The 144179-nt window shown below is 38.6% G+C and overlaps 1 protein-coding gene across 1 annotated transcript; it reads left to right on the top strand.

The window, feature by feature from the left end:
- The first annotated feature begins 44257 nt into the window (after nt 1–44257).
- On the top strand, nt 44258–99049 carry RGS5 (regulator of G protein signaling 5). Its single transcript, XM_065946535.1, has 5 exons — nt 44258–44373; nt 72896–73006; nt 80055–80116; nt 88937–89103; nt 94079–99049. The coding sequence occupies exons 1-5, from the start codon at nt 44330–44332 to the stop codon at nt 94238–94240; spliced, it is 546 nt and encodes a 181-aa protein (XP_065802607.1). The 5' UTR covers nt 44258–44329; the 3' UTR covers nt 94241–99049.
- Nucleotides 99050–144179: the final 45130 nt, after the last annotated feature.

Raw genomic sequence — 144179 nt, forward strand, 5'->3', positions numbered from 1 at the left:
GAGGTCCCCGTCTCACCCACCTGCCCTGAGGCCTGAGGGCCTGGATAGCACGCGGAGAAGGTCTCTGTCTGATCCTCACCTCACTCTCTTGAGAGGACAGCTGGTAGTTTGCCACATGGCAGAGCATAACCTCTAACCCCTGGGCTAAGGGTCTCGTAATTTTGACTGTGTGCGCACCCCATGTCTGTTACAATCTCCACCCACTTCTACTATTCCTGTATCACCAGACTTTCCTAGATAAAACCAAATGTAAGACTTAATCTTCTTATAAATAAAACTAAGTTTTTCATGTCTCATGTTCACTTGTACTCTTTATTTAAAACCCTATAAATTCTTCTCCTCACAAAAATTAATGTTTTTGTCATGTATTGCACGTATATTTTCAATTTATCAGTCTTAAAAATTTTTTTTTTAATTTTTAAAATTTATTTTTTTCTGTGCTGAGTCTTCATCGCTGTGCATGGCTTCTCTCTAGTTGTGTGCGGGGGCTACTGTCTTACTGTAGAACACAGGCTCTAGGCGCACAGGCTTCAGTAATTGCAACTCGCAGGGTCCAGAGCCCTGGGTCAGTAATTGTGGCACATAGGCTTAGTTGCTGAGTGGCATGTTGGATTTTCCTGGACCAAAGATCAAATTTGTGTCCCTGCATTGACAGACAGATCCTTAACCATTGGACCACAAGGAAAGTCCCCATCACTCCCTTTTTATTACAGTTACTTTTACTTATATCACAAAGACATTTATTTTATTTTCAAAAATGTCAGTAATTTAAATATACATGTTATTCTGGCTGTGAGAAGAAAAGGGGGAAGGATATTATCACTAATATTCTTCAGTTCAGTTTAGTCGCTCAGTCATGTCCGACTCTTTGTGACCCCATGAATCGCAGCACTCCAGGCCTCCCTCTCCATCACCAACTCCCGGAGTTTACTCAAACTCATGCCCATCGAGTCGGTGGTGCCATCCAGGCATCTCACCCTCTGTCGTCCCCTTCTCCTCCTGCCCCCCATCCCTCCAAGCATCAGGGTCTTTTCCAATGAGTCAACTCTTTGCATGAGGTGGCCAAAGTATTGGAGTTTCAGCTTCAGCATCAGTCCTTCCAATGAACACCCAGGACTGATCTCCTTTAGAATGGACTGGTTGGATCTCCTTGCAGTCCAAGGGACTCTCGGGAGTCTTCTCCAACACCATAGTTCAAAAGCATCAATTTTTTGGCGCTCAATTTTCCTCATAGTCCAACTCTCACATCCATACATGACCACTGAAAAAACTATAGCCTTGTTAAGTGCTAAATATTCCTTTAAGATTTTTTACTAATTAGGAAAATAACTACAGGTGTTTCAAGACAAACTTCTCTATTAAACAATTTGGAGTGTTTCTAAAAATGTATGTCAAAATGGATTAATTAATTTTTAGGATAATTAATACAAATTTTCACCTAGAAATAATATGCAGTCAAAATATCCTGATACATTCATAAGCTGAAATGGAGTATATGTAAAGTACATATGGTAATTTATATTTCAAAAAGCTCAAAACATGGATGTGAGGGCGATCTGGTTGCGACATCTGTCACCCCATTGATCGCCAGGGTTGATTCGGCTGATCTGGCAGGCTAGGCGGGTGTCCCCTTCCTCCCTCACCGCTCCATGTGCGTCCCTCCCGAAGCTGCGCACTCGGTCGAAGAGGACGACCATCCACGATAGAGGAGGACCGGTCTTCGGTCAAGGGTATACGAGTAGCTGCGCTCCCCTGCTAGAACCTCCAAACAAAAAGCTCAAAACATTTTGGAAGTGATTAATGAAGGTATATCAATGATTCAGTCATTTGAACAGATTTGATTTATGATGTGTGTATTCATCAGATAATGAACTTATAGATGTCTGCTGAGAAAAGAGAGGCACATTCAATAAATGTTAAAGAATATTAAATGAACTTGTGATTAAATTTATAATGTCCTATTAATGATTTCAGTGGTGGAGAATTAACTGAGTTTTAACATAGCTCCAATTTGTCAAGTAGATTTGTATGTCTTTGACCAAGCAACATATTGGATTTTTTGAAAATTTTCCTATAGTTGATTCAACAACTATTTATAAAAGTTGGTGAATATTTATAATAATTAAACAGGATAAATTATGTAAAAACAATGAAATAGGACCTACTTAGAGAATATCACTCTGTTAAATGCATAGTACCTTGCACATTCTAACCAATTCAGCTGATGATAAATATTATAAGCAATTATTGTTATGGACTGAGTCTTTGTGATGGTCTCAGGAGATGGGGTCTTTGGGTGGTAATTAGGTCATGAAGGTGGAGTCCCCATGACATTGTCATCGTTATAAAAAGAGGACTAGAGCTGTTTCACTCTTTCTGCCACATGAAGATAAATGAGAAGGTGGCAAAATGTAAACCAGTAAGAAGGCATTCACCCGAACCTGACCTTGCTGCATCTTGGTATTGAACTCTCAACCTTTAGAACTATGAGAAACAAATAATTATTGTTTAAGCCACCTCACCAATGGTACTATGTTACTGAACCATGAACTGACTGAAGCAAATATCATGGATTTTGAGAGTAAGATTTTTCTTTAGTTACACTCCAAAATCACTGCAGATGGTGACTACAGACATGAAATTACATGAAAAGACACTTACTCCTTGGAAGGAAAGTTATGACCAACCTAGACAACATATTAAAAAGCAGAGACATTGCTTTGCCAACAAAGGTCTGTCTTGTCAAGGCTATGGTTTTTCCAGTGGTCATGTATGTATGTGAGAGTTGGACTATAAAGAAAGCTGACTGCTGAAGAATTGGTGCTTTTGAACTGTGATGTTGGAGAAGACTCTTGAGAGTCCCTTGGATTGCAAGGAGATCCAACCAGTCCATCCGAAAGGAGATCAGTCCTGGGTGTTCATTGGAAGGACTGATGCTGAAACTGAAACTCCAATACTTCGGCCACCTGATGCAAAGAACTGACTCATTTGAAAAGATCCTGATGCTGGGAAATACTGAAGGTGGGAGAAGGGGATGACAGAGGTTGAGATGGTTGGATGGCATCACTGACTCAATGGGTAAACTCTAGGAGTTGGTGATTGACAGGGAGGCCTGGCGTGCTGCGGTACGTGGGGTCACAGAGTCAGACATGACTGAGCGACTGAACTGAACTAATAGAAAAGAGCCACGGATCATCCAAAAAACATTGTTCTGGGCAGAATTAAATAGACAAAGAAAACTGTATTCAAGAAATTGTGATAAAGGTCAGGACTATTGAAACTCCCCTGGGACAAGTAACTGGTCCAACTCTCACATCTGTACATGATTGCTGGAAAAAACCATAGTGTTGACTATATGGACTTTTGCTGGCAAAGTGATATCTCTGCTTTTTAATATGCTGTCTCGGTTTGTCATAGCTTTTATTCCAAGGAGGAAGCATCCCTTAATTTCATGGCTGCAGTCATCATTCACAGTGGTTTTGAAGCTCAAGAAAATAAAACTTGCCACTGTTTCCATTTTTACCCCATCTATTTGCCATAAAGTGATGGGACCGGATCCCATGTTCTTAGTCTTTTGAATGTTAAGTTTTAAACCAGTTTTTTCATTCTTCTCTTTCACCTCCATCAAGAGGCTCTTTAGTTCTTTGTTTTCTGCCTTTAGGGCAGTATGGTCTGCATATCTGAGGTTGCTGATATTTCTCCTGGCAATCTTGATTCCGGATTCATAGAATCACATTTCACACAATGCACTTTGCAGGAAGTTCTTTGTTCATGTACGGTTGAAGTCTAGCTTGATGGATTTTGAGCATTAACTTGCTAGCATGTGAAATAAATATAATTGTATGGTAATTTGAAGATTCTTTGGCATTGTCTTTCTTTGGGATTGGAATGAAAATTTTCAGTGCTATGACCATTGTAAAGTTGTCAAAATTTGCTGGCATATTGAGTGTAGCACTTTGACAGCATCATCTTTTAGGATTTTTCAAAGTAGTTAACTAAATAATATTTTGAGACATCTGTAATAATTATAATATGATGTGAAAGCATCTGTGAATTCTGTGGATGACAAATGGAATCATACAGATCTACCTATGAGTTGGTTTGTTTGGTCTATGTTTATAATTAAAGGAGGTGCTAAATTTCAGTTACAGATTACTGGAAATAAAGATGTAACTTTTTCTCCATTCATATGTATAAGGTACTGTATCTGAATTTTATTAACAGAACTTCAAATCACCTGAGCTATATGGAGACCAGAATAAGAGCTCATGGGTCAGACTCAGCTTTTCAAACCAATTTTGCATAGCTCCAAATTACCAGATGTTCATTGAAAGGGCTGATGCTGAAGTTGAAACTCCAACACTTTGGCTACCTGGTGCGAAGAGCCAACTCATTGGAAAAGACCCTGATGCTGGGAAAGATTGAAGGTGAGAGGAGAAGGGGACGACAGAGGATGAGATGGTTGGATGGCATCACTGACTCAGTGGATATGTTTGAGTAAGCTCTGGGAGTTGGTGATGGATAGCGAGGCTTGGATTTCTGCAGCCCATGGGGTCACAAAGAGTCGGATACGACTGAGCGACTGAACAGAAACTCTGTTCAGTCTCTGTTCATCCGTTCTACAGACTGTAGTTAAGTCACATTTCCCCCTTCGCTTTTTAGATTGGCCCCTTTTAGAGTCAGCTTTTCTTTATCTTGTACAGATCTACGACAAACGGTCAACACAAACCAACATTGTAAATAGTTGGTTCCTCATTGCTCCGTGTCCAGTTTCTTATACTTGATTCTGCATTTTAGGTTTTTGCCGGGAGCGGCTTGAAAGAGCTGACTCTGGGATCTGCCTTGATTGATTATTAAGGGTCCCTTCAAGGACATAGCTCTCTGTCCCGCCACCCCTCTGAATTTACTATCCAAAGTTAAACAGAACACTAATAAGCCTTGAATGCACACAAGACGCAGACAGATAGCCTTTTTACGATTACCCCTAATATAAATCAGGATCCCATTCCTGTGCTCTGGCGCCTAGTGAGAGTTCTAATGATTGTTATCTTAAAGATGATGTACATGGGGAAGAATTTTCTTTGGGATGCCTCCTTCTTTGTTTAAGTATAAATGAAGCTTAGAGAAATAAAGGAGCATCGTTGACTGCAGCGATCCTCTCGACCCCATCTGTCCTGTGTCTTTATTTCTTAGCCTAAAGGAACGCGTCGTGTTGCTCGCTGAAATCTCCTGGCTGGTCTGGCAGGTTTTGTTATTCACAGCACCATATTCTGAGTACCAATTTTTTTATATGCTGGTTTGCATTGTAAATAATATAAGCTCTGATTTAAGCAGTTTTAAGCAATAAGAATTAATTAATCACACATAAGAAGTCTCAAATAATAGTAGAATTCAGGTTCAGAATTATTTTCATCAGTAGTTCAACAATGTCATTAAGGTTCCAGGTTCTCTGTACCTCTCCCAGCATTATTTTCTAAAATGATTCTATAGGATGACATTAATCCCAGGAAAGGGATGTCTGGTAAAACAAAGGAAGAAACAAAAGTCCAGTGAACATGAAGAAGGAATTCATAGGGCCTGGACTCCATCTCAGGCCTGTCCGTGTTGATCGTGCTCGGCTGCCTCTCCAGTGGACTCTGAACTCTCTGCTTAGTGCCTGTGGGAACGACAATGGGAGGATAAGACCCCCTCCAGACAGGGGAACCTTGAAGATCACATCCAGGTTGCTCATTACCTAAGAGGAAGCATACCATAATCACCCCTGTCTCCGGACAGGTCATAAACTTTTCCCGTATCTATCAGGATGTAATCACGGGCTTATCGATTATTAACTGGTTGGAATGTAACTATGGGCTTATTGATTATTGACTGTTTGAACACATAACACTTGAATGATGGGGTTATTGTAGTTGTATTTACCCTACCTTTGTTTATGTAAGTCTCAAGGGAATTGAGGTGGTGGGTTTGGACACGTACACATGGGGTAGGTGGTGGGTTTGGACACGTACACATGGGGTATAAAAGATTTTCACAAATGCTGGTCGGGGTCCTTGGCTAAGAGGAGACTCTGCCTTGGGCCCGCCGGTGTTATAAACTGCACTCCACTATCTGCATTGTCCTTCTGAATGAGTCTGTTTCCTGGAAAGTGTGGCTATAACAAACATATATGCTTAGGAAATATTTCATAGAGTATTTTCATTTTATAGATTCACAATGCTGATTAACATACATATGTATGTATGAATATCAGTCTTAAATGATTTAATTTAATATTATATTTATAGGAAAGAACTTGTGGAAATATATTTATTTTGCTCTGGAATAGGCCCCAAATTTCTTCTTTCTGCAGTGAAATAAGTGCCAATTGATGATGTCTTCCTGGGAGCATTCTATAGCAACCAGTGTTTCTTCATCTAAAAAGATGCAAATGTAAAAATATGAAAAAAAAAAAAAAAATATGAATGGTTTTGTTCTGTTCCACAGGGAAGGTGGATTGAATAGTTGAATCTTTTCATCTGAAAGAGGCAATAACTTGTCAATGTTACAGAAAAAAATGGTGCTGCAGATTTTTTTTTTAAAATAAAAGCTCTGTAGTAGAAATAATGGACAAAACATTTAAAAATATCGTCCAAAAAATTAATTCCAGATGAAGTGAAGTTACAAAAAGGAAGTCTTATAAGGAAAAAAATAAAATACCGCATTGCATCAAGATAGAAACTTTAATCGGAAGATGAAAAACTGTTACTCATATAACTATATTTGGAAAAAGATGCCATAAACAAGCTGAAAATCAAATGATAAGGGTAGAAATATAGTTGAAATCCATGTCAAAGTGTTGATATTAAAGAATATCTAAAAATCAGTATAAATACAAATAACCCAACATTGTTTAAAGTAAAAAATGACAAACATAAGCTTGGTTTAATCAATGATTTTTAGGATTCACCTTGTACACTTGATAATTTATGAAGGTAAATGGAGATGTCAGTAGAATAAGCTACAGCTGTACATTTTATTCCTTTAAGACAAAGTACCAGTGAATTTTCCTTTTAAAATAAGGTTCTTTAACTTGATTTTCAGGTGTAGGGATTGTATTTGTTTTAATTAAAGTCTTTTGCATGCTACCTAGCAGGGTGCCTTACACAGATGAGTATCTTCTGTGTCTTTTGTTTTGTTCTTTTTTGTCTTCTGTGTTTTTTAATCAACATATTTTTATTCTAATAATCTTATCAGTTACATCTATTCCAGATGAGTGCTTACCTATGAAGTGGTCTATAATAATATTTACACAATATGTGAAATATTTCATAGTCACATAAAGTTCTTTATGACAGTACACATGGCTGATAGATACACTTTTTCAAATGCTGTATATATTTTTGAATTAACATAGATTTTATAGAGAAATTTTAGGTTTGGAGCAAAATTGGAACCAAAGCAGAGTTCCCCCTCTCTCCATGACTGGACAAATGTATCCCGCTCTTGCTCAGTTGCTAAGTCATGTCCAGCTCTTTGTACGGTTTAGAGCCTGGAAGGCTCCTCTGTCCGTGGGATTTTCCAGACAAGAATACTGGAGTGGATTGCCATATCCTTCCTCAAGGGATCTTCCCAAACCAGAAACTGAACCACACCTCCTGCCCTGGCAGATGGATTTTTTACCACTGAGCCACCGGGGAAGCACCTTGACAGATGCATATTGGCAGATATATATATAAAATCTCAAGTGGTTTCACTGCCCTAAAAATCCTGTGTACTCGGTCTATACATCCCTCTCTCCCCAACCCTCTGGCAACCACTAATCCTTTCCCTGTCTCTACAGTTCTGACTTTTCCCAAATGTCCTGTCATTGGAATCATACAGTATGTAGTCTTTTCAGATTGGCTTCTTTTATTTAGTATTATGCATTTAAGATTTCTTCATGTCATTTTTGTGATTTGATAGTCCATTTCTGTTTAGCACTGAATAATATTTCACTGCCTGAATGTGTACCACAGTTTATGCATTTATCCATTCACCTACTAAAGGACATCTTGGTTCGTCTAAGTTTAGGTAGTTATGAATAAACCTGTATAAATATAAATATTCATGTTTTTATGTGGAGAGAAGTTTTCAACCTAACTGGGTAGATATTTAACAGCATGATTGCTGTATCATGTGGTAAAAGTAGGTCTAGTTTTATAAGAAACTGCCAAACTGTCTCCTAAAGTGGTTTTATCTTTGTGCATCTCCACCAACCATGAAACAAAATTCTTTTTGCTTTGCAACTTCATCAGCATTGCTATTGTCAGTGTTTTGGATATTTGCCATTCTAATCAACATGCAGTGATGCCTAACTGCTTTGTATGATGTGGGTTATCATTATCTACATTTATCTCCCATCTATATCTTCTTTCGTGAGAACCCTGTTCAGATCCTCAGCCCATTTTTAAATTGGGTTGTTTGTTTTCTTATTATGAAGTTTTAAGAGTTTTTTGTTTGCACAGATTTTTTAGATTAAAAAAATAAAAATAGAGCAGATGTAATGAGCTTCATTTTCTGTCTGTTCTGTTTTTACTCTTCAAGGAGTTTGTCTTTGATGTGGAACTCAGACACCTCTAGGTCAAGCAAACAGTGTCCATGTAGTTGATAATGGGTACAGTGGTCAAAGTAGTTTCAAGGACTGGTATGCAATCCTGGGCGATGTTTCCATCTGAAAACACTGTCTCTAATTCTAGTACTTCATCTAACCAGTCCATCTCTTCCCATGTGAATTTTGGGGCTTGTCCTTGGCTCCCACTCTAACACAACTAAAACTCTAAGACATCTCTGTGCAAGGAATTGTGTTGCTGTTTTTAAAACTATTTGAGAAGAAGCCCACTGACCTGCCAGGGCCACTGAACACACTCTGGGGAGCCCTGGTGGAAAGCAGACATTAAACTCTGCCTTCTGCTTGCTTTGCAAGCATTTTCTGCCTTATGTTGAAACCTTTAATCAACCTAACAGTGAGTGGCCTTTCCTCAGTAAACTGTGAGATTACATCAGCAAACCAAAACCTAACATTTAATGTTCCATAGTCTTGTAAAGATTCCATCTTCCTGGAAGTCACACCATTCAGGTAACCAAACCCTAATCACTTACTACTTCAAGTGTTTTTCTTGTTCCCTGTTCATTTTTCATCTTTCTCTTTTTCATTTTCTCTAAAAATGTGCCACTTTCCCACTGCCTCAGAGTTATCTAGACTCTTGAGAACACACTGCCTGCTTCATGAAGCATTAAGTAAAGTTTGTTTTCTCACCTAAATTTCTTTTCAAAAATTTTTTAACACATAAAAGTTAAGCAACTAAGATAATGGGTAAGCATACAATAAAGACTCATTAAATCTTTATTGAATCAAAGAAAGAGAAAAGATCACTTGACCCCTGTATTCCTGGTCTTTTCAGGAGAAAAAGAGGAGATGTCTTTTTTTTGTTAGTTGGCTCTGTCATAAATGCTGTTTTTCTGTCATTCCCATAACAATCTCAGCATTTATTGGATGATAAATTGTGACTAAAAGCTATGACCAACCTAGACAGCATATTAAAAAGCAGAGACATTACTTTGCCAACAAAGGTCCGTCTAGTCAAAGCTATGGTTTTTCAGGTGGTCATGCATGGATGTGAGAGTCGGACTATAAAGAAAGCTCAGTGCCAAAGAATTGATGGTTTTGAACTGTGGTGTTGGAGACGACTCTTGAGAGTCCCTTGGACTGCAAGGAGGTCCAACCAGTTGATCCTAAAGGATATCAGTCCTGAACATTCATTTAAAGGGCTGATGCTGAAGCTAATGCTTCAATACTTTGGCCACCTGATGTGAAGAATTGACTCATTGGAAAAGACCCTGATGCTGGGAGGGATTGGGGGCAGGAGGAGAAGGGGATGACAGAGGATGAGATGGTTGGATGGCATCACCAACTCAATGGACATGAGTTTGAGCAAGCTCCAGGAGTTGGTGATGGACAGGGAGGACTAGTGTGCTGCAGTTCATGGGGTTGCAAAGAGTCAGACATGACTGAGCAACTGAACTGAACTGAACGTGCGACTGATTTTACCCCTGAAGAATGTAAGACATATAAATGAATCTTCTTTGAAATTTTCTCAGAAAATCTAGAGAGTCAAAATATAGTAGCAGAATCTGGAGTAAGAGATTTGGGAGTGGAAAAGGTAAGTGGGGAAAAAAAAGCCAACAACACAGGATGAACTGCCAAAGCAGAAAAATGTAAACAGCATGACATTTCTGTCTTAATGATTCTTCCATTTTATTAGATTGTTTGCTAAATGAGACAGAGGAAAATGAAGAACCAAATGCTTGTTAGGGTTCAATACTTTGTACATTTCCAAAATTTTTTAGTGTACATATAAGTGCATACAGGTGCCTATAAGATATTGAAACAAGGCGTTTCTAATATTTATGTTTTATTGATGACTAAGAAGCAACAGTTAGAACTGGACATGGAACAACAGACTGGTTCCAAATAGGAAAAGGAGTACATCAAGGCTGTATATTGTCACCCTGCTTATTTACCTTATATGCAGAGTACATCATGAGAAACGCTGGGCTGGAAGAAGCACAAGCTGGAATCAAGATTGCCGGGAGAAATATCAATAACCTCAGATATGCAAATGACATCACCCTTATGGCAGAAAGTGAAGAAGAACTAAAGAGCCTCCTGATGAAAGTGAAAGAGGGGAGTGAAAAAGCTGGCTTAAAACTCAACATTCAAAAACCTAAGATCATGGAATATGATCCGATCACTTTTTGGCAAATAGATGGAAGAAACATTGGAAACAGTGACAGACTTTATTTTCTTAGACTCCAAAATCACTGTGGATGGTGACTGCAGCCATGAAATTAAAAGATGCTTGCTCCTTGGAGGAAAAGTAATGACAAACCTAGAAGAAATGTCCTTTAAACAAATAGCAAAATATTGAAGATGTGTAAAATCCTGTATCATTTATGAAATATGTATAAAAAGCAATGTACCTTCTGGAACAATAACTACTCATTCAATTTTTGAAAAAAATTAAAAACAGAGACATTACTTTGCCAACAAAGATCCTTATAGTCAAAGCTATGGTTTTTCCAGTAGTCATGTATGGATGTGAGAGCTGGACAATAAAAAAAGGCTGTGCACTAAAGAACTGATGCCTTCAAATTGTGGTGCTTGAGAAGACTCTTGAGAGTCCCTTGGACAGAAAGGAGATCAAATCAGTCATTCCTAAAGGATATCAGTCCTAAATATTCATTGGAAAGACTGATGCTACAGCTGAAGCTTCAATAGTTTGGCCACCTGATGCAAAGAGCCAACTCATTGGAAAAGACACTGATGCTGGGAAAGATTGAAGGCAGGAGGAGAAGGGGATGTCAGAGGATGAGATGGTTGGATGGCATCACCGGCTCAATGGACATTAGTTTGAGCAAGCTCTGGATGATGGTGAAAGGCAGGGAAGCCTGGCGTGCTGCAGTCCATAGGGTGGCAAAGAACTGGACATGACAGAGAGACTGAACAACAACAACGAGGCAAAGTACATCATGCGAAATGTCGGGTTGGATGAAGCACAAACTGGCATCAAGATTGCCGGGAGAAATATCAGTAACCTCAGATATGCAGGTGACACCACACTTCTGGCAGAAAATGAAGAGAAATTAAAGAGCCTTTTGATGAAAGTGAAAGAGAAGAGTAAAAATTTTGGTTTAAAACTCAGCATTCAAAAAACCAAGATCATGGCATCCAGTCCCATCACTTCATGGAAATAGATAGGGAAAAAATAGAAGCAGTGACATACTTTATTTTCTTGGGTTCCAAAATCACTGCAGATAGTGACTGCAGCCATGAAATTAAAAGGCGCTTGATCCTTGGAAGAAAAGCTGTGATGAACCTAGAGAGTATATTAAGAAGCAGAGACATCACTTTGTCTACAAAGGTCCATATAGTCAAAGCTATGGTTTTTCCAGTGGTCATGTGTGGATGTGAGAGTTGGATCATAAGGAAGCTGAGTGCCAAAGAATTGATGCTTTTGAACCATGGTGTTGGAGGAGACTTTTTAGAGTTCCATGGACTGCAAGGAGATCAAATCAGTCAATCCTAAAGGAAATCAGCCCTGAATATTCATTCGAAGGACTGATGCTGAAGCTGAAGCTCCAACACTTTGGCCACCTGGTGGGAACAACAGAATCATTGGAAAAGATCCTGATGCTGGCAGAGAATGAGGGCAGGAGGATAGGAGGGCAATGAAAAGGTTGGATGGCATCACTCAGTGGGCGTAAGTTTGAGCAAGCTTTGGGAGACAGTGTAGGACAAGGAAGCCTGGAGTGCTGCAGTTCATGGGGTCACAAAGAGTATACACGACTGAGTGACTGAAAAACAACGAAGCCTTAGAGTAACTTTGTGAAATGGGAACTGCAAATATCCTAAACTTTTCGCTCAGGAACCGGCAGTAGAGCCTATACTCCTTAAGCAACTGTGATGTCCAGCTTTTTGTGAAGAACTCAGTTGTTTCAGGAACAGTCCTGAATTAGCTGTAAACTTCCTGCCTTTCTGAGAGTGAATCTTCCTTTATGGCTTGAATTATCTGTCCTTTCTTACCTGAATTGCTTCGCAGAGACCTCTGGACAGTGATTCACCTGGCATGATTCCCGGGTCATTTTATGAGAGGACAGTGTTCCCAGCTGACCTAATAGAACTAAACCAGGCAAACCCACATATATGATTTACCTCATCCATATTCAGTTTGGATTTTGAAATGCTCTTACATTATAGTAAAAACAAATTTGTTTCCTCAAAACTGTACTATATTCTGAGTGTAATAGATTGTGTATGAGATGGTAGTATTGCTGAAGAAGAACTGCAGGAGGAGGCTTTTGTTACAGAAATATTTTCTCTTCTGTTTTACTACAGGTGATGACAGTGAAGAATTTGCCTGACATCCATCAGTGATGAAATAGGTGACCCTACTTAATTTTCTTATAATATCATCACCAGAAATTTTCCTGATTTTTCCCTATCCATGAACTATCAGAAAAAAAAATCTTTTGGAAAGCAATTAGAGATGGGTTTAAAATATAGACACTATGAAACAGGAAACCTGAACTTATACCTATATTAAGATATAAATTATTGGTATTTATTCATGTCAAAATTGTGTGGAATTAGAATGGAGATTTGGAACTATTATGAGGAAAAGACTGAGGGCTGTCAAAAAAATACTCTGGCAAATACCACTACCTTTGCCAGCATTTTCAAAATCATTAGCAAAAAGGACGCCAGGCATACTATTCTGTTAATAACTTTACAAGCTCTTGATTCATCAATAAAAACTTTGTTAAAGACCTGGTTAAGAACATTTTAAATATTGTATTTTACCACTCTTTGGCTGGCCATATAGAGAAAGTAAGTTAAGAAGAAAGAGTTGGATTTTTAAAACTCCTATCCACACAGATATACACCAGAAAGGAAAGAACAGAAAGAGAAGAAGCTAGTAAGGTGTCCTGTGGACTTGATTTATGAAGGTAACACCACCTCATCATGAGGTCAAATGGAGATAGAAAGAGGAAAGGCAGGGGCAAGAATGAAGAGTGTAGAGGAGGAATAAGTTTTCCTCCACTCTCTTAGATTCTCTGACTAGGTCTGAAAATTGAATGGATTTTAAGCAAAAACAGATTAACGGGGAAAACCTACAAATTTACTTAACACATGTTTTATGTGACAAAGGATCCTTCCTAAGGAAATGAACATCTGAAGAATCAGCTGAACCTGAGTATTTTTATGTTAGATTTGATGAAGAGTAGAAAGGCATGGAGAAATATGATAGGTCAAATAGCATGAGCCAAGTGTTGTACATTGGGAGAAATCTGCAAGGTTCATTCTTTTGGTTTCTGATTGGTGTCCCTCCATCTTAGAAATAGGAGACCCCTTTCCTCATGAACAGGCAGGCACTTTTCACATGCGGGTCCTATGATCTGCTTCAGGGGAGAAAGGGAGAGGGAGTGTCAAAGAGACGGTCTTCCTTCTGCCAGTTTCTCAAACACTGCAGCTCATTCAGTATGCCAAAGAGCCATACTTTGGGCTACCATGTCCTGAATCCTGTCAAGAGAAGGAAATGTGAGAGATAACAGGAGGAAAAAAGGAGAGAGGAGATGGGACACTAGAAAGAAGAGATGAAAAGAGAAAAGAACAAAATGGAGAATAAGGAAGTGAAGAATTTCAGCCCCAAGAGAGGTCCTAACTCTATAGGCCCTGCAAAGAAGCCTGGGATCAAAAAGAGAGAGGAAAGATGAAGGCTGGCATACACTAAAAGATCAGGTCGTGCTTAAGTCAGCTTATCACGTGGAGGCAGTAACCACAAGAGATCTCTTGCCCTTATGTACCCATGCTGATCTGTGCCTAGGAATCTAGCCAATTAGATTTGTGTGTACTGCTCCACTGATGAATAAGCTAATGGAAAGAAAAGGTAAAAGATGAACCTCTGTGTAGAAAGAAGGAAACCTAAGACCTTCTCAAAGATTATTTATGCTTTCTTCAGTCAGATAAGGCAAATGACATAATCCCTCAGGTTTCATTTTTTAAAATGTGTCTACAATAAGTTTACAGTTCAAGCATGTATATTATCTGTGGTGAAACAGACCACCAGCCCAGGTGGGATGCATGAGTCAAGGGCTCGGGCCTGGTGGGCTGGGAAGACCCAGAGGAATCGGGTGGAGAGGGAAGTGGGATGGGGGACCGGGATGGGGAATACGTGTAACTCTATGACTGATTCATATCAATGTATGACAAAACCCACTGAAAAATAAAAAAAATAATAATAATAAGTTTACAGTTCAAATGAATATAGGTGGTAAAGATGGCATTTTTGAATATGCACGTTGAAGCATACTATCTTCTCCAAACCCAGAGTGAAAATATTCAATTTGTCAAAGTTAGAGGCCAACGCTGATCCTCTGAAATGGTCATTAACCGTAACTGGTATAAGGGAGAGAGGGCAGCATTTTGATTCGCAGAGACAGACCAATATTCCGGTATGGGTTTACCTTTACTGCCGGCAGCATTTCTGCCAGCACTGTCACTGAAAGTCTTACAAAAGTCCTTGTTTATCACTGTAACATGCCATGCAGCATTGCCCGTTTATCCAAGATTACACTGTATATCAAAGGTGGTGTGTGATAACGGCGCATATTCATGCAATACACTGGTTTCTAATGTAAAAACATGTAAATGCCAAACAACATTTTATGTTTTATGTCAGAGTATAATGAATTGACCTCTTCCCATGATAATATGGCAGCTGATAGGACTTTGTACCCTGTGTTCAGCTCACAAACTTTTCTCCTAGATTAAGGACAAGAGTGAATGTAGACGAGTAAGAAGGGTGGACAGTGCTTGATATCTTAGATCCTTCCCTCCAGAACCTCTTTTCATCCTTCTCAGAAAATACTGAATGTTGTCTGGAAATGTCACATGAATATTGAGGTCATAATGAATGATAACAAGAACCAATTACAGTGTTGTTAAGGAAATTGTGAGCCAAGTGTTAAAAGGCATTGAGATTAAGAAGGAGATGCCAGGAGGGTGGGGCTTCCATGGTAGCTCAGCTGGTAAAGAGTCTGTCTGCATTGCAGGAGACCTGGGTTTGATTCCTGGGTTGAGAAGATTCCCTGTAGAAGGGATAGGCCACCCACTCCAGTATTCTTGGCCTTCCTGGGTGGCTCAGACAGTCAAGAGTCCACCTGCAATGCAGGAGACCTGAGTTCTCTCCCTGGGTTGGGAAAATCCCCTGGAGGAGGTCATGGCAACCCACTCTGGTATTCTTGCCTGGAGAATCCCAAGGACAGAGGAGCCTGGTGGGCTACAGTCCATGGGGTCGCAAAGAGTCGGACATGCCGGAGCAACTAAGCCCAACACAGCACAGCACCAGGAGATTGAGGGTAAGTGTTATTTTTTAATCGCTAAATTGTGTCTGACTCTTTGTGACCCCATGGGCTGTAGTCAGCCAATCTCCTCTGTCAATGGGATTTTCCAGGCAAGAATACTGGAGTGGGTTGCTATGTTCTCCTCCAAGGGATCTTCCTGACCCAGAGATGTAACACATGTCTCCTGTGTCTCTTGCACTGCAGGTGGATTCTTAACCACTGATCCACGAGGGAAGCAGGGTTAAGGGTAGTTGTTCCATTTAATCTCAAACAGTAACTTAAATAAACTAAGGATTTTAAAAGAATGTGTATATAGGTATCACTGAATCACTTGGCTGTAGAGCAGAAATTAACATTGCAAATCAACTATACTTCATAGAAATATTATCTTTAAAAATCACAAAAAATTTAAAAAAAATTCTGTTGAACAGACTGTGAATTTAAATTTTGGAGAAAAGAAATAAAAATCCCAGTTCTACAATTAATTAGTTAAGGGTTTTGTTCTTCTTAAATAGCAGGAAGTTTGGTGCAGGCTATCCGGGCTGATACAACGACCATGTGATGTCCACGGTGGTGCAGACTCTTTTCCCTTCCACTAAACCATCTTTAGATTGTGCTTCTCTTCTCATGTTGGCTGTTTCAAGGTTGCATGATGGTTGCTCTGCTTCCAGTATCAGGCTGTCCTTACAAACAGGAGGAAGGGAAGGAAGGACAAATCCAGTAAGCCATTTGCTTACTCTACTCACTTTCCAAATGCAATCTGCCCTGGGAGACTGGCCCTTATAGAAGAGACTTCCTTGCCCTTTGGCTTCTGGTTGGGTTTGGCCAATAGAAAACCCTGGAAAGAGACTGATGGAAGAGACAAGAAAGAGGTCAGAGTATATAGTCCTGTGGTTCCCTCCCTTTGAAGGCGGTCCAACCTGTGTCCTTCAATGGAAGGACCCCGCTCTTCTTAGAAGGAAACCTCTATCACACAACTCTACCCTGGGTTCTTGGGGCCTCTTTCTTTAAACAGGTTTAGGTATCTGCATATATGTGTATATAAAAGTTTTAAAATATTGTTTGGATACAAACCAAAAGTCTATTAGCAGTTCTCTTGAAACAGGGGAAGGAAGAAGACCAAGAAGGGAGTAGAGCCAGATTTCAATTCATTTGTAACAATCTGTTTCTTAATGACACATTCAGTTTTGTTCTGGCCTAGCAGTACTAACAGGCCCACCTGCTGCCAGTGGCTTGCTGTCCTGTTCCTTAGCCCTTCCCTTCTCTGCCTACACGTCTATAATTTGCCCTTGTATCTGCTTTCCTACAGTCACACCAGTACTGTGTGCTTACTATAAGCCATGGAAGAACTAGGTGCTTCACACAGGTAACTCATTTAATCCTCATTTGATTAAAGAAACGCAGCTGTGTGTACTGCCTACATTTTAGAGACTGAGTGACTGATGTCAGAAAGTTAAAATAACTTGCCTAAAGTCACACAGTCAGTATGTGACAGGTGCATGGAATAAACCCAAGCAGCCTAGTTCCAGAGCCCCTGATCCTAATTACCATACAATGCAGCCTCTCAAATAAGTGGTTTTTGAACATACATGATGGAATATTTACAGTGAATGATGTAAATAAATATGAATCAACATGAGAAACGTCAAAAGTCTAAATTTGATAAAAAAAAAAGTTTCAGAATCATTCCATTTTATGTACATTTAAAAATAAATACATAAAACTAGATTTAGATTATTTATGGATATATATTTGTATAGATAGAGATATTTATTTTTACAGTATATAAAATAAAAATTAAAAGATATATATATATATATATATATATATATATATTTATATTTATATGTAGTAGGCTTTCCAGGTGGTGCTAGTGGCAAAGAATCCACCTGCCAATGCAGGAGACTTAAGTGATGTGACTGATTCCTGGGTCAGGAAGATCCCTGGAGGAGGTCATGACAACCCACTCTAGTATTCTTGCCTAGAGAATCCTGTGAATAGAGAAGCCTGTGGGGCACAATCTGTGGAGTCGTAAAGATTCAGACAGGACTGAAGTGACTTAGCATGCACACATTTATACATAGTAAAAAAGTGATTTGGTTGTAAACTAAATACATCATAATGACCTTTTAGGTAACAAAAAGAATATGTCTAGGGAAGAGAGCAAAGGGGATTTCCACTTTACCTGTGATGGTTTATTCACTTAAAACAACAAAACATGAAATAGTCTGGAAAAAAAAAAGACAGAAATGTTAGCAATTTTTGATTCTAGATCATGAGTGTTTGCTATATCATGTTGCCTTTAAAAAATTTAAGCCCATTTTCAAAAAAACAATGACAAAACATATTAAAAGAGACACATGTTAATAGAAAATAGGAGGTGAAAGTATGGAGATTGGATGTGGAGAAAATTGTTTCAAAGGACTTTGACCCAAAAGGGAAGGAGAGAGTTAGAGGCAGCTGTGGGCAGAAGTTGAGATCAAGGATAAGATCCTCTATGGCTCAGCGGGCAAAGAATCTGTCTGCATCATGGAGACCCAGGTTCCACCCCTGGGTCAGGAAGATCCCCTGGAGAAGGGAATGGCAACCCACTCCACTTGCCTGGAGAATTTCATGGACAGAGAAGTCTGGTGGGCTACAGTCCATGGGATTGCAGAGTCAGACATGATTGAGTGACTGTCACTTCACTTAAGGTTTGTGAGGATGAGAGAGAGATTGAAGCGTGGTTATATGATAAAGGAGAGGGAACCAGTAGGAAGGGAGAAACTGATGGTGATGAAGACAGAGGGGGATTATTTGAAGGAGGATGGTCCCTGGGAGCTTTAAATGAGGAGGAAGAACTGGGTTGGCCAAAAGTTTATTTGGGTTTTTTCATACAATCTTGTGATGAGGGAAACATGAAGGTGTTAGTTTCTGGAGTCTTGATGTTCTTCCTCTCCCCCAACAAGGAAATAAGATGCAAGACCCTGAAGAGAAGATATGAGACTATTCTTTAGTTATTTCAGCAAGTAGGGAAATGAACAACTTACTAGAATTGCTGGGGACAGTTGAGGACCCATTTGAAGTTGTTGATCACAAAATCAACATGGAACCTACCTTCGTCGTTCGAAAATCTGTGAATTCACATGCATGGTAAAACTTCATGCAGCTTTCGCCCTGTGAATCCATTGGAGGAAGCAGGAATCAATAGTGTTGAGAGTGTTTGCAAAGAGTGATCACACTTCAGGTTCGTGGAGTCTTAACTGGGAAGGCAGGGAAGTAAAGAGAGGAAGGATTTTATGGTTGGTGATACAGTGATGAGTTCAATAGCTTGCTGGTCTGACAAAGTCAGAAGACTATATTAATGGGATGACTTGATCAATTAATCAATTGATCAACTGATCAATTAATCAATTAATTAATCAATTAAAAGTTTTGGATTTTTGGGTAGTGCAACTTTGGTTTATGACAAAATCCTGAGTGAGTACTTGGTGCAGTGAGACAGCTAATAAGAAATGAGTTTTTAAAAATCTTTAGGTGTAAATGTTGATTGCCCCCACCCCCACCACCACTTGGGTACTGATACCACAATGAATGATGGTTAGAATTAAGGAACAGAATGTTAGAGAAAGACTGTGGTCCCTCTCTCAAGGTCCTCGGAGAAAAAGTCACCAGAGAAGTTAGATGTTTATTTAACTTCAAACATAGGTCAAATAAATGACGAGCTTTTTTTTGTTTCATAGCAAGAAGTCTGGATATAGGCTCTCTAAGCTGATACCAACAGAATTTTTTTCTTTTTCAGCCATTGTTAGCTTGTGACTATTGCCCTAATGCTGGCTGCCTCATGGTTATCAGGATGAAATGCTAACTAAATGCTGCATGTGGAGAGAAGCTGTCAAAACAGTCAGTGAGAAGAGAAAGGGATGGGGGTGGGGGACAAAAGTAGAGATCTGGCTGAATCTGCTTCCTTTTCGAGTGAGTTCCTGTGAATTCTATCCATTGATTTCTGTTGTCACCACATTAGATAAAACCACGTGACTTGGCTAATCTTAGCTTCAAGGGAATTTTTTTATTTTAATTTTTAAAAAATCTGAGTAGACTCCATATGAAATCAGTTTTCTGTTTTGGAGAAAAAAATAAAGAATAGGTAATATATAGGCAACTTGCAGCATCTGCCATGTATTATATGCAAGAGATACGAGTCTTAGAGGATGAGATGATTTTGTGAGAGCACAAAAGCATATGGATCTTGAAGTAACAATAAGGGAGAAAATGAAGATACCTCCTGATCCTGAAGTCATGAATAGGAAATGAAACAGGATATGAAGATACAAAACAAAACTCCAATAGCAAAAATAAAAATCCTTGAATTTGAGAAGTTAAATTACAGTTAATGGTAAGAGAAGAAGTTTAAGATAAGGAAAATAAGATACTTTATAAAGTCAGAGCTGTGGAAGTTCCAGTGATATGACTGTAAGAGAAAAATAGGTTGGGTCAGAATAGTATGAAGTTAACAGTGATGAAGGGCAAGGCTTTATTTCTGGAGGTACTTGAGGTACAGAGGGATGGGAGGCCTGATGATATTGGTCCCTAGCTGTAACTCAGACAAGGTTGTGTATTTCCTCGTGGTTGTGGATTAGATGCTTATGTTAGTGGCATGATGGTTCCCAGGACAGTTGTCCCCTCAGTTACATGCAGGCCTACAGAGGAGTTATGAGGGAGCCTGGGCCCCTGGCTTCATGGGAGGTAGGCTGATATTGAGCTGCGGGGCCACCCAGTGCAGTCACAGAGGTTGTATTCTGCACAAGAGCACAAGGCCAATAAAGGAGGCTGAGGAACCTCAACTCATGCTCCATCAATGAAGCCATGTGGCCAGGTGTTCTGTCCACCCAGAATGGCCTTTCTTTCTCTAATTCTCATGAAGGCTATCCTTGGTCAGAGCTGTGCTATTTAAAGGTATTATCACTTATTTAATTAATTCATTTATATTTTCAGTAACAGATTTATTGATAGAAGCACTCCATCCCATGTGTTTTGGGGAAACCAAAGACAAAGTGTGTTCCCTGCTGAGCCCCAAATATCTTTGACTGTAATATGGATATGAGACACAGATTGTTGTAATTGCCCAGATTTAAAGAGCTCTAGCATGTTAGAAATGGAAGGGAACTTAGAAATCATTTATCCAAATCCCTCATTCAGATGTAACCAAAGGCAAAAAACAAAACACACACACTTGTGTAGAAGAAAGAGATTAAGGGTTGAAAGACTGGTCCTCCATCTAGAAGATGCTGTTTATTTCGTGGAAAAAGAAGGAGGTTTGTTTTGTCTCAGAAAGATCAGGAAAGGCTTTCTTTTTTTTTTTTTTTAAATGTTCTTCATTGCTAAGTTGGGTAATATTTGTGAGAACAGGGACTTACAGAATGTTCTTCCAACAGAAATTATATGTCAGGGGAAGATGCTGTTCTCCAGGGAAAGGGACAATCCTTTTAACGGTCACTACTGACCTTGAAGAAAAATACTAAATGAGGTTAATACCAGAAGATCAGCTCTCACAGAACTATGCTGTCTGTTCCCTTTAGAACAAAGTAGGACTCCTTGTTTTTAATGTCTTTTAGATGCAAAAGAGTGTGGAGTCTGCACCCAACTCCATTCTACCTCTGATTGAACATATATAATAAGAGCTTCCTAGGGTTTCCATATGAATTATCTTGTGTTTAGATACAGTGAGGCCATCCCTAAAAGACAATTCAATTTACCAAAATATTTAATAATTTATCAAAATACTGGGTTTCTGCTTCTAATTCTTCCATGAACCTAATGGAAAGAGTGAGGGAGAGTCTTTCCACAGCTTCTATGCCTTTGCTTCTTCCTCAGGGGATAGACTGGGATTAACAAAGAAGGCTCCCTATCTTCTGTTTCCTTTGCCATCAATATCCTCAGAAATACCATTCTTTCATTTTCCTTCCCCTTAGCCTCAGAAGGATCTACTTTTTTTCCAAACCTCGACCTGTCCACTAGTCACCTTGTAGAAATGCTCATATCTCATTCATACTTTGAAAAGTAATTCTTACTGATTATTGCTTAGGTTACCATATCATTTGTCTCCCTTCCGATCACCCTCAACATCTTGAAAGAATAGTCTACTAATTGCTTCAACACCTTCAACTCCTCTGTGTGTGTGTGTGTGTGTGTGTGTGTGTGTGTGTGTGGCACTTATTCATGTCTGATTCTTTGAGACCCATTGACTAGCCTGCTAGACTCCTCTGTCCAAGGAATTCTCCAGGGGAGAATACTGCAGTGGGTAGCAATTATCTTCTCCAGGGGATCTTTCTGAGCCAGGGATCAAATCCAGGTCTCCTGCATTGCAGGCAGATTCTTCACTGTTTGAGCCACCTGGGAAACCCCTTCAATTCCTATTCACTAGAAAATTTCCTAACATTCTGCACCTACAACTTCTTAGAAATGGTGAACTTCAATTTATTTTCTCAGTCAACCAGCTAAATTAAAACCTGAAAGAAGCAAATGCAGCTCTCACTTCTGTTTCCTGCTGGCTCAATTCAGGAACATTACTGTTTCAGTGTAGATCTTTCATATATGTGATACAGATTGAAAGTGGTCATTCTCCCCACTCCATCCTCCAGGTTTACCAAATTAAGACAAGACCTAGTTTAAATTGGGAGATTAGGTTTGATATAAATACACTATCGTGTGTGAAATCACCGGGAAAACTGTGGTTTATAGCACAAGGAGCTCAGTCTAGTGCCCTGTGTTGACCTAGATGGGTAAGATGGGAGTTCTTAGAGCAGGGGGCATCTATGTTTACATACAGCTGGTTCATTTCCTTGTACAGCAGAAAGTAACACAACATTATAAAGCAATTATACTCCAATTTTTTAAAAAAATAGACACGCATAAAAAACAAACATAGGAAAAATAAAACCAGTTCATCTAGGATAACCTGGCAGGTAACATAAACACCTGACCATAATGCAGTATCTGATGCCCAGGAAACTCTCGGGGAAAAGGCTACCCACTCCAGTATTCTGGCCTGGAGAATTCCATGGACTGTATAGTCCATGGGGTCACACAGAGTCAGACACGAATGAGTGACTTTCACTTTGACTTCACTTCTCTCTCTCTCTTTGCAGTATATGTTCTTAGTGTGTGCACTCAGTCGTGTCTGACTCTGTGAGACCCCATGGACTGTAGCTCACCACGCTTCTCTGTTCATGGGATTTTCCAGGCAAGAATACTGGAGAGGGTTGCCATTTCCCCCTCCAGGGGGGTATGTTGTTAACCATTATGTTATACTGCTTCCCTGAAAGGCCATTGAAATACTTTAAAACAAGATGTTTTTAAAATTGCAAGGCAATAGAATAGGACATTGTATCTATAAAACTAGAAGTAAGATAGTTACTGAAATGGATCAAATAAAAATCATAGAAATTAAATTTATGACCATTACAACTTTAAGAAAGAAAACATCTCATTTTAAGATTAAGTAGTAGAATTATCACAGCTAAATTCAGAATTAGTGAACTAGGAAGATAAATTTGAGAAAGTACTTCAGAAAGTTACTCAGAAATTTTAAAGTGATGGAGAATATAAAAGTGAAGTAGAGAAAGGGATGATAGAATGTGATGCTCAACACTGTTTGTAGGAAGCTTCAAGAGAGAATAGAGACTATTGAGAAAAGAAGTAATATGTAGAGAATGGTTGAGAATTTCTAAAACTGAAGATGGAATCTCAGTTTAAAAAGTCCTTGCTATCAAGCAGTATTAAAAATAAAGCTACAGTACACCCTTTGTACTGAAATGGAGGAAAATTCTAAAGGCTCTCAGAGAGGCTGCTTACAATAGAGCAAGCACATTGACAGGAGAGTTTGCATCAGCGCCAAATAGAATCTGGAAAACACTTAAGTAAATATCTTCAAAGTGCTCAGTACAAAAGATTGTGAACTAGAAGTCTACAAGCAGCCTAACATTTTTTCTCTAGAAATACTAGGATTCTTAACATATACTCTCACAGATCCTTGCTGGAAGAAGTACAAAAGGGAGAAAAATGAATTACAAAGAAAAAAAATGGGAGATGAAAAGCAACAATAGACAAAAAAAATCAACATGACCTGAGAATAAACTTTCATATATAGTGACAATGAAATACTTTTAAGGGAAATAATAGCTTACTGTTTTATGGATTTTTTTGTTTTCTTTCAGCAATAAAATAATAACATGAGAGAAGTAGGTAGTGTATAGAAGCTAAGAATTTTATTTGAGGGGGAAGAGAGGAATATTAAGTAATGTTTAGACTGTTAAAATTTACTTAATATGTATATTAAAAATCTGTTGGTGACCTTTAAAATAATAGAATCTACAACAGTTAAAGGATAACCCTCTATGCAAGACAGAAAAAGAGACACAGATGTATAGAACAGATTTTTGGACTCAATGGGAGAAGGTGAGGGTGGGAAGATCTGAGAGAACAGCATCAAAACATGTATATTATCAAGTGTGAAACAGATCGGCAGTCCAGGTTGGATGCATGAGACAAGTGCTCGGGACTGGTGCACTGGGAAGACCCAGAGGATGGGATGGGAGGGAGGTGGGAGGGGGGTTCAGGATGGGGAATACATGTAAATCCATGGTTGATTCATGTCAATGTATGGCAAAAACCACTACAATATTGTAAAGTAATTAGCCTCCAACTAATAAAAATAAATGGGAAAAAAAAATAAAGTTAGCATACCTAAGGAAAAAAAAAAGTAAAGCATAATAGAAATGAAAAACAAGAGATATTTAGTGTCTCAAAGAGAAGATTAGAAAAAGGAGGAAATGTTCATATAAAACAGGATTGCAAAAATGCATTCAAATATACTGTTGAACACAACAAATAGGAAAAAAAAAAACTATACCTGCCAATTATTAAGGAACATAGACTACTGAATTTGAAACTCAGAGATATGCTTTTTTTTTTTTTTAATTTAAAAGAAATACTCAAAAATTATGAGCATTGGCAACTACTAACCAGAGCAAAGGTGACATAGCAATGCTAATGCCATATAATGTAGATTTTGGAGCAGTTTTTTTAAAAGAAACAGTGACAAATATTACATACAAATCTTTTTAAAAGTCACTCAAAAGGTATAGAAATCACGATTTTTCAGGCTTCTGAAAATATAGTTTCATAGTATACAAAGCAAATGCTGTCTCAATTACTAGAAGAAACTGAAAAATCCTTGTCATACTGGGAAGTATTCAAGTATTTCCCCTGAGGAACTGACAGGTAGATGTAATAAGTAAACACAGCAAAGAATTAATATAATGAACAATTACAGTAAACTGAGAAGTATTGAACCTTGCCTATATAGACCCAACAAAAAGAAAATAAACATTTTTCCAAACAGATAAAGAATTTATCTTGACTATAATGGAGTTGAATTACAGGCACAAAACAGAAAGTTTTTCTTTCAAAATTATGCTTCTAGAAAGTAAAATACAAAAACTAAAACTCACATTACTCAGTAATCATGGGTTAAAATGATACTATAATGAAAACTATATTTAGATAAATAGCATGCTAACACATATAATGAAAATAATGCAAGTATTTAGAAAACAATTTATGGCTTCAAACAAAAGAAAAACTAAATATGAATTATCCAAGTGTTTAAATTATAAACTAATTTTAAAAATACACACAATAAAATAAGCATTAAAAAATAGAAAATACAAAGCAATAAAATACAAAAGCAAAGTAATAAAATAGAATACAAAACAAAAGAGATGGTCACCACTAACTAAAATTAGTTCTCTGTAAAGGCTAATAGGGAGTAAATTTGTAAACAACAAAAATCAAATCAATAAAAAAAATCAAATTAATAAGCAAAAATATAGGAGACTATTTTTATGAGCTTGTTGTAGTGAAAGCCTTTTTACATAAGACTAAAAACCTTTTAAGTAGAGAAAAAAATTAGGCAAATGACAAAATCAAAATATACCACAGACAAAGTAAAATGATAAGCTACAAAAGAGGAAAATATATTTGTAAAACAATGGATTAAGATTAGAATATACACATAATAATCTATTTTTTTAAAATTTGAAATACTCTCAGTCTTATGAAAAAGTTGCAAAATTGTGGTATTCCTATATACATTCCACCCAACTTTTCTTAATGTTAAAACTTACATAAATCAAGTAAAATGTTCAAAACCAGGACTTAAACATTGAAAAAATACTAGCTTATTTGAATTTTTCCAGTTGTCCCACTAATGCTGTTTTTCTTATCTAGGATCTAAGCCAGGACCCCACATGGCCTGTCTCTTTTAGTCTGTGATGGCAGCTCAGTTTTCTTTCTTTTCATGACTTTAATACTTTTGAAAAACGAAGGCCAATATGTCTTTTCCTCTTTTTTCTATTTTATTTTGGTCCTTTGGTCCTCAATTTTAAAGTTTATGATAAGGGTTAGGGATATCAGCTCTTTGAGAATTGTGCTACAAATTTTCTCCCAGTTTGTACTTTCTTTTGATTTTGGTTTTGAGATTTTTCTCTTGATTTATGATTATGATTATTATTTTTTTAGCATATAAAATTTACCAATTTTGTTTCTTTACTGTCTTTGAATTTTGAGCACTGATTAGAAAGCCTTTCCTTGTACTGAGGTTAAGGAGAAATCTGCCCATGTTTCCTGCAGTGTTCAGGCTTTCATTTGTACCTTTAGATCTTTAATCCATTTGACCTTTACTCTTGAATATGAGGTATGGATCTAATTTCATCTTTTTTCCAAATGGCAAACCAACTGTCTGGCACCATTTATTATGTCTATTTTGGTCCCAGTGTTTTGATATATCTTTGTTTCATACTTAATTTCCCAGCATACTTGGATCTATTTCTGAACTATTTTGTTCTTCCTGTATATTTGTCTATTCATATACCCATGCGATACTATTTTAATTATAGAGGCTCTACATAGTATGTTAATGTCCTGATATTTATGCATATTTTTTTTTCCAAGTTGAACTTTAGTGTCTAGTTGGCTAACTACATAAAAAAAAAAGAAAAAAAAACCTTTTGGAATTTTTATGAGGATTGTATTAAATTTAGAAGTTAATTTAGGAAGAACTGACATCTTTAGAATGTTGAGTCATCCTAATCAAAAACAAGAATGTCTTTTCATTTGATTGACTTAACTTTCGTGTCTGCTAGAAATGTTTAAAATTTTCCTTGTGCGCAGCACTGTTTATAATAGCCAGGGCATGGAAGCAACCTAGATGCCCATCAGCAGACAAATGGATAAGGAAGCTGTGGTACATATACACCATGGAATATTACTCAGCCATTAAAAAGAATCCATTTGAATCAGTTCTAATGAGATGGATGAAACTGGAGCCCGTTATACAGAGTGAAGTAAGCCAGAAAGATAAAGACCAATATAGTATACTATTGCATATATATGGAATTTTAAGAGATGGTAATGATAACCCTATATGCAAAACAGAAAAACAGACACAGATGTACAGAACACACTTTTAGACTCTGTGGGATGTTTCGAGAGAACAGCATCAAAACATGTATATTATCAAGGGTGAAACAGATCACCAGCCCAGGTTGGATGCATGAGACAAGTGCTCAGGGCTGGTGCACTGGGAAGACCCAGAGGGATGGGATGGGGAGGGAGGCGGGAGGGGGGTCAGGATGGGGAGCACATGTAAATCCATGGCTGATTCATGCAAAAAAAGAAAAAAATAAAATAAAATTTTCCTTGTGTTAGTTTTTTATGTTTCTTACGTTTGTTCCCAAGTATTTAATCTTCTTAGTTTCTATTATAAGTGGATTTCCTCTGTAACATTGTGCCTTCTAATCAATGTTTTGTTAATTGTATATTATGATAACTTACCGAATATTTACTGTTTGAGTTAATTTTATCATTGATTCTTCAGGGTATTTGAGGTCTACTACATGTCTTCCACAAAAAGAGATGCTTTTTACTTTTTCTTTAACAACTTTTATGCCTCCAACTGAATTCCCTTGATTATTTTATATAATACATCTCTACAATATTAAGAAGGGCATCTTTTGCTTTATTTGTAATTTTTAGTGAAAACTTCCCATTGTTTCCTCATTGAGTAAATCCTCAATTTCTAATTAATGAGATTGGTAATGTATTTTGGGGACTATGTATTCATTATATGTATGTATATATTTAGATAATATAAATATATAAAATATGTAAATATACATATATTCTTGATAAGAAAATGTCATTTATCCATCAGTTTTTATTGAGTGTTCCAATTTTGTAAAAGACATTTCAATATCTATGGAGATAATCATGAATTTTGTCAGTCAGATTTATTAACATGGCATATGATACTACTGGGTTTACTGATACTGAACCAACCTTGCATCCTGGAATAAGTTGCACTTTGATACAGCATATTGTTTTCTCATGTTGATTCTGTTTGTAAGTATTTTATCTAATATTTTTGAGTGATACATGTCTATAATTTTTTTGTCTTTATCACATTTAGATATTAATATTAAACATACCCCATATAAGGAATTAGAAAGTTTTCCTTCATTTTTCAATGTGCTAGAACAATTTATAGGGCATTGGGGCTATCTGGTGTTTGAAGATTTAGTTGAATTGCCATGTGAAATAACTTGGGTCTTCTGCTTAAAAACTTATGACACTTTTTTGTAATGGAAATTGGACTGTTTAGGATATCTAACTTACATGAGGTCCATTTTAATAATCAGTGTTTCCATTGAAAATTATCCATCTAGATTTTTAAGTTTATTTGTGTAGTCTGAAAATATCTTATTAAAATTTTTTTCTTCTTTTTCATTGGTTCTTTCCTTGTTAATTTTTAATTATGCTGGTTGCTTATCTCTCTTTTTTGTTCATTTTTCTTTAAGCAAGGATTTGTTTACAAATTGGATTTACTATTTTTCTCTCACTGCCTCTTCTTCAATGTCTATCTTTATTGTTCCTTTTGAGTGTTTTGCTTCCTTTATTGTTCCTTTCCTCTATTTCTTTGCACTGATCACTAAGGAAGGCTTTCTTATCCCTCCTTGCTATTCTTTGGAACTCTGCATTCAAATGGGTATATCTTTTCTTTTCTCCTTTGCCTTTCGCTTCTGTTTTATTCACAGCTATTTGTAAGGACTCTTCAGACAACCATTTTGCCTTTTTGCTTTTCTTTGCCCTGGGGATGGTCTTGATCCCTGCCTCCTGTACAATGTCATGAACCTCCGTCCATAGTTCTTCACCAGCCTAGAGCCAGACATCCAGGAATGCCAAGTCAAGTGGACCCTAGGAGGCATCACAACGAACAAGGCTAGTGGAGGTGATGGAATTCCAGCTGAGCTATTTCAAATCCTGAAAGACAATGCCGTGAAAGTGCTGCACTCAACATGTCAGCAAATTTGGAAAACTCAGCAGTGGCCACAGGACTGGAAAAGGTCAGTTTTCATTCCAATCCCACAGAAAGACAATGCCAAAGAATGCTCAAACTGCCACACAATTGCACTCATCTCACACGCTAGCAAAATAATGCTCAAAATTCTCCAAGCCAGGCTTGAACAGTATGTGAACCATGAACTTCTAGATGTTCAAGCTGTATTTAGAAAATGCAGAGGAACCATAGATTAAATTGCCAACATCCGTTGGATCATCGAAAAAGCAAGCGAGTTCCAGAAAAACATCTACTTCTGCTTTATTGACTATGCTAAAGCCTTTGACTATGTGGATCACAACAAACTGTGGGAAATTCTGAAAGAGATGGGAATACCAGAGCACCTGATCTGCCTCTTGAGAAACCTGTATGCAGGTCAGGAGGCAACAGTTAGAACTGGACATGGAACAACAGACTGGTTCCAAATCAGGAAATGAGTACCTCAAGGCTGTATATTGTCACCCTGCTTCTTTACCTTATATGCAGAGTACATCATGAGAACTGTCAGGCTGGATGAAGCACAAGCTGGAATCAAGATTGCCGGGGGAAATATCAATAACCTCAGATATGCAGATGACACCACCCCTATGGCAGAAAGTGAAGCAGAGCTAAAGAGCCTCTTGGTGAAAGTGAAAGAGGAGAGTGAAAAAGTTGGCTTAACACTCAACATTCAGAAAACTAAGAAAATGGCATCCAGCCCCATCACTTCAGGCAAACAGATGGGGAAACAGTGGAAACAGGGACAAACTATTTTGGGGGGGGCTCCAAAATTACTGCAGATGGTGACAGCTGCCATGAAATTAAAATACACTTGCTCCTTGAAAGAAAAGCTATGACTAACTGAGACAGCATGTTAAAAAGCAGACATTACTTTGCCAACAAAGGGCCATCTAGTCAAAGCTATTGTTTTTCCAGTAGTCATATATGGATGTGAGAGTTGGACTATAAAGAAAGCTGCGTGCCAAAGAATTGATGCTTTTGAACTGTGGAGAAGAATCTTGACAGCCCCTTGGACTGCAAGGAGATCCAACCAGTCCATCCTAAGGGAAGTCAGTCCTGAATATTCATTGGAAGTACTGATGCTGAAGCTGAAACTCCAATACTTTGCCCACCTGATGTGAAGAACTGACTCATTTGAAAAGATCCTGATGCTGGGAAAGGTTGAAGGCAGGAGGAGAAGGGGACAACAGAGGATGAGATGGTTGGATGACATCACTGACTCAATGGACATGAGTTTGAGTAAATTCCAGGAGTTGACAACAGACAGGACGGCCTGGCATGCCGCAGTCCGTGGGGTCACAAATAGTGACTGAACTGAACTGATTATTCCTTTGGTAGTTTTCTGAGCTGAGGGTTTAATTGTTTTCACTTTTTCATTTTAACCATTAAAAAATTTGGTGCTGTGAAAAAAAAAAGAAATTTTGGTGCTGTAATATTTTCTGATCACTACTTTATAAATGTGCATATGTGCGAAGTCGCTTCAGTCATGTCTGACTCTGTGAGCCTATGGACTGTAGTCCGCCAGACTCCTCTGCACAGGATTCTGCACGCAGTAATACTGGAGTGGGTTGCCATGCCCTCCTCCAGGGGATCTTCCCGATCTAGGGATCAAATTTGTGTCTCTTACTTCTCCTCCAATGGCAGGCTGGTGGTAAAGAACTAGTGCCACCAATGTATCTCATAGTAATTAGAACAAGTGTTTTCAGATTATTGTTTTTTAGACATTCTGTAATTTCAGTTTGTGTTTCCTCTTTTAATTCAAAAATTTTTATTATAATAGTAGAAGGACCTTCTTCTTTTTGTTAGTTGCTTCTAATTTTATTTCAACGTGATCACAGAATGTTGAATTCTTTCTTTCTATTTAATAAAATTTATTTTCTTTGTAAACTGCTGTTTGGCTATTTTTGTGTGTGTTAATATTCCACAAGCATTTAAGAAGAAGGGATATTCTCTGTCATTATAATTTAGAGTTTGATACAGAAGAACTAACTTTTGTTTTTGTGGTTTTGTGTTTTGTTTTTGTGGTAATGTGTCAATGTCTGATGCCTTGTGTGTTTCTGTCTATCGGAAAGGTGGTTGCTGTGTTATTTGGAGTAAAAAAAAATTATAATTTAAAAATTTCCATTATAAATTATATTTTTGAGCCTTAAAAGGTATTTATCTTTGTCAGGTTTAATACTTTTTTTTTCTTTTGGCCACACCATGTGAATTGTGGGATCTTAGTTCCCAGACCAAGGATTGAACCTGGGTCCTCTGCAGTGAATGTGGAGCCTTAGCCACTGGACTGCCAGGGAACTCTGTTTAATACTTTTGACTTGAATTCTTTCTCTTATATCAGAACTACCTCCCATAATTTCCTGTGGGCTTCACATGTCCATTATCCCCTTGTCCATGTCTTTATTTTTAACCTTTCTAAATGACTTTGATTTGGGTGTGTTCATCATAGACAATATTGGGTCTCACCTTATAAACCTAGTGGGAACTTTCACAGTTTTGATTAACACATTTGACCTCAACTCTATCACAAGATTCTATGACTAAGTGTATTTTGTAATACATTCTATTTTTTATTGGGCTTTCCTGGTGGCTATCCATTCCACTATTCTGGCCTGCAGAATTCCATGGACTCTGTAGTCCATGGGGTCGCAAAGTGTCGAACACGACTGAGCAACTTTCACTTCACTTCACTATTTCTTATGCTCTATAAAATCTGTATTCTTTGCTATTTAATCTATATTTTTTCTTTAATTTTGGTATTTAGGAGAGTTGGTAGTTTTGTCCTCATAGCTACCTTTGTTCTCATATGATTCTTAATGTCTTTCATCCCGTTTCTTATTTAACGTGTTATCTGGCTTGTCAGATATTATTAGTCTTTAACTGATCACCTATACAATAATCAGTAATCTAATTCAACTTTTTTTTTTCCCATTTATAGTTTCATTATTTATGTGAAGAATGCTTGCACATAAATACTGAAAGTCCAAATACTAAGATTGTCTAAAAAGTGAGAATGCACAACTAAAGAAAGAAAATAACTACTTTGACCAATACAAATATGAACAGAAGCTTGAATTCATCAGTAAGCAGAAAGGTACATGCCAAAATGATTTTTTTTTTTTTTCGCCTGGCAGTGATAAAAATTCAAGTCTGGCAAATGTTGAGTACCGAGGAAAATGAGAAGAAAATAATGCAGTCAAGCATTTCTGTTGGGGGACCTAAATTAGTCTGACCACTTTATAATTTTGTAATATTAAATTTCATGATCTAGCAATTACACTTTGTGAAATACATTGTAGATAAACTGCTCTAAAACACATAAACAGCAACATTAATTGAAGTATTTCTGTGAGAAGTAAATATTGAAAATGATTTAAATATTCAAGTTGGTCTATAGAGAAACACAATTATATATGCACATGATAAATTAATTAAATTAATTAAAAAACATACATTAGAGGTAGAGTGTAGCCTCCATACTTTCAGTGTTAATATCAATGCTTCTTAACTCTCAACAAGTCATGTTTATTTAAAATATCAGTGTTCCCTCATTTTTAAAATGATAATAACTACACAACATATCTCATGGTTTTATTGTGAGAATTAAATATATAAATGTATGGAAAGTGTTTTTAAAAGTCTTTGGTTCATAGAAAAATAATCCATAAGTGTTAGATATCACTCCAATCTAAAAATACAAGGAATGCATAATTTTAAATAGAAATTAAGATGGAGATTGTGTTATGTTTGTTGTTTAGTTGCTAAGTCATGTCTGACTTTTTTGCGACCCCATGGAATGTAGCCCACCAGGTTCCTCTGTCTATGGGGTTTCCCAGGCAACAATACAGGAGTGGATTGCCATTTCCTACTCCAGGGGATCTTTCAAACCTAGGGAACCTGTGTCTCCTGCATCGCCAGGTGGATTCTTTACTGCTGAACCACCAGGGAAATTGTACCATATATAAAAATCAAAACAGAAATTATTACTACATACTTTTTATGAATCCAATGTATATGAAGGCATTAAAATGTGATCTGATAGAAAATGATATACAAAAATATTAATAGGGATGGTGTATGTGAAAACAGGGCAAAAGTGAAAAATTGAATCATCTTTTATAAGAAGTTCAGTTCTATCTGTTGCCACTTAACGTAAAGGGGGGAAAAAAAAGCGTGGAAGTATATATCACAATTTATTGACCGTATATACTTCTGGATGGTGGAACTGAAAACTGAACTTGTACATAATTTTAAAACTTTGTCAGAAAGAAAGAGAGAAATCAAGCGCATGAAGTTTGTGCTCCTAGCTGGCGTGAGGGTGGAACTTGGAAGCAAGAAGGGTGATGAATCTGTGGGAGGAGGATGCCTCCTCACTGCCCACCACACATCCCAGTCCCCACATTGGAGGTTCTCCTTGCGGGGCCATCAATGGCTGTAAAATGCATCTCAATAAATGTGTTACGTGTACGCTCAGTTGCTACAGTAATGTCTGACTCATTGCGACTCTATGAACTGTGGCTGCTCTGTCCTTGGGATGTTCCAAGCAAGAATATTGGAATGGGTTGCCATGCCCTGACCCCATGATTCTTTACTCACTGAGCCACTTGGGAAGCCCCCAAATGTGTTTTAATAATAGCTAAATAAGCTGATACCTGCTTTAGTTAAGAAAATGAGCTAGAGAAGAGTCACAACAATTATGTATCGGGAGAGAATGTGCAGAGAGGTATGTGGACAGGAAACTCTGTCAGCTGATGAAAGCTTTTGATTATTCTCACCACTTCCATCTCCACAGCTAATTCTTGTCCCCTATAGTATCTAGCATTGGACCTTGCTTCTATCACCAGTCACATCCACAACTGGGTATTGTTTTTGCTTTGGCTCCATCACTTCATTCTTTCTGGAGTTATTTCTCCACGGATCTCCAGTAGCATATTGGTCACCTACCTACCTGGGGAGTTCCTCTTTCAGTATCTTATCATTTTGGCTTTGCATACTGTTCATGGGGTTCTCAAGGAAAGAGCACTGAAGTGGTTTGCCATTCCTTTCTCCAGTGGATCACATGCTGTCAGACCTCTTCACCATGACCTGACCGTCTTGGGTGACCCCACACGGCATGGCTTAGTTTCATTGAGTTAGACACGACTGTGGTCCTGTGATCAGATTGGCTTGTTTTCTGTGATTATGTTTTTAGTGTGTCTGCCCTCTGATGCCCTCTCGCAACACCTACTGTCTTACTTGAGTTTTTCTTACCTTGGACATAGGGTATCTCTTCACAGCTGTTCCAGCAAAGTGCAGCCGCTACTCCTTACCTTAGTCGAGGGTTATCTTCTCATAAGGTATCATCTCCTGGTCAAACAGGAGATGGCAAGAGTGAATGTAGACATTCTAGGAATCAGGGAACTAAAATGAACTGGAATGGGTGAATTTAACTCAGATGACCATTATATTTACTACTGTGGGCAGGAATCCCTTAGAAGAAATGGAGTAGCCATCATGGTCAACAAAAGAGTCCGAAATGCAGTACTTGGATGCAATCTCAAAAACTACAGAATGATCTCTGTTCATTTCAAAGGCAAACCATTCAATATCATAGTAATCCAAGCCTATGTCCTAACCAGTAACGCTGCAGAAGCTGAAGTTGAATGGTTCTATGAAGACCTACAAGACCTTTTAGAACTAACACCCAAAAAAGATGTCTTTTTCATTATACGGGACTGGAATGCAGAAGCAGGAAGTCAAGAGACACCTGGAGTAACAGGCAAATTTGGCCTTGGAGTATGGAATGAAGCAGGTCAAAGGCTAATGGAGTTTTGCCAAGACAATGCACTGGTCATAGCAAACACCCTCTTCCAACAACACAAGAAACAACTCTACACATGGACATCATCAGATGGTCAACACCGAAATCAGATTCATTATATTCTTTGCAGCCAAAGATGGAGAAGCTCTATACAGTCAGCAAAAACAAGACCAGGAACTGACTGTGGCTCAGATCATGAGCTCCTTATTGTGAAATTCAGACTTAAACTGAAGAAAGTAGGGAAAACCACTAGACCATTCAGGTATGACCTAAATCAAATCCCTTATGACTATACAGTGGAAGTGAGAAATAGATTTAAGGGACTAGGTCTGATAGACAGAATGCCTGATGAACTATGGAGAGAGGTTCTTGACATTGTACAGGAGACAGGGATCAAGACCATTCCCAAGGAAAAGAAATACAAAAAGGCAAAATGGTTGTCTGAGGAGGGCTTACAAATAGCTGTGAAAAGAAGAGAAGTGAAAAGCAAAGGAGAAAAGGAAAGATATTCCCATTTGAATGCAGAGTTCCAAAGAATAGCCAGGAGAGATAAGAAAGCCTTCTTCATCGATCAGTGCAAAGAAATAGAGGAAAACAAGAGAATGTGAAAGATTAGAGATCTCTTCAAGAAAATTAGAGATATCAAGGGAACATTTCACGCAAAGATGGGCTCAATAAAGGACAGAAATGGCATGGACCCAACATAAGCAGAAGATATTAAGAAGAGGTGGCAAGAATACACAGAAGAACTGTAAAAAAAAAAAAAAAAAAAATCTTCATGAACCAGATAATCACAATGATGTGATCACTCACCTAGAGCCAGACATCCTGGAATGTGAAGTCAAGTGGGACCTAGAGAGCATCACTGCGAACAAAGCTAGTGGAGGTGATGGAATTCCAGCTGAGCTATTTCAAACCGTAAAAGATGATGCTGTGAAAGTGCTGCACTCACTATGCCAGCAAATTTGAAAACTCAGCAGTAGCCACAGGACTGGAAAAGGTCAGTGTTCATTCCAATCCCTAAGAAAGGCAATCCGAAAGAATGCTCAAACTACCGCACAATTGTACTCATCTCACACGCTAGTAAAGTAATGCTCAAAATTCTCCAAGCCAGGCTTCAGCAATACATGAACCGTGAACTTCCAGATGTTCAAGCTAGTTTTAGAAAAGGCAGATGAACCAGAGATCAAATTGCCAACATCTGCTGGATCATTGAAAAAGCAAGAGAGTTCCAGAAAAAACATCTATTTCTGCTTTATTGACTACACCAAAGCCTTCGACTATGTGAATCACAATAAACTGTGGAAAATTCCGAAAGAGATGGGAATACCAGACCACATGATCTGCCTCTTGAGAAACCTTATGCAGGTCAGGAAGCAACAGTTAGAACTGGACATGGTAAAACAGACTGGTTCCAAATAGGAAAAGGAGTACGTCAAGGCTGTACATTGTCACCCTGCTTATTTCACTTATATGCAGAGTACATCATGAGAAACGCTGGCCTGGAGGAAGCACAATCTGTAGTCAAGAATGCTGGGAGAAATATCAATAATCTCAAATATGCAGATAACACCACCGGTAGAAAGTGAAGATGAACTAAAAAGCTTCTTGATGAAAGTGAATGAGGAGAGTGAAAAAGTTGGCTTAAAGCTTAACATTCAGAAAACTACAATATTGGAATCTGGTCCCATCACTTCATGGGAAATAGATAGGGAAACGGTGGAAGTAGTGTCAGACTTTACTTTTCTGGGCTCCAAAATCACTGCAGATGGTGATTGCAGTCATGAAATTAAAAGATGCTTACTCCTTGGAAGGAAAGTTATGACCAACCTAGACAGCATATTAAAAAGCAGAGACATTGCTTTGCCAACAAAGGTCTGTCTGGTCAAGGCTATGGTTTTTCCAGTGGTCATGTATGGATGTGAGAGTTGGACTGTGAAGAAAGTTGAGCTCTGAAGAACCGATGCTTTTGAACTATGGTGTTGGATAAGACTCTTGAGAGTCTCTTAGACTGCAAGGAGATCCAACCAGTCCATCCTAAAGGAGATCAGTCCTGGGCGTTCATTGGACGGACTGATGATGAAGTTGAAATTCCAATACTTCGGCCACCTGATGCGAAGAGTTGACTCACTGGAAAAGACCCTGATGCTGGGAGGGATTGGGGGCAGGAGGAGAAGGGGACAACAGAGAATGAGATGGCTGGATGGCATCACCGACTCTATGGACATGGGTTTGAGTAAACTCCGGAAATTGGTGATGGACAAGGAGGCCTGACGTGCTGCGATTCATGGAGTTGCAAAGAGTCGGACACGACTGAGTGGCTGAACTGAACTGATAGTATCTAGCATTTGAGTCTAAACTCCTGTCTCATCCTGCAAGGCAGAAAGATAGAATACATTTTTTTGTGTGGTGTTTTCCATTTTTTTCCCTGTTTCCTTAGTTACCACTCCTAAACATCTTTCCTCTGCTGATAAAGAGATTTATACCACTCAGAATGTGATGGTCAGTTTCTTTTTCTCTATGTTATTATAGCCATATGGAATTTTGATACATTTACTATCATTTTGAGAAACGTTTAGGAGGGAGAGGAGAGAAAAAGTGTTTTAAGAAGAACTATAAAATTATTTTACATCAAGGTGAAGGTTAATTTAAAAAAATATATTGGGGTAGAGTTGATTTACAATGTGGCATTAGTTTCTGTTATACAGCACAGTAAATCAGTTCTGCATATACATTGCTGTTCAGTCGCTAAGCCATGTCAAACTCTGCAACCCCATGCACTGCATCATGCCAGGCTCCTCTGTCCTCCACTATCTCCCAGAGTTTGCTCAACTTCATGGTCAGAGTCAGTGATGCTATCTAACCATCTCATTCTCTGCCTCCCCATTCTATTTTTGGCTTCAATCTTTCCCAGCATTAGGGTCTTTTCCAATGAGGCAGCTCTTGGAGTATTGGAACTTCAGCTTCAGCATCAGTCTTTCCAATGAATATTCAGAATTGATTTCCTTTTGGATTGACTGATTGGATCTCCTTGCTATCCAAGGGACTGTCAAGAGTCTTCTCCAGTACCACAATTTGAAAGCATCAATTCTTTGGCATTCAGCTTTATTTATGGTCCAACTCTCACATCTGTACATGATTCATCTGTACATGAAAAACCATAACTTTGACTATAAGGGCCTTGATCGGCATATATTCACTCTTTTTTAGATTCTTTTCCCATGTGGATCATGATATAGTACTGAGCAGAGTTTCCTGTGCTATATAGTAGGCCCTTACTAACTACCTATTTAATTTAGATTAGTTATTTTTAAAATTATCACCACAAAGCAAAACAAAAATAAGAGTATTATTCACCTGATTGTGGAAATTTTAAAATGCCTTAATAGTAAGCACTCCAATATATTTCTAGCAAGCATCATAAGGAATATTTAGTCAAAAATTCTTTTTAAGAATTTAGACATTTAGGCAAACCATTTAGGCAAGGATTCTTTACAAGAAATCTTATAAAATTATAGCAAATGATATTATTTTTTACTAAAACTTTTTTTTAAAAATTGTTATTTTATATTGGAGTAGAGGTAACACAAAATTTAAAAAATGCTTGTTCCTTGGAAGAAAAGCTGTGACAAACACAGACAATGTAACAAAAAGCAGAAACGTCACTTTGCCAACAGAGATCCATATAGATAAAGGTGTCATTTTTCCAGTAGTCATGTATGGATGTGAGTTGGAAGTCTGAGCACCAAAGAATTGATGCTTTCAAATTGTGGTGCTTGAGAAGATTCTTGAAAGTCCCTTGGACAGCAAGGAAATCAAACCAATCAATCCTAAAGGAAATCAACCCTGAATATTCATTGGAAGGAATGATGCTGAAGCCGAAGCTCCAGTGCTTTGATCATCTAATGTGAAGAGCCAACTCACTGAAAATACCCTGATGCTAGGAAGGATTGAGGGACAGAGGAGAAGGGGACAACAGAGGATGAGACGATTGGGTGGCATCATCTACTCAATGGACATGAGTTTGAGCAAGCTCTGGGAGATAGTGAAGGATAGGGAAGCCTGGCATACTGCAGTTCATGGGGCCACAAAGAGTTGGACTTGACTTAGCAGCTGGAAAACAACAGGTGACACAGGTAATCCAGACATCCTGGAATGCGTGAACAGGTGAGACAGACATCCTAGAATGCAAAGTCAAGTGGGCCTTAGGAGGCATCACAAGTGCTGTACTCAATATGCCAGCAAATTTGGAAAACTCAGCAGCAGCTACAAGACTGGAAAAGGTCAGTTTTCATTCCAATCCCAAAGAAAAGTAATGCCAAAGAATGCTCAAACTACCGCACAATTGCATTCATCTCACACACTCGTAAAGTAATGCTCAAAATTCTCCAAGCCAGGCTTCAACAGTACATGACCTGTGAACTTAGAGATGTTCAAGCTGGATTTAGAAAGGACAGAAGAACCAGAGATCAAATTGCCAACATCCGTTGGATCATTGAAAAAGCAAGAGAGTTCCAGAAAAACATCTATCTGCTTTATTGACTACACTACAACCTTTGACTGTGTGGATCACAACAAACTGTGGAAAATTCTGAAAGAGATGGGAATACCAGACCACCTGACCTGCCTCCTGAGAAATCTGTATGCAGGTCAGGAAGCAACAGTTAGAACCGGACATGGAACAACAGACTGATTCCAAATTGGGAAAGCAGTATATCAAGACTGTATATTGTCACTCTGCTTATTTCACTTATATGCAGAGTATATCATGAGAACTGTTGGGCTGGATGAAGCACAAGGTGGAACTAAGATTGCCGGGAAAAATATCAATAACCTCAGATATGCAGATGACACCACCTTTATGGCAGAAGGCAAAGAAGAACTAAACAGCCTCTTGATGAAAGTGAAAGAGAAGAGTGAAAGAGTTGGTTAAAACTCAACACTCAGAAAACTAAGAAAATGGCATTCGGCCCCATCACTTCATGTCTAATAAATGGGGAAACGATGGAAACAATGACAGACTTTATTTTTTTGGGTTCCAAAATCACTGCAGATGGTGACTGTAGTCATGAAATTAAAAGATGCTTACTCCTTGAAAGAAAAGCTATGACTAACCTAGATAGCGTATTAAAAGGCAGAGACATTACTTTGCCAACAAAAGGCCATCTATCTAGTCAAAGCTATCATTTTTCCAGTAGTCATGTATGGATATGAGAGTTGAATTCTAAAGAAAGCTGAGTGCCAAAGAATTGATGCTTTTGAACTGTGGTGCTGGAGAAGACACTTGAGAGTCCCTTGGACCGCAAGGAGATCCAACCAGTCAATCCTAAAGGAAATCAGTCCTGAATATTCATTGGAAGGACTGATGCTAAAGCTGAAACTCCAATACTTTGCCCACCTGATGTGAATAACTGACTCATTTGAAAAGACCCTGATGCTGGGAAAGGTTGAAGGCAGGAGGAGAAGGTGATGACAGAGGATGAGAAGTATGGATGGCATCACTGACTCAATGGACATGAGTTTGAGGAAGCTCTGGGAGTTGGTGATGGACTGGGAAGCCTGGTGTCTATGATTTTGCAAAGAGTCAGACACGACTGAGTAACTGAACTGAACTGAACTTACATAGGTTAAGAATCCTCCTGTCAACCCTTGAGACATAAGATAACATATTTGATCCCTGGGTCAGGAAGATTGAGTAGTAGGGGGCATGACAACCCATTCCAGCATTCTTGCCTGCAGAATCCCATGCACAGAGGAGACTTTCGGGCTACAGTCCTTTGGGGTGCAAAGAGTCAGACAGGACTGAAATGACTTAGCATGCAAGCATAATGTACCTATTCTTTTTCAAATTATTTTCCCATTTAGGTTGTTACATAATACTGAGCCATTTGCTGAAACATGGATGGACCTAGGTATTGTCACACTGAGTGTAATAAGTCAAACAGAGAAAAAGAAATATTGTATGATATCTGTTGTATGTGGAATCTAAAAAAAAAAAGATACAAATGAACTTATTTACAAAACAGAAGCAGAGTCACAAAGAGAGCAAATTTATGGTTATGGAGGAGGGTTGGGGGAGGAATAGTTAGTGAGTTTGGGATGGACAGGTACATACTGCTGTATTTAGAGTGGATAGCTAATAAGGACCTATAACTATAGCACAGTTATATATTTTACTGTGTGTGGGTGTGCATGTGTGTGCGTGTGTGTGTGTGTGTGAATCCTAGTCTTCCGATTTATCCCTCCCCTCCCCTTTCCCCTCATCCCCAATAGCTGTAAGTTTTTTTTTTCCCCTACATCTATGACTGTATTTATATGTCAAGGTGACTGGACCACTAGGATCCCAGATAGTTGGTCAAACGTTATCTTGAGTGTGTCTGTGAGGGTGTTTCTGAATGAAACAAACATTTGAATCAGAAGATGGAATAAATCTGATCGCCTTCCCCAATGTGGGTGAGCCTCACCCAATCCACTGATAGCCTGAATAGAACATAAAGCAGAGGAAGGGACGTTTCATCCTTTCTTCCTGTCTTCATAGGAACATGGATCATCTCCTGCCTTCAGACTAGGACTTGGACTCAGATTGGAACTTATATCATTGCTTCTGCTTCTCAGACCTCTGGACTAGGAGCACAAACCTGGGCTCTCCTGGGTCTTCAGCTTTCTGACTGCAGATCTTGGAACTTCTCAATGTCCAGATCCAAGTGAGCCAATTCCTTATAACACATCTCTGTAGATAGTTCCTCAGAACCCTAACACAATGAGCAAACTCTTTCACATGCTTTGTTTATGAAGTTTTTAAAACAAATATATGCTGGATTAATATTTATTTTCTATTTGAGCTTGCTTTTTTTTTTTCATTTTGTGTTCTAGTTCATCATTTACAATGATGGATATAATTTTGAGTTTTGAATAACTCCACTCATCACTCTTCTGGGATAGTCAGAAACCTGCTTTGATCTTCAGCCCTAGCCAAAGCATCACTCTCCAATGTTCTACATAATTTTTTCATATTATTTTCTCCTCAAGGCCACTTGTGTATCAAACAGTAATTTAGGCTTTGGCTCTAAGGAGTTTCTTCTGCTAGCTTTACACATATTCCCACTATGAGACTCAGTCATCAATAACAGTGTTTATATTTCTATGAACACTGAATACTCCATCACTCAGATTAATTGATTTGCTGATGTTTGAGTGGCCAGTAATGGCAGAACTTGGACAGCTGTATATAGTTCAAGCAATCTTTGTAAATGTCTATGTGCCTGATGTTGTACAAAGTCAGAATTGACTACAATAGGATTCCCTATTTTTAAAAAATGTATGGTAGGGACTTCCCTGGTGGTCCAGTGGTTAAGACTTTTTCCTTCCAATACAGAAGGTATGGGTTGGATCCCTGGCCTAAAAAGAAAAACATTAAAACAAAACAAAACAAAAAAAGCAAGAAGCAATATTGTAACAAATTCAATAAAGGCTTTAAAAATGGTCCACATTTTAAAAATCTAAAAAAAAAAAAAGAAGTATGGTATAGAGTTATAGCTTTCAAAGTTTTATGATCAAGATTTATAGTCAGAGATACAGTTTAACTAATGATCCTATTCACCCATATATATGGTTAATTAAAGCAAAAATTTCAGAAAACAGTGTCTAACTTTCTTCACACAATGCAGTTGAATATTTGTGTATTATATTCTATTTATTTGCTTTAAAGCACCAGGTTATAATACACTATATTAACTTTACAAATCCTGATCAATAGTTAAAACAGTTTAAAACAATTTCAGATAATGTGGAACATTATGAGAATCACCTTTAATTCCAAGTTTAGAACTTTTCTTACAGATTATATGATGCTGCTTATTTTTATCTTAGACTCATGCCAACCTCTTAGGCATTTGCATTTACATACTAATGATAAATATCATTACATTAATGATAAATATCATTATATACTAATGATAAATTCAGGGCTTCCCAGGTGGCGTTAGTGGTAAAAAGAAAAAAAAAAAAAAATTGCCTACAAATGCAGGAGACATAAGAGACAGAGCTTCAATCCCTGGGTCCAGAAGATTCCCTGGAGGAGGGAATGATAACCCACCCCAGTATTCTTACCTGGAAAATCTCATGAACAGAGGAGCCTGGCAGGCAACAATCCAGAGGGTAGCAAAGAGTCAGACATGACTGAAGCAACTTCGCAGGCATGCACTTATTAATGTATTAGCCCCTTGAATTCTAACAGGATGAAACACAAGCACGGTAAATTTTGGTGAAAACAATCCTTGAATGATAGGAAACAGGAAAATGTTGAAGGGGAAAGCATGATAAACCCAGCCAAGGATGAGTGGGTCCATGGGGGTGTCGCTCCAGAGAATAACCTAACCTAGTCATCAAAGTAAAAGGACAATCAGAAGACCATTTACAGAATTAGGGTAACAGAGGATAAAATCTAGTAGATAGAATCATGTAAGGTATTTTATCTCTTTCATCACTCAGCTCAGGTGTTATTTCCTCCAAAAAATTTTTTTTCTGGTGCTTAGAAGCTCACAGCATTCTGGGCCTGCCTCCATCACTCACCTATACAATATTTATATGACGTTTGGGATCCTGAGAGCATAGAGTACCTTTTTATTTGAATTTCCAGCATCCAGCTGAGTGCCTGGCACACTGTAGGGATGCACATACATGTCCCCAGAGTTCTCTAAAACTGTTTCCTCTACTGCAGAGCAAAGCTGGGCTACATGATCTGCAAGGGCCCTTGTAGTCCTCACAATCTTGTGATTTGGACACCTCTGAAGTAGCCCAAAGCACTCTGCTTCATAACAAAAACCCACATCTTTGCTGTGATGAATCAAAGCGTGAGCAACCTGTGCACAGTTTAGGGACTACCCCTGCCCTGGCAGAAGAAGTGTTCTGATAAGAGCAGTTGAAAACCTAATGTGGCAGTGCCTGCCACAGAGGAAAGATTCCAGCCCCCTCCTCCCACACAAGCGCTGTTGCTCTCCAGCCTGCAATTTCCTCTAAGGCTCTGGATTGGCCCACAGAGGGACAGAGGGCTGGAAGAGAGCCTCTATATATTCCCCGGAGTAAAAGGCAGTCTCAGACGGTTCCGAAGTTTTCAAAGACTTGCTCTGCTGATAAGGACTTGTGTTCAAAGCTGAGAAGCTAAGCCACTTGCCAAAATGTGCAAAGGACTTGCAGCCTTGCCCCACTCATGCCTGGAAAGGTGAGAATGACTGATTTTGGTTTAAGAGATGGAGATAAGGAGACTCTTCACTCGGGGGTCACTGCGGTTTGTGGCAAAACAGGTGGTTGATTGTAGACTGGGGATTGTCTCCTCTGTTAAATGACAAAGTTTAAGATCTGAGCTAGGAGACTGATACAATATGAGATATAGCATACATCATTTGTATCCAGAACATCACTTCCTCCAAGGATTTCCTCCTATTTTATAGGTGCTTGTGCAGACTAAAAAGTATGGTTAAGAGCATGGATTCCAACCTCAAACTGCTTGGGTTTGAATCCTGATTCCATTACTTACTATTTGTGTGGTCTTGGGTAACTTATCTGAACTCTCTGTATCTCAGGGTCCCTATTGGTAAAATGGGTCTATGTGTCTGTCTCACCAGCTGATTATGAGGGCTGAATGAATTACTGTGTGTGAAACTCTCAGGACACTGTCTGGCACTTATTAGAACTGCATAAATGTTAAGCTTTATTAATGTACATGAACTCAGAGAGGAAGACTCGGATTTGCAATGAAGCAGAGAGGACTTCTCATTGCTGTTTGTCTTCTGGCTAGATACCATCAGAAGCAGCTGGGTTGCTGGACAGAAGACAGTCCTTGGGACATAGAGATTATTTATTAGCTAACATTGTGCTTTTTTTTTTTTTTTTTTTTTTAAGATATAGAGAAACACCTTTGAGGCTCTGTGGTTATCCTTAGACTGGACAATATCCTAGAGGGAATCCTAAGTATCTAGACTAAGTAAACTGAAGGAGAAGAAACATCTGACTTGTTAGAGAATTTAACCCAACAATCCTACCAAAGAAGTAGGGTTCTCCTTTCTTAATAATGAATCTGATTACATTTTGTTTGATCCTACATTATTTAAAGGAAATAAAGATGATCCTTGTTCAGCCTAGCTTCATTCCTAAAGGCAGTGGCAATGTTTGCCTAAGAAGGTTGTGCTATTCGGTAGATCTATACTCTGTTTCTAACAAGCTCAGGTTTTCTTTTTGATGACTTCAGCCTTAGAAATAATCTCAAAATGATTTTGAAGAGATAACATCCTAACAAAGTAATTTGTCTCCAACAATACTGAAAAGTGACTGGGAATCAAGCCTTCTCTCACTTTGTACCATCAAAAGCACAGATTATTTTTTTTTAAGATGTATGTATATATGTATATTTCAAAAAAAAAAAAAAAGAGAGAGAGAAGTAGGACTTAAGTAATTAGTAGTGAGATGGTAACTAGGTGGGTGATATTGGCCATTGGACCAAACCTGGGGAGGGAGACAGATTTCAATGCTGGATACCATTTACTGATCTCAGCCTACCTCTCCCTCTATAGAAAGCCCAAAGAACAACACCAGGGTTAAAGACTTTTCCTAGAACATGACATGATGCATAATTCTTTCCTTTTCCATTTTTTCAACTCTGAGATTGCATATTTGACTTTTACCACAATTTTAACATATATCTTTAGTCTATTTATTGTCTGAAATCATGTACTTTCCTGTAATGGATAAATCTTACCTTACTAATTGATGGACTCTTTACTCAGAATGATTTTATCATTGGTCTGCTGGTCATTGTGTGATCCTATGATCTAGTGCTTGGCATTTAGTGAATACTCAATAAATTTTATTGAACGTTTGGCACTGTTACTAATATTTTCCTATTTGTTCTTATACATATGCATAATCTTTACTGAGACACATGGATTGAACACTTTTTTAATTGATCCCTATAACTTTCATATCTGATTCACTAATTTACTACCTACATTGTTATTGATTCACTTTACAGTTATTTTAAGTCACAGTAAATTCTTACGCTTCAGGATATAACTAATGTTCACATCGAATATTATACAGCAACCAAGGAGCAAGCTTTTTTTGCATAGATTACCTGAAATTTTTAAGGTATATGGTAGAATCCTGCAATTATGGTGTCATATTACTTTTTTTTCCATGATCTGTTACCATTACAGCCATATTTCCAATTAAGTGCTACCTGTAATGAGTGATTTGGAGAAGTAGAATTGTGGAGCTGGGGAGCTGTTAGAAAATGTTTATGGAAAGATTGTTTATTCTAAGGGGAAAGTGATACTTGAATAAATCCTTCCAGATCTGCTTTCCTTGGCTCTGCTCATAATGGAAAGGTTAGGGAGTAAGGAACAGACTTAGTTTTGTCATTAACTAACTTGTGTCCATGAGCAATTTATTTCACTTTCCTGGAATTTTATTTTCTTTCTTAGTAAATGAATGTTGGATTAGTTGTTCTATAATTTAAATAAAGTGAGATACACCTGGTTTCAGTGACTAGCAAGAGTTACAATCAGAAGGAAGGTTTTCTTTCTTTCTTTATTTCTGAAAGCTTGGAAGTCAATTAGTGAAAATCATCAAGAATTCAACCCTGTGTTGAAATCATGGCTGTGGCAGAAGTAATCTACTCAGTGAGAATCTGACTTATAAGAAAGTAACATTTACTTCATGTAAGGGAAGCTTTAGAAAATAGTTCTTCCTCAATGTTTAGGAAAGCATTAAGCCAGAGTCAACTTTGATGTATTTGTAGAAACTTCTACTATTTATTTAGATTTTTAAGACTATTACTCATTTAAACTCCAAGTTGGCCTCAGATATTTTTATATATCTAAAAAGGCCTATAATAAACATTTGAGAAATGAATGACCACCACCCCAAAACTTTTACCTTCTGTTATACTGAAACCTAACACTGTGTGGGTGGGAATATTAGAGAGTCAATGGAAAAGGAAAGAACTGAATCAATTGAAAGACTTGTTTTTACCAGTGATATTCAACTATGAATTTTAGGCTTCTTTTAAAAATTCATTTATTTTAAGTCTCTTGAATGTCTCTGAACAAGTTTAATTTTTAAGTATTGCTCTTCAGAAAAACATGAAAGTCTTCTGAAATAAAAAGTATTATTATGATTCCCAGAAGTTATTATCATTATATAAAGCAACAAATGCGGTTATTTACTCTGGTGGTGTTGATTACTCCTGATACCAAATTTACAGTCTCTACTAACCTAAATAAAGGGGAGTAAAAGAGTAATGAAGACAGCAACTACTGATCAAGAATTTTCCCAAATTGTTAATAAAGTGTTTGACATATCTGACATGCATCTGATTTTTGCGGGTTGCTAATGATGAGTGTGTTTAATCCATGGTTCACACAGGTGCTTCTGGTCATCTCAAGTGTGTGGCAATGCTGGGAATTTCAGGAGCTATAGAAAGTAGATGGGGAGAGTGGTGCTTCATCTTGTTGTTTATTATCATATTATTAAACATCCAGTTTTCCCCCATCTTCTTTAATTTATGTGGGTCTAAGCGTTGACAATTTAGAGAAGAAAGGTGCCTAATCAAGTAATCTTTTAAGGTTTTCAAGCCACACAGAAGCAACAAATAGAATGGATCAAGACTCCTGGGTTCATAGAATTAAGTGTTGCTGCTGCTGCTGCTAAATCGCTTCAGTTGTGTCCGACTCTGTGCAACCCCATAGACGGCAGCCCACCAGGCTCTGCCATCCCTGGGATTCTCCAGCAAGAACACTGGAGTGGGTTGCCATTTCCTTCTCCAATGTGTGAGAGTGAAAAGTGAACGTGAAGTCGCTCAGTCGTGTCTGACTCTTAGCAACCCCATGGACTGCAGCCCACCAGGCTCCTCCATCCATGGGATTTTCCAGGCAAGAGTACTGGAGTGAGGTGCCATTAATTCTGTCACAGAATTAAGTAAATACAGCTTTTTCCAAAGGCATGAGCAAATCCTTGGGCAAATTATAGAGAAAAGATAAGTACATAAAGAATTGAAACACTGTAGCAATGAGCTTGAATAAAAAGTAAATGAGTCAGAATGAATACAGGATCATCAAAGAAGCCTCTTTAGGGTTTAGATAGTAGAGTTTGAGATCATGCTCTCTGGGAACAAGTGTGAATTTGAAGCTTGCTGTTGCTGAGTCCTGTGACACTTACTGGCAAATATTTCAGAGAAACTCTGTAATCTTAAGGAAGTGAATAAAGTAGATAATAAAATAGGGAGGAGGTGTGCCTAAGAAAAACTTTGTTTCAGTTCTTACTGATGAAACAATTTTGACCGTTTCTCTGGATTGCTTTTCAAACTTCCATACTTGCCATAGACATAAGGATAAAATATCTGTCTGGGAAATTGCAATTCAGGTAGGGAGATAAATCTGGGCTTCTCTAGTCGCTCAGGGGTAAAGAATCTGTCTGCCACTGCAGATGTGGGTTTGATCCTGCTTCAGAAAGATCCTTTGGAGAAGGAAATGGCAATCTATTCCAGTATTCTTGCCTGGGAAATCCCATGTATGGAAGAGCCTGGCAGGCTACAGTCCATGGGATCACAGAAGAGTCACACATGACTTAGTGACAAAGAAATAATAAGGGAAACAAATAAGAATAAAGTAATTCTCTGTTGAGACCAGCTATTGAGGAATAAATGAACTGAGTGCCAAGAAGCACAAAACTAGGGGAAGTGGGCAGGAAACTAATAGAGCTTTGGGTAGTCATGCAAAACTGTGTACAAAGTCGCAGGGGGCGATGCCTGTTTATGAACTAAGCCTGAAAGGACCAAGGAGTTGGTTAGGTCCAGAGAGGAGGAAGAAGAGAGAGAAGGAAGACTTTCCAGGCATGTGCCAAGGCAGGGGGTGAGAGGCTCCAGAGAGTCTGATTGATGTTTGACATCTTTGTGCAGTCCGCACTGCCTCTCCCAGGCAAGCAGGGAGACAACTTTGAATTTCCAATCACAGTCAACCTCCTGCTCAGTTTGTCCTTCATGCTCTCTCCTTGGGACTTATCCAGTGCCCATCCACTTTGAATCGGATCTGTTCATGAAAAAGATTTTTCCTTCTTTTGCCTAAAGACTTCAATTACTAAAAAGGTAATCTGTATTTGGAAAGTAGTAGGCACTTAACAAATATTTTGTCAAAAGAATCCACAAATAAATGTGCAGCAGGTAGAGACAGATCTGCTTGCAGGCCGTCTTGGCGCTCTCTCTTTCCAAAAGGATCGAGAAGGGCAATAGCAGTGACTTTTCAGCTGAAATAGGATGAAAGAGTCTAGTAAAATAAAGAGGGATTCTTGCGAAGGGGCAGTGGACGAGGTAGGAAGTGGGAAAAAAAGCTTTTCTATAATTTCATCAGGAAAAACCTTGTTAAAGAGGTGAATCTTTTTTTGCTTCTAAGGATAGCTTTTAGCTACTGGTAAACTTCATGAAATTGTAACACTGTTATTTCTCATGCAGTTCCTGTCCCAGCTTCTTTAAGGAATTTTATTCTATATTCTGTTGCCTCTTCCTAGTCTTTCTTTCATTTGGCCTGGGCTATGTTGAAACACCAATACACAACACTTTTAGACTCGGAATCTTAAATTTGGAAGGATCACTGAAAGATAATCTAATTTGTTTCTCCTTCTTTAGCAAAGACTGTTATGGGATAGATGATATCTAGGGCATGTATATTATCTATGGCGAAACACATCACCAGCCCAGATGGGATGCATGAGACGAGTGCTCGGGCTTGGTGCACTGGGAGGACCCAGAGGAGTCGGGTGGAGAGGGAGGTGGGAGGGAGGATCGGGATGGGGAATACGTGTAACTCTATGGCTGATTCATATCAATGTATGACAAAACCCACTGAAATGTTGTGAAGTAATTAGCCTCCAACTAATTAAAAAAAATTAAAAAAAAAAAAAGATGATATCTAGGGAAGGAGTTTATATTTCTGGGGCCAGTGTTAATAGCTTTTGTCTTGTCTTGCTGGCTGGAAAGCAAAGGAACTAAACTTTACTTAGTTCAGTCAGGATCAACCATTAGTAACAGGAACCAGAATGTGGCTGGAGGCTAGACGATAACAGGCTCCTATATCTTTCTTCCTTTAAAGTTCATTAGATAACATTAAACCTGCACTCTATTTTAAAGGCTGAGTCACCCAGAGGATAAAGACAATGAAAGCCTGATTGTTTTTGACTGAGAAAATAACTCCTAAGGTTACATATTTCAGGGCTATTAAAGAAAACCCAGAATAAGAAAGGATGTAAATTCACAGTTTATATTCTCTGCCTTAACATCAGCAATGCAGTGGAGTGAAAAAAAAAAAATGGATGTGGTAACTCCACCTCTATTACTTCCTTAGTTGTATAAACTTGAAAATCTAAGCCTCTCTGAGCTTCATATCCCTATCCATAAATGAGGATATTTATCTTGTTGAGGAGAGATGCTATAAATAACAAGTGAAATAATATAAGGTAACTAGGTTTTTGTAGGTGGATGACTATTAATTATCAAATTGCCTTCCGTCCTTCTTTCCCTTTGTGTGTTTGTGTATATGTATGTGTATTAGTCTTTTCATCTTGTTCAACTCTTTGAGGCCCTATGGACTTCAGCTGCCAGGCTCCTCTGTCTATAGAGTTCTCCTGGCAAGAATACTGGAGTGGGTTGCCATGCCCTCCTCCAGGGAATCTTCCTGACCCAGGGATCAAACTTGTGTTTCCTGCATTGCAGGCAGATTCTTCATGGTCTGAGCCACATGGAAGCCCTTCCTTATTTATGGGTAGTCAGAAAAACATAATAATCTCACTTTTAAAAACAATAATGATGAGTTTGCATAATAGTATACTATTTTTACCATTTCACCCATAATTCTTTTAGCAGGTATCCCTTTGCAGAGCTCTTAACAAAACATTAAAAACCATGATTATATTGACAAATTAACAATTCTTTAATATCCTTAAATATTCAATAAGTATCTCAATATCCTAGTGATCTTTTGGTAGTTGGATTGTTTGACCCCTCAGAGTTTAAATGAGGGCCACACATTTTTGGGGACTGCTATTAAATTTTATTATTAGACTGATAAACACTAGTAAGTAATTTTATGCACTGAAAGGATGGAGTCTTAACCAGTGGACTGCCAGGGAAGTCTCAGGCTAGTGTTCTTCCTACAATTAATTGGGCTCTAATTGCAGAGAGGCCCTTCTTGCAAATGTCCTTTAAGTACCCCTAGAAACTGAGAGACAAATGTCTTCTACCTGGTGGGTGTGGGTTGCCGTTCCCTCCTCCAGGGATTAAATTCACATTTCTTATGTCTCCTGCATTGGCAGGTGGGTTCTTGACCACTAGCACTACCTGGAAGCCAGGGACATTAGCTGCCTTAGTTTGGAGTGGTTTGATAGAGTGGTGAGCAGTGAGGCATCCACGGTTCTTAGCAAGATGACCTGAGGGGTTTGTCTCAAGTGCCCTTCACCCACCTCGCACGTTCCTTTATTAACTGCAGGAAGCTGCTCCCTGGGCGCCCACGGACTCTTCCATATCAAATCCTGTTTACTAAGCTCCCACTGTGTGCAGCACACCACACCCAGGGCTGGAAGCCTGCTGGCGCACAGATCCTTTCTCCATTCTACTTCTGAACAGTGCGGGAACTAGCCCATCTTCCCTGAGGTACTGTTGAACTGAGGTTGAATCCTGAGGTTCACACACAAGTCACCCTCCCCTCAAGACTGAATGAGCAGCCCCAAGTCACCACCCAGGCACCGAGGTCACACACTGAGACTGATTCAGAGTCTCTTCAATCTCTCCTGATCAATGGGCTTCCGGCTTTTATTTCTCTTTTTACTTTCAGTTAAATATAAAAGGCTATGTAACAAGTGGAAATGATACTGGGTGGGGAATCCAGGGGTTCTGAGCTGTAACCTTAGGTTCTACTAAATAGCAGAGGCGAGTCATGAATCAGTTCCCTCCCTTCCTCCTCCTCATTATTGTATTTGTAAACGGCTGAGAAATCCAATTATATAGTCCTCTGCACTCCTTCCAGCTCCACTACTTCATTGTTCTTGATTTGGACACTGTGTATTCTAAAGAAAGATTGCAGTTTTATTCTAATTTTCTACACTTCCCAGGTCCTCAGAAAGGCCTGGGAACTAGCTTCTCAATGTATTGTACCTTGAAAGCACCAATTAAAAGTATGAAATAGTTTTCTAGTTGCTTAGAATCTCAATGGACTAATTTCAGTACCCTATGTTTCTTAAAAAAATTTGTACCAAATTCAGAATAAACTCCTCGTTTATGAAAAACATATATCTATAAGTAGTGAAAAGTGACTTGGTCTTTACTTTGGTGAATTCCATGAAAGAAACAAATGGTTTCAGTTTTTGACACATTTCAAGGGTGAATTAGGATCAGAGATCATGGATTCTAACAATCTAAAATCCTTGTACAGTTGACCCTTGAACCACTCGAGGGTTATGGGTACCAACCTCCTTGGAATGAAAAATCCACTGGCTCCTCAATATCCATGGTTCTGGCTCTTTGCTGACTCAGCCAGCCTCGGATGGTATAGTACTGTAGTATTTACTACTGAAAAAAATCCACATCTAAGTGGACCTGTGCAGTTCAAATCCTTGTCATTCAAGGGTATTTTGTTTACAGTTAACTTAGTTCTGTCTCATCTCTGGAGCATAAGTTCCTCAAGGCCGGGGAGGAAAAGTGAAATAAGGACACAGATACACCTTGGTGTGCGGTGCTCCTGACTGCATTCACACTGTGTCACGTGTTCCTCCAGGGAGTGGGACTGGCAGTCCACTCAGGCTCTTCTGAAAGCTGCCCAGAGACAGACTCATCCTCTGACTTCACAGTGAGTTTCCATCCTGAGGCTGCAACGAAGTGACGTTCAAGTGTTAGTCAAATGTCAGTTGCTCAGTTGTGTCCGACTCTGCGCACTCATGGGCTGTATTCCACCAGGTTCCTCTGTCCGTGGGATTTTCCAGGCAAGAATACTGGTGTGGGTAACCATTCTCTTCTCCAGGGGAATTTCCCGAACAAGGAAGCGAACCTGGGTCTTCTGCATTCTTTACCATCTGAGCCACTAGGAAGGCTGCAATAAGAAGGGTGAATGGGGGTTTCTTGGCTTTTATATAATTAGCCAATTTCCATCTACCAGTTGAGTAGATCATGGAGTATAGGCAGTTCTCAAAGTGGCACGAATACTGCTTCTGACTGCATGAATCCAGGTCAGACACATGTATGCCCAGTGACTGCAATTTCTGACTAGAATGAGGACATATACCTTGACTGTAGACAAGGCATTAGAAATTGGGCCTTTTTTGGAAAATATATATATAAGGCCAGCTGAATCATAACATACATGCATCACTAACAGAGCTAAGGCACGTGTGACATTGGGCTTAATCACCCTGACTTTCCACCCTGACTTTCTCTTGGAAAGTCCAGATGAGATATTCCCTTACAAAGCATACTATTCAATTGGCACGTTGAGATAAAATACCTTGGTCGGATATTTCTTCTCTTTCAAAAAGGAAATATTGCAGGATTGAAAAGATTCAGCTAATGCTTTGGTCGTAGATAACTGATCATCAGCAGGCTTCATAAACAGCAAATAAGGCTAAGACCATTATTCTATATTCTGCATGCTTTCCTTTCTCTTTTCCAATTGCTTCTCCAGACACTTCTCAAAACAACATCTAACCCACTAGATAAAATACCGCTCAGATTCCTAAACTCTACTTTCTAGAAAGATGTTAGAACTATCATGTTAGACTCAGAAGAGGAGAAGAGGCAAAATATAATACTTGAACAAGGTGAAGTGATACACTGCGTATGTGCTCATCATTGGTAGTGAACTGAGTGGGGTGGTTTTGTCAAGCTGCTACTGTTTGACAAATTTTGTGAAGACCATGTATTTCTTGATGAGGCACTTGTCTGTGAGGATTCAGGAAGTTTAGAAAGAATCAAGATGCTTCATTAAAAAGTACTTTGTTGTATTTGGTAACTTATTTTAAGTAATAGTTTTCAAAAGACACCTGGGTCGACAGGAGCATGGGACTGAATGACCTGGGCCCTTTGGGACAAGGTCAACAATGCGAACCAAGACTTGCAGACTTTCCCAGAAGAGCCCACTGTCTAAGCTCTGATGCCCTCTGATGACAAGTTTCCAGAGTCTTGGACCTTGTTTCTGAATCCCCCAAGACCAAATAGTATATCACTTGGACACACATATGCATGCTTGTGCACATGTGCACACCCACACACACCTGATTTTTTGATGACTTGGAGAAAAGATGACTTGGTTGAAATCAGAGATCCATGTAGACAGCTTGAAAGTGTCTGCATTGTCTAAGGGGAAGCAATTTTTTTTTTTTTTTTTCATATAGATTCATTGTAGATCAATGGGGATTTTTTTCTTCTCCTCACAGGTTGAATTTTACACTTTGTCCTTTAGCTGGCAACAGTGAAGAAAAACACTTTTGGTAACTTGGGATTGTCTCAAAATTCAAATTTGACAGTTTGAAAAGCCTTAAATTATTTTTTTTTCCAATTGCCTTCTAGTTTTTATCTTCCAGATCCTCTAAGAATAGCTTAACCTTTGCCTCCCTTCCTGGTTCAGACAGGGTCTTCTTGTTTGCAATTATGCTGAAATGTGAGTGCAGATGGCTGGACTGCAGTTGAAGGAAAGGAATATGTAACTTTCATTAGCTACTTAAGGAACATATTTTGTAAAATGGATACCAGCTTAAGAGAATGCAAAAGACAAGATTAGCAAAGACAACCAACAATTGTGACAGTTGTAGAACTGAGTGTCTAGCACAATTTTGATTATGTACACACACATAATAAAGGCTTAGTGATTCAGATTCATAGATTCTGCCCCTTGAGATGAGATATGATGTCACCACACTCTTTGGCGACTTGTCCAAGACCACATAGCTAGTTACAGTTGCAGATACTTCAAGGTCTCTGGATTTACATATCATCTTCATTTCATTTTGTCTGATGAACTTTAATTTATACATTTTGTGTCTACACTTTTAAAATATTTATTCTTACACAAGGCATCATCTTTCAAAAGGTGTTGCTTAGGAAACAAACTATAGTCTTTAAGAAAAAAAAGATTTCTGAAAAACTTCTATGCCTATAGCTGCCAATTACATCTGAACTCACAAGAGAGGTGATATTGCATAGTAATTAGGAGCTCAGGAGTTGAGGCGAGATGGGTCTGGCTCATTTACTGGGTGATTTTGGGGTGGATCATTTAACCTCTCTGTGACTCGGTTTTGTCATGTGCAAGATGGGAACAACATTTATACTTCCCTCAGGATTGTTATAAACACCAAATAGGGTTGTGCATTATATGGATTCAGTAAAACATTTAGTTACCTGGGGAACCTGGGCTTTCTCTAAGTGTGTGATTTTTCTTAGTTATTTTTATGTTGAGAGACGCTTGCAACCAAATCAGAAGAGTCTGCATCCAAAAACTACCTTCATCTCCCTACACAGTTAGACAAGAAGTATGCAAAAGGGACTCAAATGGAAGAACACATTGCAAAAAAAAAAAAAAAAAATTGACAGCAAATGAGACAGCAGGAAGAGGGAGCAGGAGAGAAGGAGGATCACAGGTAACAGCTCTGAGCCTGGGGTTGGTAGAACAAATGGACTACTGACAGAATATGTTTGCCTAGTGTAGGAAATGAGGTTATTCCTCTTTACCTGGTATTACCCAGTCTTCTCCTTTGGGAAATCTTAGATGATGTCGAGTCAGAACACCTTATCCTGTCTTTCCTGATAGTTTTATAGTTACCAAATTAATTTTATTAAAAAAAAAAAAAACTACCTGTAAATGCTATATGCAAGACTCTAGAGAAAAAGAAGACCCTAGATAATAACTCCTAGAGAGTTACGCCATAATAATGAAGCTAATAGGACCCTATGTCTGGTTTGAGCTTTGGGGGCTAGGAGAGAAGGAGCAAGATTAGAGAAGAATAATTTGTCCAGGGAGGAAATTTAGGTAACTAAATGTTGACATATAGACTTCTACCTTAGTAACTGCTATCTCAGTAAACACATAATTGGAGGAATCCCTGTTCACCAAGTCACGATGTATGAGTACCTCAGGTCAGAATTCATTGCTCTTTGGGAGAAAAATGAGGGCATGTTCTAAGGATGCTGAAAAGAAGTTTCAAGATTATGCCCCTGTGATATACGCATGGACCTCAGAAGTTTCTTTGGAGCTTTTAGAAAATATATGAGGAAGATGGAGGCTTCCATATTAAACTTTGGGAAGGGTCTCTGGGGGACGCGGGAGAGGGACAGGGGGTGAGCACCTGCTTTTGGGATCCAAACCAATAACCTCTCCTCCCAGGTCACACAGCAGTCCAGCTAAATCATATGTCCTCAACCCTCAGACCTCTGAGAAGCCTTCTCTTTTCTCCCTCAAAGAGAAACTGATTCTCCATCCATTGAACTCCCAGAGCTTTTTCATCTTTCTTGTATTTTGTATCACTTCCTAAGCAGCTTTCCTCAGATTCAACTTAGGTTGTGTGTTTGACATGACCTCACTTAATTCTTATTCTAACCCTGCACGGTAGATATTATCAACATCACCAGTTTACAAAAAGAGAAGCACAGATGAGTTAAATGTTTGGCCCAAGGTCCGATGAGACACTGCATACACTGATACAGTGAGTCCTGGTGTGCCAGGTTCAAACCTGGGACTCATTCCACCGTGTCATAGCTGCATCAAATAAAGCTATGTATATCGTTGGCCCATAGTCCCTGGAGGCTCTACAGATTCAACCAATCAGGGATCAGAAGTAAGTCAGACAGAGAAAGATGGAATCTAAAAAAAAAGAGAGAGAGAGCAGAGATGAACCTATCTACAAACAGAAATAGAGTTGCAGATGTGGAAAACAAACTCGTGATTACTGCGGGCTTAAAGGCGAGGGATAAACTGGGAGACTGAGGTTGACACATACACAGTGATATATATAAAATAGATAGCCAATAAGGACCTGCTCCATGGCACAGGGAAATCTGCTCAATACTTTGTGATGGCCTATATGGGAAAAGAGTATAAATAAGAGTGGATATGTGTATACAGATAACTGATTCACTTTGCTCTTCACCTGAAACTAACCCAACACTGCAAATCAACTATACTCCAATACATTTTTTTAAAGTATTTGAAAGAAAATCCAGGAAGCTCTAAAAAGCAATACTTGGATCTACTGCGGGCTGGCAAACTATTTTCAGAGCATTTATATTGTATTCACAACTATTGACATGACATGTACTTTGTATTAGGTAATATAAGTAATCTAGAGACGATTTAAAGTATATAGGAGAATGTGTATAGGTTATATGTGAGTACTACACCATTTTATATGAAACTTAAGCATTTGCAGATTTTGGTATCCATGGGAAGTGGGGGTGGCCCTGGAACCAATCTTCCATGGATACCAGGGGCAACTGTACAGACATCTTCTTTGTAAAATGGGAATTGCTTAAGGTCTGGAACAATCTCTCGTTGATTTTGTAAAGCATTCTCCATACTGTCTTGCACGGTGCCTGACAAACAGTGGTTACTCTATTAGAGTCTGATGAGTGAATGGATAAACGAATTTGTGAAGCAATAAATAGATAGTTCCTAAAGATAGAAATCTTGAGAATAATAGGGTATTATTACAATATACTGAGGGAAGGAGAGAAGAAATGGTCTGAAATGTACTTCTACACTTCAGACCAGTAGCAGTCCTCTTATTCCTCATGGTTCTGTCATTGCTTTGCTGCACACATAATAATTTGGCAAAGACAAATATTAACCAAGCGTTCTTATAATCTGAGCTAATGAATTTGTGTCTATTGTATAAAGTCATTGCCAGAGCACATGTTAATTCTGAGAATCATAGTATTACTAAGTGATGTCATTTATACGTTCATTAAGTTTTAAGTAAATTTTACTTTACTCCTCTTTCTTTCCCTTCTTCTCCAGTATCCCTTATTGCCACTTTTATTTCCTGCTTTTGTAAGATATAAAACCACTAGAGTCCATGGACAGCTAGAAAATTTCATTCTAGAAAGTTCTTCTTTATAATTTAAAGCAGAATGAGATGGATATATTCAAAAGCCAGAGAGGCTCTCATGGGAATGCCTTCTGACCCCTCCACCTTTGGAACTCAAAATAAACCACAAATTTCTGTCTTCCTCAACTTGAAGACCATTTTCCCACTGTTTATTATCTGGCTTCCGAACTGAATTACAAAAAGCCCAGAAATCCTGCCAACAATATTTCGAATAAGACAGAGAACTGAAGGTCAAAGGGGAAAAGACCTCTGCTCTGTCTGTCTTCTCCCCCACTGTCTCATCACCCCATAACCTGCTCTGAGCACCGACTGTGTCAGAGACAGGCCGTAACAGCATGGGAGTGATCTCAGTTTCCATGGGAATCCTCGGGTAGGGCGCAGCCAGTGCTTGGGAAAAACAATACTGTTATTATTTTCATTTTAAAATAGCAGCACAAGGCTGGTGTATTCTAATATAACTCCAAGCTGTGGGAGGCAGCAGCAAAGGTCTCCAAATTTTCTTTCCTTGTCTCTCTGTGGGATTGTTGCCCAGAAATGTATATTCTCTATGCCTTCAGAATGAGTTGCATTATTTCAAGTTGAAAACCTTCTGAAAGGAGTCTATCTTATATGTCAGTCAAAAGGATCTTTGTTGAATTCTATTCTATTCTATTTATTTAATAAGCAATTGTTTTCCAACACCCATGTGCAAGATGCTGTGATAGGAGAGTACAACAAACACAGTAGAACAGTAATAGTAATAAGTAACATTTAAGGAATATTTAATATGTGGTAAGTTCTCTCATAGGGGCTTTCCAGTTGGCCCTAATAGTAAAGAACTCTCCTAGCAATGCAGGAGACATAAGAGATGTGGTTTTGATCCCAGGGTTGGAAAGATCCCCTGGAAGAGGGCATGGCAACCTACTCCAGTATTCTTGTCTGGGGCATTCATTCCATGGACAGAGGAGGCTGGCGGGCTACACGTCCATAGAGTCACAGGTGCTCTCCTAAACTTGTTAATGCCTTGATGTATTTAGCTCCATTATATACATGCTGCTGCTAAGTCACTTCAGCCGTGTCCGACTCTGTGTGACCCCATAGACGGCAGCACACCAGGTCCCCCGGTCCTTGGGATTCTCTAGGCAAGAACACTAGAGTGGGTTGCCATTTCCTTCTCCAATGCATGAAAGTGAAAGTGAAGTCGCTCAGTTGTGTCTGATTCTTAGTGACCCCATGGACTGCAGCCCACCAGGCTCATCCATCCATGGGATTTTCCAGGCAAGAGTACTTCTCCACCATTATATACATACATATATATATATATATGTATATGTATATATATATCTGATGCTTTGGAAAGATTGAGGGCTGGAGAAGAGGGTGACAGAGGATGACATGGTTGGATGGCATCATTAACTCAGTGGACAGGACTTTGAACAAGCGTCAGGAGACAGTGAAAAATGGAAGTCTGGCATGCTGGAGTCTATGGGGTTGCAAGGAATAGGACATGACTGAACAAATGATCAACATATATAAACATATGTATATACACATAAATGAGGTAGGAACTATATTATCACTATTTTATGTAGCAAATTGGAAGCTTAAACTTCAAGTAACTTGCCCAAAGTCACTCAGCTAGTAAGTAAGATAATATAAACAAACCAGTATAGACTTGTGCTTTTATCCTTTACACCATCCTAGGAATTAAAGCAGCTTTAAAGTACTTAATTATTTCCAAGATGCTTTGGGAGGCCAAGGAAATAAAAAGTGGTCCCCACCTTCGATGAGCTTGTTACGTCACTGGGAGTACATATACATGGAACTCTTAGATATGCACTGATGATAAACTAGGGTAATTGGGTGAAAAATGTGCTGTCCATAAGTTCAGCGAAGAAAAGCATTCTATCCTTTGCTCCATAACTTACTGAAGATCTAAGGATAAGATCTTATACAAACCTCAGTTTTTTACTTTTAAAATAAGGGAAAAGCAAATTAAAAGCTCTGTAAGGTCCATCAAATATGCCTGTTTGTGATCTGATGCTAGAGAAAAGATAAATCATTACAGACTGGAGTAGTTACAGAGGTTTCAGGATTTAAAAAATGAGATTGTTCTGGCCTTAGAGCATTAGAAGAGTTTTAATTGTCATATGAGTGGAAGAAGGCAGAGATTGTGTGCTTGGGGGTTAAAGAGTTGGCCACTGGGGTTAGGTATACAAGTAGCTGTGGGGAACCAAGAGAAAGAAGCTTAGAAGTGGAGGACTTTGGAAGCAAGAAAGTGATGTTTGAAATTGATGCAGCTGATCAGAGATACTCCAAAATGTGGTCCTGGGAGCAGAGAATTTATATATTTGGTCGCACTTCAGACCTCTTGAATGAGAAATTCTGGGATGGGTCTGAGAAATCTGTGTTTTAACCAGACATGCTGGTGACTGGGCTGCATATTCAAGTTTGAGAACCATCATAAATACTAGAGAGCCAGTACAAACAAGGAGAAAATTGTTGGTACTCTGACAGTGAGTATGGGATACATTCCAGTAGAAAGATGGAAATGGTGAGGTGGGAGTCCTAGTTCAGGCCTGGAGAAAGGTGCTAAATTTAGATATGGAGAAGAAAAGGCACATGTAAAAGGATTTTCTAGGAAGACTGAACAATATTTGTGACAGATTAGCTATTGGAAATGAAGAAGACAAACAGTCAAATCTGAATCAGAGAGCTTATAAATTATGAGAAGGAGAATATTCTAATTATGGATAAACATGGGATAATGGGATAATCAGTCCTGAATATTCATTTGAAGGACTGATGCTGAAGCTGAAACTCCAATACTTTGGCTACATAATGTGAAGAACTGACTCATTTGAAAAGACCCTGATACTGGGAAAGATAGAGGGCAGGAGGAGAAGGGGATGACAGAGGATCAGATGATTGGATGGCATCAGTGACTCAATGTTCAAGGGTTTGAGTAAACTCTGGGAGTTGGTGATGGACAGGGAAGCCTGGCATGCTGTAGTCCATGGGGTCACAAAGAGTCGGACACGACTGAGCAACTGAACTGAACTGAACTGATGAGATGTTGGGAAGGAGGATGGAAGAGAAAAGGAATTCATGGTACCATTCACAAGTCATTTCACATCTCAAGTCCTTGCTTTCTCATTTATATTCTCAAGATGTTGAGTATGATAATCCTGAAGTCTTAGTTTATAATAGCTAAAGAAGATATTAGAGGCTTTCCCACTGAACTTGTTTCCTTCCTCTCTGCTTATTTTTGACTGAAGACAAGAGAACTCAAATTTCTTAAGCTCACCCAGAAAATTAGTGACAGAGTTGAAAACAGGGTTTAGTTAATGGCAAATATTACTGTTTACTATTTCTTTCTTAAGTTTCCCTCCTACTGTTATATGTTGACAGTTGTCATTTTTGGATGTAAATAAGTTAGACATGTTCCTTCGTTAGCACAGGAGTTAGCAAATAATAATAATAACAGTCCCTGTCATTTATGGATTACATTGTCTGTGCTAGGCAATACTATAAGCACCTCATATAAAATAACTAATTTCATCACCATGAAAAACTTTTGAGGTAGGTTATCATTATTATCTCTAGTTTATAGATGAGAAAACTGAGGCAAGGTAAGGTTTAGAAATCTGCCAAAAGTCACACACATAATAAGATAAATCTGGTCGGTTTGACTTCAACCTTCATTCTCTTAACCACGGTGCTATACTGGCTATTGCCTTTTAGGAAAAAAAGAATTGCTTAATTTTGGCATTAGCCAGATTCCCCTGGGAAGAGTTTCACTTCACTTTCTCTCTCAGAACAGCCTCTTTGACCGGTATCCTTCTTGCTTGGCAAACTCTTTCAGTTATATAACCTGAGATGCGAGTTTTGCTGTAGTTAGGAGTCGGGTATTTTCTCTGCCAAGGGCAGGGGAAAGATTGAATGCAATCCAACATGTTGCTTGTGACTACAATAAAGAATTCGAGATCTGGAAAGTATCTTATGAAATCATCTGGACCGATCCAGATGTCATATGACTTAGAGCTTATCCAAAACAGCTGGTTTTGTCTTTTCTTGGTGAATTTTCTTCAGCAATGGAAAGTTGGCCACATTTAGTTCAGTTTCCATGGTTTCATCAACCATATGGTTAGTAAGTTCTCTTGAACGCTTCCTGGTTTTTTTTATGGTTTTTTTTTTTCCACACTTTAGAAGGATGACTTTTGAACAATTTTCAAAAGGCAGATATCATTATTTATGATTCAATGGACATGAATTTGAGCAAACTCTGGGAGACAGTGGACAGAGGAGTCTGTCTGGCATGCCACAGTCCATGGGGTTGAAAAGAGTCAGACAAAATTTAGTGGCTGAACAACAACAACAACAACATGGTTATTTATATATTTCTTTTTTGAAGCATCATAATACCTTGAAGTCATTCCAAGAATCCTTGCTTATGTCTGGGTATTAGCCTGAGTGAAACTGGGCGCTCTAGGACTAAAAAGGTCAAGTCTCATTATGAGCACCATATATCTATCCCTCTCTGTGATCCTGGCATTGCCCTGGAGTCCCACAAAAGTGTGTGTGAGGCAGGGGAGAGTAGGGGTGGTGATTAGCTAGAGAACCCTAAACCAGAGTCCCGTAAACTTTTCTCAGAGATTCTGTCATTTCCCCTCTGTTTCTCTGCCTCTTTCTTTACTACTCATCAAAAGCAACATTTCTCTTGAGGATCGAGCCAGTGTTATCTCCCCAGAGAGTTTTGGGTCTTGGAAAACAAAAGCCAGAAATGAGATATTATCTTAAATCAATACCTGCTATTGGCCTTACAACACAATTCCTTCAGAAGTAAGAAAGCACAAATGCCTACCTACCTCCTTGAAAGTCAGAAGAAAAACTATTCGTATAGAAAAGCATGAATTAACACCTCAATTCATTAATATTTTATATGTTATCATCATTATTTTTAAGAGTTGCTGCAGACCACTTGTTCTCTGCCTGTGTACCATGAAGAGGGAAATCTTGCCCACAGCTAGAGTCCTTGAATCTAGACTCAGGGATTGTGTGATTACAATCAAAGTCCAGTGACACTTGGAAATATCAGGGGTGTGGAGAGGCAGAATGTGTTTCTCCCTCAAGTGACGGAGGAAGAGAATGCATCATCAGGCTCTATCGATCTGCCCATGTCTAGCCTGCATTCGATGGACAGGGAACAAACAAAGGTGCTGCAAAGATAGACTTTCCCCAACTGCCTCTAACTGAGTGAAGGCCTCACTTTCTGTTTTCATCATTGCTTTGCAGCCCAAATATCTTCTTGGCTTTCAACATGGAGCTTTCCTTCTATCTTCCCCTATATAGAGTCACCAGAAATTGCTTCTGATGTTTCCGAGTTCTCACGCTTTAGTATCTTTGTGATTTCACCAGGAAAGTAGTGTTTAGGACAAATAATTCACTCATCCAATGAAGAGAAAATGAGCTTAATGAAATAAAATACCAATGCCCCAGAAGTGAAGAGTAACTGTTATAAACTGTAATACTAGGTGAAACAGGATGGGTGTTAAATAAGCAGAGATGATGATGATGGTTACCATGCATTGCATGCTATTTTTGTGCTAGGCACTGGGCTAACTTTTGCATGCATCATCTCACACCCCACATGGAAACTTTTTACAGCACATACGTACTAATGTTTTCCTCATTTTACAGATGATGCAATAGAGGCCAAAAGACATTATATAACTTGCCTAAGGTGTCATGGATTGTAAGTGGCTATTGAAAACTAGCCTAAATCAATTTACTCCTGTCACTCTTCTTAGGTTCTTTTTGTAGATAATCGTAGCTAGCTATTACTGCTTAGTGGTGGATGATGCTTAGTTCTTTCTGCACAGCTTCACTACCAGCTTATAAAAGTAAGATCACCATATGTATAACGAAACCCAATGTTCCATACTTACTTAGGCATATAATGGTTAACATTGGTGCAAAATATTTATACAACTTGTTCTGTGCTTTTAATAAAGGCTTATTCTTTGTGCTCTGACTATAACTTGCAGGAAAATTTCACTCTGACAATAAATTCTGAGGTGGGATTCTTTTTTTTTTTTTTTTTTTTAATTTTTAAAGTTTATGTTTGGCTGTGCTAGGCCTTAATGGCTGCACAGGCTTTTCTTTAGCTGTGGCACATAGGCTTCCCATCACAGGGGCTTCTCTTACTGTGATGCATGGGCTCCAGGGTGCACCAGTTACAGTAGCTGTGATGTGGGGCGCAGTAGTCATGGTTCAGGGTGCAGTAGTTGGGCTCCAGGGCTCTAGAGCACAGGCTCAGTATTTGTAGCACATGGGCTTAGATGCTCCCCAGCATGTGGGATCTTCCCAGACCAGAGATCGAACCTGTGTCTCCTGCATTGGCTGGTGGATTCTTCACCCCTGAGCTACCAGGGAAGCCCCTGAGGTGGAATTCTAATACCTTTGTAGCTGGTATCAGTCAACAAGAAATCTTTGAATCAAGGGGATATAGGACTACTTAGGAATGAAGTCACAAGTGCCATCTCTAAGAGTGAAGAGCTAGTTACATCCTTACAACCTTTCTATGGGGTGGATGTGAGTTTCCACAATAGTATCACTAGTACAAATGACTTGACTATCATTGTGACTGTAGAGAGCCCATTCTCTAATGAACAAATCTATGAGTGAAAACTCATTTCTAATGTGCTCTGGTAATTGACAAGCATCTGGTGGTGCCTGCCCACTGTAAGGACAGCTAAGGCACCTACAGCAGCCCCCCTGGACCGTGGTCTTTTTCACAAGCCTGCTGACCACTGTGATTAGGGCAAATAGTTGAAGCTAATGCTTACACAGTGCCACACTGTAGCAATTACAAGCAGCGGAAAGTTTTCATTTCACTGTTTGGATTCCTGATTTTGTGTTTGTCTCGCCCAACTGAAACATAAACTCTGTGAGAAGATCTTGTCTTTTTGTTTCACAAGAATTTCAAAACCTGTAATAGTCTATGGCACATGGCAAGCATTTAATAAACATACTTTCATTTTGTTGAATAAATGAGTGAGCAAAAGGAGAAGCTACTAAGGCCAGTCTTTTCTACCTCAATGTGAATCTATGAAATAAAGTCAGTCAGCTTGTAAATGAGGTCCATAGTCTTTTTCTGCAGGTTGCCTGTCTGGGGCCCTGATGCTGAGCTAGTCTGGGGCAGTTAAGAACTTGAACATAAGAATGAAAGTAGCTCTTACTACAAGAACTTCCTGAAAGAAGAGGTTGTGTGCGTGTGTGCATGTGTGTGTGCTAGGTCGTGTCCGACTCTTTGTGACCCTGTGGACTGCAGCCCGCCAGGCTCCTCTGTCCATGGGATTTTTCAAGGCAAGAATTACTGGAGTGGATTGCTATTTCCTTCTGCAGAGGATCTTCCCCACCCAGGGATCAAACCAACGTCTTGGGTCCCCTTCATTAGCAGATGGATTCTTTACCACTTACGTCACTTGGGAAACCCAAATGAAGAGAGCAGAAAACATTCAATGTTGAGAGGTTACAATAGACAAATGTAACTTGTATGCATCTATTGGGCGCAATGGAAACTTTTTACAGCACATGAATTGACATTGTCAATTCAATTTTTTTTTATCCATCTTATAGTGTGACAGTGCTAGCTATTTAATTCACTTAATATAAGTGAAAACTTAAAGCACCAGGGAATGATTCAGTTGTGTCTGAAAACAGAGCTGTCGTTTTGGAGTTATATCCTAATGCATGAGTAATAATAATACTATGTATTCTTTAGCATTTTCTTCATCATTCTATCATTTGGACCACTAAGGAGTATTTCATATTAAGTAACCTAGAGTCATTTTCCATAATGTATCATATTAATAATATATATATCAGGTAAAAAAAATAAATGCATGCTTTAACATGGTATCTTATTGCGTTAGTAAATTACTCTTCCACTTTCTGATAAGCAATGAGTGGATTTTCTTTAGTTCAGATAGAAGAATATTATTTCAGGAAAATGGTAGATGCTAAATTTATACATTCTATCTCCACCAAAATGACCCTGGAAGGCCTTCTCCCCGCACATGAGAATCAATCTTGATTTTAAGGGGATCCTGTGGAGTTTGAGAATTGACCTGATTTTCCAGTGATGTTTCCTTATGTTCTTCTGAGGTTTTTCAAGATCACCCTTGTCTCTCAGGAGCCACATATCAGTAACAAACTCTACTGATATCGAGTTTTCAATGAACAGCCAACAAGGAGGCTTGTCCAGTCTTGAACCAAATGAATCTCTCTAGGAGGGTCCAGCGCAGTGAGCAGACACACCCTGGGCCCCCTTCTCTCCATCAGCCTCTGCTGGGTTTCTGTCTACATGACTCGGATCTTGGCAGCAAGAACTCAGAGAGCTCCTTTCTTTTGAGCCAAGAAAGGTCATGTCCTTTTTGCCCCTGTAGAAACAAGGTTTGTAGTGTTTCTTCAGGAGGCAGCAGCCTGGAAGAGAAGTGCTTCACTGATGCACACAGCTCCCTGTGCCCAGCCACACAGATTTAAGTTGGATTGGTCTTAAATTGGATTGTCCTTGACAGGGGACAGGTTACGACACTTCTTTCAGAAATGTGTTGTAAAATCCTGTCCTAGACTTCCCGATTTTCTTCCATCCTGTCTTCTTCCCTGGTTGTTCGAAACATACGTCCAACCTCAGAACTAGTCCGTGCCTCGGGGCTACTTCTGTTTAAGTAAAACCTGATAAATTTTGGCCTCATAATGGATTCTAATTAGACTGTTAATGAGTGTAATTACCCAGCCTGCCTTTTCTACCTGGTGTGAGGGACTGAAGAGTAGACTCAGTTTGAGCCCTCACTTGTCTATTTCCAAGTTCTCAGACAGAAATTGAATTCAGTGAGAGTCCTTTCAGTCATTTAATGACTCTAACCTCTCCCCAGTTAACCAAAGCAGAGACAGCCTAGTCCTTGATGACTTATTCTGTGCTTCATCCCAGTATTTCACCCACCCACTCCAAAATACAGTTTTACTATAACCTAGAAATTCATTCATTCATTTGCTGACTCATCAGTTTATGTAGTAAATCCTTATGACATGCCTGTTAAGTGCCTGGCCCTGGGCTAAGTACTGAACCTGAAGCTGTGAACAAAACAGATATTAACCCTCTTCTTGGGACCTGAAATTCTAGTGGGAGAGGGACAGACAGTACTCAAATAAATATGCAGAGATATAATGTAAATGGATAAAGATCACAAATGAAGAACCCAGAGGGCTTAGAGAATATAGGAGGAGCGGCTGTAGCGCGTGTGCCTACCGCTACACTGTTTTCATGGTATCACATTGGTGCTCTTTGAGGCTAGGGCCCAATTTTATTTTTCTTTAATATATGCCCTCCACTTTTATCCATGATTAGAAAAGTATCTAGCAAATAGTTTACACGTATGTGTTCGACACTCTCCTGTCCCACGTGTCTATTAGGCAAGGGATGTCTTTGTAACCCTTAAAACACCCAGCACAGGACTTTATATATAGTTGGTTATTGACAAAGTTTATTTGAACATAACTGCATTTTTAATGCAATTTTAATTCTGCTATATTTTTGTTTTAGTGATTGCCTGTACTGTTTTCCACACTTACTCACCTTAAAAGGTAACAGCTTTCCCTCAATTCACCAATTAGTCGGAAGGACTGAGGTGGCCCAGGGCCTTTTGAAAACATACCCACACAAGGGACGGGTTTAAAATTTCACAACCATACAATTATTCAATCTCTTTTCAGTTTGAAATCACTAATGTGAGTCATCTAGGGAAAAGATTATCTTCCTCTGAACACTTAATTAAAATTTTCACCCAGGCATTTCCAATGATTTTATTTCAAAACAAGTTTTTCTTTGTAAAACCAAAGGATGGCAAGGTTGGGGGTGAGACGAGAGGAGATATGAATCGGTTCCTGTTAACAAGCCTTAATGTAACATAACGGGAAACTGCCTGGTGGGCGGTCAAATAGAGCCAAGGACTGAGTTGAAGTCATGTTAGAAAGTTTCCTTTTCTGGATGGAGTTGTTTTGACATTAAATGAATGTCAGATACATTAAAGCTTGTTTTTAAAGTGAAGTGAAAGTTGCTCAGTCATGTCCAACTCTTTGCAACCCCATGAACTATCCAGTCCGTGGAATTCTCCAGGCCAGAATACTAGAGTGGGTAGCCTTTCCCTTCTCCAGAGGATCTTCCCAACCCAGGGATCTAACCCAGGTCTTCCAAATTGCAGGCGGATTCTTTACCAGCTGAGCCACAGGGAAGCCTTGTGTTTTTAAAGGGGAGAATAAATAGAAAGTTTGAGCTTTTGTTTTGCTTGATTTTCCATTTGTTGTTGTTGTTACTGTTTTTTCGTTCCCATAGCTGTATGTGTCACTGTGGTGGGGAGGAAGGGGTGAAAGTGGAATGAAAATAATCCAGGAGTCTTAAGGAGAAGAACAAATGTAGTAATGCTGTTTATTCTTACAAAAAGAGTAAGTTATTTCAAGTGGTTTCTACTTCAGCATCAGTCAAACTGTTCAGCTTTTAAACTTTTATTGTTTTATAAGAGAAACAGTAAGATTGTTCACTCTCTGTATTCTCTCAAAGTCCTAATTCAATCAAATGGACTTCTCAAGTACACTGACATTTTAACATCATACATGTGAACCTACACTGAACCATAGGAGGGAGTATTTTCTGAAGCACTGCATTTCCTTTCTCCCTTACATCCCCAGGGCAAGTATGAGGAAAAGAGTAATCTTATGTTCGCATGCGTTTCTCTACTTTGAGGAAGTGAAATATGATTTTCTATAGGCAGTATTATAAATGGCAGTTGATTTCTAGAGTATCTTTCAAAAAGACAATTTTAAATAATGATACAGATAAAATTATACAAGGGTTCTGACTCACTCTGGTTTTAAAAGGCTTTTGTAGGATGTCTTGGAGAATTTAACCGCCATTTATAGACAGTATTTTTAAATGAGTAAATGCATCTGAAAAACTTAGCAAAGAAACATTGGAAATGGGTTTATAAGATAGGATGCCACCTCTTTCAATAATTTTACCTCTTTTCAGTCTTTCATACAGAATTTGCTGAAGGCTTCATACTATACAGAGGTTCCTCCCTCACCCACCCTTCTATCAGGGAGGGGAGACAGAGTGAACAGACTTCATCAAGACTGCTTTCTGCTCTCTCCAATCACTTTACACTCAGGCAATGCAGAAGCACTTTTGCGTCCCTTCAAATGAACTTCCCTAGTGGCTTGGTAAAGAATCAGCCTGCCACGTGGGAGACTCAGGCTCGTCCCCGGGTCAGGAAGACCCCCTGGAGAAGGGAATGGCTACCCACTCCAGTATTCCTGCCTGGAGAATTCCATGGACAGAGGAGCCTGGAGGGCTACAGTCCACGGGGTCACAAAGAGTCAGACACGACTGAGCGACTCACACTTTCAAATGATATGAACATTCTCTTCCGAGCCCGGAAATCCCAGCCTTTTCTGTCCACCTTGCTGACTGCTCTCCCACCCCTGCCTTTTCCGAGAAGCCCTCCTGGCCGCTCCTGCGAGCGCTGGGCTCCTCCACCAGTGCTCTGCTGCCTTCTTCTTGAACAGCCGCTTATGCTCGTTCACAAGCTTGCGACGTCAGTAGGCTGTTAGCACCTTGCAGGTAAAGGCAAAACTCTCTGAGTGTTTTCTGCATACTGATGACACGGTAAACACGATCAAGGAGCAAACTAGTTATGAATAAACGAAATTTAAAAACATTGAACACCTTCATTCTAATAACCTCTTCGTATCCAACTTACTCTTTCACTAGGCAATCAAACACAAATATCTCTGCCTTTTACAAAAGCAAATGGGGCTAAAGAGAAAAAGAAATAGAAGTTGAGAGGGGGAAAAAGCAAAACATGAGAACATTCCCTGGTGGTTCAGATGGGAACAGAGCCTGGTGATTCAGATGGGAACAGGGTCGCCTGCAATGCCGGAGACCTCGGTTCGATTGGGAAGATCCCCTGGAGGAGGGCATGGCAGCCCACTCCAGTGTTCTTGCCTGGAGAACCGCATGGACAGAAGAGCCTGGTGGGCTGTAGTCCTTGGGGTCGCAGAGAGTCGGACACAAGCACAGAACAGTGAACTATTGGGTCTAGTGAAACAGTAGCTTCATACCTTCTCTTATGGTCAGGAAATGAGGGGCGTGTGGGACCAGGAGGAGAGGTATCCTGGATGGAACTCTTCAAGGTCTAGGTCGGTTATCCTGTCTTGATGGAAAAGGTGAGCCTGGTGTTTCTGGTTGCAGTTCTACACACTGGCCAGCAGAGGGTAGCCACACATACTGCATGCATTTTCACAGCCAAATACTGTCTTCTTCCTTCAGATAAATATAAAATTGGCAGTTCTTGTCTCTAGAGGTAGAATATGGGAGGAAGTGGATGTATTAATTCTTAGTAACATGTGGGAAGCTTTTGAAAGTTTTACTTTGGTACTCAAAGCTAGGGAACATGGCTTGAATTTGGCTGAAATAGAATGATTGTGTAGTTAGAACTAACTTTGAAGAAGCAGAATTACATGCTGCTCTAAGTGATTCACATGCATTAATGTATTAAATCATCACAAAATCTATGAGCATGTACTATTTTATTAGTCCCAATTTCTAAGCAAAAAACTAAGCATTAGATAATTTAAGCAACTTGTAAAGTCCGGAATCAAACTGATGCTTATTCTTCTTCTTATGTTTTATATAAGCTCGCTTGGCAGAACATTCTCAGCTCAGCCATAATGTTGGGCACAGCTGAGTTCAATTTGCTATAGTGTGGTACCCGAGTTGGTTTCTACCAGACAGTGGGTCCCAGGGAAAGAAGAGAAGCAGGAGGAACTGAAAAGGAAAAGACACTGTGGAAGTGACCAATAGTTCCAAAATCATATTTACTATACTAAAGGAACCTATGATATGATTGAATATTTATGATTTTATAAAGTTATATAGTATATTTCCTTTTTCTCCCTAGTATCCATAATTGTTAATCTCATGCATTTTATATTTTTTAATCACCTCAGCACTGTCTTCATGTGAATGGATGAAGAAAGTGTGTTTATAGTAACACAATTCTATCAGACCACAACTTGACATCACAACCCCATTACAGCTCTCTGAGATTTGATTATGATCAGCATTGACTGGAAGATAAATGTTAGCAGATTTGTAAGGAATAAAAATCAAGATATGTTTAGTTCACTTTAGCAAATATTTTTGAAAGTTGACTATGCTGCCAAGCTTCATGCTATGCACAGGTGTTAAAAGATATTTAAGACTCAATCCCCTCCTGCAAAGAGGTCTTATATCCAGTGTGGGAAACAGACACATAAGTCAATAACCATAATGCAATATGATAATTGTTCAGTCACTAATTATGTCTATCTCTTTGCAATCTCATGCATGTACTGTAGTCTGCCCCGCTCCTCTTGTCCATAGGATTTTCCCAGACAAGAATACTGAAGCGACTTGCCATTTCCTTCTCCAGGGCATCTTCCCAGACAGGGATCAAGTCTGCATTTCCTATCCTGGCAGGCAGATTTTTACCCAGTGAGCCACCAGGGAAGTCCTGCGATGTGATGAACCATATTTTAAGAGCATGAGTGAAGTGCTAAGGTGGCAGTGAAAGGACAGTGTTTTGGGTCTCTCAATATACAGCGGCTTGTCATATGGATTAATTTTTAAGATCTACTTGGTGCTTTATGAATTCAGACTTGTGAAAAAATAATGAGTAATTTAGGAAGTTAGTTTTGAAACTGGGCATAAAAAGAGTTGTATCCTAGGATGCAGAAGTGCCCAGACTTCTGACCACATATATTCACTAAATGTTGAAGACAGAAAGGAGTAGTATAATGCTGTTACTGTCAGACCATTGATAATTAACACTCATCTACTGAAGGCTTACTGCATATAAGATACTACTACCAGAACCGTTGTGGAACAATGGGCAAGGGGTTGCAAAAAATCAAATGCATATAAAAGAAGAACATTTTATAGAGAGTTAATCGTAAAGCAGAGTAATTTAACTTTATAGCTGGAAATGGCTAAAGGAAACATCTAGGTTAACTGTCATTTTGCAGATGAGGGAACTGAGGTCTAGCAAGAAAAAAAACGATTACCTTTTTCCAAATGTTACATGTCTAATTAGTGGCAGAGCTAGGACCAGAGCCCTCAGAAGACTGGTAGGCAATACAGTGAGTTGCACTTGTGAATTTAAAATCAGATAACATGGGTTCAAGTCCATTTCTATCACATACTGGCTGGGTTATCTTAAGTTATTTGAATTCTCTGTCATTAGTTTCTTCATCTGTAAATTGGGAATACTATAGTATCTGTTATATAGAATGTGAAAAAATACATATGAAACAATTGAGATTAAAATGAGAGAACACATATTATCCAGGGATGTATTAAGAGCTTGATAAGTGTTATTAGAACTTATGTATCCCAATTTCTATTTTAGTATTCTTTCCACCACCACAGTGAAATGGTTTTTTCTTCATTTTTATTTCTCTGATATGGAAAGAAATCTCTTTCTTAGATCTCTATGTTCATGCAGTGTCCTTTTCCCCTCGTACGTCTCTTTTTTCAGGGCCAAGGAGATTAAGATCAAGTTGGGAATTCTCCTCCAGAAGCCAGAATCTGCCATTGACCTTGTCATTCCATACAATGAGAAGCCGGAGAAGCCAGCCAAGACCCAGAAGTGAGTTATGATTATGGATTCCACTTTCTACCTCTGGAGGATGGCTATTCTTCAAGTGGAGAGAACCATCCCTCTGTAGATCTACCCCCTTCAGTGACTCACCGAGGATCATAAAAGTCCTCAGAGAGTTGGTTTGTATTGATAAACAGGATTTCTTTCTTTTTTTTTTTTTTTAACACTCTTCTGTATATGGAGCATAATATTGCTTACTGGCAGGATGCTTAAACAAAAAATATAAGACTCCCATCTTGGGACATCGTTGGAGAGATGGACCATATATTATAAAATGGCACCAGCCACCTCATCAGTTATTTGTGACACAAAAGTATGGTTAAAAATACCTGTTCACTTGCTGTCCTTGGGTGAGGTGAGCATTCTTGATCCAATTAATTATGATGACCAAATGCTCACCCGCTCAGGAAATATCCAAGACTGCTTCCTCAGCAGGGAGATATAAGTGGAAACAGTTCCCTCATGAAGAGGCTGATATCAAGACAGACTATTAAAGTCTAAAAGTTTCTTCTCCAACACATTGTCCCTTCAAGGTCCAACAGAGGAAATGAAGACTGTTCCTTGGTGCAGGAAGGAATACTTGACCAAATGCTTCAATTTAAAGCACATCAAACAGTTCTTCCCTAGTCCGTAAATTAATATTCTATAGGACTTCTGCGGTCCTCCCCCACCACCCCCACATATGTCTATTTATTTAGGCATGGAGGGAAACTAAAATTCCAAAGAGTCAAGATGTTATGGCAGTGATCGTAATCCACAATTTCATTGACATTACTGTAACTTAATGTCACTACTCACAGCATTCACGATGTTCACTGTAGGTCCACTAACTACACAGTCCATGACTGACTAGACAAATACACTCCATCTTCTCTTTAAAACAACGACAGCTCTGATATCAAGAAAGGAAAGTGAGAAGAAGAGCTAAATGTATTCAAGACCCTTCACTCTACTACCTAAAAGCTTTGCAGAGATCACAGAAGTGTGGTAAAAATAGAGGAATGCCTTTGAAACTCCATTCCTTTTAAAATTTAGCATTTGTATAAATTGGCCAATCTTTTCTCCAAATGACCTTTACACTCATGTTGCTGGATTGGTTGGGAGCTAGAGAGATGGGTTATTCCTTTAAAATTTTTTTTCATTGACCTAAGTGGATATTTCCACTCTCCTCCTTTTATTACTTCAAAGTGATCCCAAGCCGGAAGTGAGGCATAATTGAGTTTTCTGCATTTAGAAAAAGGGAAGTTAATTTAATGTGGAGCAACAGGAACCAGGCACTGGGAGAGAATAAGAACCATATTTCATTATAACAGAAGATCAAAAAGTCTATTTTGAAATAAACAATGTGGAGGTTATTGATCTGTTGGAATTAACTTTTAAAAAATAAATATAGTGCTACATTTCCTGCTTTGATTCTCGGCTTTAATATCCCACATAGGTATTTGAATTATTTGGCTGAACAGGGATTCAGAGAGAGGCAGTTTTGGAAGAAAACCTGAGGCTGACATTTACTGGATTATTTTCTTCTCTTGTCTTCCAGCCCCCTTTTTCTTCCAGAAGTTTGAATTGTTTTGGAAAAATCTTTCTTATCCCTAGAGAATATTTGTATGTCTCTTACCGCATTTTTAACAGTGACCACTGCAAAGATTTCCCATGTTCTTCCAAACTCCTAAACCCCATTCACCACCTTATATTTGGTGCATTTCCATGCCTTTTAATTAGCAGAAGACTGTGTTCTGCATGAGCTCAATTGATCTCTGTTCTCCTCACTTTCAAGATTCTCTGTATTTTTTTCTTTTTACCCACGTTCTTCTCAAGGAGAAGAAAATAAATCTCAGAGGAGAAAATAGACTTTCTCCGGATGGAAGGTATTTTTAACTCCTCTCATTTTTTTTAAAAAAAGCAATCCCTTTAAAAAAAGCATTTTCTCTTTTATAAATATAATTTCATTCCTCTCATTAGGAAAAAGAAAATTGAACCATTGGAAAAAATAGAAAAAAAGTTTCCTATATCCCTCCTGCCCAAGGCCAGCAGCTTCTGTTACCATTTTAGTACTCTTAACTGCTTTTTCCCCGCTCTGGACTGTTTTCTACTAGAAAAAACAAGTGTCGTGCTCCAGTCTGAAAGAAATGCACCCTGCCACCCCCAACCCCAAGCACTTCACCTCTTCTATTCTTATCCCTTCCTTTTGCTTTCATTGGATAACTCTAGGGATGGAAAGTCACTGCTTTCCATTTCTTCTTTAACTCCCTTTATCAGGTCTAAACCTTACTACTTCACTGAAACTGTTATCATTAAGGGCGAACTCCTGACTTGTGGGCTGAATTTGACGCTGCTCACCAGTTGGCCATCTTAAATCTCTCTTCCTTAACTTCTAACTTTAGATTCTCCCCCTGCCCTCTCTCTCTCTGAGGGCACCCACTTTTGCCCACCCTCTATATGTGAGCATTCTCTAAGAATCCACTATAGGTCCTCATAATGAACAATTAACATGCTATGAAACCATAAAAATATAGTTTACAAAAACTGTTATCATGGCTCATGAAATAATCAGTTGCAAATGTTCAGGAGCTGATGTAGATATTTTTATAGTTTATTTTGTATTCTAGATGTTCCTTTTCTCTCTGTCAAGGTCACTAATTTTTAACTGTGTTTTTGTTATTGTTTTACCACTTTATAACTCTAGAATGACCTGTACATGTAAACAGTCCCTAGCCTCTGCATAGGGGAGAACAATTACAAAGTGTTGCCCTATACATACTCTAGCCTGGTAAACTGCAGAGTGAGCTTTATTGCGAGGATTAAAGATGGATGCACAATGTCTGACCCATGAATAGACATCAAAAAGTGGCAGGTGTATTTATTTGTATCCCCATCCACAGTGCTCAGGTTACTGTTGGTCCTGGGGTGAAAGTTCAATAAATGTCTATGAACTTGAGGCTGGACATGAACAGACATTTTGCAAGAAAGAAGGGAGAGCTGAACAGGAACTTAAATGCCAATAAATTACCTAGATTTCATTTTTCTTGTCAAGAGCCATTGCATTATCAAGCAAGTTTAAATGTGTGTCAGGGACTATGTAGATTTCTTTTTTTTATGAAGAAAATAAAGAAGAAAACCACCAGTGCTTAGACAGAATAAAATATTCTCCCATGGTTCTAGTTAAGGAAGTGCCAGAGTTGCTTATAGCTATAATCACGGTTAATGGGGCTAAAATATTTGTACTCTAAGTTTTTGAGTTATTTGTAGCTTTCATCAATTAGACTAAACTTGGGCAAGCTGAACTATTATTAATTTACACATTAATCTGACATGCATATTGTAGGGTAGATTAATGCTTCAGGGAATGCACTGTCAGAGAAGTAGAATGGAAAAATCTCTCTGTGACTGACAAGCTATGACATCTAGGCAGTGAGTATACTCATCTAGGCAGTGAGTATCCTTGACTTGTAGGAGATTCAAAAAGCAAATGTGATAAGAGTTCAGTAGAGGGAGAGAGCTCTTCCAGTTGAGATCATCACTTCCTGGACCAAGAGGCATTTACACTGGCTATTATAAAACAGTTAAGCATCTCAATAAATGTTTATCTTGCTTTTCATTTGGACTGGTTTCCTCCTCTCCTCCACATCCACAGACAGAAACTCCATGCCCGCTCTCTGTGGTCAGCAATGACCCTATAAACCAGGATACTTACTGGTCATTTAGATCTGCACCTATCTTGTTTCAGAGAAGTCAGTCTTAATGGCAAATTCTGAGAATCAGGACAGGATGAACCTGTGGCATCTCCTAGGCTGGTAATCAGAGTGCTGGGCTTCATGCTGTGGGGGATGTGTTCTGCTTGACTGTGTCCTTGAATCAATTTGGACTAATATTACCCCCAAGCAAGTTCTGCACACATCCTTTTCAGGAATTTAATCTTGGCGGTGATGTGCTGCTGATAGTGACCATTAGTCTCATTCTAACAAGACCATTTGAGACAAATTGGACGTGGTAACGTGCTTGGGTTTGGTGCGCCTGCTCTTGTCGTTTCTTCTCCTTGCGCCCCTCCACACTCGCCTGAGGAGATGCAGGACAGGAAGGTGACTTCATTTCACAAAGGTGTTTATAAAATCAGAAGGCAATTCAGCCTTTGTTCTGTCTCTTTTGTTCAATTATTTAATGTCTTGTTTCTGTCAGCAATCAATAAAGACTTGGTGGGTGTTATATGTATAATACTAAACCCACTGTAGTGAAAAAATTAAGATGGATAAGGCCACATGTGAAAAAATGTAGGTACAAAATAGTAAATGCAAAGGGAAAATTCTTGGTATGAGGTAATATAGAAGAGCCCAGAGGAGTTATTGACCTGTAGAAAATAGCTCCTTTTCTGGTTAGAAATAAAATGAGGCAGAAAAATATAGGGGCATGCTTGTAATTCCTTCCTCATGTCATTTCTCTTCTCCTTCCTGTGTTCCTTTATACTAACCAAAAGAAAAAGGGAAGTAAGGAGGTAGCTCCCTGTCAAAAATAAATTTCCAAGGAATTGTTGTTGAGGTTTTGATCCATTATTTCTGTGTTTCTAGTCAGGAAAATGAAACCACTAAAGATTATTTAATCATGTTTGTTACTCCCATTTTTGGCTTATTTTAACCTTCAAATACTAAAAGCATAAAAACAAAAAAATTATGAAAAATCATATAATTAAGACTCAAAATCTATACATGTTCTGCAATGAGGAATAGAGAAGTGAAGGAATTTCTCAGTATTTTAGTCAAAAAATCTACTGCCATCTTGCACTCCTTAGATATATCGAGGCTAACTCTGAGCCTGGAGAGGCTCAAACAAAAAGTAGAATCAGCAATTGTCTTATCAATGTCTCTTCTATTCTAAGTGATTAAAACCCTAAGATATTATTTTTATGATGCAGGAATCTTCCTGGGTTATTTGAACAATTGCTAAACAATTAAGAGTTAAAGGAATTTCAATTTAGGAAAGACACCTTCATTGGTCTTAATGTTTTAATAAATGCCTTGTTAGTCTGTTTTGATCTGACAATGAAAAACTCACATCATAACACAAAAATTAGAGCCAGTGAGCCCCGGGAGAGCACAGTCAGCCATTTTCCTCAGATGATACCTGCCCAACTTGACACAATCCTGCTGTGAGAGAAAAATTGGTAGCTAAAACAAAGTAGCTACAGAGTTTCTGCAAATATAAATGCTAAAATAAAAAGCCTAAAGCTCAACATTCAGAAAACTAAGATCATAGCATCTGGTCCCATCACTTCATGGGAAGTACACGGGGAGACAGTGGAAAGAGTGTCAGACTTTATTTTTGGGGGCTCCAAAATCACTGCAGATGGTGACTGCAGCCATGAAATTAAAAGACGCTTACTCCTTGGAAGGAAAGTTATGACCAACCTAGATAACATATTAAAAAGCAGAGACATTACTTTGCCAACAAAGGTCCATCTGGTCAAGGCTATGGTTTTTCCAGTAGCCATGTATGGATGTGAGAGTTCGACTATAAAGAAAGCTGAGCACTGAAGAATTGATGCTTTTGAACTGTGGTGTTGGAGAAGACTCTTGAGAGTCCCTTGGACAGCAAAGAGATCCAACCAGTCCATCCTGAAGGAGATCAGTCCTGGGTGTTCATTGGAAGGACTGATGCTGAAGCTGAAACTCCAATACTTTGGTCACCTCATGTGAAGAGTTGACTCATTGGAAAAGACCCTGATGCTGGGAGGGATTGGGGGCAGGAGGAGAAGGGGACGACAGAGGATGAGATGGCTGGATGGGCAAGCTCCAGGAGTTGGTGATGGACAGGGAGGCCTGGCGTGCTGCGACTCATGGGGTTGGACACAACTGAGCGACTGACCTGACTGAAGGGGAAATCGTATGTTGACCATTACTTCTCCTTTGAATCAGCATCCAGAATGTTTGTACACAACATTCTTATTCAGTCTCACCACTTTTCTTCTCAGAAAGAGTAAATCTTAAAAACAAAACAAAACAAAAAACCCATTATCCTGTTCTGTTTGTCCAGGAAAATGCACCTGGGTTTTAAAAAAGCTTTGGCCATGATATGCAGCATATGGGGCCTTAGTAGGGATCAAACCACATCCCCTGTCTAGGATCGAACCACGTTCCCTGCACTGGAAGCACGGAGTCTTAACCTCTGGACCACCAGAGATGTACTCTCCACATTTTTTTTTTTTTAATTCCAGATTTTTAAAATTGTAGACCTGCTATGGTAATATTCCCACCAGGAGGCAGCTTCATACCTTGCATCTTCCATCAGCCCCAGTGAGATGGCAATTCCCTGTCAATGTGAAAGAAATGCTCTTTGAGTGACCTCAGGTTAGGGCTGAGCCTCACGGCCCCTGGTTATAAATGTGCAGTACAAACTTCTTCCTAAATGTATGCTTTAGTTTGTAGAGATGATTTGTTTGTATTATTTGAGATTCAGCTTTGTCTATTTTTTATTGGATTCTAAAATCTTGGTTGTCAGCATATACTCTCCCACTGGGAGTTCTGTAGTTTTAATAAGCAGATTTCCTTGTAAGCCAGGGAGAAAAGGCATGTGTGAAATGAATAAATCCTGCAATGATCAGAAAAAAAATGATCTCTGTGGGTTAAATTGGTGTATAAAGTGTAGCCCTGATGAAGCAGGGAACATGAATTCAAGACCCATAGTAGGAAAACTGGATTTTATTCAGTCTGGAAAGAAAAGACCACAGTTGGAGACACTGTCATGGGATAACCAAGAATATCAAGACACAGCTGCAAGACAAATACTCTCTGATTCTGAAAAGGGACAACCCTAACCAAATTGTTCAACAAAGAAGAAAATATGCAAGATAGATGTAGGAAATCAAACCCAACTCATCAAACCCACTTGATCAGAATAAAACAACTATACCTCTGTTTTTCTGAGAATGTCATCAGCTATAACATTTCAAAGAAATGCAGGTCCAAGTCATTGTTGGTGTATGTGGTTAACTTCCTTCTAATGCATCTTTTTCTGTCTCCTTTTTCTTTCCTAATGCTTAATTTAGACCCTCGCTGGACGAGGCCCTGCAGTGGCGTGATTCCCTGGACAAGCTCCTGCAGAACAATTGTAAGTCTGGGGAAAAAAGAGCAATCGTAAATTTGAATTATCTTTATAAATGTCACGGGAAAGAGGCCAAAAAATGGCAGCTTTAGGTTGCCGGTGCCTTCTTCTCAAATTTTGACATTTATTCAACTTTGGAAGGATGCCAAGGGAGTATGATTATCTAGCTCACTTTGGGAGAATGTGAAAATGAGTTGTTTGGAGGGCTCCTGAGTGCAGGTTGTATTCCCATTTGTCCTGCTCACTTGAAAGAGCAGAGCTAGTAGTTCGGCCTCTGTTCTTCTTAAAATTTCCATCAGTAAAACAGACACACTGCATCTTCCATCTTGGCCTCATAGTGGCTTGATATGGATTGGGTATAGCAGTGTACATATCACTAAACTCAGGCATGAGTTGGGTGGTGTTTCAAATTGCTATTAATTGCTTTTGTAACCAGCCACAGGTTGTTAACCTTGCTGAGCCTTATTTTCCTCTTCCGGCAGCATGCCTTTTATACCTTCATTCAAGATGTGACGAAAGTGAAAGCAAGAACTCCTCCCCAAGCTAATACCAATATACCTAAGTACTATTTGCCTTTCCCCAATCTAAAATCCTTACTGATTCCCAAGGCCTGAAGTATCAAGTTTAAATTTCTAGTTCTTAGAATTCTCCATAGTTACTTATATTGCTGGTCTGCAGTCAAACTGAACTGTTCTCCCCTCCATTTCTATGTGTAATCCCTTTGACTAGAATATTTTGTGTTTATATCTCTATCAGTTGAAATTCTCCCCTCCCGTTAGAGCGTATCTAAATACTAAATGCCTAGTTTTCCTTGACCATCCAGAATGACTTATGTTCCCTCTGAGTTTCCAGTGCATTTTGTTTGCACATTTTTGCGTTATTTGCTGCACTGTGCTCTGAGCATAGCATCTTCCTCCTGTAAGAGCTTATAAACTCATTGACAACCAGGACTTAGTCTTTTCATCTGGATAATTTCACAACAGGAAGTGCACAGTAATACAAAAATGTTGAATCGTTTTCCCTAAAAATAGTACTTATGTAAATTATCAAACTCGCATTTTTCCATTTTCACTATAAAAATTGACTATGAAACTTTGTTCAATGCTTTGCAAAAATAAGAATTTAGAAAATATTTCCCACAGGACCATCAAGATTCAGAGACATAGAGTAGGTGGCAAAGGATGTATGTTGAACTGTATACAAATGTTTTTTGTCTTGTTTTTGGTGAGGTAATCTGTTTACCTCTGATAGAATCAGCATCTAATATCTGGAGGCAGATAGTGACCAAAGTCACTAATTTGAAGCTTTCTTTTTTTTTTCCATTTATTTTTTATTAGTTGGAGGCTAATTACTTTACAATATTGTAGTGGTTTTTGCCATACATTGACATGAATCAGCCATGGATTTACATGTATTCCTTCTCAATATTATCCACTTTTGATTTTCTTTTTTAAAAAATTTACTTTATTAAAGTATAGTTGATTTATAATGTTGTCTTTCTGCTGTACTGCAAAGTGATTCAGTTATCTGACTTTCTTTTTATTTCTTATGCTAAACAGAATACTCAGTCCTGATGCATATAAAGTGTTCAACAAATGTTTATTGAATAACTGGGTTAATAAATGACTTCATTATCCTTCTTGGTCACAGACATTTCATGAAGTCAACTAGGAGAAAAATATTTATGTTTATCAGTTGACTTATTTATTGTGTTACCTGTGGTTTTAGGGCCAATATCTGACAAATGAATTATGCCTACCCTGGGTACATGTATTTATTGCTACTATCAATAAACAAAATTAGAAGAACTGTTGTCATGTTTTTAAAACTATTAAGGAGAAAGATATAAATTTATATGCCCTTTCACAATCCTTTTCAGTTACACTAATCCTTAGGGCCACATGTTTATATGTTTCTGGCTTATAGGAGATAAAGAACTATTAGAATAAGTTAAGCCAGAGACACTGTTAACACCTGGCATTTTGGGACTGAAGTTTTTCAACTTGCAAGTAGTTGATTTCCATGGTGTAAGCCTGAGATCTGATATTCTTGCAGTAATGTTTTCTGCTTCTTAAAGGGGAAATATGTATATGCATATATATGTGTGTGCAAATATATAAGATTCAACTTTTATTTAATTAGAATATTTTAATATTTAAATATTAAAATATTTTAAAATTGTATATACTATGTATGTGTCTTGAGTACATATATGTGTGTGTGTATAATCTTAAGTTCCACATCATTATCTTCTTAAGTAACTAAGAGTTTTAAGATTTGGACAATTTCCGTAAGTAATAATTGGGAAAACATTTGATAACTGTTTCAGTCAAAAGTCTTTCCTTGAAAGGGTATTTATCCATCCAAACGAGCACAAATAATGAAAAGGGTTTCTGGTATGGACACAGAGATCTCACAGAAATTAAAAAGAGCAGACCCTGTAGGAAGTGGTGCCCTGGGTACGTAACGCAGCCTCTCCCTCCCTCCACCTTGTTTCTCCGCCCACGTCTCTGCCTCTCTTCCGTTCTGTCTTTCCATTTCCCCACCTCTCTCTGCTTCTACGACACCATCTCTCTTGTCACTTTGTCTCTGCTTCTCTCTGTCTACTTCTAAAGAAGGATGCGTGCCCAAATAATTCCACCCCAACACCATCCGCCTAAAAGAAGCAGTTTTTGTCATATTTCCCCAAACACTAGTTTTCATGCATTGTGGATAGCTAAGCCAAACTTTGGCAACTCAGTTCTTATGAGATATTCTTTGAATCTGCAAAAACTAATGGTCTATAACCAGAACTATTGCGATTCTGACATTAGCTATGATTGACTCAGAGTAGGTAATAAAGAAAGATACATTTGAAAAACATGCACTAGAAGCATCATGACTCCTTCTTGCATGTTTGTTTGATAAATTAAATCATTTAACCTCAGAGAGTGTCATGTTTGTTGACTTATGAGGAACATTTGACATTCTCTTGTGCTAATGTAGGATACTGATTCTCATCATTGATATAGTCCCCCAAGCCTTCCTTAAATCCATGTTTTACTTAAATTTTTTTGAGTGAAAATGGAATGATTTGGTACCAAACCATTAAAAAACTAAGACTGTTAAGCTGCTACTCAATCTTTTCTCTTCCACAAGATTATTTATTTTTTCTTTCTTATAAGAAAATATTCTTTATTGATATATAATTGATTTACAATATTGTGTTGTGTACAGAATATTTATTTTTTAACTGATTATATTAAGCCTATTAAAACCTAATAGACCTTACCTAATAACCTATTCAAAATCTTTTTTAATTGCCCAGTATATTTGACTCTTCTGAAAAAACACCAATTTCTTATGTTTTCGTCTTCAGTTTTCTATACAGAACCATCTGTTTTCTTTTTGAAGTTCCATGGGTTGTATAACTGATGCATTGCTTTTTAAACACAAACACAGATTGCATGTGGGCATTTAAATGAGACAGTGACCTTAAACTCTTCCACGCGAATATTTTCAAGAGCGGAGGAAGAATGAAGCATAACCCAGTAGCCACAGAGTTTTTATGTGAATCTCTTTGCCCCAGGAATTCCAAAAGGTCAGAGCATTTTCTTGAAACATCTTTGAGATTTGGACTCTCACATGGGGAATGGAATAGCCTGGATCTGGGCTCCTCTTTTTGTTTCTGTCTGCATTCTCCTTTACTTTTCTTCTTTGATTTCCAATTTTCTCCCTTTTGTCTGGCTGTTCTTTATCATCATCTTACTCACTAGTAGTCACAACTTTCTTTAAAGCAATAGCTATAAAAAAGCAGTAGCTTACATTTATTATTCATCATCATATGCCAGTCACTGTTCTATACATTTTGCATATATTAGCTTATCTAATGATTTCAATAATTTTAGCACTTGGATATGAAAATAATTTATATTTTTCAGAAAAAGCAACTGAGACAGAGAGAGTTTAGGTAACTTGCCCATGAAATAAAATACTACAGCAATAGCAAAATCAGTAAATTTATTTTTCCTTAATGTTTGTGCTCTTCAGTTTTGAGACATAGGAGGAAATTTTTATCTCAGTGAGTCTTATTTTATTCAGTTTGAACCTTTATTAAATATTAGGTCCACAGATTTATACTAAGAGGTGGGATGCTTTTGAGAAAGGGGCAAAGATAAATGAAACTCGAACCTTGAACTCAGATAATCAACAGCATCCTGGGAGAAAGAGTCATAGTAGCAAATAATTCCATGAGAAAAAAAAAAAAAGGTGATCACTTCTCTTATACGAATCCAGGAAATGGATTCAGTACACGGGAAAGTTATTTTCTGAGTTCATTCCTTGGCTAGGATGTCTTGCTAATATGGTAAATGTTATTGTTGTGGTATCCTGGAATGTATCCTCAGGTCATAAATAACAATGTTTTGGAAGACTAGAATTTTAGCTCTACCTTTTTAAAGGATGTGGAAAGGGTGATTCAGAATGTCTGAATCACTATGTTATGGGGACATGGGGCTAATGAGAGTTAATTGGCCCTACACTTATTGTGTGAAGTTATTGCTTCCTCTGCAGTCTTACACCTGATAGTGTGGGAGCTCATTAGACTTCATTCCTATCATCATTTCCTAGCAGCTAGAAAGTGCCTGGAAATTTTCTCATTTCAGCAGAAACTAACAAACACCTTTTGTTTAAGAAACAATAAAAACTTTAAGGATGATAGAGAACTCAGTCTTTATTTCTTCTTTCAGCATGTACTATTGATTCCTATGTCACTAAATGATAACACATCAGTTCAGTTCGTTCAGTTCAGTCGCTCAGTCATGTCTGACTCTTTGCAACCCCATAGATTGCAGCACGACAGGCTTCCCTGTTCATCACCAATTCCTGGAGCTTACTCAAACACTTGTCCATCGAGTCGGTGATGCCATCCAACTATCTCCTCCTCTCTTGTCCCCTTCTCCTCTTGCCCTCAATTTTTCCCAGCATCAGGGTCTTTTCCAATGAGTCAGTTCTTTGCATTAGGTGGGCAAAGTATTGGAGTTTCAGCTTCAGCATCAGTTCTTCCAGTGAATATTCAGGACTGATATCCTTTAGGATGGACTGGTTTGATCTCCTTGCAATCCAAGGGACTCTCAAGAGTCTTCTCCAACATCACAGTCCAAAAGCATCAATTCTTTGGCACTCAGTTTTCTTTACAGTCCAACTCTCACATCCATACACGACCACTGGAAAAACCACAGCTTTGACTAGACGGACCTTTGCTGGCAAAGTAATGCTGCTGCTTTTTAACATGCTGTCTAGGTTGGTCATAACTTTTCTTCCAAGGAGCAAGTGTCTTTTAATTTCATGGCTGCAGTCACCATCTGCAGTGATTTTGGAGCCCCCCAAAATAAAGTCTGTCACTGTTTCCACTGTTTCCCCATCTATTTGCATGAAGTGATGGGACTGGTTGCCGTGATCTAGTTTTCTGAATGCTGAGTTTTAAGCCAACTTTTTCACTCTCCTCTTTCACTTTCATCAAGAGGCTCTTTAGCTCCTCTTCACTTTCTACCATAAGGGTGGTGTCATCTGCATATCTGAGGTTATTGATATTTCTCCCAGCAATCTTGATTCCAGCTTGTGCTTCATCCAGCCCAGTGTTTCTCATGATGTGCTCTGCATGTAAGTTAAATAAGCAGGGTGACAATATACAACCTTGGTGTACCCCTTTCCCAATTTGGAACCAGTCTGTTGTTCCATGTCCAGTTCTAACTGTTGCTTCTTGACCTGCATACAGATTTCTCAGGAGGCAGGTCAGGTGGTCTGGTATCCCCATCACTTTCAGGATTTTCCAGTTTGTTGTGATCCACACAGTGAAAGGTTTTAGTGTAGTCAGTGAAGCAGTAGATATTTTTCTGAAACTCTCTTGCATTTTTGATGATCCAGTGGATGTTGGCAGTTGGATTACTGGTTCCTCTGGCTTTTCTAAATCCAAACATCTGGAAGTTCACGGTTCACATACGGTTGAAATCTGGCTTGGAGAATTTTGAGCACTACTTTGCTAGTGTCTGAGATGAGTGCAATTGTGTGGTAGTTTGAGCATTCTTTGGCATTGCCTTTCTTTGGGATTGGAATGAAAACTGACCTTTTCCAGTCCTGTGGCCACTGCTGAGTTTTCCAAATTTGCTGGCATATTGAGTGCAGCACTTTCACAGCATCATCTTTAAGGATTTGAAATAGCTCAACTGGAATTCCAGCACCTCCACTAGCTTTGTTCACAATGATGATTCCTATGGCCCACTTGACTTCGCATTCCAGGATGTCTGGCTCTAGGTGAATGATCACACCATCATGGTTATCTGCATCATGAAGATCTCTTTTTGTATAGGTTTTCTGTGTATTCTTGCCACCTCTTCTTAATATATTCTGCTTTTGTTAGGTACATACCATTTCTGTCCCTTATTGAGCCCACCTTTGCATGACATGTTCCCTTGGTATCTCTAATTTTCTTGAAGACATCTATAGTCTTTCCCATTCTATTGTTTTCCTGTATTTCTTTGCATTGATCACTAAAAAGACTTTGTTATCTCTCCTTGCTATTCTTTGGAACTCTGCATTCAAATGGGTATACCTTTCCTCTTCTCCTTTGCCTTTCCCATCTTGTCTTTTCTCAGCATTTGTAAGGCCTCCTCAGACAACCATTTTGCCTTTTTGCATTTCTTTTTCTTGGGGATGGTCTTGATCCCTGCCTCCTGTACAATGTCACAAACCTCTGTCCATAGTTATTCAGGCTCTCTGTGTATCAGATCTAGTCCCTTGAATCTATTTGTCACTTCCACTGTATAATTGTAAGGGATTTGATTTAGGTCATGCCTGAATGGCCTATGAAAGCACATTGTGCTGGAAATATTGGCAGGAGTGAGGAAAAATACATCTGATCTTATCCTGGTGAACATTATCAAGTGTTTTTAAAGCAATTCTTCTAGGTCGGTTACTAGAGAAAATTGTTTATCATACCTACCATCACTTCCCAATGTATTTTTTGGTGTTGCTCAATTTTAAAAAAATGTGTTAATGTTAAGTACAGGGAGAAGGGTTTAAAATGCAAAGTTTCTTGTTTGGATTCAGAATTGTCAGTGACCCTAATTCAAGTTAATTATAACTTAGCAATTCTGTTTCTTTAATATTGAGTGCAATTGCTGGGAACTGTGAGGGATAGAAAGACAAAATGTATAGAAGGAAAATTGAAAAAAGACAATGTTATATTTCTGGCTTAATCATTATATTTTGTGCATATTGTTTGAAATCGTTGCTTTGGGCAATGACTAATGAGTGAAAATTAGAATCTATAAAAAGAAGTAGGGAGAAATATTCAAGAGGAATGGAAATAGAAATTAGGTCAAAGGAAATGAATTCAGTACATGAATATGTTCTCCAAGTAAAACTAATGAATTGTAGAAGTGTCTTCTGATGAGGAACAAGTTAGAGGAAATGTAGACCTTAATGTACCAGTCAGTCCAGCCTTCGGCCTGGGAGGCAAATGCCAAGCCAGGCATGCCTGTGACTCTGATATAGTCTGTGGAGAACTAAAATTTTCTCTCCTTCCTTTAGAAGTCCACTTACCTTACATAATAAATATGCATGGATTCTCTCTCAGTACATACAGATTTGTTGGAATTTGGGTTAAAAACAGTATCTCTCTATCATCTACTCTCTATCTATCTAGATATATATCTAACTATCTATCTATGTCAGCTTTAAAAGGAGGAAAATATTGAAGATATAAAGTGATTTTTCCTTTGTTCCTCTTCATTTGCTTCCTAATTCCTGACCTTGTCTTCAACTTACCTACCACTTTGGAGCTTAGAACTGCAGAACAAGGTTAGAAGAAAGAAAAAAAACAAAAGGATCAGACCCAAGAATCTCTAATACACATATTTGCATAAGATATACATATATATGGGCTTCCCTGGTGGTTCAGATCGTAAAGAATCTGCCCTCAATGCAGGAGACCTGGGTTTACAAGCTGAAATATATTCTATATGAGCAACAGTACTCTGAAAACAGAACCACAGCAGTCATAATTACACTTAATTTAATATGTTCTAAAGACTGATGCTTCATTGATGGGTGTAGTAACTACTCTACACGTGGGCCCCTTCATCAGGCCCCTACCACTCCTCCTTCAGATCTCAGGTCTCACTTTCTCATATAGGCTTTCTTTAAATGTAAAATCAAGTTAGGACCCTTTTGTTACTCTTACTATCTTTTATATTGCTTTCTTTTGCTGTGTATACATTTTTTGTGTATGTTTCTTCATTTTCTTGTCTACCTCTCCAGAATCTTCACTGGGGCAGGTATCATGTCTATTTTACTTACCGTAATTCCTCAAACATAATATTTACTCCAAAAATCAACTTTAGAAAGAAAAAAAACTAAGTAGTTGATACGCAAGAATCAACATTAATATTACTTACACTACCAAATCAAGTTTTAAGTGTATTTTTTTTCTTTTTGGTAACTGATCAGCATCCAGAATGGCGTTAAGTGTTCACAGTATTCCTCAGTGCTCTCTGTACAGTTAAACCTTTATCACCCACATATAGGCTGTCTGTATTTGAATCCCAGCTCTGCCACTTTCCAGTTGGTTAACTAATAGAAAGTTACTTGATCTCTCTGACTTCATTTGTAAAATAGGATATAGCAGCCTCTGCCTCTTAGGTTTGTAATGATTAACAAATGAGCTAATTTTAGTTAGGTTATTACACAGATAACAGAAATGTGTTATAAATAAACCTAGGCTACAACATGGGCTATAGTGATAGATAGATAGAATACATTTCCTCAAATAACCTTTTTCCTTGCTAGATGGACTTGCCAGCTTCAAAAGTTTCCTGAAGTCTGAATTCAGTGAGGAGAATCTTGAGTTCTGGATGGCCTGTGAAGATTACAAGAAGATCAAGTCCCCTGTCAAGATGGCTGAGACAGCAAAGAAAATTTATGAAGAATTCATCCAAGCGGAGGCTCCTAAAGAGGTTGGTCCTGATTGGAAGGTGGGTGGGAGTGGTCAATGGGGGTCAGCTCAACAACTTCCCAGGAAGGATTTCCATCTGCAGTACAGTTTGCAGCTAAAGGTTATTCCTATTTGAGAGTGGGCCACCTTTCTTAAACACCTACTGATTCCAAAAGCAGAGCAGTGCAATCAAGCAGATATGAACTTGAATTCTGCTTAAACCACTTTCTAAACAGTGTAGGTCTCTCTTCAGCGGCATGTAATCACGAATGAGGATAATACAGGTTGTATGATCTCGGATGAAGTACTCAGTCTCTCTGAACTTAGTTTCTTTCTTTGGGAAAAGGAGGAAAATGAAGACTATTTTGCAGGATTGTTGTGAGGATGAAATTAAACAGTGGATGTGAAAATATATATCTCAGCATTTGAACAAATCAATGTCTGATGAGTATTTCTATCATTTCATCTTTTCACTTTTCCCCTTTCCTCTCTTTCTTTTCATTTTTGGTGAAAATTCTCTCTTTTCCATCCTATTCTCCACCACCCCCTGGTTTCCCCTAGGGCTTTTTCATTTACTTTCTGGTCTGGACAAGGTTTCTACTCATGAAAATCAAATGATTACATGATAACAGTGCTACAGATGTTGGAGGACAATATAATATTAATTAACTCTTAAAGATGTGTGTTGATTTCAAAGAGGCTTTAGGGTAGTTTATCTGCCCTTTCCTATTTGTGAAACTGAATTGAAAAGATTTTTTGTGGAATTCAGGATGGCCTCAGCAAGACCCATTCATCATGTTTTGGTCACGTCACCAATTTCACATTGCACACTATAATTCAACCTGGACATCGAACATCTCATCAAAATTTGAGGTGAGGTACAGTGGTGATCTGAGCAAACTCTCTAGGCAGGCAGTAATTAACTTAAGATGATTTGAGAGAGGGAAACCCTAATATCCTTTTTCTCTCACAGGTGTTCAAGACACTTGAGGTTCTACCACTTGATATTTATTCCTTTGGTAACGCATTACTCATCACTGATCCTTTTTAAAGGGCAACTTTTGGCTTCCCTGGTGGCTCAGACCGTATAGCATCTGCTGGCAATGCGGGAGACCCGGGTTCGATCCCTGGGTTGGGAAGATCCCCTGGAGAAGGAAATGGCAACCCACTCCAGTATTCTTGCCTGGAGAATCCCATGGACAGAGGACCCTGATAGGCTACAGTGTATGGGGTCGCAAAGAGCTGGACACAACTTCGCTTTCATTTTCATTTTTATCTGAATGGATTATTATAATCTAATAATCAAATTAGATTATGTATCTAATGCCAACAGATGAGCCACCTCCATGACACAGGAGGTGGAGGTGAGGAGCAGAGACTATAGAGTACTGCAGGTGAAGGTGGGGAAAGTGAGAATCCTAGCATGCACCTGGGTTTAGTCTTACTGTGGGAATTACTTTGGAATCCTCTCTAGAACCCCTCTTCCACTCCTCAATCTCGCACCCCTTGCATGTGTATTGGCTTTCCCTTACTTCTGATGCCATTTGTGCTGGGCTGTTCTGTCAGCAAGGAATCTTTGTGATGTTGCCTAGGACATTAATGCGCTGTTAGTATTAAATGTGACACAATTTCCTGACTTTGACTGATTTCCCATTTCCAATCTATCTTCTTATCACCTTCATTCCTCTTCACAGAAGTCTAGGATTTGAATATATGCAGATGATGGAGACCCATCCAGGCTACTGCTAGGTGCTCTGAGCTCTAGGAAAACACTGTTCTCAAAGTTCCTTGCTAGAACACTCATGGGTATCATGAAAATATGAGAAATTAAGAATGGAGTTTCAAAATAAATAAAACCCTTGCTGAGTTACTAGAATACACAAATGATGGCCTTCATTATAAGGACCTCTGGGCTCTAATTAAAATAGCTTTGGCCTCCAGCCTCTGCGTTGAGCATCAGAGGGATATAAATCCTACTCCTGTTATATAATAAACACTCTGTGAATGTTTGTGAGATGAATGGATAAAGGTATACCAACTCCAGACCTTTCTTGATGTATGACTTTGGGCAAGTTTCTAGCTAAAGCCTTCTAATTCTCAATTCTCTTTGATTGCAGTAATTTCATGTATGTGTGTGGTGTGTGTGTATATACCCAGAGGATGTTTAATAAATTGTAGCTATTGTTTTTAAAATTAGCTTGCATTTTGACAAAAATCTGAGATTTCATTTTTAGAAACATGTTTTTATTTATTTACTTATTTTTTACTATTTATTTTTGGTTGCACTGGGTCTCTGTTGCTGTGTGTGGGCTTTCCCTAGTCGTGACAAGCAGGAGCAGCTCTTCCTCGCAGTGCATTGCGATAGCTTCTCTTGTAGAGCACAGGCTCTTGGCGCAGACTTCAGTAGTTGAAGCACACGGGCTCAGTAGTTGCGCCTTGCAGGCTCTAGAATACAGGCTCCATGGTTGTGATGCATAGTCTTAGTTGCTCTGCTGCATGTAGAATCTTCCCATACCAGGGACTCAGCCTGTGTCTCCTGTGTTAGCAGGAGGACTCTTATCCACTGTATCACCAGGGAAGACCTACTATTTCATTTCGATGAATACCAGAATGACCTGTGTAACAAGTTTACCCAGGCAAATAATAATCTAAATTTTCTTTATCTGAATATTCACTTCAGTTCTTTAATATCAGGAACTGAAGGAGAGATACAGTGGTAAAAAATTGGAACTGAGATTTAAAAATGAGAATTAACCTTGTATAGTTTGATAAACAGATAATTTGTATACTAAAAATTGTCATGTCCATATCTTACTAAGAATTTTTTTCTTTGCTCAGTAGTATACAGATGAGTATATATCAAAATGATTCATTAGAGGAGCCCATGTACATAAAAATAATAAGAAAAATAGCTGTTATTTGCTATTTATGTATTACAGAGGTTAAAATATGTATCATTTCTTTAAAAAACATATCAATTCTTTAAAAAAATTTATAACTGTTAGAAATTTTATAATTTATAATTGTTAAAAAATTTATAATTGCTTATTTTTGTTAGAAAATTTTATAATTGTTAGAAATTTTATAATTTTTAGCTTTATAATTTTCAACTATTTTGAGTAAGGCTGGCTGCTCATCTAGCTCAGTATATATTTAAGAGAAGGAAGAAGCATTGCTTTTTTTTTTTTTTTTCATTTATTTTTATTAGTTGGAGGCTAATTACTTTACAATATTGTAGTGGTTTTTGCCATACATTGACATGAATCAGCCATGGATTTACACGTGTTCCCCATCCCGATCCCCCCTCCCACCTCCCTCCCCATCCTATCCCTCTGGGTCTTCCCAGTGCACCAGCCCTGAGCACTTGTCTCATGCATCCAACCTGGGCTGGTGATCTGTTTCTGGAAGCAACCTAGATGCCCATCAGCAGACGAATGGTTAAGGAAGCTGTGGTACATATACACCATGGAATATTACTCAGCTATTAAAAAGAATTCATTTGAATCAGTTCTAATGAGATGGATGAAACTGGAGCCCATTATACAGAGTGAAGTAAGTCAGAAAGATAAAGAAGCATTGCTTTAGTGTGGCAGGAAGAACAGACTGTTCTTCACTAGCTGCTTATAGGCATGTAAATTGACCTCTTTGGATCTTGGAGTCTTCACCTGTGAAGACAGACATCTTACCTCCCCTGTGAGGCTGTTTCCAGTGCAACCTGTGAAGTTTCCACCATTCCTGCATAAGACACACAGGTTGCTCTCACCTGTGGAAAACATATCATAGCCTCCACTCACGTCGTCCTGGACCTTCGATCACAGTCACTCCTGTCTGTTCTGGCCTGGCTGTCCCCAGTCATGCCTTTGTCCCTGGCTCTGACCTAAAGACACTCCATAATTCTTTGAGCCCAAATAGCTTTTCTCAGTATCAAGAAACCTTAGCAGCCCAGGAGAGAGCCAAGCACTTCCTAACGTTTCAGTTCAGAACCATTGGTTGATTTGGGTTTCGCTTCTTCTTTACACTCAGATACAAGAGTCATTGGAATAACAACGTGATAAACAGTGATTTTTCTCAAATCAGACTCAGGCACGCCCAGACAGGCTGTACACTGCACAAGCCCAGGGGACCATTCACAGGGACCCCAACACGGATGACGTCCCTGGCAGTGACACAATGTAGTAGCCCCGCATTCAGGCCAAATAGGCCACGATGCCTCCCAACACTCCAGTCTCCTGGGTCAAAGCAAGATTGCTGGGCTTTGGAATCCTCTATCTCCACTTATGACCTTGGGCAAATCACTGTAACTCCTCTGCTCCTCAGCTGTAAAATGTGGATGTCAGTGTTGCCTCTCAGAGTTGTAAGATTCAAGGAGTTCACAGCACAGTGCTGGTGAAAGTAAAGTTCTCAGCACTCAATAAATGTTAGTTGCTATTGTTATGAATGTGGTGCTAAAACCATTGTGTCTTTGTTTGTTTCAGGAAAAAAACAAGTTTCCTTATTCTTCTAGAGACATGCATAACGTCTTGGATCCCTGATCAGAATTTCTCTCTCTTCATTCTCCCCATTGGGGTGAAATCAAATGCTGTGGTAGGAGGACTATGGGATTAGGCATCAGGACACCTAGATTCAAATTCTGAGTCTCTGCCTTCAAATACATTTATTAGCTCTGTGATCTTGAAGTCCCTATCTATCTGCCTTTCACCTAGAAAAGGAAAGACTCATTTTTTAGGGTTATTGAGAAGCTTATATGAGGTCTGTCTGAATCAGTTGTTTATTTCTAACACTGGGTGCCTAATACTGGTTAGATTGTAATCTGAGTCATGCATTTGTTGAAGCACCAGTTGCCTTACCCTACTGTGTATAAAATAGAAGTGATAAGCTATTCTAATTTCCTATGCCTCTCTTCCGCGCATGTGTTATGTGAGAGACACTTTTCTCGCTACCCCTCCTCAAACCCCACAACCTGGGCTGACTCAGTGACCCTGTTTTCTGGCTCACAGGTGAATATTGATCACTTCACGAAGGAAATCACAGTGAAGAATTTGGTGGAACCTTCCACAAGTAGCTTTGATGTGGCCCAGAAGAGAGTCCATGCTCTGATGGAGAAGGATTCGCTGCCTCGCTTTGTGCGCTCTGAATTCTACCAGGAGTTCATCAAGTAACAATACAGTCAGGCTGTGAGAATCGTCCTGAGAGTTACTGTGTCCATAATCACCCTGCACTTGCCAGCAACCCACATATCTTCCTGTAGCAGCTTGCTCAAAGATTCTGAGACGGAAAACCCCAGGGAGGGTTGCTTACTGTTTTGCCCACATTGTTTTGGATGATTATCTGTTGCCCCAATATCTTCCTTTTCCAGTTTCCCCTTCCTGCCCCCATTCTCAATTAAGCTCCACCCTTGTAAGTTGTTGTGAAACTCAGTCAGAACAACAGAAAAACTCTACTTAGGGAGATATAAAGCAGAAATATGATATCATTGAATGTGGCTCCACTTGGTAATGTATTGCCATCTAAATTGGGATGAAAAAGAATATGGACATGGAAAAACCAATTTCAAGTGAGATTAATTGATCTCATTTGTTGTTTTAATTCTGATCCAGGGAGGCCACTCATTATTTTCTGAATTTGGTTAGTAAAAGGTGGTAAGCATTTTATAAAAGAGGCAACAACTATTTGATTTTTTTAAGCAAATACATTGTTCAAAACATTGGTCTTCCTCTGAGACCATCTTTGTGTTAACTAGAGATTATAAACAAGAGATACAGCCAAGAATATATTGTGTTTATATAAAATCAATCTGAATACAACCCATGAGGTTTCTTATAATTCCCTCAGACCTTCCCACACATAAAGTTACCAAATTCTGTACTAAATCAGTAACCTGAGGTTGACAGTGGACTACTTTATAAATATATCTATGCCTCTAATAAGTAGGCCTAAAGTTTCCATTTTCAAATTAATTAAAATTTGTGTGAGTGTAAAATTCCAAAATTGCTAACTCCAATCGTGTAAAACAAAAGCATGCTGCTCATTGCAGTGGTCTTCCACCTCCGTATCAAGAGGGATATCCACTACAAAGGGGAAATCTTGTCAGACCTAAAAGGGGTAGTCATCCTATGGTGCAATCAGTTTGTTAAGTAAATGATGATTACCTTCAAAATAGCAAATTATCTTCAGAAAATAATTTGACAAAATGCAGAGGCTTTCTGAGTGAGATAGAGCTTTGCAGTACCCTGCATTTTGCAAAATGATCTGATCTTCTAGCAACTGCTCATTCCCTTCCTTATTTTGCTCACCATAGTAATGAATTGTATTATAGTCAAAATACACATTTATACCCCTAACATGCCTTACACATAGCCAATTTTTAGTAGGTTTAAACTTTTAATGCTGTATTTCATTATTATAAGTCTTACTAGTATTTCTTATTATCTTTAGTAGATTTGATTAAGCAATACATAATCTAGTAATAGAGTCCAACTGTGTATGAGGGTAACCAAGTGAGGATACTGAGTTAATTAAAAAAGTGATTTTTAAGGGATTAATAAACATCTTAAATATTTAAGTAGAAGATTACATTGTTCAGTCTTGTATTTCCTCCTTTTGTTTCTTTCTTTCATTTACAAACTCTTAGTTTCACATGTCTGTAACCTATTAATTCAGTTATTTCCCAAGAATATTGAAAGTGAAGCAACTATATGACTGCATTCTTTGAGTAAACACTGCCCACATTTGTTGGGTTTTTCTTATTTTTGTTATTTCAAAGACTAATGTGCCCTTCCTGAATACTTGCCATTTCAAACTCTGAAAATGTGACTGGGTCTAGTGCCAACAATTGCTAGTCTGGTATGAGTTCCTTCATATTTGTCAATATTGCTCACTTCAAAGAAACTGCACTGTCAAGAGGTTGACAGGCCAGGTCAACATTGTGAGCATAAGAGAGAAGTTCTCACCATGTCTGTTTGTGTAGGAGTGACAAGCAACTCACAGCAAGAATGCCCAGCCCAACCTTTCTCAGCATCCGTCTATGTTGCCCCAAAGGGGTATAAAACCACCAATCCTATACTTGCTCAAGTAGCTAGAAAATTTAAGAACCAAAGAATCTAGGTGAGTTGTCTTTTCTTAAATGCTAAAACATTTTTAAGAAAAATTTGGATGTCATTAAAATTTCAAATATTTTATTCTTATTATTTGAACTAACCAAATGTTTACAAATACCCAGAGAATTGACTAGAGACTAGAAAGTTCACCAAGATGGTTTATGTTACAAAGACTCAAGCTTACCATATTCACAAACTGACTGCACATCCTATGTAAGTGAGTAGACTTGTCAGTGGAGGATAAAAAAGTCCTTTGCCTTTTCATAAGCTGAAAACACAGGAGGCAGAAAAGCAGGAAAAGCAGCACCAGGAGGGCAGAGTTGTGAAGGCTACAAGAAGCATGAATGCCTTGCAGTCAACTGGTGACATGTACTATATATGTAAACATGATTTTAAATTTAAAGCAGTATGAACATACACATTAGCCACTCTTCTAAGTAAAAAATTAAAAGGAATATAAATATCACAGCCCCAAATGAAAAAGCAAACATATAAACATTGTCTTAGAAAGTTCTTTGACATATTTTGAAAGTGTTTTTAAACTTAGAAGAGAAAAACCTGAGCTACCAAAAATTTCCATGGTAAAACAAACAAAATAGCATTCTTTTAAATTTTGGGAAGTTAGGAAAACTAAGGTGATCTTTCCAGGAAAAGAATGTGTAATGTCTTTTATTGCTCCCTTTCCCTCCTCCCCTTCCTCCCCAATCTCCCTTGAGTAAATTGCCTGGGCAAGTACGAAGCTCAGTGGAGGAGCCCTTGGCGCTGATGTGTTCCTCGCTTGAGAAAATGTAACACAGCCCCGTGTAGATCTGGGATGTAGGGAGGTGGTCAATGGGAACAGGAATACATGCTTCTCATCCTTGAGAGAACCCTAAGATTAGGGAGGCCGGGTAACCGCCATGCCGTTTCTCTGCTTGTGTCTGATTTAGTTTGAGTTTGGCATCAGATTAGTATCTAAATCTGAGCAGAACAAAGAGAAACACTACCTATTCTAGAGTAAGTTAGGAGGCTGTGTTCCATGTTTATCTGCTAAAGCAGTGCTTGTTCATATGAGTAACCACCAACACACACATACCCACACACACAAACACACACAAATAGACACCTTCTGAAATGTAGAACTGATGTGTTTCAGTAATTTTGTTTTCAAATCAGTAGAAGCAAATTTATAAACACATTTTGTGCCCCACTCCCAAAACCACCCATGTCCTCATTCTCTACTGTAAAGTTATGCTTTAAGCAGGTTTCAGTTTTTAGTGCATAAGGAGAAGAATTTGTTAAAGAAATTGTTTTTATTTTTGCCTTCTATAGAGCCATCGGTTTTGCTTGGTTGTTATTCTCTGTATACGCTCCTTTTCAATAGGGTGGAGTTATTATTATTTCACAAAGTATAACAAATCAGTTGGTAAACTAATAAAAATTCTTTGTCAGGAATTTGTCAAGCTATCTGTCTCATCGCAAATTTGATAATTTGAGAATCATTTCAAAGTCTATTTGTATTTCAGGGAAATGATTTTTACTCTTGAAATCATTCCTTCTCATAGCCATTTTCTTTGTTTCCTGGTAATTTAGCAAGTTTGGTAGAAATAGGGTTATGAGAAAAGAAAGGGCGTAAAGGAGGAGTGAGAAGTGGTAAGAAGAAAGTACCTAGACTTACCTACAAAGTGAGTCCATTCACTAGGAAACATTTAAGAGCATCTCCACTTGATTGAAAATCAAACAGCCTTTTGACGTCACCACCAAGATCTGCAGGAAGGCATTTCTTGACTAATAGGGAAGCTAGATGTGAAACTCCACTTTAAAATCCTAGGGAGTCTTGATTAGATAAAAGAAGAAACATGGAGGCCATCCCTCCCCCAGTGGGTTTGCATGTGCCAGAGAGCAGAGCATGGAGAACGCAGTTTCTAATATCTGAATGTCCAAACCCAAGGGCCAGACAACTCTGTAGGTTCTGGACATGAGGTTTTATTATATCTCAGTTTATGGGTTTGCCAGTTTCTCCATTCTATTAGATAAGTGTGTGTTTAATAGTTGCTTTGGACAAGGCTCCTTAACAATTTAGCAACTACTCCCTGTGTTAAACATATTTTCACCCAAAGAGGTCATGCGGCAGATCAGAGCCATAGATATTAAAAGAAAGGCTTCCCCCACCATCCTGTAACTGAGAAGATCAAGTCTTCCAACTAAGACATTAATAGCTTTGAATGGAAACTCACAGCGTAAAGGGAAAAAAACTTTGGAGTACTATCCTCACCTCACAGTTTAACAATAATCTTGTCTAGTAGAGAAGCTACAAATTCAACTCAACATTTATACCTAGTTTGATAAGTCTCTTCTTTTCTCACCTGAGAAAATTTTCCTTCTCTTTCACACCTATGTCTCCATTTCTCTTCTCCTCCAGCATGAGGGTACATTTAAAATAGTTGAGTCTAACCACATTTATCTAATAATGAATACAATTAAAGCATTTAACTCCCTATCTAGAAACATGTATAAACTAAGGCATAAACAAAACAATGGGAAATGTTGAACATTTTTCCAATGGAGAGAAGTAATCTGGATAATTTTTGCCAAAAGATCTTTTCATATCATATGTTATTAGAATTTGGGAGACTGAGCTTTTTTAAGACTGCTACAACTCACAACTCATCTTCAGGAGACCTGCCTGGAGAAAAGAGTGGAAATGAAAGTTTGGAAGTCCATTCATCGGCATGTATCCCATGTTTTTCATTTAGGAATAATTGTGTTTATCTTCAAATTTTGTATCCAATGTGTTGTGTACTCTGTAACTCACGCTACTTGATAAAGCACCAAATATGTATCTGTAACCACAATCACATTTATTATATTAAATATGTATCTACATGACAATCTCTGATTCCTTCTTGACTCCTGAACATTCTTGATGTGAACCTCTCCCTTAAGATAGGCTTGTTTACTCACTATGCTCCTTACAACAACAGGTGGGAAGATCCCTCTCCTAGTAAACCTCAACTGTAATATAGCTTGACATGCAAAACTCAGAAAGGGAGATAACAAAGTGTCTGATATTCATACACTGTTCACTACATTCCCCTGGATTCAGATGGCAGCAATGTATTGATGTAGGTATTCTCTGTTAGCGTTGGCTCAGCTCATTATATCATTTGGATCCTGAAATAGTGAGCATATTTATTCCTTTCTCTTCCTGAACTTGTGAAAGATCTGAAATCCACGAGCCACTGCAAACAGCTTAGCTCTATGACCTTAGATTTGGTGCTCAGATAGTTTACGTAATGGACTCAGATTATACAACTAGTGGGACTGGGACTGGGCAAAAGGGAAAATTGGTATGCAGAAAGTGGAGTCCCTCAGTCGTGTCCAACTCTTTGCGACCCCATGGACTGTAGCCCACCAGGCTCCTCCATCTATGGGATTTTCCAGGCAAGAGTACTGGAGTGGGTTGCCATTTCCTTCTCCAGGAGATCTTCCCGACCCAGGGATTGAACCTGGGTCTCCAGCATTGTAGGCAGATGCTTTATCATCCAAGCCACCAGGGAAGTTGTTCATGCAGAAAAGGGGCATAAATAAAATTAGTTTACAGAGAGACACTGATGAGAATTCATGTGAAGGGAGAGTGGGAGGGGGAGTTGAGAGGTTAGAGAATGTTTGCTTGGTAAGTTCTCATTAATAATTCCAATAAAGCCTAGGTATGTTTAATGTAGATGCTTGAATGTAGATGTTAGCACTCTGAATCATTTCCGTACCATCTATTCTCCTTTTTTTATTATCATTATCTTGGATGATTTTCTGAGAGTTTCCACTAAGAAACATTTATTAGGGCAAAGATCACTAATACTTTAGTCTCCCCCATAGAGAATAAGTGATGTCTCAGGTCAGTATGTGAATCAGTGGCAGGATAAAGTTTAGAGGTCAGATTGCCTCTCAGATACCCGTCAGTTCACTAGACCAAAGACACCACACGTGACTCCTCAAAACATTAAGATCACTGATTTTAATTTGACTAAAATCGGCTAAACTCACCCCTGCCTTAGTGGGAGTCAATTCTATCACCTGTTAGTGATTTAAGCCATATTCTCCAAGCTATGTGATCTCCAAGATCTTTTGCTAATTTTACTTTTTCTGAATCAGTAGTATTTTGAAATTATTTTGCTCACAAACCACTTTCCAAACACCTTTAACTCTTCAGATGGCTTTCCAATGCCTCAGTGCATTCTGCATTTAAATTAGTTCTTATTTGGCAAATTCCTGGTTCAAATTCCATGCTTTTCCACTTTTCAGTCAATTTCTACTTTCTCAAGTGTTTAAGTGTATTGAAACAATTAAAAACATGGATTGAAATTATGTTAGAACATCAAGCTTATGAGGAGGCAGTCTTTGCTCAATCCTTGGCAGCCAGCCCCACATGGCCAGGCTGCCAGGTCTCTCATTTAATGAGGTCACATTTTCAAAGTGCTCTCACCTTGAGAGAATCCTCGGTGTGAGACAGACAGGCAGGAGACTTTGGAAGACTTCATTATATTTTGAAGAAGTGGTGTCTTGTCTGCCACAGGAAGGACCTGTCTGTGACCTATGAGAAATAGATGCTTACTTCAGATTGTACCATTGAAAACCTCACAGACACTTAAAGAGGAATTAGAGCCTAGGGGCTTCAATGAATAAAGATGAACAGAGGTTGATATTCGCTTATTTCTTTTAACTGAATATATTTTTATTACTTTTTAATTTAGCAGTGAAAGCCATAATATCTGTCTACTTGAGCTTCACTCACAATTCTACTGACCAGAAGAACAGGGCCTGGTACAGAACAGTTCTCTTTATCCAACACTCTGCAAGCCAAACATTGGATCTCAAAGTTTGTGGCCAAGGAATTTATTCTCAAGGCAACTAAGCAATGAAATGATGGAAGAAGTTGCAGATCCATCTCCTTGAAAGGGAGGGAGTTGGGCTATTTATGGGATAAGCAGGGTGATGTTAGGCATGGGGAAAGGTTGCTGGACCTAGGGAAAAGATGAGGTAATCAGTGTTCTGCACAGCGTATCTTATTTATGTACTTCTGCACAGTCAGGATGGAGGCGCTTCTCATGATCTGAGGCTGGAGTTTTCCAGCCCTCTGATGTCAAAATGACATTCATCAGACAACTGTGCGGGCCCAGTTCTAGGGTCAGTGGCCCCGACCAGCCTTAACTGAGTTGCACTGAACAAGAGCTGACTCCAGATTCCCGAGGCTATATGAAGCTGTGAAGGCATACAACTTAAAGGCCGTGGTGATCGGGGAGGGATGGTGGGACTTCCACTCCCTGGCAGTCGAATGGTTAAGACTTGGCCCTTCCACAGAAGGGAGCATGGGTCCCATCCCTGGTTGGGGAACTAAGATCCCACATGCTTCTTGGTGTGGCTAAAAATAAATTAAAAAAAAAAGACAGGGTGCAGGGGAAGCAAAAGAAATAAAAAATAACTTGAGGTGAGCTTAAAGGCAGTTTACAAGCAGGAGGATTTTTTTAATTTATTTTTTAATTGGAGGAAAATTGCTTTACAATACTGTGTTAGTTTCTGCAACATAACAACGTGAATCAGTCATCATTATACATACATCCCCTCCCTCCTGGGGCTCCCTCCCCTCTCCCAATCCCATCCCTCTAGGTCATCACAACTAGCCTGGGCTCCCTGTGTTATAAAGCAACTTCCCACCAGTTACCTGCTTTACACTTGATAGTGTATATATGTCAATCCTACTTTCTCCATTTATCACACCCTCTCCTTCCCCCACCGGGTCCACAAGCTCGTTCTGCATTTTCATTCCTTCCCTGCAAGTAGATTCATCAGTACTATTTTTCTAGATTTCTATATATGAGTTTTTTACTCTTTTTGACCCCATGGACTGTAGCTGACCAGGCTCCTCTGTCCTTGAAATTTTCCAGGCAAGAATACTGGAGTGAGTTGCCATTTCCTACTCTAGGGATCTTCCTGACCTAGGGAGCAAATCCGCCTGTTTTGTATTTCCTACCCTGGCAGGCAGATTCTTCACCTGCTGAGCCATTTGGGAAGCTGGTATATAAACATTAGTGTACAATATTTGTCTTTTTCTTTCTAACTTCACTCTGTATAATAGGCTCTAGATTCCTCTGTGGAATTTTAACAAGTATCTGTTGCTCTGCAAGACCAGCTCAAGAATGCCTGTTATCCATCAGCTTCTGTCATGTCTATGAGGCATGGTTTCAGGGTGACAAGAAAACTCCAGGTTCAGAAAATGTCAGAACTGGAACAGACATTACAAATCCTCTCATATGCTCAGGATGAAAGTCCAGTCCCCATAAAAAGGAACATATTTGAGTCCGTTCTAATGAGGTGGATGAATCTAGAGCCTATTATACAGAGTGAAGTAAGTCATAAAGAAGAAGACAAATACCATATATTCATGTATAGATATGGAATCTAGGAAGATAGTGCCAATAGTCCTAGGTGCAGGGCAGCAAAGGAGACACAGATGTAAAGAACAGATTTTGGACTCAGTGGGAGAAGAAGAGGGTGGGATGATTTGAGAGAGTAACATTGAAGCATATACATTACCATATGTAAAACAGATAACCAGTGTGAGTTTGATGTATCATGCAGCGCGCACAAAGCCAGTGCTCTGTGACAACCTGGAGGGGTAGGATGGGCTGGGAGACGGGAGCGGTGGTCAGGATGGAGGGGTACACCTGTATACCTATGGCTGACTCATGTTGATGTGTGGCAAAAACCATCACAATACTGTAAGGTACTTATCCTCCAATTAAAATAAATTATTAAAAAAGATCCAGTCTTCCTCTCTCCACACAGCTTCTCTTCAGCAGAGATACCAGCAGCTAGCAGGCTGGGAGCAAAAGTACTTGAAGCCCTGGGAGCAGAGGGAGCATCCCCTTGCCTGGTCAGTCAGATCAATGAACTGCCTGGGATAACCAGTCCAGTAACACATGTCACACACACTAAAATCCACCCTGCTGGTCTCAGAAATTATTCTTCTTCATCTTTGTTCTAGAGATGAGAAAACTGAGGCCCATTAAACTGAAATGATTTGTCCAAAGTTATGGGTCTGGATAACAGCATACTACTTACGGAGGATCTGGTTTGCATTCTGTGGTATTTTTTCTTTGGAACAGTATTCATGCTATGCCTTATTCACATGTCTATAAAAACAGGTGTTCTTAAAGTTGCTATCAAAGAACCGCAAGATACTAGAGAAATGGCAGGGTAGGTTTAGTCCAGAAAAACTACTTTTCAAAAGTATAAAGAGTGAAAATGTTAGTTGCTCTGTCATGTCTGACTCTTGTGACCCTGTGGCCTATAGACTGTCAGGCCCCTCTGTCCATGGGATTCTCCAGGCAAGAATACTGGAGTGGGTAGCCATTCCCTTCTCCAAGGGATTTCTCCAATCCAGGGACTGAACCTGTGTCTCCTGCATTGCAGGCAGATTCTTTACCATATGAGCCACTATACTCCTTTCCATTATCCCTATAATAATTTTCCCAAAGAGATATCCTTCATGCTTAATAACTACTCCTTTAACATCTGAATGCAGAATTCCAAAGAATAGCAAAGAGAGATAAGAAAGCCTTCCTAAGTGATCAATGCAAAGAAATAGAGGAAAACATAGAATGGGAAAGACTAGAGATCTCTTCAAGAAAATTAGAGCTACCAAGGGAACATTTCATGCAAAGATGAGCACAATAGACATAAATGTTATGAACCTAACAAAAGGTTAGAAGGCACAATAGACATAAATGGTATGAACCTAACAAAAACTAAGAAGGGGTAGCAAGAATACACAGAAGAACTATACAAGAAAGATCTTCATGACCCAGATAACCACGATGGTGTGATCACTCACCTAGAGCCAGACATCCTATAGTGTGATGTCAAATGGGCCTTAGGAAGCATCACTATGAACAAAGCTAGTGGAGGTGATGAAATTACAGCTGAGGTATTTCAAATCTTAAAAGATGACATTATTAAACTACTGTACTCAATATGCCAGCAAATTTGGAAAACTCAGCAGTGGCCACAGGACTGGAAAAGGTCAGTTTTCATTCCAATCCCAAAGAAAGGCAGTGCCAAAGAATGTTCAAGCTAACACACGATTGCACTCATTTCACACACTAACAAAGTAATGCCCAAAATTCTCGAAGCCAGGCTTCCACAGTATGTGAACCAAAAATTTCCAGATGTTTCAGTTCGATTTAGAAAAGAGGGAAGAACCAGAGATCAAATTGCAGTTAGATCATAGAAAATGCAAGAGAATTCCAGAAAAGCCATCTACTTCTGCTTCACTGACTACACTAAAGACTTTGACCATGTGGACCACAACAAACTGGAAAATTCTTTAAGAGATGGGAATACCAGACCACCTTATCTGCCTCCTGAGAAACCTGCATGCAGGTCAAGAAGAAACAGTTAGAATGGGACCTGGAACAATGGACTGGTTCCAAATTGGGAAAGGAGTGCATCAAGGCTATATGTTGTCACCCTGATGATTTAACTTATATGCAGAGTGCATCATGTGAAATGCCAGGCTGGATGAAGCACAAGCTGAAGTCAAGATTGCTGGGAGAGAAATACCAGTAGCCTCAGAAATGCAGGTGATACTACCCTTAAGGCAGAAAGCAAAGAGAAACTAAAAACCCTCTTGATGAAGGTGAAAGAGGAGAGTGAAAAACCTGGCTTAAAACTCAACATTCAAAAATAGAAGATCATGGCATCTGGTCCCATCACTTCATGGCAAATAGATGGGGAAACAATAGAAACAGTGACAGACTTTATTTTGGGGGCTCCAAAATCACTGCAGATGGTGACTGCAGCCATGAAATTAAAAGACACTTTATTCTTGGAAGAAAAACTATGACCAACCTAGACAGTGTATTAAAAAGCAGACATTATATTGCCTACAAAATTCCATATAGCCAAAGCTATGATTTTTTCCTAAAGGAAATCAGTCTTGAATATTCATTGGAAGGAGTGATGCTGAAGCTGAATCTCCAATGCTTTGACCACTTGATGCAAAGAGCTAACTCTTTAGAAAAGGCCCTGGTTCTGCGAAAGATTGAAGGCAGGAGGAAAAGGGGATGGCAGGGGATGAGATGGCTGGATGGCACCACTGACTCAATGGACATGAGTCTGAGTAAACTCCAGGTGTTGGTGATGGACAGGGAGACCTGATGTGCTGCAGTCCATGGGGTTGCAAACAGTCAGACATGACTGAATGAATGAACAACAACTCCTTTAAAAGTAAGATATCCTGTTAGAGAGTTATTAGCTATTCATACTTTAATGTGACTAAATTCAATAGGATGACACATGTTGTTTAATTCTTGACTTTCCTGAAGACAGCCAGGGGAAAATGGTGTTTTGATTCAGAAAATGGTAGCATTGACTGAGGGAGATAGAGGTCTGTCTCTATAACATTTTTTGAAACCTGATCATCCATATGTGTTATATATGGCCCCTTTCCCTGACAGTGCTGGGTAATAAGAGAAGATGATTCTTTTCTTATTACCCAGCATACAACTGTTTTATCCTATGTATTATTCTAGCAACTATTAAGTATTAACTTACTCTTTACTGAGATTTGAAGAACTTGCAAAGTTCTCATGCCAAATTCCTTAACTACCAATCGCAAACTACCATTTTCAATTTATCCCATTGCATTAAGCATGTCCATCATTGTTCTTTCTTAAATGTGGATTCTCCAAGGAAGAGTAATAAAAATTCTTTAATGGCTTAGAGTATTTATCTGATCATATTACTTCTCTCATGGTTTATCTGATCATGCTATGCTTCCCTCTCTTTGTTGTTGTTCAGTCACTAAATAGAGTCCAACTCTTTGCTGCCCCATAGACTGTAACACACCAGGCTTCCTTGTCCTTCACCATCTCCCAGAATTTGCTCAAACTCATATCCGTTGAGTCGGTGATGCCATCCGACCATCTCATCCTCTTTCTAAAACCTCTCAGTGACTTTCCATGCTCTTGGGTTCCAGCCCCAGGGTAGAGGGCACAGAAGGAGTCTTGCTGACTTTTTAGACACATGTGCCCTGTTCACTATTCTTTGATTGAATTACACCTCCATATCCATGTGATATTTTAAATTTGTGCTTAGTTGCTCAGTCATGTCCAACTCTTTGTGACTCTTTGAACTATAGTCTGCCAGACTCCTCTGTCTATGAGATTCTTCAGGCAAGAATACTAGAGTAGATTATCATTTCCTCTCCTAGGAGAATCTTCCTGAACCAAGGATTGAACCCATGTTTCCTATGTCTCTTGTATTATAGTCGGATTCTTTATCTGCTGAGCTATTTCAAATACTCAAGTTTTAAAAGCAACTGCAAGTTCACTTAGAAACACACCTGAGTTTCCTAGCTTGTCATTTCAAATATTTCAAATTAATAGGTAATGATATTACATCCATATGGTATTACATCCTCTCTCATATGGATGCCTTACACATTGCTTTTACTCTTAAAAATGTGCTGTAACTCTAAAATTTCACTTGCCACTGCCCTAAAGAAGAGTATCCTGAATCCATAGCCTAATACACAAAATTCTCTAGACCAGCCATTCTTAGGTGACATCTTGCAGAGCTCCAGTTCACAGTGCTTCCATATGCTGTAGGCTTATGGGACAGTGCTTTTCTCAGATTCTCTCTGTATCACCTGGTTACCACCTACATGTTTTTAAAGAATTAGAGTAAAGATACCATCTTCCCTGGGAGACTTCCATTACACCCATCAAAGACACATCCCGAACCACTGGATAGGGTAATCATGTGGAACAGTTAGGAGATTCTCTTCTTTGACAAGTGTTGGAAAAGCAAAGGTCTGGTATTTTAGCTTCTCAAAAAGTATGGACATGAAAACTTCCTGATACCCCTTTCTCCCCAAATTCCTTGGACAATCCATGAAAGGAAATGATTTGGCTTTTAATTATGCCCTTCAGAAACAGTATTCCTCCCACAACCCATCACTTTTGGTGTCCAACGTGATAAATACCAAGTCTGAGAGAAGGGGAGGCTGGCACCAAGACAGACAGGAAGTCTATGGAACCTGTCACCTTAGACCCTCCAGATAGGTGGCTGCCTACTCATCTCTTTCAAGGCAGCTATGCATTGAATTTCCTTGACTCTCTGGCTTTGCTCATTTTCCGTATAAGCAGGTCAGACATCTCTTAGGTTCTTTATTTCTCCACAATCTCAGACAATTTGCTAACTGTTTAAAAAAAACAGAGAAAAGAAATGGGTGATTATTGATTTTTTAATGGTGGTTAGCTGTTGTGACTTTTCATTCTAATAACATTTCTGTTTCACTTTAAGAGAGAAGCTGGAAGAGCAGGCTAATCTCATCCTTTTAAAACTGCACTTCATTCCTCTAAAAACACTTAGTGGCATTTGAGGATTGCATGTTTCTTATCTTGACAAATATTCTCAACCAAGTCCTTTGAGGATGAACAAAAATAGGTAGAAGAAGCAAAAGAGTGTATATTTTTAGCTTGGGTGAGGGACCTTCTATTTTATTTATTGGTTACCTCCCGAGTGTCTGTATCATGAAGATAAAAGCATCTGAAATCCAAATGAAAGTATTTACTCTGATCTTAGCTCCTCAAGATAGGCAATAGACTTCAAGAGGTTTTTTTAAAGATACAGATGGTATATTTTGGTAAAACCTAAATCAATGTCTTTTTAAGCTATGAATGCAAATTTCAGAAAATTGCGTGTAGATAATATTAGGTTTTAGAAATGAAAAAATGGCTTTTCTAGTTACAACCATCATTCCTCTCTTATGGGCTCAATATATATGGTTTAGAATCACAAAGTTTGAGCTGTAGGCTAGGTTCTTCATTTATACCATCTTGGGCAGCAGAAGAAACTCCCTGAGGCTCTTGTGTGCAGAAGCAGGACTACCTAGATTTTCTATAACACAAAGAGGTGATGAGGAGTAAATAAAATATTATGGGTGAAAAGATTTTTAAATCTGTAGACTAAGGCTCTTTTCTCCTGTTCTCATTCAGGTTAGTTTGTTCCTTGATATGTCTTGCTAATGTCAACCATCAGAGGCATGAGCAGAGAAGGTAAGCAGTTCTGTAGGATAGCCAGAAGAAAAAATAATAATATGTCCTTATCTCCATTGCATTGCTTCCTTCTTCCAGCCAATTCCTATGAGCTGCATAAAGGCTGAGGCCATATCTTATTCCTCAGCATCTTTGTGTCTTGAGAGTCTAGAATATAATCAGGTCCACCAAATATCTACATGAGATATTTTAACCTCTTCAGTACAATATTCTACTCAATGACCTAATAATAAATGCTGTTTGTACAGATTTTCTAAACCTTATTTCACTTGATTGTCATCATAACTCTGTGAAGTGGTTAAAGTAGGTAGAATTTAAATGGTCACATTACATATGAGATATCTTACTCTGTCTCTGGTGTGGGCAATTCTGTTTTGAGATCAGATTATATCATTCATTCTTGGGATTAATTTCTTCTTGTCTTTTTTTGAACTTGCTCTTTTTTCCTCTTCTTTGACTCCTTTCTACTGCTTCTTTTTAATTTCTATCATGCAGTTTTCCAAACTAAATGTCCATCAACAGATGAATGGATACAGAAGATATGATATATATTTTAATATGCATATTTCATTGTGTATACATGTATACACAATGGAATACTACTCAGCCATGAAAAGAATGAAATAACACCATTTGCAGCTACATGGATGGAAATAGAGATTATCATACTATGTGAAGTAAGCCAGACAGAGAAAGACAAGTATCAAATGATATCACTTATATGTGTAATCTTAAAAAAAAAGATACAATTGAACTTATTAACAAAGCAGAAATAGACCCATAGACATAGAATCCAAACTTATGGTTACCAAAGGGGGAAGGGGTGGGCAAGGAGAAGTTAGAAGGTTGCACACTACTATGTATAAAGTAGATTACCAACAGGAATTATTGTATAGCACAAGGCACTATACTCAATATTTTGTAATATCATATAAGCGAAAAGAATAATCACCAAAAACTGACACACCTTTGTAAATAAACTACATTTCAATAAAAAATTTGAAAAATGCAATATAATGCAACTTTCATCTTACTCCAAATTTAATTTGCTTATATTCTTGGTGAATATATATATGATTTTATGATATCAGAACTTTTACTCCACATTTTTCTATGAGGAACTAATAACACTCAAGGAGAGTCAGTGATGTTTGTGGTCACACAGCTAGAAAGGGACCGCATTGGGATAGATGATAGCTGTCAGTACTGAGCTTGGTGTTTTCCCTTCCCTTTCTTCTTTAGTTTTCTTCTCCCTCCTTTTAACTTCAAATCAGGTTGATTTGTCCTGAAGAATGTCTGGATTTTCTCTTTGACTTCTTCAGTTCAGTTCAGTTCAGTCACTCAGTCGTGTTCGACTCTTTGCGACCCCATGAACTGCAGCATGCCAAGCCTCCCTATCCATCACCAACTCCCAGAGTTTACTCAAACTCATGTCCATTGGGTTGGTGATGCCATCCAACCATCTCTTCCTCTGTTGTCCCCTTCTCCTCCCACCTTCAATCTTTCCCAGCCTCAGAGTCTTTTCAAATGAGTCAACTCTTTGAATCAGGTGGCCAAAGTATTAACAGTCAGGACTGATTTCCTTTAGGATGGACTGGTTGGATCTCCTTGCAGGCCAAGGGACTCTTAAGAGTCTTCTCCAACACCACAGTTCAAAAGCATCAATTCTTCGGTGCTCAGCTTTCTTTATAGTCCAACTCTCACATCTGTACAAGACTACTGGAAAAACCATAGCCTTCACTAGATGGACCTTTGTTGGCAAAGTAATGTCTCTGCTTTTCAATATGCTGTCTAGTTTGTTCATAACTTTTGTTCCACAGAGTAAGCGTCTTTTAAATTCATGGCTGCAGTCACAATCTCCAGTGATTTTGGAGCCCCCCAAAATAAAGTCTGTCACTGTTTCCAGTGTTTCCCCATCATCATGAATGATGAAGTCACAGACTTGAACATCAAAATTTGCTTGAGCCTTCTCACTAGTAAAACATGTTCTTCCACCCCTACTTGAACAGTTTGGTCTCTCTAACTTAAGGAAATAGTAATCAACTATTACTTATTAAAAGTCTATTAAAAGTGGTAAAAACTTATTTTCTAAACCATCCTTTAGTGATGACCTAGCATCAAGAACTGAAAAACCTAAAAGGAGTTTCTTTTACACTGAAATGGAGTTGATGTATAATATTATATTACAAGTGTATAATATAGTGATTCACAATTTTTAAAGTAAATACTCCAAATATAGTTATTATAAAATATTTGTTACATTCCCTATGGTGTACAATATATCTTTGTAGCTGATTTACACCAAATAGCTCATACCTTTTAGATCCTCTATCCTTATATTGCCCCTCCCCCTTCCTCTCCTCCCCCTGGTGACAACTAGCTTGTTCTCTATATCTGTGACTCTGCTTCTTTTTTGTTATACTCACTAGTTTACAATATTTTTAGTGTTTATCAACAGGTGAAGGAATACAGATGTGTTGTAGACAATGGAATACTATTCAGCCATAAAAATAAATGAAAATTTGCCATTTTCAGCAACATGAGCAGCCTTGAAGGACCTTACATTAAGTGAAATAAAGTCAAACAAAGACAAATACTGTATGATATCATTTATATGTAGAATATAAAAAATATAACTAGGGACTATAACGAAAAAGAAGTAGGCTCACAGATATAGGGACCAAAAGGAGTTTTGATCAGATGCCATTTGCTCTATACCAGGGAAATCCTTTTCAGCCAGGACTATTTCTTAACAGCCCAGAACCGAGAGCAGTGAGTGACTGATGATTAATTAATATAACATTAATTATATAATTGTGATTAATCAATATGACATTCCATGTTCTGGGGGTAGGAGATCACAAATAATGAAATCCTGGAACTCAGCTTAATTTTTTAGAGTTGGCATAACTTTACTCTGCTTTGGACATGTGAAGATGTAATGAAAATGCATCTGTTGCATGAAGGAATGGTGGTATGCAGGTCTTGGGCTAGGAATCCTGACATGGATGTCTGGCCTTTTCTGCTTGTGGGACTTGGACAGGTTACTTAATCTCCCTCAACTATAAAGTGGGGATAATGGCATGTGCTTTTCCTATTGTACTGCTGATCCTGCTCACACGACCAATTGTCTCTCTGCTCACACTGTCCACACTGTTCCCTGAACCCAGGATAGGCAAGGAGTGAGTTTGGAGACTGGAAGGAGACTCAAGGAGCTGCAAACACATTTATTCTCTCCTGGCTGGCATGGCAGCCTTAACACAGCATCTCTCCTGGCTGACTCAGCAACCATAGCAGCAGTCACAACATAATCATAATGGAGCCATAACATAACCTCATATAACATAAACATGGTGTCACTCCAATGTAGCCCCAAAGCAGCAGCAGCCAGCTTTCATGGTGAAGCTCATACAGGTGAGCGGCACACAGCAGTCTGCGACAGAACGAGTACCTTGTGATGCACATGCATGGGGCTACAGATGACCTCAGTTGTTACATAACTGTGCAAAGTTGTTGTTTACAGAACATGGGGCAAGAGGACATGAGAGCATGAGATGACAGAGCCTGACTGGAGCCATCCTGTCAATTTCCCCACACCCACCAAAGTTACTATGAAGGTGAATTGAGCTTCACTTTTGTCTAGCATTCAATCATTAATTTTTTTCCACAAACATCTCTTAAGATTATAATTTATCATAGGCACAGTCCTGTTCTATGTTCCTTGGGTTACACAATTAAATAAGTCATAGAGTTCTTAGTTTAGATGCATATAAGAAGCACTGCAGTCTTGGGCAAGTTACTAAGTCTCTTCTCTCATTTTCAAAATTGGAATGCTAACAGATATCTCCTGTTTATTTCTTGAGGCTATTATGATAATGGACAGAAAGAGCTGGGCAAAATGCCTATCAAAAATTATTTTATTATTATTATCAATATCAATGTCTTAGAGAGAAAATATTAAACAAAAGGAGTTAATCTTACTTTGTAGAAGGTGTGGTCAGAATAACACCACTCATAAGTGGTCTTCAAGCTGAGTCTTTTAAAAATGGCTCAGTTGGGTAAAGATGGGGAGAAGGCATTATGTTGAAGAGGATGGATGTGACTGTGTGTAGTGTAGACTTCTTTGAAGAGCTCATTCATATAGAAGATAAAAGATAGTGACCATGTGGTATAAACATACAATCAAATTCACCCACTGTGCTCTACCATAGCAAACTGGGGGCTCCTGCTTCTAGGATTCTACATTCATGATCTTTACCATATCACTTGTCAACTTTGAGAACTCTATTAATGTATTTGTTCCCCATCTAGATTCCAGGCCCTTAGGAGAACAAGGGCTAGGTTTAAGCCATATTTGTGTTCGTAACTAGCATAGGACCTGGCACATAGAATTCAGTAAATAAGTGTATACTAAACAACTGCAGCTCTAGGAGTTGGTGATGGATAGGGAAGTCTGGTGTGTTACAGTTCATGGGGTCATAAAGAGTTGGACACAACTGAGCAACTGAATTGAACTGAAACAACTGCAGTAAGTGCTGTAATCTCATTCACAACAATGTTAACGTGCAGAGAAGCAGGGAGCCACCGACTCTGCTGGGAGTGCTGCCAAAGGCTTCATCAGCTGAAATGTCAATAAGGATCAGACCGGGATTTTTGTGTTTATCTTACTAGGCCACCGTTTTCAGAGGAGTTTTCTGAGGCAGTATGTGACTTGATCCATGATGCCCCAGGATCAGCAGTTTGTCCTTTGAAGCTTAGGAATGGAAGTTTCTACAGCGGTTGATTTATTAACATTACCAAGGTTATACAAACCTGCTCTGTCTGGGCTGAATTACATCTTAGCTGGACTAAATAAACTTTCTAACCCCTAAACCAGAACACATAGTCTGGCAAGTGTACTTTTGGGAAATAGGGTAGGATACTTGAAATGGCAACTGTCTTGGAAAATCTCTGTAACCTCTGGTTGCCACTAGCATAGCCTATTACTTCTTTGTGTTTATGAAACTAGGGAGCTCAGCTTGCTGCTCTGTGATGACCTAGAGGAGGGGTATGAGGGAAATTCAAGAGGAAGGGGATATATGTGTACTCACAGCTGATTCACATTGCTCTACAACAGAAAGTAATACAACACTGTAAAGCAATTACCCTCCAATAAAAAAAATTAAAAAGAGCATAGGTAAACTACTCAGGGGCCCATAGTTGATAGTCTGTGGTTGATAAACAAAACTGGAGGTGAGTAGAATTCAGTGAGATTCCGCAGAGGTGTGGAATATCAACAAAAATTGGGTGTGGTAGGAAGAAGAAATGGAAGACACACAGTACTTGAAATTACATGCCTCAGAGAAGTCTCTACACATGGACATCACCAGATGGCCAACACCGAAGTCAGACTGGTTATATTCCTTTGCAACTAAAGATGGAGAAGCTCTATAGAGTCAGCAAACATAAGACCTGGAGCTGACTGTGGCTCAGATCATGAACTCCTTATTGCCAAATTCAGACTTAAATTGAAGAAAGCAGGGAAAACCAGTAGACCATTCAGTTATGACCTAAATCAAATCCCTTATGACTATACAGTAGAAGTGACAAATAGATTTAAGGGACTAGATCTGATAGACAGAGTGCCTGATGAACTATGGACAGAAGTTCGTGACATTGTACAGGAGACAGGGATCAAGACCAACCCCAAGAAAAAGAAATGCAAAAAAGCAAAATGACTGTCTGAGGAGGACTTACAAACAGCTGAGAAAAGACAAGAAGTGAAAAGCAAAAGAGAAAAGGAAATATATACCCATTTGAATGCAGAATTCCAAAGAATAGCAAGGAGAGATAGTAAAGCCTTCCTTAGTGATCAGTATAAAGAAATAGAGGAAAATAATAGAATAGGAAAGACTAGAGATCTCCTCAAGAAAATTAGAGCTATCAAGGGAACAATTCATGCAAAGATGGGCTCAATAAAGGACAGAAATGGTACGAACCTAACAGAAACAGAAGATATTAAGAAGAGATGGCAAGAATATGCAGAAGAACTATACAAAAAAGATTTTCATGACCCAGATAATCACAATCATTTGATAACTCACTTAGAGCCAGACATCCTTGAATGTGAAGTCAAGTGGGCCTTAGAAAGCATCACTACAAACAAAGCTAGTGGAGGTAATGGAATTCCAGTTGAGCTATTTTAAATCCTAAAAGATGATGCTGTGAAAGTGCTGCACTCAATATGCCAGCAAATTTGGAAAACTCAGCAGTGGCCACAAGACTGGAAAAGGTCAGTTTTCATTCCAATACCTAAGAAAGTCAATGCCAAAGAATGCTCTAACTACCGCACAATTGCACTCATCTCACACACTAGTAAAGTGATGCTCAAAATTCTCCAAGCCAGGCTTCAACAATACATGAACTGTGAACTTCCAGATGTTCAATCTGGTTTTAGAAAAGGCAGAGGAAACATAGATCAAGTTACCAACATCTGCTGGATCATTGAAAAAGCAAGAGTTCCAGAAAAACATTTACTTCTGCTTTATTGACTATGCCAAAGCCTTTGACTGTGTGGATCACAATAAACTGTGGAAAATTCTTAAAGAGATGGGAATACCAGATCATCTGACCTGCTTCTTGAGAAACCTTATGCAGGTCAGAAAGCAACAGTTAGAACTGGATAGAAAAACAGACTGGTTCCAAATAGGGAAAGGAGTACATAAAGGTTATATATTGTACCCTGCTTATTTAACTTATATGCAGAGCACATCATGAGAAACGCTGGGCTGGATGAAGCATAAGCTGGAATCAACATTGCTAGGAGAAATATCAATAACCTCAGATATGTATGCTGATGACACCACCCTTATGGCAGAAAGTGAAGAAGAATTAAAGAGCCTCTTGATGAAAGTGAAAGAGGAGAGTGAAAAAGTTGGCTTAAAGCTCAACATTCAGAAAACAAAGATCATCGCACCCAGTCCCATCACTTCATGACAAGTAGATGGCAAATAGAAAAAGTGGAAACAGTGGCAGAGTTTATTTTGGGGGGCTCCAAAATCACTGGAGATGGTGACTGCAGCCATGAAATTAAAAGACACTTACTCCTTGGAAGGAAAGTTATGACCAACCTAGAGAGCATATTAAAAAGCAGAAACATTACTTTGCCAACAAAGATCTGTCTAGTCAAGGCTATGGTTTTTTTCAGTAGTCATGCATGGATGTAAGAGTTGGACTATAAAGAAACCTGAGCACCGAAGAATTGATGCTTTTGAACTGTGGTATTGGAGAAGACTCTTGAGAGTCCCTTGGACTGCAAGGAGATCCAGCCAGTCCATCCTAAAGGAAATCAGTCCCGACTGTTCACTGGAAGGACTGATGTTGAAGCTAAAACTCCAGTACTTTGGCCACCTGATGCAAACAGCTGACTCATTTGAAAAGACTCTGATGTTTGGAAAGATTGCAGGCAGGAGGAGAAGAGATCGACAGAGGATGGCATCACCAACTCAATGGACATGAGTTTGAGTAAACACCAAGAGTTGGTGATGGATGGGGAGGCCTGGCGTGCTGTGGTCCATGTGGTTGCAAAGGGTCGGACACAACTGAGCTACTGAACCAAACTGAACTGTGACTTCATTTGGATCTGCCCCTATATCTCCATCTCAATTTTCAGAATCCCATTTCTTCCCAATAAATGCCTTAGCTTTAACAGCAAAGACTTGTGAAGTTGAAGATTTATTTTGCATTGTAATTCAACCACCTATAGTGTTAGATTAGGTTTGATTTTCAGAATTTTAGGACCTGTGATTATAGGAGGTAAAAGTCTTTCAGAGAAGTCATATAATTATTAGATCTTGCATGTGTTTAGCTAGGAGTTAAACATCCTGAGCTCATTTTATTTACCCAGGTTCTCTTGCACAGTTAAGTGCTTCCCTGGTAGCTCCGTCAGTAAAGAATCTGCCTGCAGTTCAGGAGACCTGAGTTCGATCCCTAGGTCAGGAAGATCGACTGGAAAAAGAAATGGAAAACCACTCCAGTATTCTTGCCTGGGAAATGCTGAGGATGGAGGGGCCTGATGGGCTAGAATCTATCAGATCACAAGAGTTGGACACAAGTTAGTGACTAAACCACCAAATCACCACTTGTACAATTAAAAGCAAAAATCTAACCCCAGGATAACACTTATTTTCACTAAAATGTTGCAAGATGTGCACCAGCAATGTATGAGAGATTCCGTTGCTCCAGATTCTCACCAATAATTAGTATTACTATTTTTAAATTTTAGCCATTCTAATGGGTGAATTGTGATTTTAAGTATTTAGCTGATGACAAATAATGATGAGTACTTCTTTCATATAATTATTAGCCTTTTGCTTATCTTCCTTGGTACCATGTCTGTCCATCTTTTGCTTGTTTTTATTGAGCTGTTTGTCCTTTATTACTGAAATGTAGGTGTTCTTTATGTATTCTGTATGTAACTTAGTCAGTTATAGTTATTTCAAATATTTTCTCCTGGGATGTAGTCTTGCCTTTTTATTTCACTCACAATATATTTTTCTGAGAAGACATTTTATTGATAATATTGTCCAAACTTTCTATACCTTGACTGTTTTGTCTACTTATTCTAATTATTGAGTGATGAGTATTAGACTATATTTATTTAACTTTGATTCTGTTATTGCTTGCTACATGATTTAAACCTTTATTATTAGGTGTACAAATATTTAGGAGTGCTATGTCTTCTCGAAATATTGACATTTTTATCATTATAAAATGTTTTTATTTATATCCAGTATTATTCTTTGTCTTATAGTATGCCTTTTATCATATCCACTCCAGATTTCTAATGATTAAAGTTTCCATTTTGTTTTCTGTGTCTTACTTTCACTTTTTTTTTTGAGTTCAATAAAGATTAATTTTATTTATTTATTTATACATTTTAGTTGGGGTGGAGTTGCTCTAAATGTTCTGGTATCTGCTGTACCAGGAGGTGACTTAGTTATAGGTATGTATACATCCCTGCCCTCCTGGACCGCCCTCCCAGCTCTCATACCACTTGTCCAGGTCATCACAGAGCACCTAGCCAAGCTCCCTGCGCCTTACAGCAGCTTCCTACTGGCTATCTACTTTGCATGTGATAATGTACACATGTCAATCCCAATCTCCTAATTCATCCCACCCCTTTGCTCCCTGCATTGTTCATGTGTCCACTCTCTACATCTGCATCCCTATTCCTGCCCTGCAGATAGGCTCATCTGTAACACGTTTCTAGATTCCATATATGTACATTAACATACGATATTTGTTTTCTCTTTCCAATTTACTTCACTCTGTATGAGACTCTAGGCTCATCCATGTCTCTGTAATGTTCACTGCAGCACTATTTACAATAGCCAGGACATGGGAGCAATTTAAATGTCCATTGATAGATGAATGAATAAATAAGATGTGGTGCATATATACCATGTGATATTACTCAGCCATAAAAGGAATAAAATTGGGTCACTTGTAGAGACATGGATGGATCTAGAGTCTCCTTTCACTTTTATGTTTGCCCACTTATTTCTCATTTTTGGTGGTCTTTATTCCTTTGTTTAGAAAAGTTATCTGAGGAAATCTGTTTGCATTTCTTGTAGTAAGTGTTTGCAGATTTTAAGTCTGTCAGCTTTTGTTTTTAAATGTCTTTTTTTAACCTTTTTTTGCCACTTTATTTATTTTTTTAAGTGAAAGATAATGGCTTTACTGAATTGTGTGGTTTTCTGTCGTACATCAACAGGAATCAGCCATAGGGACACCCGTGCGCCCTCCTTCCTGAGCCTCCCTCCCCATCCCACCCTCTAGATTGTTACGGAGCCCCTGTTTGAGTTCCCTGAGCTATACAGCAAATTCCCATTGGCGATCTGTCTTACAGATGGTCTTATAAAGTCACATGTTACTCACTCCATACACCTCACCCTCTCCCCCTCCCCTACGCCAGTGTCCATAGGTCTCTATGTCTGTTTCTCCACTGCCGCCCTGAAAACTAATTCATCAGCACCATCTTTTCAGATTCCATATATATACATCAGTATATGATATTTATATTTCTCTTTCTGACTGACTTCACTCAGTATAATAGGCTCTAGGTTCATCCACCTCATTGGAAATGACTCAAATGCATTCCTTTTTATGGCTGAGTAGTATTCCATTGTATATATGTAGCACAATTTATTTATCCATTCGTCTGTCGATGGACATTTAGGTTGCTTCCATGTTCTAGCTATTGTAAATAGTGCTGCAATGAACATTGAGTTACGTGTGCCTTTTTCAACTTTGGTTTCCTCATGATATATACGTATGAGTGGGATTGCTGGGTCATATGGTGGTTTTATTCCTAGCTTTTTAAGGGATATCCATACTGTCTTTTAAGGAATCTCCATAATGCTATATCAATTTACATTCCTGCCAGCAATGCAAGAGAGTTCCCTTTTCTCCACACCCTCTCCAGCATTTACTGTTTGTAGATATTTTGATGATGGTCATCCTAACAAGCGTGAGTGGTATCGCAAATGAATTGAAGACCTAAATGTAAGACCAGAAACTATAAAACTTTTAGAGAAAACATAGGCAGAACACTCAATGACATAAATCAAAGCAAGATCTTCTATGGCCCACCTCCTAAAGTAATGCAAATAAAAGTAAAAATAAACAAAAGAGACCTAATTAAACTTACAATATTTTGCACAGCAAAGGAAACTACAAGCAAGGTGAAAAGACAAACCTCAGAATGGGATAAAACAATAGCAAAGGAAACAACTGACAAAGAATTAATTTCCAAAATATACAAGTATCTCATACAACTCAATACCAGAAAAGCAAACAACCCAATTAAAAAGTGGGAAAGAGACCTAAACAGACATTTATCTGAAGAAGACATACAGAGGACTAACAAACATATGAAAAGATGTTCAATATCACTCATTATTTGAGAAGTACCTTTATTTTTGATAGATACTTTCTCTTGAAAGAGAATTCTAAGTTGAAATTTTTTTCATTGTCTTTTGGTTACTTAGCTTCTTATAAAAAAACAATGATCAACTTTACCTTTGTTCTCCTATACATAAAGAATCTGTTTTCAATACACACTTATATATGATATACCCTCAAGAGAAAGAAATATGTGTATATATTACATTTTTATCATAAAACACATGAAATTGGAAATGAATTACAAAAACCCTACCAACATAGTCTTACCTGCTTAGAAATTAAGAAACAACAAAGTATGATAACTCTTGGAACAAAATAGACTAAGTACACCATTTACTAAGGTATTAGGGAAAAAATACATCATACCAAAACATATACAATCAAGCAAAACTGAAAATGGACAGATGACATTACTTTACTTTTTTCTTTTTAATAATTTTAATAATATTTTTTTCTTTTTAATACTCACTTGTATCCTTGTAAATATCACATTTTTTGATAGCCTGAATTATGTTGTCTTATTTTCAAAAGTTATAAAAAGAGTCAACTGAAAATTAGAATGATATTTTAAGTGAATAGCTACAAAATTATGATATATAAAGTTTGTGGAATATAGCCAATTCTGTGCTCATGGAATAATTGACAACTTAAGGTGCTTATATTACTATGGCAGAAAGAATGTCCAAAAGACAAACAATCATGGTCTCAGCATGTATCTCAAAAAAAAAAAAAAAAAAAAAAAAAAAAAAGGTAGAAGAGTGTAGTAAACTTAATGAAAGTAGACAGAAATAAGTAAAATAATTTTGGAACAGGAAATAATAGGAAACAAAGTAAAATAGAAAGAATAAAAAATGTTAATAGGCTGTTTTTCATAAAAGCTAGGGCTTCCTAGATGGCTCAAGTGGTAAAGAATCTGCCTGCCAATACAGGAGACATGGATTTGATCCCCGGGTAAGAAAGATTGCCCAGGAGAAGGAATTCCAGTAGTCTTACCTGGAAAATTCCATGGATAGAGGAGCCTGGCAAGGTTGCAAAAGTTGGACATGACTGAGCGACTATGCACGCAAATGAGACTATACCAAAAAGATTCGAGAAAACTGAAACTACCAGTAAGGAAGTGTTAGGAAATTGCCAGTATTAAAAAGTAATAAACAGGCACCAAGGCAGATCATACAAATGTTTAAAACATAACAGAATGAAATGACAAGTCACAGACTGGGAGAAAATATTCGCAACTCATATATCTCATAGATGACTGTATCCAGAATACGTAAAGAACACTGAAAATCAACAGCAAGAGAATGAATAACTCAGTTAAAAAATGGAAAACAATGTCAGACTACATCTCTATATTTTAATTGTCTTTGTAACTTGTAAATACTGAAATCTATTGTTGCTAAAAATACGTACATGTTCAACATATACAAACACACTTTAAAAAATAGTCACTATCTACCTACTCTGATTCTGTGTTTTTCATTCTAATTCTCTTCTAAGGCACTATGTTTGGAAAATCAGAGCACTCATTCCTCCATATGACATCTGCCCAAGTGTTAATTTTATGTTTTCATCCAAGTTTTCGTTCCTCCAGTCAACTATCCTCCCTGTAATTTGATTTTTTAAATTATCTTACATCTTATTTTAAACCTCATTTTTTGGGAAAATAGGGGTAACAAATAAACTTTATATAGTTTATAGCTTCTATTGTATGTATGTGTGCTAAGTCACTTCAGTCGGGCCTGACTCTTTGCGACCCTAAGGACTGTAGCCCTCCAGGCTCCTCCGTCCATGGGAGTCTCTAGGTAAGAATACTGGAGTGGGTTGCCATTTTCTCCTCCAGGGGATCTTCCTGACCCAGGGATAAATCTCCATTATATACTAAGCTAAAAATTGCAGAAAAAATTTTCTAATTAGAAGTTGATCTGAAAGAATATAATAGTTGGAACAGAAATTAGTCCCAAAGAAAATGATCACAATACAAAATTTTGTGAATTACCCTTTTGCCTTTCTCACAAGCTTACCACTTATGGATCTATAAATAAAATACTGTTTAGTTTTATCTGCTATTGAAATGTACATAAATGGAATAATATATGTTTTGCTTTACCATTGCCTAAATGATACTTTTGAGAGCGCTGGTACGTATATCTGTGTTTTATTGTTTTTCACTACTATATAATATTATATTATAAGGAACGTACTATAATTTGTTTATCCATTTGAATCTGAGTTGTTTCTCTTATTATCATTCTGTGCATTTACTTATTTTGCATCTATGAATAATGCTATAGTAATATTTGTTTACACATCTTGATGCACATGCACAGTAACTTGCCTAACGCTGAAACTCAGAGTGTATTACCAGTGGTTTGGTTATGGAAATGTTAAAATTTCATAAATGATGCAAAATTGTTTTCCAAAGTGATTGTCCCAGATTATAATCCAAAAAAGCAATGTTTGTGTTTCTTTTCCCCTTGACAATTGTTGCTAATACTTGACATCAGGTGAGTTAAGTCTTGCTAATCTTTAGGGTTTTTATTGTTGTTGTTCAGTCTCCCAGTCATGTCTGAGTTTGCAACTCCACAGACTGCAGCACACCAGGCCTCTCTGTCCCTCACCATCTCCTGGAGTTTGCCCAAGTTCATGCCCATTGCATCAGTGATGCCATCCAGTCATCATCCTTTGATGCCCTCCTCTCCTTCTGCCCTCAATCTCCCAGAATCAGGGACTTTTCCAATGAGTTGGCTGTTCCCATCAGGTGACCAAAATATTGGAGTTTCAGCTTCAGCATAAGTCTTTCCAATGAGTATTCAGGGTTGATTTCCCTTGAGACTGATTTGTTTGATCTCCTTGCCTTCCAAGGGGCTCTAAAGAGTCTTCTCCAGCACCACAGTTCAAAGGCATTGATTTTTTGGTGCTCTGCCTTCTTACAGTTCAGCTTTCACAACTGTAGGTGGCCATTGGGAAGACCATAGCCTTGACTATATGGACCTTATTGGCAGAGTGATGTCTCTGCCTTTCAACAGGGTTCCAGGTTTCCTGCCCAAAAGCAATCATCTTCTGATTTCATGGCTGCAGTCACCATTCACAGTGATTTTAGAGCCCATGAAAAGGAAATCTGTCACTGCTTCCACTTTCCCCCTACTGTTTGCCATAAAGTAATGGGGCTGGATATGCCATAATCTTAGTTTTATTAATATTTGGCTTTAGCTGACTCTTTCACTCTCTTCCTTCACCCTCATCAAGAGGCTCTTTAGTTTCTCTTTGCTTTCTGCCATTCTAGTGGTATCATCCGTATATCTGAGGTTGTTGACATTTCTCCCACCTATCTTGATTTCAGCTTGTAAGTCATCCAGCCTGGCATTTCTCCTGATGTCCTCAGTGTATAGTTTAAGTAAACGGTGACAGCTGTCTGTCACCTGTACTCCTTTCTCAATTCTGAACCAATCGGTTGTTCCACACAGGGCTCTAACTGTTGCTTCTTGACCCACATACAGGTTTCTCAGGAGATAGGTAAGATGGTCTGGTATCCCCATCTCTTTAAGAGCTTTCCACAGATTGTTATGATCCACACAGTCAATTTACTTGGTATAATTATTCTACAGTTTGTTGGTCATCTGCCTGGTGACTGTGGTGAGGTTAATGGTGACCTCCTCCAAGAGGGCTTATGCCACAGACTCTGTGACCCAGGTCTGCTGTACCCAGAGCCGCTGTCCCCGAGGCAGGCCACTGCTGACCCATACCTCCGCAGGAGACCCTCAGACACTCAAAGGCAGGTCTGGCTCAGCCTCTGTGAGGCCTCTGGGTCCTGATGTGCACAAGTTTCTGTTTGAGTCCCCTGAGCATCTCTGGCAGGTATGGGGTTTGATTTTAAATGCAATTTTGCCCCTCCTACCATCTTGCTGGGGCTTCTCGGTTGCCCTTGAATGTGGAGTATGTTTTCTTGAAGGGATCCAACATTCTCCTGTTGATGGTTGTTCAGCAGTGAGTTGTAATTTTGGAGTTCTCATAGGAGAAGATGAGTACAAATCCTTCTACTCTGCCATCTGATGTTTATGGCATTTTGAGAATTTAATTATACCAAATAAATTTTCATACTGTTAAGAAAGTTCTAGGGCCCACAAAGGGTTTCCCAACCTGGGGATTTGGCAAAGGGACTGAGAATCCCCAAAGAATTTGACTTTGGAAGCCTGTGGGATTTGATCACAGAACTTACACAGGGCTGGGGAAACAGATTCTTGGAGGGCACAAACGAAACCTTGTGCGCACCAGGACCCAGGAGAAAGGAGCATTTATGCCACAAAAGGCTGATCCCAAACTTGCCTGTGAGTGTCCAGGATTCTCTAGCAGAGGCATGATTGGTGGTGGCCTGCTGCAGGGTCAGGGGAACTGAGTGAGGCAGTGTGCGCATGGGACCTTTTGAAGGAGGTGGCTATTAACTTCATCACCTCCACCATAGTTTTGGCTCAGGTCAAACAACAGGGAGGGAACACAGCTCCACCCATCAACAGAAAATTGGAATAAAGATTTACTGACCATCGCCCCACCCATCAGAACAAGACCCAGTTTCCCACATCAGGAAACTTCCATACACCTCTTAACCTTATCCATCAGATAGAATGAAAACCACAGTCACAGAAAACTAAGCAAAGTGATCACATAGACTACAGCTTTGTCTAACTCAATGAAACTGAGCCACGCCATATAGGACTACCCAATATGGACGCGTCATGGTGGAGAGTTCAGACAAAACTTGGTCCACGGGGGAAGGGAATGGCAAACCACTTTGGTATTCTTGTCTTGAGAGTCCCATGAACAGTATGAAAAGGCAAAAAGATAAGACACTGAAAGATGAATGCCCCAGGCCAGTAGGTGCCCAGTATACTACTGGAGAAGAGTGGAGAAATAACTCCAGAAAGAATGAAGAGATAGAGTCAAAGCAAAAACAACACCCAGTTGTGGATGTGACTGGTGATGGAAGCAAAGTCCGATGCTGTAAAGAACAATAATGCATAGGAACCTGGAATGTTAGGTCCACGAATCAAAGTGAATTAGAAGTGGTCAAACAGAGATGGCAAGAGTGAACATCAATATTTTAGGAATCAGGGAACTAAAATGAACTGGAATGGATGAATTTAATTCAGATGACCATTATATCTATTACCGTGGGCAAGAATCACTTAGAAGAAATGGAGTAGTCCTCATAGTCAAGAAAAGAGCCTGAAATGCAGTACTTGGGTCCAATCTCAAAAACAATAGGATGATCTCTATTCTTTTCCAAGGCAAACCATTCAATATCACAGTAATCCAAGTCTATTCCCCAATCAGTATTGCTGAAGAAGCTGAAGTTGAACAGTCCTATGAATACCTACAAGTCCTTGTAGAACTAACAGCCCCAAAAGATTTATTTTTCATCATAGGGGACTGGAATGCAACAGTAGGAAGCCAAGAGATACCTGGAGTAATAGGCAAATTTAGCCTTGGAGTACAAAATGAAGCAGGGCAAAGGCTAACAGAGTTTTGCCAAGAGAACACACTGGTCATAGCAAACACCCTCTTCCAACATCACAAGAGAAGACTCTACACATGAATATCACCAAATGGTCAATACAGAAATCATACTGAGAAGATGACGGAGGAATAGGATGGGAATACCACTTTATCCCCCACAAATTCATCAAGAGATCATTTGAATGCTGAGCAAATACCACAAAACAACTTCTGAACACTGGCAGAGGACACCAGACACCTAGAAAGGCAGCCCATTGTCTTAGAAAGGAGGTAGGACAAAATATAAAAGAGAAAAAGAAAGACAAAAGAGTTAGGGATGGAGACCTGTCCCAGGGAGGGAGTGGTAAGAGAAGAAGTTTCCAAACACCAGGAAACCCTCTCACCAGTGGGTCTGTGGGAAGTTTTGGAGTCTCAGAGGGCTACATAACCAGAAGGAAAAAATAAACAAATAAAACCCACAGATCACGTGCCTAACCACAACTCCCAGAGGAGAAGTAGCCCAGACTCTTGCATCCGCCATCAGAGAGCGGGGTCTGAACAGGGAGGTGAGGGCTGCATTGCTTAGGGTAAGGACCTGGCCTGAACACCCTGAGGACAATCGAGGGAACTAAAGTGAGATAGCAACCCAAACTGTGGGATAGCCAGAAAGAGGAAAAAAAAAAAAAAGAGAGAGAGAGAGAGACAAAAAAGTCTTTCCCATGAAAAGGGGAAGGCACTGCCAGGCCTGCTCACAGAACAAAGGACTGAGTGAATATCAGAGGAGAGCTAGCTGGCAGGGGACCGCTGGAGGCAGGGAGGCAGGCGGGCGGCAGCCAGAGCCAGAATGCAAGGGGCAAACTCAGTCCCAGAGAGGGCATCCTCTACCAAACTGTGAGCAGGCTCCCAGTTGCCAACCAATTCTTCCTGGGATCCTGGACGGCTGACATCCACCAGGAGGGTCGCAGCCAGAGATGAGCTCCCCAGAGGAGACACATGGCACACCTGAGACGGTGCTCCCGCTGCGCACCCAGGAAACCTAGGGGCTGGGACGGGGGAGGTGATAAGATGCCCCACTCCCCCCCACACCTGGGGAGAGTGTGCTCACCAAGCACCTGGTCACCTGAGCTGCTTGGGCTTGGGAAGGGCACAAAACGCAGGCCCAACTGAGTTTGTGCCTTTGTGGAGTACCCGAGAACCTGAACCTGAGTGGCTTAGACCTGGGAAGTGCACACAACCCAGGGCCTGCTTTAGACAGTTCCCGGCAGAGCAACATGGAGCCTGAGCAGTGTAGTCTGGGAAAGCACACACGCCGTGAGTGGGGGCAAACCCAGTGTGGCCGAGACACTGCGAGTGCTCCCCACAGATACCAGTGATATTTGCCTGCAGTGTTCCTCCCTCACTGCAGCACGACTGAACAAGTGAGCCTAAATAAGTGACCATCTTTGCCCCCTTGTGTCAGGGTGGAAGTTAGATACTGAAGAGACCTGCAAACAGAGGAAGCCAAAATAAACAGAGAAGAGGGAACTGCCTTGGAAGTGACAGGTGCAACAGATTAAAACTCTGTAGTTAGTATTGACTACATTGAAAAGGGATATATACCTTGAGAAGAAGTATAAGCTGGAACAAGGAATTAGCTGAAACTGTAGTGATCCCACACTGCCCTCAACAGCTACAAAGAAATTCCTAGATATATTTTACTATCATCATTTTTTTATTTTTAAAATTTCTTTTATTTTTAAGTTCTTTATTACTCCTTTAATTTTCATTTTTAAGACCTACTATTACCTTGCAAAAAAAGACCCTATTTTTAGGGCAAATTTCATATATATATTTTTTATAATTTTCATGATTTTGTTTTGCTTTTTTAATATTGTATTTTTGAGAGTCTAAAATTTACTCTAGATTTTTAATCTTTGCTTTTTGGTATTTGTTATCAATTTTGTACCTTTAAGAATCCAATCTTTGGTACCCATTTTTACTTAGGAGTGTGATTACTGGCTTGATTGCTCTCTCCCCTTTTGACTCTCATTTTTATCCCCTAGGTCAGCTCTATCTCCTCCCTCCCACTTTTCTTCTCTACTTAACTCCGTGAATCTCTTTGGGTGTTCTGAATTGTGGAGAACACTTAGGGAACTGATTACTGGCTAGATCTGTCTCTCTCTTTTTGACTCCCCCTCCTCTCCTCCTGGTCACCTCTATCTCCTTCCTCCCTCTTCTCTTCTCTATGTAATTCTGTGAACCTCTCTGAATATTCCAGAGTGTAGAGAGCAAATAGGGAATTAATTACTGGCTAGATTGCTCACTGGTGTTGTATGGATGGAGAAGTCTTGAGGCTACTGTAAGAATAAGACTGAAAGCCAGAGGCAGGAGGCTTAAATCCAAAACTTGAGAACACCAGAAAACTCCTGACTCCAGGTAACATTAATCAACAGGAGCTCATCCAAAAGCCTCCATACCTACACTGAAACCAAGCTCCACCCAAGAGCCAACAAGCTCCAGAGCAAGACATACCAAGCTAACTCTCCTACAATGCAGGAACATAACACTGAGCATTAAAATACAGGTGGCCAAAAGTCACACCAAACCTATAGACACTTCAAAATCCACTACTGGACACTTCATTGCACTCCAGAGAGAAGAGATCCAGCTCCACCCACAGAACACCAATGCAAACTTCCCTAACCAGGAAACCTTGACAAGCCACTCGTCCAAACCCACCCACAAGGAGGAACCTCCACAATAAAGAGGAACCTCAAACTTACAGCATACAGAAAAGCCACCCCAAACACAGCAATCTAAGCAAGGTGAAAAGGCAGAGAAATATTCAGCAGGTAAAGAAACTTGATAAAGCCCACCAAACCAAATACAAGAGGAGGAGATAGGGAGTCTACCTGAAAAAGAATTCAGAATAATGATAGTAAAAATGATCCAAAAATCTTGAAAACAAAATGGAGTCACAGATAAATAGTCTGGAGACAAGGATTGAGAACATGCAAGAAAAGTTTAACAAGGACATAGAAGAAATAAAAAAAGAGTCAATCAATAATGAATAATGTAATAACTGAGATCAAAAGCACTCTGGAGGGAACCAACAGTAGAATAACGGAGGCAGAAGATAGGATAAGTGAGGTGGAAGATAGAATGGTGGAAATAAATGAAGCAGAGAGGAAAAAAGAAAAAAGATTTAAAAGAAATGAGAACAACCTCAGAGACCTGTGGGACAATGTTAAGTGTTCCAACATTCAAATCATAGGAGTCCCAGAAGAAGAAGACAAAAAGAAAGGCCATGAGAAAATACTTGAGGAGATAATATTTGAAAACGTCCCTAAAATGGGAAAGGAAGTAGCCACCCAAGTCCAAGAAACCCAGAGAGTACCAAACAGGATAAACCCAAGGTGAAACACCCAAAAACACACTTATCAAGTTAACAAAGATCAAACACAAAGAACAAATATTAAAAGCGGCAAGGAAAAAACAACAAATAATACACAAGGGGATTACCATAAGGATAACAGCTGATCTTTCAACAGAAACTCTTCAGGCCAGAAGGGAATGGCAGGACATACTTAAAGTGATGAAAGAGAGAAAGCTATAACCCAGATTACTGTACCCAGCAAGGATCTCATTCAGATATGAAGGAGAATTCAAAAGCTTTACAGACAAGGAAAAGCTCAGAGAATTCAGCAGCACCAAACCAGCTCTCCAACAAGTGCTAAAGGATCTTCTCTAGACAGGAAACACAGAAAAGGTTTATAAACTCGAACCCAAAACAACAAAGTAAATGGCAATGGGATCATACTTATCAATAATTACCTTAAATATAAATGAGTTGAATGCCCCAACCAAGAGACAAAGACTGGTTGAATGGATACAAAAATGATACCCCTATATATGCTGTCTACAAGAGACCCACCTCAAAACAAGGGACACATACAGACTGAAAGTGAAGGGCTGGAAAAAGATATTTTATGCAAATAGAGACCAAAAAGGCAAGAGTAGCAATACTCTTATCAAATAAAATAGACTTTGAAATAAAGCCTGTGAAAAGAGACAAAGAAGGACACTACATAATGATCAAAGGATCAGTCGAAGAAGAATACATAACAATTATAAATATATATGGACCCAACATAGGAGCACCACAATATGGAAGGCAATTGCTAACAAGTATGAAAGGGGAAATTAACAATAACACAATAATAGTGGGAGACTTTAATACCCAACTCACACCTATGGATAGATCAACTAAACAGAAAGTTAGCAAGGAAATACAAACTCTAAATGATACAATGGACCAGTTAGACCTAATTGATATCTGTAGGACATTTTACCCCAAAACAATGAATTTCACCTTTTTCTCAAGTGCACACGCAACCATCTCCAGGATAGATCACATCCTGGGCCATAAATCTAGCCTTGGTAAGTTAAAAAAAAATTGAAATTATCTTAAGCATCTTTTCTGATCACAATGTGGTAAGATTAGACATCAACTACATGGAGGGGAAAAAAAACTATGAAAAATACAAACATATGGAGGCTAAACAACACACTTCTGGATAACCAACAAATCACAGAAGAAATCAAAAAACAAATCAAAATGTGAATAGAAATGAATGAAAATGAAAACACAACAACCCAAAGCCTATGGGATTCAGTAAAAGTAGTGCTAAGGGGAAGGTTCATAGCAATACAAGCCTACCTCAAGAAACAGGAGAAAAATCAAGTAAATAACCTAACTCTACACCTAAAGCAACTAGAAAACGAAGAAATGAACCCCAGGGTTAATGGAAGGAAAGAAATAATAAAAATTAGGGCAGAAATAAAGGGAAAAGAAACAAAGGAGACCATAGCAAAACAAAGCTAAAAGCTGGTTATTTGAAAAGATAAATAAAATAGGCAAACCATTAGCCAAACTCGTCAAGAAACAAAGGGAGAAGAATCACATCAACAAAACTAGAAATGAAAATGGAGAAGTCACAACAGACAACACATAAATACAAAGAATCATAGAGACTACTATCAGCAACTATATACCAATAAAATGGACAACTTGGAAGAAATGGACAAATTCTTCAAAAAGTATAACTTTCCAAAACTGAACCAGGAAGAAATAGAAAATCTTAACAGACCCATCACAAGCACAGAAATCTAAACTGTAATCAGAATTCTTCCAACAAACAAAAGCCCAGGACCAGATGGCTTCACAGCTGAATTCTACCAAAAATTTAGAGAAGAGCTAACACCGGTCCTACTCAAACTCTTCCAAATATTTGTGGAAGAAGGTAAACTTCCAAACTCATTCTATGAGGCCACCATCACCCTAATTCCAAAACCAAATATATCATAAAAAAAGAAAACTACAGGCCAATGTCATTGATGAACAAAGATGCAAAAATCCTTAACAAAAGTCTAGCAAACAGAATCCAACAACATATAAGAAAGATCATACATCATGACCAAGTGGGCTTTATCCCAGGGATGCAAGGATTCTTCAATATTCACAAATCAATCAATGTGATACACCACATTAACAAATTGAAAGATAAAAACCACATGATTATCTCAATAGATGCAGAGAAAGCCTTTGACAAAATTCAACATCCCTTTATGATGAAAAAAAGAAAACCCTCCAGAAAGCAGGACTAGATGGAAGCAATGTCAAGATAATAAAAGCCACTTGTGATAAACCCACAACAAACCTTATCCACAATGGTGAAAAAAATGAAAGCATTTCCCCTAAAGTCATAAACAAGACAATGTTGCCCACTCTCACCACTACTATTCAACATAGTTTTGGAAGTTTTAGCCACAGCAATCAGAGAAGAAAAAGAAATAAAAGAATCCAGATTGGAAAAGAAGTAAAACTCTCACTGTTTGCAGATGACATGATCTTCTACATAGAAAACCCCAAAGACACCACCAGAAAATTGCTAGAGCTAATCAATGAATAGAGTAAAGTTGCAGGATATAAAATTAACACACAGAAATCCCTTGCATTCCTATACACTAGAAAACAGAGAGAGAAATTAAGGAAACAGTTCCATCCATCATTGTAACAAAAAGAATAAAATACTTAGGAATAAACCTACCTAAAGAAACAAAAGGCCTATATATAGAAAACTATAAAACACTGATGAACAAAATCAAAGATCACACAAATAGATGGAGAAATATACCATGTTCATGGATAGGAAGAATCAACATAGTGAAAATAACTATACTACCCAAAGCAATCTATAGATTCAATGCAATCCCTATGAAGCTACCAACGGTATTTTTCACAGAACTAGAACAAACAGTTTAATAGTTTGTATGGAAATACAGAAAACCTCGAATAGCCAAAGCAATCTTGAGAAAGAATGGAACTGGAGGAATCACCCTGCCTGACGTCAGACTATACTACAAAGCTACAGTCATCAAGACAGTATGCTACTGGCACATAGACAGAAATATTGATCAGTGGAACAAAATAGAAAGTCCAGAGATAAATCCACACACCTATGGGCACCTTATCTTTGACAAAGGAGGCAAGAATATAAAATAGAGAAAAGACAATCTTTTTAACAAGTGGTGCCAGGAAAACTGTTCAACCACTTGCAAAAGAATGAAACTAGAACACTTTCTAACACCATACACAAAAATAAACCCAAAATGGATTAAAGATCTGAAGGTAAGACCAGAAACTATAAAACCCCTAGAGGAAAACATAGGCAAAACACTCTCTGGCATAAATCATAGCAGGATCCTCTATGACTCACCTCCCAATATAATGAAAATAAAATTAAAAATATACAAATGGGACCTAATTAAACTTAAAAGCTTTTGAACTATGAAGGAAACTATAAGCAAGGTGAAAAGACATCCTTCAGAATGGGAGAAAACAATAGCAAATAAAGTAACTGACCAAGAATTAATTTCAAAAATATACAAGCAGCTCATGCAACTCAATTCCAGAAAAATAAGGGACCTGATCAAAAAATGGGCCAAAGAACTAAACAGACATTTCTCCAAAGAAGACATACAGATGGCTAACAAACCTATGAAAAGATACTCAACATCACTCATTATCAGAGAAATGCAAATCAAAACCACAATGAGGTACTATCTCATGCTGGTCAGAATGGCTGCTATCAAAAAGTCTATGAAAAATAAATGCTGGAGAGGGTACAGAGAAAAAGGAACCCTCTTACACTGTTGATGGGAATGCAAAATAGTACAGCCACTATGGAGAACAGTGTGGAGATTCCTTTAAAAACTGGAAAAAGAACTGCCATATGACCCAGCAATCCCACTGCTGGGCATACACACCGAGGAAACCAGAATTGATAGAGACACATGTACCTCAATGTTCATCACAGCACTGTTTACAATAGCCAGGACATGGAAGCAACCTAGATGTCCATCAGCAAACAAATTGATAAGAAAGCCATGGAACATATACACAAAGGAATATTACTCAGCCGTTAAAAAGAATGCATTTTAATCAGTTCTAATGAGGGGGATGAAACTGGAGATTATTATACAAAGTGAAGTAAGTCAAAAAGAAAAACACCAATGCAGTATATTAACGCATATATATGGAATTTAGAAAGATGGTAACGATGACCCTATATGGAAGACAGCAAAAGAGACACAGGTGTAAAGAACAGACTTTTGGACTCTGTGAGAGAAGGCGAGGGTGGGATGATTTGAGAGAATAGCATTAAAACATGTATACTATCATATGTGAAACAGTTCACCAGTCCAGGTTCGATATATGAGGCAGGGTGCTCAGAGCTGGTGCACTGGGATGACTCTGAGCGATAGGATGGGGAGGGAGGTGGGAGGCAGTTTCAGGATGGGAAACACATGTACACCCATGGCTGATTCATGTGAATGTATGGCAAAAACCACCACAATATTGTAAAGTAATTAGCCTCCAATTAAAATAAATTAATTAAATTTTTTAAAAAGAAAGGCATTGTGAAGAAGAAAAAAAATTAATCAGATTGATTATATTCTTTGCAGCCAAAAATGGAGAAGCTGTATACAGTCAGCAAAAACAAGACCAAGAGCTAACTGTGGCTCAGATTATGAACTCCTTATTGCAAAATTCAGACTTCAGTTGAAAAAAGTATGGAAAACCGTTAGACCATTCAGGTATGACTTAAATCAAACCCCTTGTGATTGTACAGTAGAAGTGACAAACAGATTCAAGGGATTAGATCTGATAGAGTGCCTAAAGAACTATGGACAGAGGTACATGGCATTCTGCAGGAGGCAGTGATCAAGATCAGCTCCAAGAAAAGAAATGCAAAATGGCAAAATGGTTGTCTGAGGAGGTCTTACAAATAGCTGAGAAAAGAAGAGAAGTGTAAGGCAAAGGAGAAACGGAAAGTTATAGCTATCTGAATGCAGATTTCCAAAGAATAAAAAGGAGAGATAAGAAAACATTCCTCAGTGATCAACACAAAAAAATAGAGGAAAGCAAAAGAATGGGAAAGACTAGAGATCTCTTCAAGAAAATTAGAGATACCAAGAGAACATTTCATGCAAAGATGGGCACAAGAAAGGACAGAAATAGTATGGACCTAACAGAAGCAAAAGATATTAAGAAGGTGGCAAGAATACACAGAAAAACTATACAAAAAAGATCTTCATGACCCAGATAATTATGATGGTGTGACCACTCACCTAGAGCCAGACATCCTGGAATGTAGAGTCAAGTGGGCCTTAGGAAGCATCACTATGACCAAAGCTAGTGGCGGTGATTGAATTCCAGGTGAGCTATTTCAAATCCTAAAAGAAGATGCTGCAAAAGTGCTGCACTCAATATGGCAGCAAATTTGGCCAGTCCTGTGGTCACAGGACTGGAAAAGGTCAGTTTTCATTCCAATCCCAAAGAAAGGCAATGCCAAAGAATATTCAGACTACCACACAATTGCACTCATCTCACACGCTAGCAAAATAATGCACAGAATTATCCAAGACAGGTTTCAACAGTACATGAGCCATGAACTTCCAGATGTTCAAACTGGATTTAGAAAAGGTTTAGGAACCAGAGATCAAATTACCAACATCCATTGGATCATCGAAAAAGCAAAAGAGTTGCAGAGAAACATGTACTTCTGCTTTATTGACTATGCCAAAGCTTTTGACTGTGTTGACCACAACAAACTGTGTAAAATTCTTAAAGAGATCAGAATAGCAGACCACCTTATTTGCCTCCTGAGAAATCTGAATGTAGGTCAAGAAGTAACAGTTAGAACTGGACATGGATCAACAGACTGGTTCCAAATTGGGCAAGGAGTATATCAAGGCTGTATATTGTCACCCTGCTTATTTAACTTGTTTTTCCATTATTCATATATGGATGTGAGAGTTGGACTATATAGAAACCTAAGCACCAGAGAATTGATGATTTTGAACTGTGGTGTTGGAGAAGACTCTTGAGAGTCTCTTGCACTGAAAGGAGATCAAACCAGTCAATCCTAAAGGAAATCAATCCCGGATATCCTTTGGAAGGACTGATGCTGAAGCTGAAACTCCAATACTTTGGCCACTTGATATAAAGAACTGACTCATTGGAAAAGACCCTGATGCTGTGAAAGATTGAAAACAGGAAAAGAGGGGAACAACAGATGATGAGATAATTAGATGTCATCAAAGGACATGAGTTTGAGGAAGTTATGGGAGTTGATGATGAACAGGGAATCCTGGCCTGCTGCAGTCCACGGGGTCCCAAAGAGTCAGACATGACTAACTGACTGAATTGAACACTCTCAAAGGCTTTAGTATAGTCGGTGAAACAGAGGTAGGTGTTTTTCTGAATTTCCCTTGCTTTCTCTCTGATCCAGTAAATGTTAGCAACTTGATCTCTGGTGTGTCTGCCTTTTCTAAGCCCAGATTGGATGTCTGGAAATTCTTGGTTCACATAATGTAGATGTTTAGAATGCAAGATTTTAATCATGACCTTACTAGCATGGGTGATGAGTGCAATTGTCCGATGGTTAGCACATTCTTTAGTACTACCCTTCTTGGGAATTGGGATGAGGGTTGACCTTTTCCAGTCAAGTGGTCTTCCAGATTTGTTGATGTATTGAGTGCAATATTTTGATAACATCATCCTTTAGGGTTTTGAATAGCTCTGCTGGAATTCCATTGCAACACTAGCTTTACTAACAGCAGTGTTTCCTAATGCCCACTTGACTTCACACTCCTGAGTGTCTGACTCTGGGTGAATGACCACACCGTCATAGTTATCCAGTTCACTAAGATCTTTTTTTGTACAGTTCTTCTGTGTATTCTTTCCATCTCTTCTTCATCTCCTCAGCATCTACTAGATCTCTACCATTTCTGTCCTTTATTGTTCTCCTCTTTGGGAATTCCCTTGATATTTTCAAATTTCATGGAGAGATTTCTAGTGTTTTCCCTTCTTTTGTTTTCCTCTATTTTTATGCACCATTCATTGAAGAAGGGCTTGTCTCTTCTTGCTATTTTTTGGAACTCTGCATGTAGTTGGATGTACCTTTCCCTTTCTTCCTTACTTTTCCCGTCTCTTCTCTCTGCAGCTATCTGTAAAGCTTCCTCAGATAACCACTTTGCCTTCTTGTTTTCTTTTTCTTTGGGGTGGTTTTGTTTGCTGCTTCCTGTACAATATTACAGAGCTCTATCCATGGTTCTTCAGGCACACCGTTTACTAGATTGAATCCTTTGAATCTATTCATCATTTTCACTGCATATTCATAGGGGATTTGATTTAAGTCAAACCTGGCTGGCCTAGTGGCTTTCCCCAGTCTCCTTAGTTTAAGACTGAATTTTGCTACGAGGAGCTGATGATCTGTGTCACAGTCAGCTCCAGGTCTTGTTTTTGGTGACTGTATATACTGCTTCTCCAGCTTCATCTACAATGTAATCAACTTGATTTTCACATTGACCATTTGGTGATGTCCATGTGTAAAGTTGTCTCTTGTGTTGTTAAAAAAGCATGTTTACTATGACCAGTGCATTATCTCATCACAGTTCAGTTAGCCTTTGCCCTGCTTCATTTTGTTCTCCAAGGCAAAATTTGTCTGCTACTCCAAGTATCTCTTGACTTCCTACTTGTGCATTGCAGTCCCCAGTGATGAATAGAACATCCTATTTTGTGTTCGTTCTAGGAGGTCTTCTAGGTCTTCATAGAACTGATCAGCCGCTTCAGCATCAGTGGTAGGGACATAGACTTGAATTACTGTGATGTTGAATGGCTTGCCTTGGAAACGAACCGAGATCATTCTGTCATTTTTGAGGTTGCACCCAAGTACTGCATTTCAGGCTCTTATTGATTGTGAGGGCTACTCCATTTCTTCTAAGGGATTTTTGCCCAAAGTAGTAGATATAATGGTCATCTGAATTAAATTCACCTATTCCTGTCCATTTTAGTTTACTGATCCCTAGGATGTTGATGTTTATTCTTACCATCTCCTGCTTGTCCATGTGCAATTTCCCTTGATTCAGGGAACTACATTCCAGGTTCCTATGCAATACTGTTCTTTACAGCATCGGATTTTGCTTTCATCACCAGACACATCCACAACTGAACATCATTTTCCGCTTTGGCCCAGCAGCTTCATTCTTTCTGCTGCTATTGGTAGTTGTCCTCCACTCTTCCCCAGTAGCAAACTGGACACTTTCTGACCTAGGGAGCTCATCTTTCAGTGTCATATCTTTTTGTCTTTTTATAAAGTTCATGAGATTCTCACAGCAAGTATACTGGGGTGGTTTGCCATTCCCTCCTCCTATCTTTAGGGTAGGAATTGCTATTTGTAGTTTTAATTTACATTTCCTTAAGTATTATTGAGTTTGAGCATCTTTTAAAATGTATATTTATGTTTTATTAGGGGGAAAGGTTGCAGCAAAAATTTTTCCTTTGTTGACTGTTTACTGTGCAGAAACTTTATAGTTTGATGTAGTACAATTTCTTTATTCTTGCTTTTATCTTTTGCATTTGGTGTCATAGCCAAAAATGCATTGCCCAGACCATTGCCAAGGTGCCTTTCCTCTGTCTTTTTCTAGGAGTTTTATCATTTTAAGTCTCACTTAATCCACTCTGAGTCAACTTTTTGTTTGTGGTGTAAGAAGTCCAGGTTTATTCTCTTGCTTGTGACTATCCAGCTACTGAACAGGGCTGTAAACTGAGTTACATGGCTCAGAAATGCCATGACCTGGACTCCCAGGCTGTCTGGGGTCACAGTATGGGCTCTTGGGTCACACAGGAACAGATGTTATACTCCACAGTTGCAGTGTTCATAAAAATAATTCAGTGAAATTTATTAGTATTCATTTTATATTCTAGTGTATAGTACATTTTTGCAATTTTCCAAGATGGCTTGAAAAGAATATGCATTCTCTAATTTTGGACTTTAATGTTCTAAGTTTCAGTCAGTTCAGTCACTCAGTCATGTTTGATTCTTTGTGATGCCGTGGACTGCAGCCAAATGAGCCTAAAATTTTGAATTCAATTTTTCCCATATCAGTGAAGGATTCCTAAGCTGCACAAGTCAAATATGGAATGGAGGTTTAGAAGCCAAGTTGAATGCATCTGCTAAAGCAGAGATTTTGGCAGTGTTGGGAATTTAAAGATAAAATCTGCCACATTTAGAAAAGCTTTCCCTAACTTAAAATTATGATCTAATTGCCCAGTCATTTCTTCTCACACTTTTATGATTTCATTTTTTTTTTCAATTAAACTCTGATTCATTTGGACTTTATCCAGGCATAAGGTACAATATAGATTTTATCTTTTGTCATGTGGCTTGGATGTCCCCCAAATTATTAAACCATCAACTTTCTTCAGCTGATTGAAGATGCTGCTTTTACATATAAAAACTGATGTCTAAAAATTAATAAAGCTAAAATCATATGTCAGACATCTTGTTCTCAAATGTACCCCTCCTTAAATGTTCCCATTTTAATGAGTGATATTGCTGCTTACCCTTTTACTTACACCAAAACCATAGACTTATTTTTTAACTCCGTTTTTTCTCTGCAAGAGCCATCTCTGTGGCTATACTCCTGATCTCACCAGAAGAAGTCAGAAACATTCATCACTTAATTTTCCCATGGAAGGGTCTTAATTGCATGTTTTCCCAGAGGCTGTTTGAAGGTCTGGATTCTAATTGACCTGCATCGAGGCCATGATTATGATCCTTCTCTTGTGACACTGACACATCCTGACACATCTTCAACAACTGGGAGCCAGCTAAGAAGAAGGACGATGGATAGCCTGCACAATCTCTAAGTTCTGAGAGGCAGCAGAGCTTGAGCCAGTGTGATTGACAAGGATCACCTCCTAGTTGAGACCAGTCTTTCAAATCTGGGAGGGGAGCCTTTTTACCTAATGCTCAGAAACCAACACAGAGAGTCAAGGAAAATGAAGAACAGAGGGATGTGTTCCAAACAGAAGAGCAAGATAAGTCTCCAGAAACTGATGTTAATGACATAGAGATCGGTGATTTACCTAATACAGAGTTTGAAATAATAGTCATAAAGTCGCTCACTGAGATCAGAACAATGCATAAACAAAGAAATAAAGACTATTTTAAAAGTACCAAACAGAAATTACAGAGCTGAAGAGTACAATAACTGAACTGAAAAATTCAGCAGAAGGACTTCAAGAGCAGCTAGAAAAATTAGAAGACTGGATCAGTGAATTCCACAACAGGGCAAGGGGATTCGTCAAGTCAGAGAAGCAAAAAGAAAAGGGAATAAAAAAAGAATGAATATAGCTTCAAGGAATTATGGGACACCATCAAATCGATAAATATATACTTTATAGAGATAACAGAAGGAGAAAAGAGAGATAAATGGACAGAAAGCTTATTCAGAGAAATAACGGCTGAAAACTTCCCTAACCTGGAGAAAGAAAAGACATGCAGATCCAAGAATCCAAAAAGTACCAAGTAAGATGAATTTAGAGAGACCCACACAGAGACATATTATAATTAAACTGTCAAAAGTTAAAGACAAAGGAAGAATCTTAAAAGCAGTGAGAAAAAAGCAACTTGTTACTTACAAGGGACCCACTCCCCCTGCCATAAGGAAACTGGCAGACTTTTAAAGCAGAAACCTTGTAAGCCAGAAGAGTGTGGGAAGATATATTCAAATTATTGAAAGAAAGAAAGAAGAAAAAAAAAAAAAGCTGCCAACCAAGACTGCTGATCCTGGCAAAGTTATACTTTAGAATTAAAGAAATAAAGAGTTCTTCAGAAAAACAAAAGCTGGAGACTTTTGTCTTCATCACCACTAGTCTAGCCCTACAAGAAAAGTTAAAGGGAGTTCTTCAAACTGAAATGATAAAATATTAATTAGTAGTATGAAGGTATACGAAATTGTAAAAGTCACTGGCAAAGATGAAAAATGCATACAAATTTTAAAAAAAGAAACAGTAACTTGGGGTGTGGGTATTTTTATGCTAATGTTCTGTGTTGTGGTTTTTAAGGATGGCTGTATGAATATGTCATTTGTGTAATTTTAAAAATCAATAAAAATTAGCATCGACAAAGCCAAAGAGCAAAGTTTGATTACTGGGATAAACAGAAGAAAGGAGAGTAGAAAAGAGAGGAGATTATTGGGATATTTAGTGGAGTGGTCAAAGTGCTTTAAGTATAGTGATGATTAATATAGATTTTTAAGTTTTATATAAACTTGAATTGAAAACCCCATCTGCCTCCTCAGTTCAGTTCAGTTGCTAAGTCATGTCCAACTCTTTCTGACCCTATGACGGCAGCACACCAGGTTTCCCTGTCTATCACCAGGTCCCAGCTTGCTCAAACTCATGTCCATTGAGTGGTGATGTCATCCAACCATCTCATCCCTTGTTGTCCACTTCTCCTCCTGCCTTCAATCTTTCCCGGCATCAGGGTCTTTTCCAATGAGTCAGTTCTTCGCATCAATTAGCTAAAGTATTGTAGTTTTAGCTTCAGCATCAATCCTTCCAATCAACATTTAGGACTGATTTCCTTTAGGATGGACTGGTTTGATCTCCTTGTAGTCCAAGAGACTTTCAAGAGTCTTCTCCAACACCACAGCTCAATAGCATCAATTCTTCAGTGCTTGGCATTCTTTACAGTCCAACTCTCACATCCATTAGTGACTACTGGAAAAACCACAGCTTTTACTAAATGGACCCTTGTTGGCAAGGTAATGTGTCTGTTTTTTCCTTCAGTAAATTCTCCGGTACATATTTTTGTCCTTTAGGTTTGTTTATATTTTTGTTTCACTTTGAGTTTGTAGAATTCTATAACAAGTGATTGTGTTCCATTCTGGCTGGGGTGTACAGGAGAATACAACAATAGTGTTAATAATATTTTATGTAATTAACTGTTGACAGAATAAACTATGAGACAGAACTGACTATAAAATGTAAGCCTAATAGAACATACGGAAAAGTGGAGGTGAGAGTGATAGAAAATTTTAGCTGCTTTTTGAATTTTCTGGTATTTTTATTTTTCCTTGTCTTTGAGAGGAAATGTTCCAATTAGGCAAGAATAAAAGCCTTATTCTAATAAACCTTGCAAAAAGTTGGTAGGCATTCAATTTATAAACATAAGTGATAAGGATAAATGAGGATAAGTGAAAGTCACTCAGTCATGTCTGACTCTTTGCGATCCCATGGACTATACCATCAATGGAATTCTCCAGGCCTTATGTTAATTCTATTAATGCAAGTTAACCCTTTTTTGACTTGAACTCACTCAGGTCATTGACCAGTCTCTTCAGAATCTATATAACTAAGGTTCATCTCCAGAATCATGTTGAGTTCACCATGGAACCTCATAGTGTTCAGTCATTCTTTTTCAGAGAACCTTCTCATATGTCTTATATAAACTTCTACACTGCTACCTTTCATTTGCTTCCTCTCTCTCCTGAATCATTTTCTATGGAAAAATTTTGGAATGTCAGACCATACCAACTTTTCCTTTGGTGCGTATAAAATCATCTCTGCTCAAGTGTATGCCACACATTTGACTATACCCAGGGTTGCCCTCTTGCCTCTAACCTCCATCAAGTTATTTAGTCTTTCTGAATCTCAGTTTGAATTTTTATAATTTGGAGAAAATGCTATTAGCCTCATTAACACAGCAATCATGAAATATCATGCTTGCCAAAGCGCTTGAGCACTTTATAGGAACAGCTTAGTCATTCCAGCTCATTTTGCCACTTAAGGATTTATCATCAGTGACCTCTTTCTTAGCTTCAGTGTAACATTTTTCTCTGCAGTGGGATTCCTACCAAGCGAAAATGAGACATTACTATCCCTGCTGCTCCCTGAATGACAACTCTCTGCCAATTTCTCCTCTACTTTTATGACTCTTGGTTCAAATAACAAGCTAGTTCTCTACAAAAATCTCATAGCTCATTAATTATAGTAAGTAGGAATCATAAGTATCCAGAAGTGAAAAATTGTATTCTTCCATTTTGCAGTTTGTAAAGGATGAGACTGTAGAAAATGGTTGACTGACATTCACACTTGGCTATGTGTGTCAGCAAGCCAGAAGGGACTGGATAAAATAGAACTGTTAGCTTGGTAATGACATCTTACTGATTTCTAGATATTTACACAGGATTTAACTTACCTAAATTATGTTGAATTTGCCATGACAAATGCCACTATAAGGAAACTTTTGAAATTTAGTTATATGAAACTTCTTAGACTTTAGTCATTCTTTCCCAGAAAACTCTGCCATGTGCCTGATATTACTAAATGTCCACATTATTAGTACTCATTTTTAGAACTTCCCATCTTTTTTTGAGTCATTTCCATTTTCAAAAAATTGGGCTATCTTACCACACCTGCTTTTTCTTTCACTCTTATGCAGTCTTTTTTCCTTAAGACTATCACCAGAGCCAATTTAAACCCTGCCTAATAGCTAGGAATGGAGAAAATGTGTTGCTAAAAGCAGTATGTTTAAAATGAGGGATGTATTTAATATAAAACTAAGAATGAAAAATTTAGGTGCATAGTAAAGCTCTACAAATGCCTAACTGTACTATTCTAGAACAGAGTTATTCTATATAACTTAGAGTAATCTTTATGAACCTGCTTCCTCTTTTCAAAAAATGGCAGGTTAATACTATCTGATCTACTAATATTCCAGAAAGAAGTCTATACAAATGTGACTTGTGCTATTATTAGCAGTGTTCTGGCTCTCTTCAGATCCTTAGTTCAGTTTAGTTGAGATAAAGCTCAGAACAGACAAAATAACTTGAGAAAAGAAAGCTGTACTTCAGTGGATATGGTTTCTATTACCTTTGCCAGTATATCAGATGATTAGATAACCAGGACTCAGTTTCTCAATAAGCAAATCAGATTCTTCAAATCAAGGTTTTATTTGAGTAAGGATAAGTAAAATATTCCTGCTTGTCATTAGAAAACATGCAGATCTGCTATTCACTTCCATCTTAGGGAATTTAGCATAAGGTCAAGCAGAGTGAATTAAGAATAAGATTTTCCAAAATAAATATTACTTCTTATAAAAATGTGATTCTTACTAAGAATGTTCTGTCTCCAATATTTCATTGTCATCAAAAGATCCAGAGGAATCGGGTGGAGAGGGAGGTGGGATGGGAGACCGGGATGGGGAATTCGTGTAACTCTATGGCTGATTCATATCAATGTATGACAAAACCCACTGAAAAATAAAAATTAAAAAAAAAAATATCCACTTATGTTTATGGCTTTCTTTACATTTTATCTTTTATTAAAAGTTTTATATATTCTATCTCTTTCAAAAATGTTGAAAAATCATGCAACAAAAATGTAATTTTCTGTCCTTCTTTCCTTCCTTCCATATATATTTGTCAAACGCTGGACTAATGATGGGGAAATACATGAGAATGAGACATAAATTTGTCATGAGGAGCTCATAGCCTCATGAGAGAGAGGAAAGGTAATTAAGTGTTTAAATAAAGATATGTAGGAAATGTTATGAGAACAGATAGAGGGACTAATGAACTCTTCTCTGGGGAATCAGAAGACACTTCACCAAGAAGGGGGCATTGAAGCTAGATCATAATTATTTAAAAACAAAATGTAAAGGCTTTGCCAGATAAAACGGGGGACATTCAATCAAGAAAGAAGGAGCTGAGAGGGCTAAAGAATGGCTTCATAGAGAGGTCCAAAAGGGAGGTTAGGCAAGGAGACAGCTGGGTCTGCTCTATGTCAGAGATACAGTTCCAAGAAGTCTGTTTACTTAGCCACAAGGCTGATAAATCACTTTTCTCTTATGCTACAAACATTTATCAAGGTTGTTCTTTTGGGAAGTGTCACTTTTTGCAAGCCTAGAACATGACATCAACTTCTTTTAATGTTGTGTAAGTTGATTCCTTCTACTTTTCTTTCTCATATTCATTCAGTTATTAAAGAATGGTCTATTTTAAGAAAAATGATTTGGTAGTCAATGAAAATGAGCAACTTTTTTTTTATAATTTCTGAGGGTGAGGAGAAGAATACAAAGAAAGACAAAAAGTCCTGTCATCAAACCTAGAAGACTACTCTCTATGTTGTATCCTTACATCATAGAGATTTAACTAAGATATGTTGTGGAGAAAAAGAACAAGGAATTCTAATGTGCCAGGCAAGGGGAAGTACATATTATATCTGAATTACCATACCAGTAAATTTAAAACATTTCAATGGCCTGGGAACTGTGCTCTGGTCTACTGCTACCAAGCAATCTAGTTTCATTGCTAATTATTCTTCCTATCACTCACACTCCTGTCAGACTGGCCCTCTATCTGATCCTTAAATGGGCAAAGCCTGCTTTCTTTCTGCCAAAGCACTCTCAGAAAACTTCACTCTTCCTTCCTCACATCCTTCAGATCTTAGCTCAAAGAAGCTTTCCTTGATCACAGTCTATAATACAAGATTCGCATGCCCCTTCCCTGTCATATGGTAACTACTTCTCTGACTTATTTTCATTCTCTAAGCACTTATAATCATTTTTATTTGCTAAGTTTTTCTCTTTTCCCATTAGAGCTTAAGCAACTATAAGAAAAGGTATTAGCCTATCTTGTTCAAATAAAGTGTCTAAAACACTTGACATTTAGTAAATGGTTAATTATACACTTTGAATAATGGAAAACACTTTATATTGACTTTATTGGCAACATTTCATAGATAAATAGCTTAAATTTCTGAAAAATGATTTTTCAGATTTTCCATGATTTATAGGTCATCTGGACGTGAGTATCCAATATCTCATGATTTGAGATATTTGGTATAATGGAAAATTGATGAAAATCCATGAAAATCATGGATTTCCCATTATACTACATTTTTTACCCTAAAAAGATGCTTTCCATGAGACATATCTTCAGATATAACTAGCATTATAATGTGCAGTGTATTTATCAGGGTTTTCAAAACCACTAAATACTAAAAGATGATGCGGTGAAATTACTACACTCAATATGCCAGCAAATTTGGAAAACTCAAACAGTGGCCA

This window comes from Muntiacus reevesi, chromosome 1 (genome assembly GCF_963930625.1).
Source record: "Muntiacus reevesi chromosome 1, mMunRee1.1, whole genome shotgun sequence".
In the NCBI taxonomy this organism is placed as follows: domain Eukaryota; kingdom Metazoa; phylum Chordata; class Mammalia; order Artiodactyla; family Cervidae; genus Muntiacus; species Muntiacus reevesi.

Coding starts and splice junctions, on each gene's coding strand:
- RGS5 (XM_065946535.1), top strand. CDS start 44,330: ATGTGCAAAGGACTTGCAGCCTTGCCCCACTCATGCCTGGAAAG. Junction 44,374..72,895: donor CCCCACTCATGCCTGGAAAG/GTGAGAATGACT, acceptor CTCTTTTTTCAG/GGCCAAGGAGATTAAGATCA. Junction 73,007..80,054: donor AAGCCAGCCAAGACCCAGAA/GTGAGTTATGAT, acceptor TGCTTAATTTAG/ACCCTCGCTGGACGAGGCCC.